General features: G+C 41.3%; 1 protein-coding gene and 1 long non-coding RNA gene across 16 annotated transcripts; both read right to left on the reverse strand.

Moving 5' to 3' along the window:
- Window positions 1-4,799: 4,799 nt before the first annotated feature.
- LOC113033243 (uncharacterized) lies at window positions 4,800-41,496 on the reverse strand. The gene is made up of 4 exons (XR_003274009.1): window positions 41,132-41,496; window positions 27,550-27,647; window positions 8,145-8,242; window positions 4,800-4,946 (listed from the first exon to the last, which is right to left on the reverse strand). It is a non-coding gene; the product is annotated as an uncharacterized LOC113033243 (long non-coding RNA).
- A 6,207-nt stretch (window positions 41,497-47,703) lies between these two features.
- mef2cb (myocyte enhancer factor 2cb) lies at window positions 47,704-116,850 on the reverse strand. 15 transcript variants are annotated; one of them, XM_026186830.1, is made up of 14 exons: window positions 116,702-116,850; window positions 116,552-116,610; window positions 109,351-109,490; window positions 85,424-85,667; window positions 75,895-76,098; window positions 62,151-62,294; window positions 61,831-61,968; window positions 59,251-59,431; window positions 58,364-58,411; window positions 53,904-54,076; window positions 53,299-53,322; window positions 52,273-52,402; window positions 51,819-51,954; window positions 47,704-51,522 (listed from the first exon to the last, which is right to left on the reverse strand). In XM_026186830.1, the coding sequence occupies exons 4-14, from the start codon at window positions 85,475-85,477 to the stop codon at window positions 51,174-51,176; spliced, it is 1,581 nt and encodes a 526-aa protein (XP_026042615.1). In that variant the 5' UTR covers window positions 85,478-85,667; window positions 109,351-109,490; window positions 116,552-116,610; window positions 116,702-116,850; the 3' UTR covers window positions 47,704-51,173. The 15 variants fall into 15 exon arrangements, with proteins under 15 accessions (XP_026042615.1, XP_026042617.1, XP_026042614.1 ...); XM_026186832.1 differs by having other exon boundaries at window positions 59,251-59,428; window positions 116,552-116,850; XM_026186829.1 differs by having other exon boundaries at window positions 116,552-116,850.
- Window positions 116,851-144,179: the final 27,329 nt, after the last annotated feature.

The raw sequence follows: 144,179 nt of genomic DNA on the forward strand, positions 1-144,179 counted from the left end.
TAGCGCTAGCTGTGTTCACAATATTGAGGAACTCTTCCTGAGGACTTTGGAGAGGTCAGTACAGTTCCCATTTCAACATTTACATGTTAAAAAGTTATCATAAGTATTAACATTGCTGGTGCAGATGTTTACATTAGACGTTTAACTGTTAGCAATTATCTCATAGTCACATTAGCTGTGTATTATCATTAAGGTAGCAGCTAGCAGCTATGGCTAACAACAACCCTGTTAATGTGGAACCTGAGCAACAAATGCTATCAGTTCTGCCTCTCTGTAATAATAATAGTTATACGCTTAGAAACAACATGAGTTGGACTGTGTTATAACAGTGAATGCCTAATGCATGCAAAAGCTAACAAAGTTTTGCCCAGTTCCATTTCCCATTCTTTTCTTATTTATTACCATGGACCTAAATGGGGATATAATATGCTTATCAGTTAAGTCATAAACATAATTAAGACTTATCCATCCATCCATCCATCCATTCGCTTATCCTTTTCAGGGTCGCGGGGGGCGCTGGAGCCTATCCCAGCTGTCATAGGGCGAGAGGCAGGGTACACCCTGGACAGGTCGCCAGTCTGTCGCAGGGCTAACACATAGGGACAGACAACCATTCACACTCACTTTCACACCTAGTGGCAATTTGGATTATCCAATTAACCTATCCCCACAAGTTGCATGTCTTTGGATGGTGGGAGGAAGCCGGAGTACCCGGAGAGAACCCACGCAAACACGGGGAGAACATGCAAACGCCACACAGAAAGACCCCGGCCTGATGGTGGAATTGAACTCAGGACCTTCTTGCTGTGCGGCAACTGTGCTAACCACCGTGCCACCGTGCTGCCGTATAATTAAGACTTAAATAAACTTAATTTATAAATATGTTACCTTTGTTATCTGGAAGAGCATAAAGTGAATGAGAAGCTCATTATATAGTTAACGGCTACAGTGCTAAGTCGTTTTTACCAGCTGCAGGAATGACAGGGGAGCTTGCACAAGATTTCATGTTGGATCTTTCAAACTGACACCAAGACATGTTTGAGCTATTTTAACACTCCTCTGACAGTTGTTGTTGAGGCTTCCTTTATTTTGCCATAGTTACCTGCAGATGTGACACCGCTGGCTCCAGGGCATCCTTTGTCTCATCACAAAAGCCACTAGCAGTTGATACAAACATCATTGGACACTCGTGGAATACACACCATCTCACCTGTCACACTGTAACGATCACATCGACAATGTGCTGCAAACACGAGGAGCAAAAATTTACACAGACACAACCCTCAGCTTAGATTCATGTCCCATATGACCACTGACGTGCATCCGTGTGAGCGCGGCTGTGTGTAATGTGTATGTTTTTATGTGTGTCAGTCTGTCTGTGTGGGGATAGTTGGAGGCCATCTTTCATCTCTTGCTGTGATCAGGTATTCTACATGATATGATATGATGATACAGGCCCAATTAAGGGATGGGGCTGTGTGAAAAATGTGATGACAGGGCAAGCGGAAGACTAGACTGTGATCTGACATCTGAGAGGGAGAAAAATAGAAGTGAGAGAGAGGAAAAGAGAGAGAGAGGGAGGAAAAGAATGAGAGGGGCGGTAAAAGAATGGTTTAGTGTGGGAGAGGACAAGTGAGGACAGATGAGCCTGAAAGATGGGTGAAGGAAAGAAGGGAAGAATGATGCTGGTAAAGGAAATGAAAATGGGGTAAGTGTGAGAAAAATAGTGACAATGAATGTTAAGTAGGGAGAAGCAGAGAAAATTAATGTGATTAGAAAAGGAGAGGGAATAATGAAGAGTGTGGCACTTTGGATTTTCAGTGACACCAGATTCATATTAATGAATTGAACCAATTAAAATAAATGTATCAGTCTAATTCATAAGAAAAGCCTTAATTTTATTGACCCCCAATTCTGTGCAGAATCACAGAGACAATGATTTGGTCCAAATGGAATGTATTTATCTCACATATTACATACATAATCAGCAAATAATGAGTAGTCAGGGTGAAAAATAAATATTTAATTGCAGAGTAATTATTAAGTGATCCTCCCTTTTAGCCATGAAGGACCAGAGTTACTATGCAGATCAAAGTAATGTGAGACTGGGCAGTGGGAAGTGTGCGAACAATCTACTGAGTGACTTAAAAAGATAAGATGGCTTTCACAGGCAGTTCCTTGTAATAGTGACCAACACAAGGCAACAGTAGTACTTTAAATTAGTGTCACTAATGAACAGACCTGATGAGGGAGCAGTTTCTTATGATGTAAGGGCAAACTTTAAAGTTCTAAGAAACTAAATAGTGTGCTTTGGTGAAAACTATTTCACCGGTAAATCTTGTGTGACAGCTGTCCTGTAGGGTGAGTAGGGTAACACAGAAAATTACCTTAAGCATTTTGATTGAGTGATTATGCATAATTGCTTGTATTATTCTTGTTTTTGCCATACAGGGTTGCAAGTATTTATTAAAGTTCATTGTGCATATTGTGAGAGTCAGGCATTAATCAAAAACACACCTTTGACCTGCTTAAATCACTGTAATCTCTGTAGTTTGACAAATCAAATATTGGGAGTCAGTAAAAAGCTCTGCACTCACGACATTGAGCCATTCACCTGTGTCAGTATCTTGTGCTTAAAATATTCCCTTGGCATTCGACAAAAATTACCACTCCTGGCAGCAAATATCAGACCCAAATCAGGCTCAAAATATGATGTTTTTTTTTCAGTATTGCAGTCAATGTACTTTGCAGTAGATTCCTTGTGAAAATCTTTGTAAATTAAGTTTGCATGATTCATTTAAATAAGCTCCTCTCCAAATTTTGCATGGGCGATCGTGGCTCAAGAGGAGTTCGCCTTGTAATCGGATGGTTGCCGGTTCGATCCCCGGCTTGGACAGTCTCGGTCATTGTGTCCTTGGGCAAGACACTTCACCCGTTGCCTACTGGTGGTGGTCAGAGGGCCCGGTGGCGCCAGTGTCTGGCAGCCTCGCCTCTGTCAGTGCGCCCCAGGGTGGCTGTGGCTACAATGTAGCTTGCCATCACCAGTGTGTGAATGTGTGCGTGAATGGGTGGATGACTGGATATGTAAAGCGCTTTGGGGTCCTTAGGGACTAGTAAAGCGCTATATAAATACAGGCCATTTACCATTTATTTTATAAAAAGAAGGTTTTGCACTGGCCTTTAGGCTTGTTTGATAAAAATATACAAAATTAATGTTGTTCTGAGGTTGTTTAACTTACGGCCCCTGCTGGGTGATGTCCCTTGTGAGTTAGCTGAATTTTATTCAGTGGCTTTTCAAGGGAAAGTTTACATACCACAGTTTTTATATGCTCCTTCTTCTGAAACAAAAACATTTCCAAAGAGGTGGAATTACGCTTGTGACTTCTATCTTTTGGTGTAACATCCTTTTGTACTGCAGTGCATTGCAGTTATATTGCTGATACTTGAAAGCTAATTTGGCAGTTGTTGTACAGTTGATATCTTTGAGGGTTATAGAGGCATGTATTCAGGCGAAGAACATTTAAGCCTCAAATTTACTCAATTTTATTCTTTCTATAAGAAAGAAAGACTACTGGAATATTTTGACATTGAATTGTGGTTAATTTGGTGTTTTGTGCTGTGCTGTGTTTTAACTAGAGGCCCTTAAAACTATAAATGAAACCGAATATTAAACTAGTTAAGATCTAGACAACGCTAAAATAGAATAATCGAGGAATATACGCAGGTTTCTATGTCATATTATTTTCTTTACACAAATGCTACAAGTGAGCTCGAGCCATCACTTAATCAATTACAGTTTACAGCAGTTTAAATTGATGTTGCTAACTGGAAAGCAAGGAAAGCCCTTAAAATGACAACTTAATAGACTAGAGAGCTGCACAGAAATGAAAAATAAAGTTGGTTTTTACACTTAGTGGTATTTTTAAAAAGTACTTCACCAGATGCTGGTGTTTGGATACTGTGGGAAAACGCAGGACGTCAGTATGAGTTTGTCTGTATGTGTGTGTCCTTTACATGTCCAGTTTGCATTTTCCAGTGTCAAACATTAGCTTTCTACTTACCTCATGAAGTGTTATGATGTTATTGGTTCGCAGCCTGGTGTGCTGTATACTGGTAGTTGTGCAACAGGAAGGACATAAAAACTGAGTAATAAAAGATAAAACCAAATTGTTTCTATACCGAACAATTTGTAAGATATCGTGATCCTAATTTGTCTTTGTAATTTAGCGTGTGGATATAATTATATAGACACCTTGACAGCACAAACAGAAGTCAGACTGTACATCCCCCCCCCCCCCCCCCCCAAAAGGAGATATAGACAAAAATAATAATTATTGTAATTCTTAATTATTGCACATGCACTTACGCTTGATTTGACAGACAAGGAGCAGCGTGTCAAAATGGTTCACAGTGTTGAATGACAGAGATTTTCAAGAGGAAGGCTTCTTGGCGCCGACTGAAATTTCTTTCCTCTACATTTCGTAAGTTTGTCTGGGAAAACTACAACTGTGTCAGGTGTGTGATTTGATCAGGACACATAGTGCTTTGATCACACTGCCAGCTTTTATCAGTGTGCATGCTCTTTTCATAACCACATAGGACCCAATTATGTCAAGCACATTGTTCTTTACCTGGAGTGCCACAGCACTGAACAGAAAGGAAGAAATAACTCACACTTAAAACATCACTTATGGGGGAAAAAGTCTTTATTTAGCTGTCAGAAAATATACTTGTTAAATTCAATCACTGACATGAAATAAATACATGTTTTAATGTGTAGAATATTTTCATCTTATTTTAAGAAGTGTTTTTCCATTAAAAAAAAGAAAAGAAAATATGATACCCATCAGAACAAAGGCACAGTAAGTACTATTTTCAGGCTGTTGTAAGACTCTGTATTGCTGAAAGTTTGGCTCCGTTCTTCTTAATCAGGATAACTTATTTACCTAAAAAAAGAGAAATACAAAGAAAAAGAAATAGAAGAGAAATATGAGTTTATCATTACAGCAGTGTTAGATTTTATCACAGGAGTTTATTAATTACAGTTTTAAAGAAAAATATTGATGCTGCGTGGAAACAAATGTACAGCACACAACGTTTAGGAAATACTCTTTAGCTTTCAGTAAACACAATTTTTCCACCAAGATTGGGGAAAGAGTGAGTTATGCTTCATACACAACAAACACATAACCTCCGTGTTTACAGTTTGCCATCAAGCGTGAGGGACGGCATTTGTTGTAGAGTTTCGTCACATCCCAGAGCATGAGCCTTGAATGAAAGGAGCTCAGTGAGCTGCGAGTTCCCAGTGTACTTGAAGGCGACAAAGGCCTCAGCAATATCCGCTGACATTAGTCCCCCTCATATCACACTGCACTTTCCTCCTATTGTTCTCCCTGCACTTCTCACATGTATTGTCTTACATGATATCCTTAGAACCTGATAAGAAGCCCAGTGGAGGTTTTTGTAGCTGAGGACACAGGCCTGGGAGTGTCTCAGGGTTACAGCTGCTTATTATTCTCTAATAGAGAAGCCTAGAAGACTCTAAGGTCTGGGGAACGCCTTACCGGATCCCTGTACCCTCAGCCTAACCTGGGTTACCTGCATTTCCAGCCTTTCCTCCATTACTCCTGCCATACCCGACACTCCCTTCCTCCAAAAAGACATTATGGTATTAAATTTCCTCGAAACCATAGAGCTCGTTGACAAGCATGGAAGGTATTAAGGGGCCCAATACAAATGTATAGGCTGTACAGAACAGCTGGGGTCATTTGAGACAGTAAGGGTGGCTGAGTGTCTCGTCAGCTGCATCAGACTACAAAGACAACAAAGCATGTCATTTTATGAACCTGTGACTGCTGTTTGCTGATTTAACTGACCACTTGAAATAGCTGTAAGAGTGCACTACACCTTTACAATCTGCAATAAATCAGTAACTCCCCAACGTTTTTTTCCAGAGAAAACAAGAATTTATGGATGTAGTGTTTTGGCCAGACATGTTTCCTTGAACAAGTTTGTCTGATGTTTGGCTGACAGTACAAAATAGTTCAGGGCTGGCATGGGGTCCCTGGGCCATCAGCAGTCCAACTCAGCCTGACTCCAAAAGATGAAGGGAGGTGGATTCAGACAACTCAAACACACCACCCTGTCTGTTCACAACTCCTCAAGGGCAAACACTGCCTGCCTGTCTGTTTGTGGCAGCTGATCGCAGTCAAAACTACATGTGCCTTTCTATGCATCCTCCTGATGTCCTCTGCTGACACTGCAGTTTTATGCCTATAAGGATGATCCGCTGTATTTGCCTCTTTCAAAAACTTTCAACCAAAGTGTAAAATATTTCAAGAAAAAACAGAAAGACTGAGATGAAGCACACTGTGAAAACTCGTGCTTCAAGATGAATACTTAAAGGGTAAAATATTGTAATATGTTCTTATAACTTTATTATTTCAAATGTCCCAAAGAGAGTTTTGCATCTTTTACGAACTAGGGCATTTTTAATAGTTTTAGCCTTCGTTTTCTTGGTTGTCGTAACATTTCATTGACTGTAAAATTCAGAGAGAGACATTTTGAGAAAGCAGACCCAAGAGTTGTGAAATATGATCTTCCCATTTTTAGCTTTATGATACTGGTTGATGGCCAAAGTCTCAAACAGTGAAAGTGCAAGTTTTGTTGCAGTCTTGGATCTATGTGATGTCAAAGACAATGATATCATCCTTAATGCGGTCACCTCAGTCCAACATCTTTGGCTGTTAGCACAGCAGCCTGGCCTGCTTTCTGCTTGTGAGGAGTAGCCAATCAGAAGACAGTTTATTTAAAAGGAGGTTGGCCTTAAAGGGAGAGGAGTTAAAAACATTTTTTTTCTTTTTTATTATACAGAGGTTGAATTCAGGGACTGAACCAATATGTTTTAGCCATAAACACTAGTAGATTCCAAATATGAGCATAATAGCATAAGCATTGAAATATGAGCATAATAGGTCCCCTTGTCATTATTTTCATCATTTATGTTATAAAATACACACACATGCACACATCTATATTTTAGTTTACGGATATTGTTCGGTGACTTGGAATTTCCCTGAGCGGATCTGTAAACATGTATAGTTGTCGTGCTCTCCATCACAATGCGCATTTATGCAGAAAAACACTGGAATTTTGGGGAGTGCTCTCTCCTCTTCCACAAAAAAATAAAAAGGATTTCATGTCAAAGTGTCCCCCAGGAAATTGACAAAGGCAGAAAGTAGTATCTGGTGTTGCCCCAAGTTGTAGGAGGAGTTTTATGCCTTAGTCTCCTTCTGCTAACTACTCCCAGTAGACAACAGTCAGATGCTTCCAGTCTCCAGGAGGGAGAAAGTGATGCTGCTAATCTATAGAGAATAAGACCTGACTGAAGTCTATTAGAACTGGAAGAGAATATTTATACAAAGTCAGCAGGAACATGATGTATGTATAGACAGGCACATGCACTAAATAAGACTGTTTATTTTGCATTATGCAGTCTATGACTGGATATGTTTTTCAACATATAAGTGCATGAGCAGATACCGAAAAACAAACTGGGGGTAATAAACAGACATACAGATGCACAGACACAAAAACGAACATCCACAGAGATGTAACACACACACAAACACATCTCTCCACCATCCCATTGCCTGCCTCTCCTCCGTTCTCTGTCTATCTCTGTCCAAGCTTCTGAACCTTTGGGAGACACATTCTTTTTCATCTGTCAGTATGGATGGAAACAGACATGTTCAAAACACACAACAATGGCCTCACCAGCACCAAGGAGGCTCTATGTTTTGTATGCTTGAAGCACTGCATTATCTCTTAAGTGTCTAGCAACCTCAGTATAGTAAATAATGGATGCTCCTCTTCCTTCTGAAAAACCCCCTCTTTCACTTCAGGGACCAGTCATGGTTTACCTGTATAAATGCCCTTTCTGTGTCTTTGGAGAAATGGATAGCACGAAAGGATGTGGGTCAGATGATTTCATTAGCACAGCATTTCTCTCTGTGTCTCCTTCAATCAGCCATTTGACAGAGGCAATGTCACTCAAAAGTGTCTTACAGACACCTCCATATCAAATGTTCTGAGGAAAAGGATGCACAGAGCAGGCCATGTAACAATGGAGCGAGTTCGGTTACCTCTGAGATCAGCAGAATGTATTCCATGTCCTTAGTCCGAGACTCCGGTCATTATTCCAGATGTTTGTGGATCATGATGGACTTCTGGTCCATCAAACCTGAAATAACAGGACATGTATATTGTTTAGCGCTGTATATATGAAGACATTTCACAGTTGTTCCATGTAACTAGACTTAATCAGAAGGTGAGGGGCCTTTCCACTTATTGACCTACTTGTTTCTTTTTACCGTTAAGTCAAAGCAGGATTTTGCAAGACTATATTGTGCCACTACATAACTAAGTCTCTTTGGTATCCCTCCCCCGTTCATTCTGAGGTTACATCGAAAGAGTTTCAGCTATTGTGAATTATTTACTTGATTCTCCATTCGGCCCTTTAACCCCTCAGCAAAAGCACAGGCAGTTGGGGTTAAAAATACACTCCCGCAGGATCTGAGTTTGACTCTACATCTGTGAGTGTGTGCTTGTGTGCATTTGTGCTTGAGCATGGACAGAAAGGTGAATTTAAAATATAAAGCAGTATATATTCCATGTCACAGAAAGCATCTTCCTCTGTCTCACTCTTGTGCACTGTCTCCCTTGTGCTGTCTCTCTCTCTCTCTCACACTCACACACACACACACACACACACACACACACACACACACACACACACACACACACACACACACACTGAAACACATATATGTGCTACTTTATGAGGTACTTTCTGAGTGAGAATCCAGGCCATCCCAGATGGGATTATTATAACACAGCTTGAGCTATGCAAGACTCATGAGAGTGATTGTGTGACTTTGTGTCTGAGAATGTGTTAGTCTGTGTTTTAATGTTTGTTAGGCAGCGACCTGAGTGCACATGAGGGTGCACCTGTCTGTATCTGCGAAAGCATAAAACACACAGCACATAGGAGGAAATGCTGAACCATTAGCAAGAAGAACCACTTACAACTGTGTCAAAGTAAAAAACTGGCTTACAAAAGAGCACATCTATTTATGTTTAGCTTCTGAGTCAAAGGCTAAAGATATATGTCTATCAGCAAACTGAGACTTCAGCAGCTTCCCGGTCTAACTGAGGGAATACTTTCTCTGAGATACAGTATGTGGACCTGAATGGATCTGCACCGACACGTACACACACACACACACACACACACACACACATCTACTCTCTTAACTTTCCTTGGCTATATTGCCGTGGTATATCCCTGCATGCAGTGAGGTTGTCATGGATACACCCAGACACATCCGCCATCCCATAAGCGGGGGGATGCTGAGCGCTTCAGAGGGGCTGGCGCCAAACCCTCAGTCCCCATTCTCTACCCCTTCCCCCAAAATGAATTCTGTCCCTATTCTCCCTGAAAACTGGCTCAACCTTAAAAAAGGCTCTCTGCTTGTCAAACACGGAGGCCTGGAAGAAAGCCGGAGTTATTTTTTTTGCTGTGGCCTCCTTTGCTCCTCACTGGAATGGATCATTATGGGCCTTTAAAGATGATGGAATGATGACGAGTAAGCTATAAACAGGGAAAAAAAACACATTGGTACCGATCTGACTCCAGTTGGAGAAAAGCTGAAATCAATGCTGCACCTGGAGAATGGGTGTATATGCATGTACTTTGTGTGTGTGTTAGCCTCAGGGCTGTGGTTAAGCCTGTAGTTCATCCTGAACTGATCCTTTTCATTAGCCATTATCAATAATTCAACATTGCACTTGCTTTAATGGTTTAATGTGGGCAAACCCTCAATCTGCACACATTCACTATGACACACACACACATACACACACGCTCATATGCTCTGCCTAATAGCGCTCGCTCTCTTGGCCTGTACCCAGTGCCACCAAGGTGAATATAGATGTATTATCGTGCACATAACACAGTCAGTGCACCTAAGGCTTTCAAACGTAAAACACCTATCAATCAGATGCACCATTTTGCCCTACCAGTCTTACAGTATCCTCTGACTTATAGGAGAAATCATTTTTTCCTCCTTCTTTTTTAAACTGCATATCAAGTTATATATGCAATAAAATGGCACGCCAGCTCCTCCTGTCTGAGATGAGGAAGTGAAAGGGTTAATCTTTTATGACGTGCCCCCTCCCGTTCCTACACTCTTTGCCCTCCCTTTCATATTCTCCACCATGGCAGTGCTCAGTAGCTGCACATATGCTGAAAAAATAATCCTCTTTGATTGGAAGGCTAATTTGAAGTGTCAATTATTCTTATGCAAATTAAGGTACAGTTTCTCACGTCTGAAACGGGTTTGGCGGCACAGATGCGTGTGTGTGTGTGTGTGTGCGTGCGCGCAAATCTCCTTCCAAAAAAAAACCAAAAAACCATACAGCACTATCAAACCCTTCCCCCCAACCAACTCTACATCTATACCTCTTAGGCAAGAAAGCTGACATACAAAGAGAGACAGTATAATGGGATGAGTATATTTGCATGCACATTGTCCACGCTGAACGCTAAACAGATCATAAATTGAGAGTGCAATGTCAAAACAGTAACAAAGGCATAGAAGTGCAAGTCAGCTCCCAAAACAGTCGACAATACAGAGGCATGTAATGTAAATAATGAAATGATGTCGGGTAAACAGGAATACAACGAGAGCTTGGATGTATCATGGGAAGTATTGTGGTTTAACAAAACAATTTGCGAAAGCTTTTGTCATCTAAACACTTTCCAGTAACATTCTCCCTTCTGCCACTGCCACACCAGAGGTGCAAAGCGAGGAATATAATCCCAGTGTCTCCACAGTAGAGAGAGAGAGGCACAGGAAGATCTAGTTTAAAGAAAAAGGAATAAATGGAGTTTTGAGAGCAGCACCATGCACCTAAAAGCACACATCTGTGTCTAAGTAGAGTATGTGAATGAGTGCATGCTCCTCTGCATTATAATTAAAACTTTGGACTCTAGCTTGAATCTGGATGAGGAAGTTGAGCTGACAAAGTGAGGATGGAAAAAAAGGACAAAAAACTCCCCCAAAACCCAGAAGCGGACAGACTGAGGACTTTACAAATAGACTCTGTTGTCTGACCCTCTCAGCTGATCTGGCAGCTCAAGTAAGAAAAAAGCTTTTCAGGCCCAAAACAGGATCAAACAACCTGCTATAGAGTCCGGTTACACCACAACAATAGCTTACATTCACTCTCAGTTTCAACACACAAGCTTCTTTTTTCTTTTTTTTTTACCTCAAAGAGAGCAAAGGGAGAGAGTGCGTCTGGTTTAGAGGGTGGGTTCATGTGGGTATGTATACTGATATCTTAAACGATAATGGCGCTCAGTAGATTAGATGATATCCGCCATACTGTGTTTGTTTTCAGCGGTCGACTCCTGCCTCTCGACTGAGATGTATGGTCAACCCTGCAGGCACTCTCCCTCTCAAGGAAACCTTTAGATACTGTCAGGGAAAGTGAAGAACACTGACAGATAGCATTCAAAACTCTGAGATAGAGACAGCTGTGAAATGGTAGCAGGAAGGATCATTAAATATATAATGTGAAATGCACTGACAGCTAAAAACCTGTGATTGTGAGAATAAGTAACTGTTAACTGGTCGCATTAAATATTTGAGGAATTGTGAATTCATTTTCAAGCTATTCGTACACTTTCCTTCATTAGCTCAGGATTTTATACTCAACACACACTGAGAGAGTCCTAAAGATACAACTTGCAGCTCATTAATCACACACCCAGAATAGACAGAATAATATCTGCTAACCTGCTAAGACCAAGCTGAATAGAAGCCCTGGCAGACTGTATTTGTTTTGCATTGGCTCAGTAGTTCGGAAGAAATTAGTATGCAGTTAGGGATGGGAGGGCTTGTCAAGATCAGGAAGAAATCTCTACCCACCCACCGGGTAGCTCTACATTCATGAACAAGGTTGACAAGAAAGCTGACTAGTGTAAAGACAAGGAGCAAATAAGATGGCGGCGAACGCGCTGAATATTCTTTTTCATACGAGTGCACTGAGAACACTTTCACAGACAGGCCTGTTCTCTGTCTGTCTGTCTTATATGTCTGCTCATCTGTCAAGACACTCACTCTCCCTTTTTCTTTCTCGCACCCTCTAGCCACTCTTTTCTTTTCAAAAACTATGTGTCATGCACGTCAAAATGCGAAGGCCAGCCCTTTTGAGGGTGTTCTGCTGGACCATAGAGCGAATAAACATCCATGTCAGGAGAAAGCGATCTGGGGCCCTTCTCTAACTGAGCCCGAGCTCTCCTGGGAAACACACAGCTCATACAATGGATAGAGGAGGTCTTTTGTTGAGTCTCTGGGAGCTGCAGGGCTAGCTCTGGATCAAACAGGGGTGTATGTGTGTGTGTGTATCTGTGCATGCGTGTGTGTACATTTCTTCATTTTGTGCACACACGCACACACCTTTGCCCACACACAGAATCACAGACTCTCCTCATCTCCCTAAACTCAGTGTGACTAAGTAAACTTCTTCACCCTTTTATAGCTGTTACCTGAAATCACCAGCAGGAGAGGAGAGGTGAGACAAAAGATGAGAATTGTGACGCAAGCTAGTGTTGTACTGATTTAAACAGGTTTAGTGTCAGTCTAAAGGGGCTTTCTGATGTACTGTATTTAAATCACAGTTCAAAGCTTGCTGCTGTGCTGCCTTGCATCCCGCGCACGTGCGGGTGCAAGACAGGAAAAGTCTGTAGGGAAGTGTCTAATGCTAATGGGTTACCTGTGTGTGTATATATATATATATATATGTGTGTGTGTGTGTGTGTGGCCCTGTTATGTATTATATATGCTTGAGAAATTTCTCAAGTATGTGATCTAATATGAGTTAATGGGGAAGTGGATGTGCACAATTTGACTACAAGAGAATAATAATGACCAGAATTTGTTAAACGTGCACCTCCATCAGCTGTTGTGCTGTTGTCTAAAAACTGTGTTTTTTGTGGCTGAACAGCATGATTATATGTGGTGACAAAACAAACACTGCAATACAAAAATAGTGTAGTTCCTCCCCTTCTCCCAGAATACATTTTAATAAATTTCCATTCAAGCCTTGCTTCTGGCCGTCTGCCCCTCATGGAGGATCTATGAGAATTCTTCCTACTGAAATGAACTCACACCGTCTGACCTTATTCATCCCGAAGACTGCACTTTCTCTGGGACTCCCCCTTTTCCAGTCCCCCGTTTCCCACAGACCCCCTCACTCTTCTCTCTCTCTCTCTCTCTCTCTTGCACGCTTTCTCTCTCTTTGCATCCTCCTCTTCTTTCTCACCACCTTCCCAAGCCTCCCCCTCCCATCTCGTCTTTGCCTTGCCTTCAACTCCAATTTTGGGCACAATGAAGTTGTTCTGGCTGACAGTTTGGCCAGTAGAATAAGTGTTGTTTGAGCCTGCTGTGTGGCCCTGTAGTGGGCCCATTCTCCCCCTCGCCGGCTCAGTTACCGAGAGCCTGGTTGGTGGGACACGGAAGACATCCGTCCCCACACTCCCACCCTGACCCAAACAATTAGGCTCAAACCACCACGAGGCTCACCTGCACCTCCTCCTTACATGTTCCTACACATGCATGGATAAACGCACATCTGTTATGGTGTAGCTGTTGCTACACAAAAGCCAGGTTGGCCTGATTTACTCAGTTACTCCATGTCTTGTAGGACGTGTCAGAAAGGATTCTGTATTGGGGTCAGCTGGAAAGACAAAGCCTGCAGCCCTCTCTCCTCTGTCGCTTTCAGTAAGCATCAACCAGCCTCTCTCTCCAGCACCCCCGTCTCACACACACACACACCCGTGCCCCTGAATCCCTCTGTTTCTTCTCTCCTGTTTCCCTTTTCTGATGAGTTACCAATGAAATACAAAAATGCACACTATAAATATTCTTCCTCACGCTACGTCCAACTCTGCGTGTACACACACAAAAGGACAGTCATGCACAGAAGCCAGGACATGGGAAAGTGGTTGGGAGAGGCACTTAAGGGGGGGGGGACCATATGTCCAGACGTTGTATATCAGTCGGCTCACCCCCAGCGCTCTGCCAGACCACCATAACTTAGTTTGTCTTCAGCACAAAGTTTGGTCCAAGCTTGGCTGGGTTCATTAGGAACCTATTCTCTGGAACCAATGAAGCTCAACAGACCTCCAACAAAGGAGCTAATCACACCCACTGCTGCTCTCTCTCTCTTTTCCTTACCTTCAGTTTGATTCAAAAAAAAAATGCCTCTATCATTTCCAAGCAGTACGACTCCTTTAGAAAACCAAAAAATATATAATCTGATGATCCCAAACAATGATTATTCCAACAGTTAAATGATGCCAAAAACCAGCAGTTGTCAGCTAACGATACTATTTTATTCTTTTCTGCTACAGAAGCAAACGTGGATAATTGTGCCTTCACCAGAGAGTCACACATGCAGCTGCTTGTATATGTGAATGGACTTACAAAGTGTCATGTTCACACCTGACAGACACTTTCCTCCCTCAGATGTTTGTGCATTTTTGAATAGCTGTGTGTAGAATGAATCCCTGCATACAATGTCTCGTATGTGAATCCAAGTGGATGCGTGAGCAAAAGGATGTGGTGCACTGACAATGGAGAGCCCCGGGGTGCAGAATACTTGAAATGACCTTGAACCTCGGTATTCTCCATTCCCATGACTGCAGGGACGGTGAGTATGCCTGTGTGTGTGTGTGTGTGTGTGTGTGTGTTTGAGAAGCAGAACAATGAGGCTTTGCACTTTCTTTTTTAAAACACATCAGCTCTTCCAAAATTCTTCATTCCAGAAAGTCAGGGATAAAAAAATTCCAAGAAATCTACGTATATATATAAAAAAAAAAAAAAAAAAAGAGAAGCAGTTTTTCCCTTTGATAATTGAATTTTTAGATATTTCTTTAATAAGAAAGACATATTTAGACATATTTTCAAGTTACTGTCACAGAAAAGACCTTGTGAGTTGAGCTTATCACATCATAGTGAGCTATCCACTGTAACATACTCCAGTACCCCCGCCAGCCCACAGCAACTGTATTTGCTCACCCTGTATCCAGCAGAGAAAGAAGCTTGCTCCATACCATGTTCCCTACTGTGCTCACAGGCTAAAGGCAAGCATGAACGTGGCTGATCTGGACATGGCTTAAACACACAGACACTGTACACAGAGGATGGTCCCAAAGCACACCAACACACACAAGAAAACACACACACTCATTGATGTGCACGCAGATGAAGAGGACTTGGTGGGTTAAGAATCACAGTAGGGGGTGCTGATGGTGAAGGGAGACCCAGCAAGGGGTGGTAAAGGCCATACCACTAGGCCCTGCTTGGACACAAATGTCAGCAGCATGATGACCTGTACACAGGAACCCACAATGAGAGAGTACAGGATATGATCAAGGAGGAGAAATAGATAAAAAGAGCTGGCAATGAAACCAAGGCAGAGGTATATATAAGGTAAAGAGAAGCTCTTAAAATGTATAAAGTAATTTGAATTGAGGCTTTAGGAAAGAAGATACAAGCCGTGTTATTTTTTTATGTTTCGTCTTTTGTGTGTTTTCAAATGACAGCAAAGGCAACCTCTTTCCATCTCTTTCTTTGCAAGTGAACAGCTCACCAGCACTGGTGAACATTTCACCTTTTCAAGTGCAGGAGGAACAAAATACCCACTGAAGCTTTAAACAATGAATACATTACACACATTTGAATATTCCAGGTGATTCAATCATCTTCCATAGCACACATACAGTATGAAATGTCAAAATACAACACTACAGTGTTTCCAAAAACTCAGAAGACAAGAAATATAAACACAAGAGCTGATCCAGTTACACACAAGCAAACAGACAAAAACCAAAGATATCATAATTAATTAATAATTATTTGCATATTCTATTGAGAAAGGATACGATCTGGACTAATTGTGGTGTTGACTTAAGCTCCATTAAGGGTGGTGTCAAATTTCTCTCATAGCAAGCTCAATAAAACATACTGAATAGCCAGTAATAGCAGTTCACACACACACACAGGTATTCACTGACGCATGCATGCACGAGTTTCTTAGCATACACAACATGGCTGGTGACTCTGCCTTCAAAGTGAAATTCTGCTGCTGCAAATCGACCTGCTTTTTGACCGTTTTGGGGGTGGAACTGGCTCCTGTGATTGGCCACTAATAACGCAGTAACAAGCACACAGTCTCCTTGATTGGCTGATTCAGTTAACTTCCTTCCAGTAAGTTATGCTGTGGCACAAACATGAGCAACACTTTAGTAACGCTTCAGAACCAAGCTGATATGTAATATGCCAGTACCATAGGTACCAGCTGTGCTGCCTTTCTGTTGACCTATGTAGGCATGGACTTTCAGAAATCTGCCAAATTAAGTTCTCCTACTTGTATGGAAAGAAATGTAATTTTTCATGTTACTCATTCATTTTTCCACCATATGAGTCTGAAGTGGACTTAAGTGATAAGAGATGAGTATGTCTTGTATGTCTTTTTAAATAATTAATTAATTAAAAACAGACTTATAAGTATGTATATATGTATGTATGCAATGTTCCCTCCAAGCTGCGCACGTGCGCAATTGTGCACTGCTCTGCGCACAGAAAATCTGCGTTGTGCACAAAAAAAATCTAACCTGAATTGAAATTAAATTAAAATTAATACTTTAACAATTCTGTTTTGCTGTGTGAGTCAGTAAGTGACTGGCTAATCCCGTATGGGATTAGAACGATGCCACCTTATTCCATAGCCCAGCCAATAATGCGATTCACATTCGTATATACGCAGCTAATCAACGTCGTTGGCAGGCTATGGCAGCGCCCTTAGCTAGCAAAGCGGCGTGGCTGATGTGGAGTGAAGCCACGTCAATGACAACGTGTACAACCATTGGAAATGTGAGCAGGACAGACGGAACAATTGACGGAAAAAGCATGGACTTTATACCAGTTTTTAAATTGCGTTGATAGGCCACGTAAAACCAGAGTTATGATAAAAATATTAGCAATGTTTGGTTTTCTTTCTGAATACTATCGTTGTTTATATTTACTGCTGGAAGAAACGGTAAAAACTGCGTTTTATAAGGAAAACGTTCGAAAGCACTCTCCACCTGTGAGCAAAGACGAAACCAAAAAAGCCCACCCTTTCCTATTGGTCGAAAAATGTACCATGTCACCAGTGTTGGGGAGTAACGGAATACATGTACCGCCGTTACGTATTTAGAATACAAAATATGAGTAACTGTATTCCGTTACAGTTACCGTTTAAAAAGGTGGTATTCAGAATACAGTTACTTTGTTGAAATAAATGGATTACACTGCGGTACTTTCCTGTTTCATTTTGTCGCGGGTCAGGACTGTTTGGGTTTTGTTTGACAGCTACGTTCTGTCGTTCCAGGCGGCAGCGTTACGGTTGCCATGGTTACAGGGCGACGCTCTCTCTCTCTTTCTGTGACTGTGTGTTTCCTGGGTGAGAGAGCGCCTTTTCGTTGTTGTTGTTGTGCTAAGCTAACAGGCAGAATGCTACAAGCATAGCTCTAAAGAATGTAGCATCATGGGCAGTATAGTCCGTGTTGCAGGGAGAATGCACTGCCATACACGTTATGTGTCTGTGAGCGCGAGGAGGGAGAAAAAGGCGAGTGGAAAGGTACGAGTTGTCGTCGAGGAAAAACGGGAGCTGGAAGCATGTAAATATAATAATAACCACTGCAGCCAAGAAGAGTGCCTGACGAGCCCAGTTGTAAGTAAGCTATTAAGACTCGACTGTACACCGTGTTCGTGTTTCCCTCCGAAAACAATAAGTTCCGTTGGAGCAGTCTTTCAACGCCTCTCTCTGTCTCCGCTAGCAAAGTTGACCCACACAACAAAGTAAAGCTATTTTTCGGCTACGAGCTGACAGGGACCCCGCCGTATTAGTCAGAGGTCCCTTTACTACAGTTCGGAGTCGCGGACCTTCAGTAATAGTAATAAATCACACAGCAATAGTACATTCACGTTGTTGTAAAAAGCACGATAATATATTAAGTAATCCAAAGTATTCAGAATACGTTACTCTCATCGAGTAACGTAACGGAATATGTTACAGAATACATTTTGGGGCATGTAATCTGTATTCTGTAACGGAATACATTTTAAAAGTAACCTTCCCAACACTGCATGTCACCAATCAAAAAATGATATGGCAACATGGCATTTAGTTGTTTAGGAAGAGGGAAGTTTTAGGAGTGACAGCGGTGTTTTGAGATGTGAGAGATTTGCGATGTTTAGCGCAAATCTTGTGTAGTTCGTGTGTAGTGTAGTCGATAGTTTTGTTGTGTGCGTCAGAACAATGAGGCGACTGCTGAATGTTACAGGTGTTACAGCAGTGATACATCTCCTGTTGTCAGGCCTGCAGGTATCAGGCTGTTGTTCTCCTTTATGTCATAGTGGACAGAAATTATTTTTTGGAGTGGCACAAATAATTTGTGTGGCATCAACTTTGATGCAGAACACCTGATTGTTCTGTAAATACTTTGAAATGTTTTTTAAAAAAACGCCTTAGCTGCATTTTTAGGTAAACAGCTGCAAAAAACTTTGTTGTTTGCAAAACTCGGTTACTTTTTTGAAAAAGTAACTATGTAATTACATTTCCCAACATTGGTCATTGTATACTGTATTTTGCAGACAGACAGCTACAGAACTCTCTCCCAGACCACATACTCATAATACAAGTCAGAGCTTTATATATATATATATATAAATATGTATATATATATATATATATATTTTTTTTTTTTTTTAACTTCCAATAGTGTTAACATACTACACAGGTCATGAACGAGATTTTTTTTTTAAATTTTCATTGTAAGTGGGCTAAAGCAGTTAATTAAAAGTAGTCTAACATAAATGTAAAGGCTGTAATTTGATTATTTTAATAAACCATGTAACTTGGATGGATTCGATGCTGGCGTGACCACAGTGCACACGTCTGCTGTTGCTCACAGTGGTCCAAAGGACCGCTCAGGGAGTTTGTGTGTTCGCTGAGACACATGAAAAATTAGAGGGAACATTGTATGTAAGTATGAAATAAGTATAGACTTTACTTACTTAACAGCTTTGTAGTAATGGGCTTTGTAGTAAAGCCCATAACGTTCATAGTTTATAGTCTTTGTCTGCTGTGCATTGTGAATTAAATATATTGCAACATCATTAGAAAACAAATGCTTTTTTGTGGTAAAACTAGAAAAATTTATTTTCCAAGAAAACTGAAGGATTGTTCTGTATTTTCGCTAATTTGACCTTTGAGACATTAATCCTTTTAAATGAGAAAATTTAAAATCATGTCAAGCATCAAAGTTCATTCTGAAGGACATTTGTACACCGTTTGTTTAAGAAATTGTATTCAGTGTTAGAGTGTATTATGCCCCATGCCATAATGGGAAAGGTGACTGAAATACACACACACACACACGGGCGCAATCTCTAGATGGCCATATTGAAAAGTGTGAATGCCCTGACAAAAACAGGAAAAGCTGATTCGCTGAACCCAAACCCGTGGCCATTTTTCTCTCAGTGAGCTCTTTCTTCAGGGGAAAAAAAAAAAACAAGTCCTGAATCCTCACTCTTAATACAATTTTTCCTCTCTCTCATGTTCCTTCATTTCCTTTTGTTTCCTCTATCTCCAGCCTCTACCTCGAATCACAGCAAAGTTCCTCGGTGAAAGCAGTCTATTCTACTCATCATAGACACTTCTACAGATCCTCAGCCAGACAGTTGTGATTTGTGCCTGTGTTAAGGCAGAACTACTCCTTGCCTTTTTCACAATAAAGATTGCTGCCATTATCTGGAGCTATTCCTCTAGATGACACAAAAAAGAAGAAGAAAACATGGGGGTAAGAGGATGAAGGAATTTCATCCAACCACTGTGTGAACTGCTGATGGAAACTTGACTGACAATTTCATATGCAATTGTCAGTGTCACTCACAGATACGTTGTCATGTCTGATTCCCATCTTCTCAAGCTAAGCTTTAGTGGGTAGAGTGTGTCGTCAGTGGACAGCTTTCAAATGTCTAATAAACTTCGTATTGTTTTTATTAGTGTAGATAAATGGGACTAAATGGGGTTTGGGAACTTGTTTTCTAATTCCAATTTAATGAATGCTTTTGTTTCTGTTTATTCAGTCACACACACATGTGACCTTTGACTGCAGTAAAACCTGAGTAATAATTCAACCCATGTGGCGTGAATGTGGTGGACATGCAAATTCAAAACTGTCCCCTTTCACATTGATGTATCAAAGAAGATCTTTTGTGGCCACTGGGCATTGAGGGTGGGAAAAACAGAGATTCGAGGGGGTCCCTTCAGTCACTCGTTTGGGCTTTGAATGAGCCAGTGCCCAGGCAGGAAAGATGGTGTGCCAGTGGTGTGTGCTCTCTGCTAATTGATTGCCTCTGCTAACAAGAGCATAATGTATTCTATTGTGATCATCCTTTGCCCATGTTCATTAAGCCAGGAAGCAGTGTGATCTTTTCTTTTTGTCTCGGTCCTGCCTCTTTTACTCTCTCCTGCTCCTCTCATCCACCTCCCCCCACTCCCGCTCCTCTTTTTCTTTTTCTCCCTCCTCTTCTCTCTGCCCCCCCCCCCTCTCTCTCTCTCCGGCACTGGATGGGAAAGGTGATACAAAGGTGGTATGACAGGCAAAACATCCCTCACCATCCCAAATGCAAAAAAAAAAAAAAAAGGGGAACAAAGGGCAGGTGGAAGGAATAGAGTAGATGACTTTTAGAATGATGAAGGATGGAAGTATCGATGAAAGGCTGAGAGGGAAAGACGGGGTAGAGAGGTGTGTTGGAAGAGAGGAGGATATGGAAACAAGAGGGAGATGGTGAGAAAAAAGACACAATGATAGTGTGAAAAAAAAAACGAGGATCAGAGAAGGACCTCTCACTACCTTCCTCCATACCTCTCTTTTTCTTCACTTCCCCCGCCCGTCCCAGCTTCTGTTACTGCCAGGTTCCCACCTGCTCCTGCTCTCTTCTCAACACCCCCACCACCCCTTTTCCCCCTCTTGCCCCTTTTTTACCCACCTCTCATTCCCATTTCCCTCTCCCCCATCTTTGGTTCACTTCTTAATTAGAGCCGACTGGACAATAGTACCACTGTTGCCCATGTTTGGAATCCTGGACTGAAACAATCGCTGTTTACCCAAGCGGTGGCACAGCCTAGACTCTCTCCTTCATTATAGCTGGGCCAAGTCTGATTACTTCTGTTCTGCAAGTGCTAGAATACACCACTGAGCCCGCCACTACGACTCATCCACTTTCCCATCTTTTCAGTCATAACTTCAGCTGCTCCCAGTTGCTAGCCTTAGTCTCCTTTTGATTTACATATTCATTACCAATGACCAACAGAACCGCATTTACTACAGGAGGAGAATAAGACGGATAAAGAAGCAGAGAAAGCAAAACAGAGACGAGATGGGTTATAAATGATAAAGTATTTCAAAAAATCATTTGTTGAATCTGGTCTATTTTCAAAATGACCTTCATAAACTAGGACAAAGCTAATTTCTTTATTAAAAATTCCCACCGGGGTTGAACATGCTGCAGGCAGTGGCAGCATGACTGACTGCAAGAAATAAGAGAAAGCTCTCTTTCCATAATGGTCTGAGATAATAAAAAAAATGGCATGGAGGTACTGTTATCAAGCTGATGCTTGTGGCGAAGACACGCTGAATCAGTGGATTGAAAGCCTTTTCACTCAGCCACATCCCCTCAGCTCTGTGGCTTGTAACAGAAGTATGCTACCAGCACTATGCAAAACAGCATCATGAATATGCGTAATTAGGTGGGACTAGTGTAATTTTTCTGGGTTATGGGATGTGACATTTGTGGGGCAGGAGCATACATCAGTGCAAGCCCGACTGACAAATGCAAATCCCTTTCTCTGCAATAAGCCTTTTTACACTTTGCAATACAAAATATCCACTTTGCTTTTATTCACCTAATAGCTGTATGCAAAAAAACAAAAAAACATACACAGGTGCACGTTTACACTTTGCATGCATAAACATAATAAAGACACTAAAAAAGCGCCTTGAGAACACAGCACAGCTTGTGTATTTGAGCACAAACTCTCAATCACACTCCATTTTAACAACACAGAGACAGGTAAGCACAGTACATTTGTGTTTAGACAAAAAAAACCCAGCAGCAATAAATGAAGGCCTAGTTGCTTTTAAAGGTAGCGGACACGAGGGCATCACAATTACTTCATGATAATAATGAAAAGCACAAATCGATACAAAAAGTCAAATTAAATGTGTCTCAGAAAGACTTAAAGGATGCCAAGAGTCCAGCAGGAAGGTTAACAGAGGGCTGATACGTCACTGTGTTTAACAGAGCTACATATCCTTTGATAATGAGCTTTTAGCAGTATTGTTTAAACCACAAACAATCCTCTAAGACAACCCCAATCGAAACTATATTGTTAGGAAATTTATGCAAGGTAAGATTTTCTGCTTTTTTTCTAGATTTCATTGAGTTATGCTGTTATGCCTGTTATTGTATACCTTGTGTTTTTTTCTCCTCTCCTTTTTGCATTAGTATTCAATTCAGATGAAATTTCAAAAGACCGGAACATATGAATTCACAAAAAAAAAGAAAAAGGAAAATGACAGGTACATGGCCAGGGGTACATTGCCAAAAGTATCTATTAATAATTGGATCATATTCTTATACAACCAGGCACACTTGCATACACACACAAGCATGCACACTTTCAACACACCTCTCTAGCTCTTCAGAGAGAACCAATTTATACATACTGTACTGAACCCCCCACCACCACCTCTCATCTCTCTCTTTGCCTTGCCATGCCCCTTTTCCTTTCCCCATTCACCCATATAGACACAAATACGCACACACACACAGAGACACGCACACATAAACACACCGGCACGCAAAGCACCCTGACACAATCCACCACCCTGCCACACATACCGAAGGGGAGGACACATCCCTCATAGCGCCCAGGAAATTAACTTGACATTTGATGCAGACAGAAAAAAATATATTTTGGTGGGGGAAGGAAAAAAACAAAAAAAACAAAGTGTACCAAAGCAGGGATAGCATAAACCCAGCCCTTGTTCACCCTTCCCCACTCCACCCTCCTTAAGCCCAGGGACGCATTCGAGGGGGATTTTAGCGATCTGCAATGCAGACGCCACTGGGTGCCCATGGAAAAATGAGCTTCATCTTTTGCCTGTCCTTGCCAGTATATGCTGTCTGTCCTTCTTTGTTTCCATCTTTTATGATCTAGCCGCTCCATTTTCATATCCATATTCGTGCAGATTTTATTTGGAAGGAACTTGAAAAATATGTGCCACACTTGATGTTGCTTGCATTTCAAATTGGCCACACCCTCTAAGATATTCTTTGTGAATAAATATGATGAAGGATGATGATGTTTTAATTTGTTTCAACTTGGCTTTTTTTTTTTTTTTTTTAATTTAGCTGTTATCTGCTAAAACCTTGGAATGCTACACCCACTGCTATTCTTTCGTTTACATGCAATATTTAAATAGCTTTGCAAATCTGGTTAATCACTCCAAAATGAATAAGCGTTTAAGAAAGCAAAAAGCAATAAACGGTCTATTGGTTGCAATTCTGTGCAAAAACCAAAGCAAACACGGATGTTTCTTTAGCAGCGCACCTAAAATTTAACGCAGCAGACTAGAAAATAAAGCGCAGCGTGATCTTGCATAAGATTAACATAGTCTTGTAGTAACCTCAGCAAGGAGCCCAAACACTGAGAGCGAGAGCAAGCCACAGTTAATACATCATTATGCCCTGCTACCGTTTATACCCGTGAACACACACAATGTGCAGCGAGACTGCAGACCAGCTAGTGTCTGTCTCAATATCCCCTGCATTAGACATGCAGGAATGTTAACATCATTATGCACAATTGTGAGTGTGTTTTTGTGTGTGCCCTCCCCCCCTTTTTTCCTCCCCTGCCATATTGTGTCTGCGGGTTGGTCCGTGTGTGTATGTGTGCACGTGTGTGTCTGAAAGAGGGCGGTGTTATTTAAATATGATTGTTTGCAGGCGAGCAGAAGGCATTACTGACTGTTGACTGTTGTCTTGATCAGCTTTGGTCATCGGGGTGAGATGCTACAGGAATTAATTTCAAATAAATAAATATATTGTGCAAAATGTTCAGTTGTTGATAAGGATTTTATTGGGTAACTGCAGGATTTATATTCAAATAAGGTATGAAAATGAAATACAAGCAGGGAAATCTAAACCAATAAATACATTTCAAGAAAAAACAAAACAAAAAACATTTCATCTAAAAAAAAATGCTATGCAATTTAGGATGTAAGTAATGTGACTTTGAGTTTAGTAGACCACAAATTATTCTTTAAGGAATTCTATGCTGATGAAACCGTGATGATGCAGTAACCCTGTCATGGCTCTGAACATCCACATTAACAGCCAATTCTAATATCAAGAAATATAATGCAAGCATATTGCTTTTTAGAGGTAGAGGGAAAAGGACCTGGCTGTCTTCACCTAATCCCTACAGTTTCTGTATCACGTACGATAAAGTTTTCACTGTGATGGCAAGGAGGAGGGGTGTGACCGTTATTAGCATGGTGTCACTAATATCTGCTCTGCATTTTTCTGAGGTGGTGCAGCCAAAATATTGCATCATCCCAGCACGCACGCTCACACAGACACACGCATGCTTTTTGCAGCCAGTGAATCACATTTGCATTCACTGCATTTACAATAGCGTCCTCAATGAGCACTATACATTTTGTTGCATCATAAAAATGGAACGCGGTTCTCCGCAAATAATACAAATCCATATATCGTTTATGCATTGCGGGTAAACAGAAATAAAGAGGAATTTATAAGGAGAAAGTCTTGAGAAGAGATTTACAATGAGATTCAAAAGCAGTAAAGCAGTATTCTTCAGTTATATGACACAACTTAAAGAAAGACTGTGTGTGTGAGTGTTGTATACAAAGTCCTTGGCATCCCTCTCTGCTTATACAAACTCCCCCCCTCCTGCTACTACGCTTTCTCTTGCTGCCAGCAATTTGCATGTATTTGCATGATTTGTACGATGTGCATATCCTTTGTTCTGACTGTATGGTGATGCAGAAGAAAGCCTCCCTAAGCAGCGCTATTACACAGCCCACTGAAAGCTACTTAGATATTATATGAAAAGGGGGAAAAAAGAACTGTAGCTTTATATATTTTAATTATGAATTGATAAGATGAGATGTGCACAAATACCAAACTCATCCTCTGGTGCATCCGTGATTAGAATGAAGGGTGTTGGGGGTGGGAGTGGGGGAAAAAAGAGATGAGGATGTTCTAGTTTTGTGGAATTTTTGAACAAGCATGGAAAAGACATATTATGCTATCGCTAAGAGGCATGAGCATCTGCAATATATAGCATGGGGAAAGGATTGCATCCAAGCATGAAATATGGAATTACTTGACAAATAGGAAATAGGAAAATTATAGATGGAAACTAAATCATTGAAGAGAAAGAGAGAGGGAGAAAAAAAACTTTCAGTATTTTACAGTGTGTTTTTTAAATAATTCACTTTTTCTCCCTTAATTTCCACTTTGATTTTACTCATCCTTTTCTTTTTTTTTAAATTGTCTCTTCTTGTATAACCTGATCATGAAGAATGAAGCCTTCATATTTACTGTGCTGTTAATACTGTGCAAAATTGTTATTTTGCTCTTTGGGATTGGACGAATGCGATGCTTTCTCGTATGCTGGCATCTTTTGTTCTGTGCTGTTGTTTTATCTACGAAGACCAGACAACATGCGCGCACGCACGCACGCACTCGCACTCGCACACACATACACACAATGACACTTTAGTGCTCCTTAATCATACAGACACATGCAGATGACTTCATTAATCGCTGTGGGATAGCACTGATGATACAGAAGCCGGCCTGCAAAGACTCGAGGGTTTCGCTGAATGCAGGCGGCACATTATAAATACTTACTCCCGCTGGCACCCTAATAGTAAGCAGCTGTACTTTAAATCTGCATGACTGATAGATGATTATGACTATAGCATAACAAATGAGGTGATGGAATATAAACAAACAATACTGTGTAGCAGACATCCTTTATTTTTTATTAGTCCTTGTTTTAATGGTCGACAGATATGACTAAAGGAAGATTTACAGTGTAAATGTTTTTGTGTTGTCTAAGTTGTGTGAGAGAGGGAAAGAGAATGAGGGTGAAATTTAAGACTTCTACAGACTTTTGCAGTGACTTCTCCTACCAAGTGACTTGCCCTGACCTTCTAATTGGCTCTTCTGAGAAGTCCACCGAATGCGTACGAGTACTGGGAGTAATTAAGAACAGTAATGCCACAGGGCACTGTGACCTAAGGGTGCTAATATGCCACCATACCGGCGCTTCTTCTTTCTTTTTTTTCTTTTTTTCAGCATCAGCAAGAATCAAACTAAGAATATATGATATATATATGGAATATTATGAGGAATATTTGCTCTTGCTGTCAGCTAATTTAGAAAGAATTTCATTCTTATGAGAACCATTCATTAAACTAATCATTAAAATATCTGTCTGCCTACGATTGCATAAAAATGTTGCATGTGAACAGCAAGATGCCTTGCACGTAATTAGTGTTAATGTGCGGGTTCTGGTAGCTAGAGGAGATGTTTCTTTTGCAATCACTTCCTGGTTGTAGTTACTGTTTGTGTGTGCATTGTTGTGATGATGAATAGTGAGCAGTAACCTCTGTTTCCCCCGTGCTTGTTGTCTTTGGTATCGACCACAGGGCAAAGAATGGGTCATGGGATTTGATATTGCCCACGATCACGTTGCCTGAGCTCCCTTCAAACCGCTGTTATTCTGTTTACTGTGTCCTCTGGACCACTGCTAACATCTATGCCTTTATCCAACACACACGGGCTAACTTTGCTGCAGGCAAACACACACACACACACACACACACACACACACACACACACACACACACACACACACACACACACACACACATCGGTGGAGATAGGCATAGAGGAAAAAAAAATCAGTCAAAACAACTGGCAACAAAGAAATTTGGATGTTCCAACAAAATTCTTTATTATTTTGTATTCAAAACATCCAAATGAGTTTCAAATGCATAATAAGACCGCAACATGTGTCTAGCAAATCGATAATTCAATTATGTTTTATAGAATAAAACAATTATTAATAAAAAGCCAAGCAAGAAATTGGTACAGAGTGTTTTACTGAAATGTTTTGTCCTTGAACTACCAGAGGTCACAATAAACTCATGTTTCTGATAGATACACAAAATGCACTAAAACTAAATGTTCATACACGTTCATTTCGAACAGTTTAGACCAACAACACACACACAAACACATACTTGGTTTATTAACCAAAGCTCACCTCATGTGGGTCCATTAGAGAGCAAAACCCCCGAAATCTTGTGTTGACCTCTACTTCCTGCTGCAAGCAGTTCCTCTCTCAGCTTCCTTTCTCCAGCACTGCAGCAATGAAAGACATACACAACACAAGCAGGGAGTGTTTACCAAGCGGTAACCTTTACTTGTTGAACAGCTCTTCCTGAGCAAATCACAATTAACGGGTTTTCACCAAAAAAACATCAGAATGACAGCAAACACACAGTTATATGGTTAAGGAGGGAAATAGCTAGCATAGCTAAGTTTGCTTGGAGGAATTCAAATTGGCAATAACTTTGTGCAAATGTCTTCTCAACCTTTACTCTTTGCCACAAATAGTACGCCAAACCTGGGACCTTACAGAACATGAACGGCTGACTTGCGTATCACTTGAAGGTCATGGCAAGCAGTTTTGCATACTTCAAAATATCATTATAAATCTTTGCTCAAATGTTAAAGTTTTTGCTGCGGCGTTTAACGCTATAATATTAAAAGAGTCTGCTATTTCTTGTAAACTGCCTGATTATCTCTGGTGTATGCCAACACACTTTCTGCAGCCATGTTGTTTGAGTAATGCATTTGAGGTCAGAGATGGTCATTCCAGACTGCAGCAGCCTATGAGGATAGTTTGAGACTTAATTTGTGACTTTATCCAGTGAGCCACCATGTGAACCTGAACACATCCTTAAACAATCAGGATTATTTCATTTTAGCTTCTCATTTTCTGTCCTTTTGCCCCCTGTATATGAAATATGACCGGTGGAACTCTCCTCACCTTGAGACAGAAGTCAGTTAAAAAATTGGCCCGATGTCAGAAAGTTGAACATGGATGACAAAGCGTGCACTTTAGACATAACACTCATGTGGTGCTTATGACTCATTAAGAGGCTATGTACAGAAATATACTGTAGGCTACTATGTAGTCACTTTAGACTGGCTTTCTTTCCTCCTGTGTTCCCAAGTGATTGCGAGACTCTTTTAGCGAGTCAGTGTCAAACTGACAGGTGCCACATTTTATTAGAGCCCTGTATTAAAGCTCTCGCGCATGTGCAAAACAACACATTCACCCTTGCAGTGCGTGCTGTAAGAAGTAATTAATAATGCATCTACGACATCTTATTTTTCCCATTTACTTGCCTTTTTATTTCATCAAATACAGGTTTTACAAGCGCATTGATATCAAGCACCCTGAAAGAAACGTGGAAGTCTTGCATCTCTAAATTCAATCAAGACTTCGGGAGTAAAAAAAGAACAAAAAAAAAGAACCTAAATAAATAAATAAATCACTGAGATATCGGTGCATATTCTCATACTCCCCACTGCAATGTTCCACATATTTCTGAGTGTGTTTTGCGGTCGTGTGGCAAACCAGTGTGCGTGTGTAAGTGTCTGCATTCGTGTGTTGCTGTGTCTATGTGTGTTTCTAGCCCTACGGCAGAGTTTAGGGTAACTATACAGCATTCCCCCTCCACCTTCACCCTGTTCCCTTTGCGGCTTGTGTGACTTGTCTCATCCCATCTCCCTCCTGCTCCTCTATCTCCCTGCTTCGCTCTGCTCCCCTTGCTCTCCCCACCACAACGCTTTGAGCCTACATGTGTGTTGGGTGGATTGGGGGGCTGGTAGAGGTGCTACACTCTACCAAAAAAAAAAAAAAAAATTCAAGCCGGCTTTCTTTTAAGCGACACTGTGGTGATGCATTGGATGCTAAATATAATGCAAATTGCAGACGTATACATATCACAGGCAATCGCGCACCGAGGCAATAAAAGACAACATAAAGGGAAATGTACACGAGCCATAAAATGATTATCTTGTGTGGAGAAACATTTTTTTTTTAAAAAAGCCCATTTAAGTGAGCTGCAGAGATTTGGAAGAGATTGTAAATTAAAATGGGGAAAAAATTACGACTATTTTGACTGAAGTGACGCAGGATTGACGGTGTCTTTCCCACATTGTGCGACACCTTCCAATTGCACCTGCCTATATGACAAAAGGGAGTAGTCGCAGAACAAAAGCATTTGCTTTATGAGAGGTGTGTCTTCTCTCCACCACCGTGGCTTACAGTGTTTCATTATCCAAAGTCAAGGTCTGCTTTGCCACCCAGCTCCCCCATGCTGCCTGTCTCATTTCCTCTCAGTAACAATCCATTAGCCAACGCGAGATTCAAACTCACAGCCTTTTAATTATTCTCACATCTTTGGCAATGCGCCAGGGCATACCACTCATCAGAGGAAACCGGGAGGTAGGGAAGGGGATCAGCTGATATTGTGTATATACTTTATGCATGGAAAACTGGGACAACAGGCAAGTGTGCAAGGACACAGAATTCACATGGGAATAATTACACGTAATCTTTGAGACAGTTTCAATGTATAAGGATGGCAACTCACAAATGAATAGACTAACAGCAATGCACATCCACGTACGGGAGTTAACGGCCATTTTAAGCTAAATCTTGAAATTGTAGCGAGAGCCAAATTTCCTTCAGTAACATACTTTCCCCAGATTGGTGAGCCCCATATTTTTTGGCGTGTAAGCTGTGTGTGTGTATTTGTCATTGTATGTGTGTGTGTGTGTGTGTGTGTGTCTTTGCCTGAATCCTTGGGATGATGTGTGGCATAATTCATCTTGAATAATTTCTTGCACATTCTTTTTCATGCTCAGGAGCACTTCACGATGAAAGGGAATGCTAATGCTGCGTCTGTATCTGACTGCACAATGTGTGTTTGTGCGCTGGGGATGTGATTGCGTGTGTGTGTGTGTGTGCGCGTGCCCGTTTGTGCCCGTGTGTGCCAGCTCACTAAGCACATTTATGATAATTAACAGATAGGAGAGGTCAGCTAAAGTGTGTGTATGCGACAGCGAGAGTGAGTAAGAGAGAAGGAGACAGAAAATGATAGGGAGAACAGTAAAGCGTTCATTTACATAAACTTACAATATTGTCAGTGCCTTTCTTAGCCTGCTCTGTAGCGTTCGTATTGTCATTTTTGAAATTTTGAAATTTTGAAATCTATATATATCTATATAGATATATATATATATAAAGAAATAGTTGGAGTGTCTCATTACAGTGCTTTCATCGAGGCCTTAACGAAGGCTCCGCTGAAAATTGTTTCCAGGGATAAAAATACACTGACGTGCCAAATTGAAATTCCCAAAATATTAGCAAATGTGATAGCCGCAGTGCCGGTATTAGCGCTCGTACACAATAAGCGGCGAGCAACAGAAAGCTAAACACAGGTCGATCTGCTAAGTGACAGTAATCGAAGGAATTAATAGATGCAAATGAAATGCTCGGCATGCATAGCTGCCGACGACAGTATCTGAATAATTGACTCTCAGATCTGTGTGCTATCCACATGCTTCACGGAAATTTGTATGCATTAATGTGTATGCGTGCGTGTGTCTATGCCAGCGGACATTTTAGGTCTACCCTCCCCACAATCTCACTACCGCCAAACGCCTTAAGATGGTGGCACCTTGAGGCAGAGAGAGACACTCTTACAGAAAGCCAGTCTCCTCCTCCCTTTCCCCCCCTTCTTTCTCCTCAGGTCCTCATGACAACACAGGACAGCCCCCCCCCCCACCCCCCTTCCTAACCCTTAGCCCCCCTAATAAATATTTAATTCATCCCTCTCTAATAAGGATATTAGGCGAGTACACCCCAGCCCTGGCGTATATGCATGAGTCCTTTCTCATCAAATTTACATAAAAGGGCCAGATGCTAATGCGAGTGTAGCAACTACTGCTCACCATTCTATATGCAGTGGTAGTGCTTCCTCATCCAAGTGCTCATATAATTTAATTGCCGAACAGCATATATTTTTCAAACGATTCTCCGTATTCAAATTTGTAGCCCGGCCTCAATACCACATGCCTTACAAAACGCGCGACGATGGGCATATTTTAATTGTAGGGGATGCGCGTCTAAAATATTTGCGCTTATTTAATTTTTTTTGCGAAGCCCCTCCTCTCATACATAATTACAGAGGCACTTGATATGAAAAAGGAGGGGAAAAACAATGAAAAAGGGCGTTGTGTTTTACACAATCAAGAGCCCGCTCAAAAATGAATTACTAATTCAACGATTAAAGCCAGTAGAGTTTGGGAAATTGCGTTAGGATGACAATGCAGAGATAGTTTTATAATAGGAAATGATTATGAAAACAATGAGAGGCAATTTGAATTAAAACTGCACTTTGGAAGCAAGTATCTAGATACTGACAGATTGCGGTTGTGTACACAATGTGTTCTATATTTAAGAAAACAACATCTGAGTGTGCGTTGCCCTAACACCCTAACACCATCTAAATGCAGAGTATAGCACGCAGTCTTGTGTATGTAATTAATAGAGAATGAATTATGCAGTGACACCAAATGTATTATTTACACGCTTTGAAGCAGGTTTCAGATGCAAGTGTACTAATTCATTTATAGTGCATAGTATTTGCATAATCAAAAGCCAGCAGAGCACAGATATAGACAGGCAGACAGCCAGATTCAGACTTTAGCAAAAATAGCACTTGTGCGTACAGCCTTAGTCTGCACTGCTGCTGCCACAGTGCTGATATCTTATCGTACAGCCACGAAGCTGAAAGCATATTTTACTAGTAAGTTGTTGTAATGTTAGATTTTAGGGAATTACAAACATCTTATCAGCTTAAAAAACACTCCATTAAAAACTTCAACAGGGGGTGCAGGTAAATAGTAAGATAAGCTATATATCAACTTGGATTTCAATTATTTATTTATTTATTTATTTTTAGACAATAAGGTGGGAAATTCTTTTTCTGTTTTTTTGTTATGCATTAAAAAGGGCTGGCTTGTATTTCCTCAAAATTCCCTCCTATGTCTGTTTTTTTTTAATTGTCTTGAAATTGAGCTTTTTGTGGAATATTTTTTACACTGTGATTAACTTTAAAGGTGATGCATAAAATATGGGGGGAAATGTAGGGTGCTTTGAGAGCATAGCATGCATACTGGCGATGCAGATTAATAAGATTTGGGTTTGGGTTAAGTGAGGGGGTTAGAAGTGTCAGTCTTGGAATTACCAAATTTCAGCTTCACTTTTGCCTTTCCTTAATGTTCAGTTAATGGAATAAAGTTCAGAGTTTTACGCATGCTCAGAACATTTTCAGATTATCATAAGATAGTTTTAAATGATGAATGTAAACTCATTTTGGTTCCAGTTTTGAAGTTTTGAAGATGAAATTTTTAAACATAGTCAAATAATTTGACAGTCTACTTACATTTTATTTCTAACATCATACTAAAAAAGATTAATGATAATATTAACAGAGCTCATAGTTGCTGACAAAGGCAGGATTACACCATACAAACAACAAAAATGTGTTGCTTTCAAACTCAATCCCATTATGTTGCATAACAGACATTTGACAGTTAAGTGAGGTGTCTGACTAACATGTCGGTCATGCATGTCCACACAGTTAGTTGAAAGAGGGGGGGCATACAGTGTGGCAGAGCACAGCATACCCGCTGCTCCCCACAAGACATTCAAGTGGCCATGCATGATGTCATTAAAAAGGGCTGGGCCATGACATTCTTTAGTGGATTATTGGCAAGTTATGGCTGGCTGGTCTGTTATGGAGAGTGGCTGATCAGATCCCTGTTAATCAGCAGCGACACCCTTAGTGAAGTTAGTGACACTTTTAAGCGTGCGTGTCTGTAAAACACGAATTTGCTATCTCAGACTCTGTTTTGTGTTATATATCGAGACGCTTATGAATTTTTCACGAGCTAGATTACCATAATGACTTCAGTTTATGAATTTAAAAAAAAGAGGAAACAAGAAGAAACCTGAAGCTAATCAATTAACAAATGTCAGGGATTTAAGCAAAAAGATGTAACCTTACACAAAAAGCTGTGTTTACGCTAAGCCATGGAGACAGGGGTAGGTGGCATTCTAGTTTCTTGCATAAAACACTCTGTATTCACCTGCGCACACAGACACGCACACAAACACACACGCTGAAACTAGGAACCTGTCCTGCATTGGCAGGGACTGATGCTGCCATGCGCAAGGTGATCTCACCTACCGTTGCCAAGGCGACACCAACCAGAGGGAAAAGTTTATTGTGTGTGCGCATGCGTCTGTGTGTATGTGTATGTGATTGTGACAGAAGCTTGAGCTGGAAGAAGAGAGGGAGGAGTAGGAGAAGGAGGGCCTGCAGGAATTCACATTGTGCCTGGCTTGTTTAAGGTTTATGCCTCATTCACTTACTACCCTTTATCAGGGGAAATACTGAACTGGCTCATTCAATTATCAAGGCAATGAATTCAGCACAGTCGTGTTGTTAAAATAGCAGGCCAGCGCTTTATTGGAGAAAAGACCAACATATGGGGAGGAAAAGAGGTCCGTGTCAATTAATTTGCATATGCTATATGGAGAGACAAAGATAAACAGGAAAACATGGAGGCCTTCATGCATACATGCTCACACACTGACAGGCATGCAGACGCATACAAGGATGCACAATGCAGGCATACACGTAAGGTCCACCACACTTGCACAGCGCTACTCATTTAGGGAAACAGACAAAACAATCCCCCCTACTACCAGCTGGTAATGTTGAATTCTATTAGTGATGAAGAGCTAACTCAGACTATAGGAGTCATCTGCTCATCAATGGGTGGTGGTGGCCTAGGCTTGCTCCACAGCCATGAATGCACTGAATTCATTACCCCTGGTGCACAGATGGTGTCTGGCCGCCTGTCTCAAGTTCAAGTTCATGTCCAGGGGACACACACACACACACACACACACACACACACACACACACACACACACACAGAGATATACACAAAAAGAGTGAGACATGGCCCAAGCCAGACAGACGTTGTTGACTGAGACACAGCTATTGTTCCCTTTCATCAACATGACTGTGGTAGTCTCACTAGCTATCCACGATGCATGGTAGGGCATAAACGCCACTATGTAGATACACATGATGTCTTTTTTTTTTTAAACTAAGTGGCTGTAACTAACTAAGTAGCGTGTATAATTCTGTATACCCACAATCTGCCAGCTTTTCTAGCTGCACAGGAATATATATATATATATATATATATATATATATATATATATATATATATATATATATATATATATATATATATATATATATATATATATATATATATATATATATATATATATATATATATATATATATATGTATGTATATATGTACATACGTGTGTATATATGTATATATGTATATGTATATATATATATATATATATATATATATATATATATATATATATATATATATACATATATATATATATATATATATATATATGTACATACGTGTGTGTGTGTGTTACCTGTATGAGAACTATATACTATATTCACATCCTTTGTCTGGCGCACAAATTATCCAAGTCTGGTACATACTATAAACCTGCTATTGCACCTGCCTTACACAGCACAGAGGCACAGAGGAATCACATAAAGCGCCCAGACACATTCACATAAAATATGCTGATTGCACGGCCAATGAATATGAAAACACCTTCTATGATGGTCGTCATGGTTATGTTACTCAACAAATCAGGTGACAACAGTGGTGTGGCAGCAGTGGACTGCATGTGTGAACATGGATGGAAGGCTAACCGATTATATATATATTTAAATATATATATATATATATATATATATATATATATATATATATATATATATATATATATATATATATATATATATATATATATATATATATAGCTATAGATACGAGAATGAGAACCTTGTTTGTATACTATACTGTACTAGGAACACCTCCGTGAATAATATAAAAGCTTCCTCACAGACTGGAGGACACTTAACTAATTTAAGGCATATTTTAGAGACCATGCACAACAGAAGATGCACATTTTCAGGATCAGTTAAATGTAAGTTTCAGATGGGGCCAAGTAATCATCACATGTAGAGAATCCTATTGATTATTTTTTGGACTTATGGCAGCAGTGGCTTCCACTTCATATAAAACCAGCATTTTGAAACAAATTAGAATTTAAAAGCCCAAAAACTACACAAACGCTAGCCGCCAATCATACTGCATCTTCCCTGCATGCAGCAAAGGAGGTTATTAAGTAGGAGAGACATGCAAGTGTGATTTGCAACTGTTTGAGACCTGATGCTGCTCTCTCCTGGTAATAGCACAACCAAGCATTACATTTCAAATTCTATTCACAAGCCTTGAACTAAGGTCCATTAGTGACTACTAGGATAGATCAGCAGCATACACAAATTCAGCATATATGCTTTTTCTTTCTTTTTCTTTTTCTTCTTCTTCTTCTTTTTTTTTTTTTTTTTTAAAGAAAACCAATATATATATATATATATATATATATATATATATATATATATATATATATATATATATATATATATATATATATATATATATATAGCATAATTTGTAATAAGGACAGGCTGAATATGCCACAGTCGAAAATTTGGCTAATGACAGGCTATGAGATGTTGCCTTAGTGACGGAGGCATTTTTTAAATTTTTTTTTTTTATATTCCTGACTCCGAGTTGACATTTGGTGTGCCCCCCAGACTTAAAAACACTGTTCTCTTTCATAACGCTAGACAAGGATTTCAATCGACTTAACCGAGGACAATAAGACTTGTTTTATTCACCGCAGCTCGGCCCAAATTGTGTTCTCAAATTTCTTTCGGCCAAACGACCCGGTATTGTATGCCGTCTTTGACAGGGGTCGGGAACAAGAGACACTAGTTTTGTCTGACGGTGTGAGAAAGTCTGCAAGAGACCTTTTCAGCAAAGCCGGTGTTGAATTCAGCCACTGTGCCTCTGTTTAACACGGCACCTAAATAATCCTCTGTTGCAAAAGACTGTGAACATATGCTGAACTTGAAATAGGACTTAATCAGATGGGGTTTTTTAATCTGAACTTTTTTAAAAAAGAAAGGGAAAAAAGAAAGGAAAAACATACACTGTGAATGGGAGTACAAAGAATGAAAATGAAATTAAATCTGTAAATATTCAAAATAAACAGGCAAGCTGGAAACACGTGGGTTGCAATGGAAACAACCTCTCATTTTTAAGATCAGGCAATCATCGAGAAGGCTAGCAGGCATCTTCGCAAGCTTACAGGCGTTAAAAGCTCGAATCTACAGCACCATGAGTGATAAACTTCTTTTACTGGAGGAAATGTGTTTTCTTTTTTTAAAGGCCCGTCTGAGGGAGGCAGTTAAATGTGCGTTACAACGCTGGGTCCCATGTGTCACCCCACAGTTTTATCTGTGCCAGCTAATTTTCTACCCCCGACATTGTTTTCTTAATCTCAATTAGGACGTTCGCGGTCAAGTTCAAATACAAAGTGCTGAGCTGTGATCCATTCAACTGCTCCAAGACTCATTTGCAAAATTATTCTCGAGGAAAATGCCCGGATACGCGCGCACACAGGGCACATGCGGCCATAAACCGCAGAGTTTTAAAATAATGACACCCCCCCCCCCCCCCCCCCCCCCCCAACCAAGTCCTCATTATCACTTGCTACAATTGTGGAGACATTAACGCATTCAGGACCGTTACTACTCCAAGTTTAGGAGCGCCGCGTCGGCTGGGGCTGGGAAACGTCGCCTCTTTCTTTGGGGATGCAGATGAGTCTGGTGCACTTGACGTCTTTTCATGACCCCTGTCGTCCCCCATCCCCCCACCCAGCCCCTCCAGGTCCTCACGGCGCTGTCTGTCATACTGGGCCTGGGCATGGCATTGCCACTTGCCCCACCGAGCGTGGGAATGGGATCGTCCAGTCGTTCACATCTCCTGCACTGCGGTTAACGGAATCAATTAAGCGGGCCCGATCCCCCACCCCCTCCCACCCCAACATCTCCCCAATCCCCTCCCTCCCTCCTGTCCTCCCTCTTCTGCCACCTCCCTCCTGCTTTTACCCCTATTCCCCACCTCTCTCTCTCTCTCTCTCTCTCTCTCTCTCTCTCCATTTTTGTCACTCCAGTATATGTCCTAATTATTACTGTTTGGAATGCCAGCGCCGTTTCCTGGCCGGACTCGATCATGCTGGAATAAGAAGCATGGAGTCGTACACGTGGATTACTACAGAAGCTCTTAATGCCAATCTTTAATGCTCCCCATAAGCTTAAAAACTACATTTAGATTGAAAACAATTTGTAGAAAGTATGAAACAATTTAACATAAGTGTTTCAGTCTAAGGAAAAGTTCAGCGTGTGTGTGTGTGTGTGTGTGTGTGTGTGTGTGTGTGTGTGTGTGTGTGTGTGTGTGTGTGTGTGTGTGGTTAAATGTGGATAAGCTTGCACGTGTGTAAGGGGAGGGAGGGATACAAAAATGATAATAAATAAAAGAACAAAAATAAACCCATTTAGATGAATCACATCTACAGTCTCAGGTCCATGGGGAAACTGAGTAGGAATAGGTGGTCCAAAAGTCCTCGACGAGTCTGGAAGTAGTTTTTACTTTCGGTTATCTAGCTTTATGACGAGCAGAACACTCATACAGCTAGATAACCAAAGATAACAACCCACTTCCCAATCTTCAGCAATAATCCACATGTGTATTTCATCTTCTGGTCTCCAAGTTTCCATCTCTCAGAACTCAAATATACATAGCGGTGGGGAAAAAAAGTCATCAGTTTCCTGCTTCAAGTCACATTGTGCATTATATCCCTTATATTCCCTTATTTTTGTCGTTGAGGGGACCATAGTACAGCCCGAACTGTTAGACACCTGGTGTAAAAGAAAAAAAAAAGATATATATTCCCAGTGTTAATGTCATATTCACTTGACATTAACCAGTATTACTGAGCTGAAGAGGGCCTTCAAAATCGCGGTAAGGTGTAGTCATCCTTGCACAGGGGCCATCATTTGCAATGCAAATAGCTTCAATCCCACAAAAGGCTCTTTCGCCTCTATTAAGTCGTTGTGGCAGTGGCAATAGATATCCTGCGAGGCCAGTGGAGAAGAAACGCGGCAGAGAAGGTGGGAAATCCTGTTTCCTGTGGAAAGTGCAATAACAGCAGAGGGAATTACGACGCAAATGTTTCGGATTATGAAGACAGGAGCTTGTTTTTTTTTTTCTTTCTTTCTTTTTTGGCCAGAGTGTCAAGTTGTCCGCTCGCATCCAATGTGTACTTAAGGAAAGATAAAAACCGATGACTATGAGCCAAAGGGTCCGTTCTGCAGGCTTGCATGGTCGATCAGTCTGAAAAGGGGGGGATAAGGGCCATCCCCAAAGGATAAGGGGCTGGGGGTGGCCAAAATATGGACCAACCCCAGTGAGGTCAAAGGCCTCAGACCACGACAAAGTAACTCCGGTGATGTCATAAAAAAATCGCAAATGCAGCCTCATATCAATGCTCAATCTTCATCCATTACACAGAGCGCGTTGGAGTAAGTCCGCCTTGCAGCGAGCAGTCTGCACACCCTCTCTCACACAGGGATGAAAATGGATCGCAGAGGGAACCATATGTGGGGTTTTTTTTTTACACAGAATGAGAGCGATACTACTGCTTTTAGTGGGAGACTCGAGCAGAAATTGCAGCTATTAAACAATAAAAACGAAACAACTTTGTGAGGAGAGCATCGCTGCGCTGCTTGAGCGCCAGCGTCTTCCTGTCTAGGCTGTATTTTTCTATTCGCAATAACACGGTACCCGTTTGCTCACTGCTCTGCTCCTCACACGAGACACATCTGTACAACAGGAGTCAAATTGCTCTCACGTGCTCGATCTTTGCGTCGAAATCCTTAATAGCCGCTTGTGTGTTGTTGTTTTTGTCTTTTTGCCATCGTCGCAATCAGATGGGCAGACTACAATGGCATTCAGGTAGGCTGCCGGTGTCGCCTCCCGCGGAATGAGACCCCAGCGCTTTTCCGCGAGGATGTTAACCCGCTCACTTTTTCCGTAGAAATGCAAGTAGTTAACTGATAGCTCGGCACAAATAGGTCAAAAATATAGGGGCTCTGTAAGTGTGTCAACAATAACACGCACATGGAACATGTGATGGATCATGCGCAGGAGCATGCAGCTGCAGGTTATCGAGTGCATTTCTTGTATCCTGTGCAGAACTTTGATTCTGTTCGAACTGCGAAAGGCTCTCAGCTCACAATAAAATAAAATTAAAAAGGTCAATCTCACACCTTGGCTGAGTCGGTTCATGCGTGCATATCGGTGATAAATTAACATCCAGTTATTTGTCAATGGCACATTAACTTTTTTTTCTCCTCTTCTTCAGGTGTTCCATTCACTTGCTACAGTTTTAGACCTGGCCCTCAAGTGTACTCTCATTTCGTGGATGGGAGGGGCAAAGCAGAGGTGTTTTAATGAGCAAATATGAGTCACAGGGCCTGTGCATTTCAATGGGGGATTACTCTACACACTTTACTCCTTCAAACGTTCACAGTCACATCTAGTAAATTCATATTTGCGAATCTCAGCTGTCCATTTCCAAACAACATATTCCACTCGCAACGTGATATATCCGAATTTGCCCAAATGCGATCTCCGCACAATGGAAAATGCCCCCAAATTATATAATTTACGCACACATTGTTAATGTCTTTATTTCTTTTAATGCACCGTAAGCTTCACCACATCCAAAAATCATCCTGTCCTTCTGTTGATCTGTTGGGTGACTAACTGCATATCATTGCGGTTTTCGATATAAAGCACACCTGATTAAGGTAAAGAGGGGTTCAGAATGGGCCTCCACACAGAGACCACGCTCTCATTACAGCTCACCGTTTTTCAGAGGTAAGACCTGCTGATCCTTGTGCAATTACAAGAAGCTGCATTTCCGCGAAAGTTAAAGACACAATGCCGAGAAGCCAAACATTTCAGAAGGGTGCAGTTCTCTTTGCAGTATTAGCTTTATTCGAACATACGACGCATTCATGCTAATAACACCTACATAAGTAAAACTGTACAACGAACGCTTTGTTTTTAAGACGGTGTGTGACGATTTTGGTGACGTTATTCATTCAGAGTAAAGTCAAACTTTTTTGTGTTTTTTGTGTCTTTTGTACCAAGACATTTCAGGTCCAAACACGGTGGATTCATTGGCGCTGAAGTATGCCTTATGTGGGTGTAATAATAATGTCAAATTTTGGACAGCACTTCTTTTTATGCTCGGCTGTTTTTCATAACCAGAGAGGACGAAAGAAGATTATCTCTGACGCACCCTTTACTCTAGTAAGACTGCTGACAATCTTTAAAGATGACTTAATTGCAGAAGGCTGAAATGAAAGAGTGAAGACGCTCTTAAAGTTAATAGCATTAAACTATTCTTTGTGAGAATAAAGCCTAACTTAGGATCTGAATGCATCTAAAGGCTGCCAATCAGTGTCTTATTTCCAAACTGTGCAAAAAAGGTTAAAAGCCACAAACTTCACATTTCTTTCCTGAAAGTGTAACGCAATTGCGAGACATCATTCAGCGACGTATTTTAAGAAAACAGCAGCGCATGTTTTTAAACGATAGTCTAGATTCAACTTTTGCGCACAAGGAAATCTTTAAATCAGACACACAAGTTGCACTTACTTCCTAATGGCGAGTCACAATCAGACCAGAAGCCGTCCCAACCCGGTGAAGAACAACGGGGTCCGAGTGTACCGTGATATGGTGTATGTTCCCTTCAAATATCCCAGCCGTATTATTTGGTGGGTGGGGGAGCGGAAGGGAAGGGAGGGGGGGACTTTAAAATTGCCGCTAACACTCTAGCCTGTATTCGGCGTGCTACAGCTGCTCTGTGCAAAGCATGAGCATCCCACGCACATGACAGACGAAGAGAAGGAGAAAGAGGGAGGGATGGGGAGAGGGAGAGACACAACTTTCCCATAACGTCTACAAGCACCAAATAAAAAAAAAAGTGCATGCACAGTTGAGCTTCTCAGAGTGTGCAAGTTTTTTTTCTCCCCCTGTTGATGGTGGGTTCGGATGAGGAGGGAGGGGGTGATGATGATGATGATGAGGAGGGGTTGTGGGTTTGGGGGGGTAAAGTCCATCCTTCTGTGTGAGCAGAGGACGTGCTCTGAAATTCAAACAAGTTCCCTCGGTTCTTTTGTTGCACGCACGAACTAAGGCAGCATTGTTCGCGGTTTGGCGTGGACAACTCCCTCCTCTTGCCTGACCAGGTTGCGAAGTGAGCCTCGCAGTTGGGTGGTAATGAATTTGCTGCAGGCGCTTCGCTAACACGCTTTGACAAACGGAACGCATTTACCGGTTTCCAGACAGAGGGGAAATGATTTGCTACATGCAATTCCCAAACTAAGTCTAGAATGGGGTCAATAATGAAAAGAAAGGGGAGAAACACACTTTTAAACTTCACTCAGAATCTTTTGATTCAATCTCGGTGTACAGCACAGGCCCATACTAAGACTTATAAATCCACCTTGGTCCCAGTTGCCTAATAAGAGGTAGGCTAATCTCATAACACACACACCGCCCCTCCCAAATTGGACACACACACACGTCCGCACGTATACACAGCTTGGAGAGAGAGTGAAAAGAAAAGAAAGATGAGATTTTTTTTTACACCACAAAAAAAAAGTTAGAATGAAGTGACCCACTTGTCAGTAACCTACAAGTAGCCAGTGTCTTTATATAATTCTCTCGGTGAAGACGTACTTTTTTCTTTTTTGGGGGTGGGTGGGGGGGATATATTATACTGTTCGATATTTCCCAGTAAAACTAGTTAAAAGGCTTTCCTCCTGCCAGAACACCATTTCTTCCAGGCAAACGCCTTGGGCTTCCCGCTCTGTTATTTCCACCGGCCACAATTTCCACGTAGCCTATTTTTCATTTCTTTTAGCAAATCATCATGTGACCGAAACAGGGAAAATGCAAAAAAAAAAAAAAAAAGGGGAAAAAAAGGAAAAAAAGGTGGGGGGGGGGCTCCAGGCATCCTCTCTCATTTACCCCCCTTACCCCAGCCCCATCCCTTGCCTAATTGCAGGCGTATCCATTAGATTCAACCGGATTCACGTTTTAGTTTAACAGCGAGGGCACGTTCAATGACGTAGACAAGCATATCAGCTACGTGCAGCCATATTTAAATACATCAAGGCAATTAGCGCATCAAAATATGCAAATCCCTCTTACTACATAGTCCGCCCGGCCGCAGTCGGAGTATTTCCCCTCAGCCTGTTCTTGGTGCGTTGCCGTATTGAAAGCCAACATAGCTTTGTTTTGTCTTCCAAAGAAGCTTCCCTAATGTGAGCAAGACAGAATTAAAGGGAAACATGAAGAGAAGGAGAACCCAGGCTCCTGCGTGGAAAACCGCCCATGCGTAATGAGACGACCCGCTCCGCCATTCTCAATTCTCCGACGCCGTTGGCTCTGGTGTGCGTATTATTTTTAATATTGATGCATATTCAGAGGGTAGATTTGCATTACACACTTCTTGCTTGCTGTTTATTGCGACGCATTTCCTCATGTTTTGACCGTTTAGATCTGTGCAGAGCTCCTGTGCACCTTCGTAGCGATGATTTCCTTTATTTTTCAAATGCAGTAATCAAATTATTTGACTAATGCTGGCTTATATTAAGCGAAGATAGCGACGTCACTGTGTGCTTAAGAATTAAATAATACACTGGATCTTAATGTAAATCGGCGATGTCTTTTGAATACGTAAATGCACCATGCATGAACAAAGAGCTCTCTGGTGGGCAAACAATGGGCACTCAGCATAGGTGATAGCATAGAGGTGATACTGATACGACTGTCTCAGAGCAAGAAACTGACAGTGTCGAAAAGTAATAACTAAAAAGTCTGCTGTCCCGTTTGTGAGGAAAAAAAAAACAGTGACGCAGCGCTGACATTTAGGTTGCAATTGCTCAGCCTGTCTCCTTAGTGTCCGTGCACGCGCACAGAGCTGACGCCAGGGACGAGAGCGCGAATGCAAGTGCTCTTGGAGAAAAATATCCACAAACATGATCACATGTTTATATGAAACCAAGTAGAAATGCGTTAAAACATGGCAGTTTTCACCTTTTTTCTCCTCCCCTTCCCTCTTTTTATGATTCATTGTGTTTCCGCACGGGTCTTAAATGAAAAATCTGACCACTTACCTCCAAGTTATCATAATCCAGCGCTGCTGTTGCTGCTGCTGCTGCTGCTGTTAATTTGTGTTTGGTTATAGGTCACTTTTCGATCAAGTTGCTAGGACGTTTTCCGGGAGGTCAAACTTTCTTCTAGCAGCCACAGCAGATGCAGCCCCTATGGCTACTCCCCTTGTCATTGAACCTTATTCTTAAATTGCTCGTGACTCAACACCAATGGTCAGGCTGGCTCACGTAAAGATATTCAAAGCCACAAGAGTCCGTCACCACACCTATGCGTGGCTTCTAACTAGAAAGCAGCCCAACATTACTTGTTATAAAAAAAATATTAGAATATTTGGGAATCCATTCATCATCCTTTGTTGCATCACACACGTATTCATCACCATCACCAAAAAACAAAATGTAACGCGTAGGCCTTTATCGTTGGAAATGATAAATAACTGAGCATATTGATTAGTGGTCAATTTTAAGAATGTTTAGTGTTCACTCTGGTGCTATAGCTTGAACAAAATGAACGATTCTTGCGGTAATAGTTATTTTGTGATTTAATGATGACGATGTGAAGAAAGGTTTTTATACTAAAGGGTCTGGAAAGGAGGCTTTCTCTTTTTTTAAACAAATGTAACCTTTTATTATTTTACTTGTTATCCTTTTAGTGTAACCAAAACGGAAAAAGAAAAAAAGAAATGGATCTGCGCAATTCGACAAAGCAAAAGAAAGAGCTTATGATGTTATACGTTTTAATTGGGAGACCACTACGTTTCTGGGCACGAACTTACATTTACACTTTCCAGTTCTGTAATCGGAGTTGGGGAGGAGATCAATTCGCTGTTCCGTCATCCTCATTTGAATTGTATATAGAAGAGACACCTTCATGGTGGATTCCCACTGTTCCTCATGGTAAAATCACTTGTTTGCGTGGATAATACAGCCTTTATCTCGGGTCTTATCAGGACAACAGATCCCCAGCAAATGAGACAATGTGATTTCAAGTAGGGGCACAGAAAATCGAAAGGCATGTCGTTTTTAGGAATAAAAAAAAATATTATTGAGAGATGAAGCAGTGATTCGGTTCTCAACATGCTGAATTTAATCCTCGTTTAAAAGGGAGCAAATCAATGAGCGAAACCAGTTTGGATCAGATAACATTAACTGATCTTCGAAAAGACAAAAATAAATAAATAAACAAAATAAAATAAAAAATATTGCCTATTTTCCAATTTGAGGCCAGGGTAGACGTCAGCCTACGATGCAGTTTGTAAGAGGACCCGGGGCGCTTTGTCTGGCACATGAAAACGGTATTCAGAAACTGGCGTAATGAAACACCTCCAAGGTAAAGAACCAGCCAAGCTTTTTTTAAACTGAATACCTGAAACTGTAAAAGTGCGAGGTCTCTCTTGCAGCTGTGTTCAAAAATAAAAACTTTTTTTCTCTTAAAGTAATAAGAAAAACTGTATTATTATTATTATTATTATTATTATTATTATTATTATTATTATTACTATTATTATTATTATGTCACAGTTGTTGGGGTTTTTTTTTCTTTTCTTTGCAACAGAGTACACATTATCATTGTTTTCACAATCGGATATTAAGCAGTAATTGTTAGAATTAAATGATAATAAATAGTGTATTATGTATTTACACTTACCTCAAAGAAAAATGGATGAAGCAGCTGGTGGAGTACACGGGACCATTCAGGGTCTGGTCTACAGCTTCTTTTGGAGAAAGACGGCGAGGAAGATCCAGGTTGTGAGGGCATCGACTAAACAGCTAAACGGTGACATCTAGTGGTGATTTCTAGTTTGAGTACTCACGGTGAACGAGTGTGCAGCCTACAAGGGTGAACGAGTATCTGTTCCTACCAACGCCACACTGAACTTGCGCAATCCAACGTCATGCGTGCAATTTAATGTACATTCATGATCTTAAAATAAGCCTGATGCTGGAAACACACATGCCCTCAGAACTCTTTCATTTTAATGTTACAAAAGCAGCAACTGAAGCCCTAACTGGGCTTTAAGCTAAGAATGTATTTTAGATATTGTTTTCCCCACCCTGTAAATGTACAAGTGCTGTCTTGATTTTAATTTATTTATTTTAATTTATTCACCCTGAAGGCGCTGATTTTTTTACAATTCGTTTTTTTTTCTTCCTTTTTTCATTTCTATAGTTTTTTTTTATCAAAAAAGTGGCAGCCCGTTTGCAGATTCAGGTTTATTGCATCAGTTTGAAAACTGTGAAACCTGTTGTCACAGTATATTATTTTTGATAGATAATTCATTATGTTTGGTCTGCAGTGACCTTACAAACCTTCTTTCACACGTTACTGGTAGAAAACTCTTCAAAATCACTTCAGTGTGTCTGGTATTAATGTAATGGCGAAAGAAAATGTGAACATTTAGACCGTTTAGGAAACAGTGTCAATAAAGATGCTGTAAACATTAAAACTGTTACTTGCCGGCATCTGCACACTCCTGCTCCAGTCTGCACAAGTGAAGAAGTCAGTAGAATACATCGAAGCATTAGCCTCATTGTTATATATGATCTTAAAAGAGTAACTCCGTTACTTTTAGATCGTGAACAATTGTTTAAAGCATATTTAAAGTGATGCATGCAGACATGTTGCTGATGTAGCAATTACTTGTGAAATAAAATAATATCCAAAACGTGTTGAATCTGTTTCTTCGATTTGCCATCTTTAAATACGTGCAATTAATAGATGTCGTGTGACAAGTTTATGTATCATTTCTTGTTACCTATTAAAGAAAAAAACAAAAACATATTTCTCAGCAAAAGAAACGACGGCCAAATTGTAGACTACAAAACGGTAGAAAAGCAAACGAAACCTAATTGCAATTAGTTTCTCGATAATTCTGAAACCATCCTACAGGCAGGCCTATGTTCACAGCAACCCACTGCAACGTTTCTCTTCCTGGAAAATATATTTATTCATATCGATTCACAATTTTTCTGCATGTAGTAAGTAAATAAATAAATAACGCTAACGTTAAGAAGCGATAACTTCAAGGAACAATGACTTCAGACTAACAAGAAAAGATAGAAAAGGGGCCTTTAGAAAATATAGACGGTAGACATATATTATATATATCTAAAAAAAGAGAGATTTATATAGAAGAAAAAAATGAAAAGAAAAACGCTATCAAAAGGATTTCTTTGGCATTACAAAATGTTCGAAATCTCGCGATGGATTTATTTTTTATTTTTGTAAAACTGTAATTCGTTTGTTTTTTCTCTCTTTCTGTGTGTGCCTGTCTATATGGGTATTCACTAATGTTATTACATTTCCATTCGAAAAAAGTGATTCTTTCAGGTAAGCTATACAGACCTGTACTGCCTGCAGAAAAATGCATGAACAGTCAGGAAAATTTCTTCCTTTTTTGCGTTTTGATAACAACACAACCCAATAATTGTTACAATAAAGTTAAGCTATATTTTGGGGGTCAGTCATTGCGAAATAACTGTTATAAGAAAAGCTGAAAAAAATAAAGACTGTCATGTATTTTATAGAATAAGCTGTCCACTCTCTCTTTGATTCAGACTTCTGAGTTGTTTTGCTTTTTTCCCACTTTTTTTTATTGAAGAAAAATCGAGTAGGACAGGAGTAGGCCTAAACCTTTACCTTGTTTCTTGTGGTGTGGAGCATACGACTGTGATTGCATTGTTTAGGATCTCTGTGCTCTCATGTTTAAATGTAGTTTGATTTACTACTCAGAAAGACGATGTAACTGTAATTGTGAGGCCAACTGTTAAAAAAACTGTTTAAAATATTAAATAAATGTTGCTGTTGCTTTTTTACAATTATTATTTATTTGTCATTATAAATATAAAAATGCACCTATTGAAAAAAATGTGGATGACAAATGATCTGCGAGTGAAGTTGCTATGGCACCATGTCCCTTCATTTCCTCATGGAAGCTCTTTGTGTTGATATGTTTTTTGAGTCTGCATGGTATGAAAGCAATCGCTGTATGGGATGCATGTAGAAACAAGTCAAACACAATGAAATCACACCAAGTCACATCAGGATAACTAAGAAAGCCAGTAACTTTACTGAAATCTCTGCAAAATACAAATAGCCTTTCCCTCCTGCAGAGGAGACTTTTATTTCATCCCCATACGTTTTCACTACATACAGCTGAATCAAGTCCCTTGAGTTACAGAGATGTGATTTTAATTTAATACCATCTTAGTCTCAAGTGGCGACAAAGGCCAGCTTATGCCGCTGAAAGCCGCTCCTGCATTCCAAAAAACCTTAGTTACAAACGTCCGCCCCCATCATCAGGTTTATACAAGCTACATTGATACTACAGACTGACTTTTTAAGTATTTTAACATATTACTCTTTTTTTTTAAATTTCAGCTTTTGAGTACAACTTAAATAAACCACAAACACAGAGGAGCAACAAAGAATCCCGTAGCATGTGAATGTTGGGACCTTAAGCAATTGTTATTACACATGGCTGTACAGGTGAATGGTCTCCCCTTTGCACGTTAAGTGACTTATCAAAAAATCAGCTGAGGTACTGCTTGGGTCAATTTTGAGGTACCAACATTTAGTCTGATATAGTAATGACAAAGAACAACTGATCAACAGATGAAGAAAAAAATTGGCTTCAAATTGAACAAACGTAGAAAGAAGAAGAAGAAAAAACAACATGAAAGATATAAAGACAAGCTTTCTCCATGTCTTTGGTTAAAAATACTGTCAAAACTATAGCACTCTAATTAACTGTCAGGACATGTTGGCATTATTTTATTCAGCGAGCAAGCAGTGTGTAATGTTGATTGATGAAGTGAAAAACAAGTACAGCTTTCACACGGGCCTGAATGATTCCGAGTTAAGTAACAAATTGTAAATAGAAAATGCGTTTTTCCTTTCCTTTTTGTTTTTTTCCCCCATGTAACCTTTTTCGATACGCTGCACAGGGAGACAAATGAAGAAGAAAGCAGGGAAATTAATACGATTCCTATGGACAATGCAGTTTGATGGCTAAAGCTACAATAACTAACTGAAAGTGAAATGTGAAAACAGTTGTGAATTTAAGCAGAATCTTTTATTATCTTGTTTCAATGCTTGCAAAACCAAAAGAACAAAAAAAAAAAAAAACCCCATATATGAATGTGAAAATAAAAGCTGACTTTACAACACAGAAATGCCACTGGCTTTGGTTTCTCCACACTTATGCTGCCTGAAACATCATGTTTATTTTTTTCCCAACCTTTTTTTTTTCTATTGAAGTTTAAAAAAAAGAAGAAGAAGAAAAACACTGTTATAGAGGCTCTGCCCCATTTGACTACACAGACTGTATACAGTAACAACCTAGTGATCCTGCATGAAATATGCACATAGAAATATCATAACACTTAAGTGACAGCAGATACGGGTGTGGGAGGCGGAGAGATATGTGGCTAGTCTCATTGTTTAAAAAAGAGAAAATCAAAGCTATTCATCAAGAATAAACAATTGTGCTTCTCCCATACCAGCATGATCAGTTTGTTCTTTTTTGTGTCTTACGCTGAACTGTCTGTGACAGTGTGGTAAAGGATGTGGAACCCTGTTTTCGAGACTGGAGCGACACAGAATTAAATTAGGTTTGAAAACAAGAGTACTTAATCACGATGCATAAATCGCATTACGTTAATGCGATTCAAAGGAAGATTTTACAGTTTGCGTCTGAGCGACATCTCCAACACAAGGTAGACTGGGTCGAAAATTGAAGGTGGTATTCAAAATCGATGAGGTCAAATCTATGTTTTATGACTACGATTATTAAATTATAATAATTTGGACTCCTAACGAAATATCCGGATGCATAAAAATGTATTCGGAGACTCCGGCTTTGTCATATTTCCTCATCAGTGTGACAATCGTGTACATTACGTGTCAACATTTATTTCTGTGTGGTCTCCAGATTCAGCCTCGTGACATTTTCCACTAGAAATGAGGTTTTTCAGCATTCAGGCTTCAACCCTGGCAATGCTTTCCAGCTGGTTTTTAAGGTTAGTCTAAACACCCCGCCCAAACAGCCCTGTTCAGAGTTAAAATGAAACAAACCAGACAACATGTGCAACAGCACATAGAAACTTCACTAAGAAACCAACAAAAAAAATCATTATTATATATATTTATATATTAGAAAGCTATACACAAGCATGTTAATTTCACAGATTTTTTTTAAAAGATTCTTAATATTACCATTATTATATATAATAAGAAATACACGTTTAAAAACAAACCTCTACAAAGATTAAACAGTTCAGCAAAGCATTGGATCTCAGTCTGTTTTTCATGGCTTGGGGCTTGAAGCCCTGTCATTTCCCCTCTGGGTGAACTATCCATCTCTTATTGGCAAAGCTATCAAAAAACACATTCTGGCTTATAGAAACTACAAAAAGCCACAAAAATGCTTTGCATTTTATTCCTTTCATATGAAAATATAAGCAAGTGTATTGTACAATTGTTTTTTTCTCTTTTTTTTGTTTATCAATACTGAATAGTTAATACTAGATCCAGAGATTTTCTTGATTACGCCGACATAGCTCTTAGATCAAAGAGTGGTCCTCACTCCGTTCTTTAAGGGGAGCACGAAAACGATCAAGGGTTCCACACATCTAGCATCGGGTTTTCTCATTTACCTGTACAATCCTTCAAATGTTGCATAATAGCTTTTTCATTTAGTGAGTAAATAAATCTTGTAATGTCTGGCGACTTTTGACCCCAGGCCCTTTTACCCCTTTGACCCGCTATTTACATAAATACGTTGAACCTGCAACATGACATCATCTAATGTTAACACACATTTTTGCAAGGTAAAACTGCAGAGAAGGTCTATAGCAATGAAACTGATACTGTACACATGTATTGTTTGTCCAACTCAAGTGCTAAGGTGTTTTTCACTGGACACAATCACGCTCATCTTGTTTTTTTTGTTGTTTTTTTGTTGTTTTTTTTGTCTCTATTCACTGATATAGCACTGGGGCAAATTGTAAGTACGTTTTATGAAACAGAGTACCTGACCTTTTTTTTGTATTTGTTGATATGCACATCTGTAGACACGTGTTACACGTGTTAAGATATATGCATACATGATTCTTTTTTTTTTTTCCACAATACAATTTATGCATAGTTCCCCAACAAAAATACCCCCAGATCCCATCCCATACAACAACTACCCTCCCAAGCCCCCATTACAACACCCAACTGCTTTATATAATGTCAATATGTATAACACGCACACACACGCACACTCAGCAAAATCAAAACAAGGAACAAAAAATAAGGAAAAGAAATTACAAACAGATTTTTGGAAAGGGTTGTCCCTTTGCTTTCCTTCAATAAAGAGAAAAAAGGAGAGAGGCCATGGGGTTGGGCGGTGAGTGACTCATGAGATCGAGTGCGAGGAGGAAGAAGAGGGAGCTGACTGTGGGGCATCGTAATGCTGCATTGTCGGGAGCTCGGGGCAACTTGGGGCACTGCAGAGGAGTGGACAGTGCAATCATGTCGCCCATCCTTCTGACAGGCGTACCCGTTTGATGGAGGGGCTCTCACGCTCATCCAGGGCGGGCCGGGCCAGTCCCAGAGGTGAGTGGAACTCATTCCTGTGCTCATCGCGGTCGCTGCCCTCATGGGAGCTGCTACAACTGCTCAGGCTATCAACAGGGGAGCGTCCCGAGTCCTGGCGGGACGAGGGGTTCTGGGGAGGTGGCACCCCGCCACCGTAGCCCCCCGGTGTGCTGCTGGTGCGATCTCTAGGAGGAGAAACAGGTTCGGACTTGATGTGGAGGCTTTGAGCAGAGGGCAGGGACAGATTTGAACCCTGACATAAGTGAGAGCTAGAACAATTTCTGTTGGAAGGAAAGGAAACGCAAAGGGGTTACAGAGTTACAGAGCAAGAAACAAAGTGATTTTAAAAGTCAGCTCGTAACACGCACACATACACACATGCCAGCATGCATACATACACACTCGTGAAAAAAAAAAGTGAGGTGTCACTTGTGTTCGATCTTGCAAGTGAAGATTGAGAACAGTAAAGTAGATTTATGAGTGTGGCATTTCAAAAAATAAAAAATCTCTGGGAGTAATTCATGTGTTACTTCATGCACTTCCCAACAACACCTCAGAGTAAGCTCTGTGCACTCACCCTAGCTGGCCCAGCGCTGAATGCTGCATGTTCTGAAGGTGTTGCTGTTGCCACCCACTCATTGAACCAAGGTGTAGAGAGCTGCCACTGTTGAAGCCAGACAGGGAGGAGAGGTCTGTGCTATTCAGGGAGTACTCTGTGTGCAAACACATATGAAAAAGAAGAGGAAGATTCACATTATAGTTTGTTCAATGAAGTGAAAAAAAGACAAAGTTGGAGCTCTGGTAAATCCTGCTGTGACATGAACGTGTTCAAGTCACTGGGTGGGACAATATCACCCTCTGCTGTTAGATTGCTGTATAACACCCATTTGCACACAGAAAAGAAAAGCTTGGTATACACAATACAGAGTTTAAAAATAAATTTGGATTTGATGGGTCATTTTGCGTGTAATGCAAAACTATACACACTGCACAAAATAACTCTATGTTTACAGACACACTGGGCAACGTACCGGTACCATAAGAAGTAGAAATGGCAGATGGGTAACCGCCCATGCCTTGTCCTGGTAGAGTAGGAGTTGCTACTGATACCACTGGGGTGGCCAGTGACTGAGCAGACTGAGAGTTGTTTATTCTCTGGTTCTGTGGCAGAGGAAGAGAAGACAGAGAGAAAAAAGGGGAAGATGGGAGAGGCTTGAGAACATAAAATCTACTTCCAGACAAAACAAACAAAAAAAGTAATAAACCGAGAAAGTTTTTTTTTTCCTTCTTTCATTTCTTTCTTTCACTCAACAGATGCTGAAAGAATGAATGTGATGCCAACTTCTGGAGAAATTAATCACTTGACATGCGGCAAGGCTGAACCCTGCCAACCCTATCATTTACCACCCTTTTTCCGAGGGCCTACTGTCGCTATAGTAACACCGCCGGTTTCCACGGCAACGCGGGGTAGCAAAGGCAAAGGAAAGGCACTTTAGTGAGGCAGAGGGGAGGGTTTGTCAGAAAACCATGGAGGTTTGATGCAACATGAAAGTGTACTCTTTTGTTGCCTTTCATTTCTACACTCTGAGCAGTCCTGTGAGTTGCACATGTGCAACACACAATTCTCCATGCAGGTGAAAAAATATGAGGAAGAAAGGGAGGAATGGATACACACACACACACACACACACGCACACACACAAATAAAAAGGCCAGGTTGCTTTTACTCTGGCACACCACTGGATGGCACCATGTGCCCTCATAAAACATCGCATGAGGCGACACTGAGGCCTTCAGCAGAGTCAGCAGCAATAAAGGTGAAAGTTTCTCTGCAGTCAGGATGGCTTTTCTTGCAGTAATAAGCCCTTTAGTCAAAGCAAAACTGGATTCAAATTAAGAGGTTAGTATCAGGGGACTGCATCGCTCTAGGATCATTATGCTTCTTAGAGGTTTTTTTCTTTACTGGAAAACTCGACAGCTTCAGAATGTTTCGACTGTTTCAGGGTTGTTCTTTTTTTTTTTTTTAATCTCTGATTTTGAGTTGCAGTCTGACTTACCAATAGCAGATCGACATCCTCAGACTGATGGCATTGAAAGGGGAGGGTAATACATTCAAATTAGTGAGTGTAGGTGAGCACACACAAGTGGTGGTGGCTAGGCGTGGATCTAGGGATGGAGCTGCATTGGAATTGAGCCAACGGAAGCAGAGCTAATGTGAAAAGAGGATGCTAACAGCTATTGTAACTCTACTAACGTAACACACTCATTTATAGGAGGGAAGAAAAAGAAATAAGGGGGACCTTTGGAAGAAGCATCAGCATACACAAACAGACACAGCAGAAGTGATACACCGTAACTGCCAGAATATCAGCCTTGGGCCAAAAGTACATTTTAAAGAAAGGCTTTGGTTTAACAAGCTGCCAAGACTAATCAGAGAAACGTGTACCGTAAGTCACACTTATCACAAGCATAACCTCATCAACCCAAGTCTGATACGATAGGATGAAAGCAGCAGAGAGGACATGAAAGGAAATAAACAATAACAGCCAAACCTGACAGGATACCCCCCACCCCCCACCCCTAGAAAGGTAGCAGGATATGCAGGAGGGAAAGTGGATGAGGAAAGGAAGCAGGTTGAGAGAGGGATGCAACCGCTACTCACAATGGACGGCATGTTGTTCTTGGCACCAGGGGGGATGAGCACACGTAGGTCAGGTTTGCGGTTGTTCATGCCCAGGTTCATGGGTGGGGGAGACTTAGTCTGCATGTTCTTGTTCATGCCACCTGGAGAAACCAGCAGACCAGGCGAGTTGCGGTGGTTCCCATATCCATTTCCTAAGAGAGAGCACAGGAAAAAGGCAGAGAAACATTTAATACACCAGTGTTCTCCTTTGGTATTTCTAGGAAGGCGCACTTACATGTTATTAAACCTGTGTCAAAAGTTTAATGAATCTCAAAACTCCTGCTGTCCGTGACGGTGTGACCTAATTATGAACTACAGGAATCCATTTTCACCTTGTACTCCCTTTCAGTGTTTCTGCCTCATCTTCACTTCCTGTGGTAGGAAATTTATTAGCGCACCGTCCTGAAGAGAAGACTTGTAAATGGTGCTTCATGGAAGCGGTGCACACTGCTGGCGGAGCAGATGTGCAGTTTTCGTCTTCATTACCAGTTTTTCGTGCCCACACGACAGCACCTCACCCTAAAACTCTGCTACCGTCACTGAAGGCTATATTGTTCCCGTTTCAGCCAGCGAATCTTACCGAAACATCTAATTTTGGGTAGCGAGACCACAGAGGGATTGGGTAAATCGTAGTTAAACACAGTTCTGAGGCTCTTCTAGACAAAAGTCGTGCCTTTCTCTTGTCACTAGACCTGGATTCCTCTAAGCATGGAAGGTCAAGCATACAGCACCAGTTTCTCCCTCAAAAAAAAAAGAAAAAAAGAAGAAAGGTAGTCCTAGCAACATCATTAAAAAATTGAAAGTGGAGACTTATTGCAAGCAACATGGTCTTTGTTTCTAACCCAATCCCACAGACTGCTTTTTCCCCCTTCCATTCCTTCCCTCTTCCTAGGGGTAGAACACAGGGCACTGTGTGGACGTTCCCACTTGAAAGACGGGCAGGAATTATACGTTAGACATAAATGAATTTCCTAATCATATACTCCAGGGGAAAATGAGTCACAGATGTCTTCCTGGGCAATTTCCCCTGCTGATCTTTGTTTAATTTGAGAGCGAGGTTTTTGTTGTTTTGAAATGAAAAGTCTCAAAAGCTCAATTTGAACAATCTGAAGAGTAAACGACCGCTAGCAGCGAGAGAAAATGAGGCCGCCTGACAGAAAACGAGAAAAATAGTGTTGTGTTACTGTTGCCGCTGATGTGTGTGCCGACGCGTGATGCCTGATATTAGCGCGGACTTTGCGTGTCACTGTATGTTTTGCTGTATGCAATGTTTCACGCTATAGGCGCCGTATGACTTGAGGCTCTGTGAGAAACGTTGCTTCTGCACGAGCCAGGCGTATATGGATGCACATGTGTGTTTTGTATTGGACCCTCTTAGTTCCAATGTCAGTCTCACATTAGCAAAGAGGCAGCTGCCTCTTCAGTTTTCCCGCTCTCTCATTCTCATGGCTGGCCCTTTGTGAGATCGAGTGGGTGCATGTGGAGACAGATGAATGAGATCTCACACACACATAACACACACCCTCCCAGCACACATACACATACTTTAGTAAATAACCCAGCAGGAAGTACATCACTGTTTCTGTACAGATGAATCAAAAAGACAGTGAGCAATGGAGAGACATTAATACACACTTTGGTCAAGATGACACGGACTTCATCTTGGTGACAGTCACTCAGACATCTGTGTATTGCTACCCTGTGGAGATGGCTGCAGTCCAGTCAATTATATGCTGGATGACTTTAATCATGAGTGGCACAGGCCAGTCCTTTAGCACTTCAAAAGTAGAATCACAAGCCAATTAAGCTAATGAAGCGAGAACTGTGACTCAAATCGTTCTATTCTGCAGCGTGATCAACCTGATTTTAGGGCGCACGCATTCAAAAGAGACAGATGATAACCAGAGTTCATTTCCACTCTCCTCCTCTATTACTATTTTGCGCAGTCGAAGTGCGGCGCAGGCTGGCGTCAACTGTTTAGAGGAAGTACCAAAATTAAACACGGCCCAGCAGGGAGTCTTTTTGGCTGTTGCGTTAAACTCGATGTAGGGAGAACAATATCTGATCTCAGATTCAGATAAATAAGTTGGTTTTTTTTGCTATTGCTGAGTTGTGTGTGTGTGTGTGTGGTTGGGGGGGATAGCTAAGGTCAGAGCTGAATGATTACAATCTGGCTCCATGGTTAGCTAGGGTACTTCGAGATACATGTGACAGACAAGACTCCCCCCCATCCATCCCCCCATCAGAGTGTTCTCTCTGTGTTTTTCCATCTTACACACACACAAAGCGCACACACAAAGGAGAGGTGTGGTTAAACTCATGTAGATTTTACTGTTACTGAACAAATTTCTGATGTCCTGTTGTGGTCTAACAGGCGCGCTCCATTCTATTCCCCATACACACACTCTTCCGTTGCGGTTTGGCCAAACGCGCATTCAACCCTGAATTCTCCAACTGAACAAAGGTGTCACACTTGTTCAGTTGGTGTAGGATGCTGCCAAAACTGAAGCAGACACTCATCAGCTTGACCTTTTGTCAGTTACTATATGTGAGCGCGTGTGTGTGTGTGTTCCCTTTTTATTAAAAAAACTTGAACGAATGCGATCAGAGATGTCCTCGAGATGTACCTTCTATGCAACTCATTTAAAGGAGGAATCGAGGCACGAGCGGAGTGAGAGGTGAGAGGAGAGTCTTGTTAATTCCTCGCTGTGCTTTGGTGAGAAGCGTGTGGACAGATGACACTTGCTTAATTGCACGCATTCTGGTGGAAAGGTTTTCACAAGCCGAGGCCTCCATCCGGACTTCTTTCCTGAGTGCTCTTTTTTTCTTTCAACTCACGTTCTGTCTCTCATCATGCAAATTGACAGATCAAAACATATGCTTAGATGTAGGCATGAAAACTTTCCATAGGAAAGCTACGATGACTCAGCCCTTCAGTAACATGTCCTATTTACACTGGACTAGAATCACCAGGGGAACTTTTGTGATTTGAATATACCCCCCACATCTGGGTTTCATGTGGCTGATTTGCAGATCTGTTTCAGTTGAATATACAGGCATAATCCACTGGATTATGTACAGATATGACTCAACGCAGCATATCTTTGTGCACTGAGAGAAACAGCCGAGGTATTTCTTTTATTTCTTTCATAGAAGCACAAAAGAAGTTGTGTGTTTCTGTGTGTCTTAAGGCTCCTCTTATGTTACTTAGGGCACATGACTGATGACACATACACGGGGCAGATGGCCACTCGTACAATCATCTTATCAAAACTTACACTGGGGAGAAGAGGAGTGTTAAAACAGTCCTCGAGGTGCCACAGTGGCTGTGCCACTTCATACTGATGATTTTAGAGGAACATCATTAAAATGGCTGACCGAGTTCGCAGAACACTTCCATCTGTGTTCCCCCCTCTGTTTCTCCTTTACACACATGCTTCCACCATTGGTGGATATTCATCACTGTGCCCCCCCCCCCCACTCCACCCCAGATGAGATTTAAGAGAGCACTGAATGGAATCTTTCAGCTCCCACATGACTCTCTCTCCACGTTGTGTTTTTCGCCGCTGCTGAGCGACGCGCAGCGCTCACAGAGTGCCTCTGTTCCTTCAGCGCAGTGACACAAAGGCTACTTTTGAAGGATGCACTGCAAAACGCAGTCAATGGAACACACGCCACAACAAATGGGCCTGTTGTGCGCGCGTATGTGTTTGTGTGTGCGATGACTGTCCAGACAGAGAAACCAGGCACTGACCCCTTGTGATAGAGCCTCGGGGGCCAGACAAGGCTGCCCAGCTGTGACCCACTGACGCCCCCAATTCTCTCTTTTTTACACTCTGCACCGTACGCTGAAGTCGTAAAAATTCAACCCTTTAAAAGGGAGTCTCTTTGTTATAAACGCGGGCCTCACATGTCCTCGGGGACAAACCCATGTACAAACAGAAGTTAACACATAAGATGTTTTACACGTGTTTCCCAAATGTGTGTTGCTGAGCTACCGGCAGGATCATTATCCCACCGTGAGACTCTCTAAACACTGAATTAATTTGGTTCTAGACAGAAATCCGAGAGGTGACAGGAACAACAAGACAAATTTGTATGTGTACATTAAAGAATCTAGCAATATCTCTGTTATATCTGCTGCCTCAGGATATAATGCCATTTTACTTCTCTTCCCCCCACTTGCTCTACCATTTTATAGATGAACACAGGCAGGATGTGTCACAGCCCAGGCACTGAGCAAACATTCCCAGATGAACTCCACGACCACTAACTTCAACACATCATGGACAAAATCTCCACTTGGGTTTGGGTTAGTGTTAGTCATGCATTTTATGGCCCCAAGTGGGTGAGTGGGTGCCATGTATGTGTGTGAGTGGGTGTATGTGTGTGTGCATGTTAGCAGACATCTGTGTGTGAGAAGAGGAGGGCTTTCTTACCAGCACTGGTGCCTGCGCCAGTGGTAAGGTCGGCACCCATGAGGCCACCTGTAAGATGAAATAGAGAGCGCAGCAAAACGAGAGAAACCCATTAGAGGATAGACACCCACACTGGCTCCACTGCACCTTCTGTCTCTCGCTCGGTTTAATCACAATGTGCTGTGTGTGTGTGTGTGTGTGTGCGCGCGTGTGTCAGGCCGTCATATGTGCACTGACACCAGAAGCGGCGCAGCTTCCCACTCCAACTTGAACACGCTTAGCAACTGGACACTACGAGCGGATGCATTAAGCTGCCGTCCAAGAAAAATGACACATTATTATTTTTAAGGCATAAGAGGTGGATGAGTGGGAGGGTCCAGAGCGTGTGCGGTTTGGCATGGATGCTGCAAGCGCCAAAACTCATATTTAGTTTGCGCTGGCATTTCTAGCATCCAGTTGTAATGACAGGGTGAGGGTGTGGGCAGCAGCCTTCAGACCAAAGGGACAAAAAAAGGACTTTGGACAACAATAACAAACCAACAGGCCCAATTTGCTTATGTCACCAGCAACTCGGTGCCTATATATAAGGCCAGACGTCCTGTGTGTACAACAGAACACTAAATCAGCAGGCCTGTGGCTTGGGATTTTATATTGCATTAAATCATCAGCTCACTTTGAACAGAATACTGAGCAGGCAATATGTGAATATATGTGGGAGGGGACGACTTAGGATTCATTAACTGCCTTTAGGTGGAAAATTGTGGGTAGCTGTCATAAAATAAATTGCACATTTCTATGTGCGCCTCTATTATCATGACAGACAGGTACACACAGTTGAGAAGATAGACAGATGGGATAACAGCATGTACATGGGTGCATGAGTGCGTGCGAGACCCGACCTGTATTACCTGCACTGGGGGGTCTGTGTGTAACTCCAGGAGACATGCTGTTTCTCTGTAGGCCGTGGTGTGCCAGTGGCAACAGATTGTGGTTGCCTAGGGATCCACCGGGATGGCTGTAAATGAGATTGTTCTGGTTGCTAACAGGAATGGACACGGGCATGTCGTAGTTCGATGGGGGCACGGCCTGCTGAGACGATAGAGAGACATAAACATGGGTGTGATTAGACTAAAGATTGCAATGATTCTGATGCTTGAATTGTTATAAAACAAGGTTTGCGAAGTATGAGACAAACAGAAAGAAAGAGAGAGGAAAAAAGCATGACAGGTCAGAAATAGTCCAGGAACACAAAGAAACTTAAAGAGTGAAGTTCAATAGGACTAATGGACAGATGAACTGAACTCCTTACAGCAAGAATAAAAATACAAGATAGCAGAGTTGGGCAAAAGCAGCATTGCATGAAAGACAAAAGGAAAACTCCTTTCAGAGTTACTCAAATTGCCTCAGTGATAATATAAATGGACTGGCGGTACTTTTTCATTTCAGTGTGATCGAGTTACTTTGGAGGCTACTAATGTCTTTACGCAGGAGTCAAGTGCTGGCCCTGACATCTTGTAACATTTGCCATTGTAAAAGTCAAAAGGCTGACCAAAGGAAATATTATGCTGAAGTCATTACAGTCATACATAAAAAAATGGAAGGCTGTGGTTCACAGGGAACAAAGCCAATCGTTTTCCACTGTCCCAGCGCTTAAGATAATTCAGTCTATCTTCACCTCACTAACAAGCCTGCAGAATATCTTGCAAAAGTAAAACGGCACAAGAGAACACAATGGGGGATCACTTATTTTCAGATCATATGGAGCTTATGTAAAGTGTTTTAAGTGACGCACTCAGATCAGTCAATAGTCTCACCAGGAACATGAAAAGCCTCCGGCATCTAGTTTGTCATTTTTATTGTGTCACTTGGCATAAGGGTTTAACCTTGGGAGTGCCCTGGAAGTGGTTGATCCTGCATTGTTAGTTTTAGGAAGTAGAAAATAGCGCCCTAAATTACTGCCATGTGTCTCAGAGCCATGGAGGGAGTGCATCAGGGAGATCATCAGCCTGGCTCATGTGGAAGTGGGCGATGTGCCTCAGCTTCTTTAATTTTCTCCCCTCTGCTAATGTTCTGTTAGCAGGCCAAATATTATTTCAATGTACAAAGATGATTACTCTAACCATATTTCATTATGGGCCTCTCCACGTTTCGCTTTAACTGCGACTTTGCACGGGAGTGGCTAGCCAAAACCTATGTATGCTATTTTTTTTGAGGGTCTGTCTCTGGTTCTGTTTTTTTTATTCCCACCCACCCTATTACTTCTTCCATCTCTGACTCTTTGGTGGACTTTTTTGACCTAATTGGTCCCGGTGAACTATTATTTAAAAATGCGTGAGCTGTCGTCGTACGTGCACATTTCTGCATGTGTACACACACACACACACACACACACACACTCTACTGCTGGGTGTAAGGGCCCCGTTTCTGAGCTGTCCTTTAACTGGTGCCATCCTTCCTGTTTTCACTCATCTTCCTCCTTTGCCTCTCCCCGCAGTCCCCTCAACAGTCCCCTGCAATCCAGAGGCCCAGTGCTTGGCAGCCACTCTGACCACACACTGAACTGCCACTTGTTGTTTGCAGAACCCCACCCCCCCCCCTCCATCTCCCCCACCACCACCACTCAACCCCACCCATTCTCCGATCCCAAACACACCCCACCTCACCCCGACGCACCACCCCAGCTCACCAACCACTGCCTCGCTTCTAACCACATCTCCTCCTACTCCATGCGGCTCAGACACTACTCTTCTTCTCTGAGTGATTTACCGTGGAATTATCTCTTTGCTCCGTATGGCCGAAGCGCTAACCATTCTATAATGTGCTCTCTGAATGAGTGGCAAGCTCAGTTTACATAGAAAGAAGGCCTCAATTTTGTAGTTCCTGGCAACTAGCTATAGGTTAAAGTCTTCTGTAAAGTTGACACTACATAATATAAATCCAGCAGATAACACATCTAGGCATATACAAAGCTACAAAGGCGTTTGCCTGAGGAGAGATAAGCAAGTTTTTTGAGTTAGGAAGACGGGCTTATTAAGAGTGTTCGAATGCCTGCAGCTGTTTCACTGCCAACACTGTCTGTCCCTGTTGTTGCAGGTCACAGACCACTGGGTTTTGGTGCAGGAAAAGGAAAAGCGCATGCAGACCACACCTCTCCTGAGAGCCAGGCAAGGCATTATGGGTAGAGCGGGTTCAAGGTGGGAACCGGGTGAGGTTAAAATTTGTCATAAAAGAAACTATGCTGTTAAATCAGCATACGTGCCTACTAGTTATGGTTGCAGACATGTCAAATTAAAGGACCATTCCTCTACTGTAAACAGGAAAATTCAAAGATCTGTAATTTTGCAGAGTGCAATTTTACCCCGATCTTACTCTCACTCTCACTTTGTGTAATTAGTCTGCTTCCAAACAATGGTGGTTAGCTGGGTTAGCGCAACAGTTACTTGCCAGTCAGCATTTTGTCAGCCTGCTGATTATAACCCAGTACTTACAGGTATCTTATGAGTTTTAATCATGTGATCAAACTCTTCGTTAATCTGTTTGTATTTCTCCTCAGTGTGCGGGGTGAGGATGAGCGCAGACTCGAGCTCCGGGCTCTCGCCACCTTTGTTCTCCTTCTTGCTCAATGCCTGCCAGGTCCCACAACCACAGAGAAGGATGGAGGGGAGACACACACATGAAGGGACGGAGAGATGGACGGTAGGAACAGATGACGATGACAGGGATGAAGCAACAGAAAGCATGTGGGGGGAGGGAGAGAGAGGAAAGAAAAGGTGAGAAGAAGGCTCTGGGTTTAACAAGAAGTACTTACACACAGTCTCTGTCTGCTGATCATCAGATCAATGTCCTCGTTTATTTTCCTGTACTTGTCCTCAGACTCGGGGCTGTGGCCAACCGAGTCATCTGCGTCGGGATCTGGGCTGTCACAGCCGTTTAGGCCCTTCTTTCTCAATGTCTGCAAACAGAGCAGTTGCACAACATAGTTGAAGGGCTTTGGGGTAGGGAAGAGAAACCCAGGTGAACAGCTTCGGAGGGACATAATGGTAATGAAGTGTGAGGAGGTTCATTTTCGAATGTAAGTCTGATTAAAGGACATCTTGAAAAAAAAGAAACACTTTTGAAAAGTTCTTAAACCGATGTGGTTTTATATCAAATTAAAAAACAAAGAACAAATCTGGCTTACTGCGTAGGGTAATGAGATCTTTGCTACAAATTATCTTAATTTTTAAAAAAGCTTTAACAAAAAAAAACGCTCACGGTATGAACTCTAACAAGATGGTATGGGGTGAGGACACACGGCCTATTTTTATGAACAAGTAAACATGCCGCTAAACACAGAAAAAAAAGGCACAAATGATTCAATCACATTCAATAACAAGACATAACAGAATGACAAATCAAGGGGGGACCTTAAAACCTCATAATTGCACAGAAAAGGGAACAGTCATAAAAGTAAAACATATTTTACAACCATAATTATCAGCGGGCCGTGAAATAGAATTAAAATACAGCCGAGGTGCACAAGTTTACGAGTGTGGTGTATGTGCTATTAAATGTGGCAGTTTCTGTTCTGGCCACCTGATGGCCACCTGCCCCCATTAGAGTGGACAGAAAATAGCACGCTGAAAGAAGAAGGGGAAAAAAGCGCACGCACACTCTCCACTCGATCACCACTCCCTCTCACTGGAGGAGAGAGACAGACAAAGAGAGCATTGGGATAAATAAGAAAACGAGAGGTGGTGGTTGGCGCGGGGGGGGGGGGGGGGCTGTATCTGTAGCTGTCTCTGTCCTTTTTTAGATATTGTTGACAACCTTAACAACAGGGATAAGTTTCAGAGCGCATTACTGTGTGTGATAGCACGAGGGTATGTTTGCTTGAGCAAGTGGGCATGTAACGATAGGTGCTGTGTTCATTTGCCTCGCAAAAGTGAGAGAGACAAAGACCGAGCGGCAGAGAAGAAAAGTACAGTAGCTGACAGTTAGAGAGATCTCATCAAAGACACCACCTCCTCCTCCTCCTCCTTCTCCTCTCCACCACATGCCCCCCCCTCTCCCCCTTGCCTCTCTCCTCCTGGCTTTAATAAAGGGAGATTAGTCTACGGGAGGAATATCACGGGCCTGCTCCTGTCTGTGCAGTCATCGCTTCACACTGCGCTCTCCTACTTTCATCTGAAGCTCCATATCAGACAGACGTAATTAAATTTACTTTAGCACACCTTGTATTTGATGCTGATCAAGTGTGTGAGAGTGTGCGCTTCTCTGTATATGTTGTATAGTGTGTGTGTGTGTGTGTGTGGGTGGGGAAAGAGGGGAATGAGTCTGTGTGTGTGTGTGTGTGTGCATGTGTGGGTGTGTGAGAGTGGGTGTTAGTCAAGAAAAAAGAAAGAGCGACTGAGCAGGAGAAAGGAGGAAGATAGATGCTAAGATAAGTTAATCTCGGTGAACTTCTTCCTCTCATTTGTTTGTCTCTGTCAGTACTCACTCACAGAAGAGATACGAGTGCTAGCTACTCCATCACAACCAGCAGCAGAAGTGACAAGGAGCGATCTGCCTGCTTAGAAAACAAATAAAAATCCAGTCATCTCTCATGTCAGCACAACAAAGGCCTGTTTTGAGTGTGGTTTTAGTGAACTTAGAGGGCTTCTTTTGTGTGTTGTGTGATAACTGTTTGATTCCTGAGGCGTCTCGTGGCGAGGCAGCTACTGTAAGTGTGTCAACATTTGCTGGCTCTCCTTTTTCTCTCTCTGAATCCTCACTTGGCCCCTGGAGTGGAAATCTGGAATTCTGAATTTGAAAGCATCTCTCACATCTTTGACAGTCTTCAGGAAATCACACCAAACAAATCACGCTAGGCGATGCAGGAGATCTGACTTCCAATAGACCTACAGTGAATCAGGCACTCTTGCTCTATCTGAGGAGGATGAGTCAAGAGAACAAAAGGGGCACAGAGGTTTAGCATGCTGTCTTTTTTGGCAAAGGCGTGAGATGTAAAACTTTGCTATTTCTTTTGCGTAGTTTCAATCTGGCCTTGGCGATGTATCATATCGAACTGACAAGAGCTGAACCACTGGCCTTTTCCCGCTCACATGAGAATGCATGCAAGGAAAAAAAAAACAACAAACAAAAAAAAAAAGAAGAAAAATCAAAACAACTTTTCTTCCTACTTGCATAGATTTCCACCTACTGCCACCAGCACATGAGTCCATGAGAGAGTTACTTCCATTCTTGGAAGAATAGCCGTGGAGCATTGCTGGGAGAGGAGAACGGGGGCCGAGTTAAAGGTGACACCCATATGGGGTAATTGAGCTGGCGGTGTAGCAGTAGTGGGGCAATAGTTGCCCTGTGTGTTTATGGAGGTGCATTTAGCCAGGGTGTGAGTATTGCATGACTGACCCAGGCTTAGCTTTCCAGCCGGCCTCGGTTTATTTAGGGTGCAGTACAAAGATGTTATGCCATTCATCTCAGTTATGCCCACCTGTTTAAAGGCATCACACCTGTTGCCAAAGGCCTAGCATACAACCCAGCAACCAATCAGAACTGCTGAAGAGCTCATGTAGCCTTAGAAGGACTTCTCCCTCTTCAGCCTTCCACCTCACCATCCTGCTGCCCTACTTTCAAGCCATCCTATGTGTTTTACCCTCCTCTAATAGCCCATTGCTTTATCTGCTCCTTGAATATGCCACTGAGTGCTGCTCCAAACTTTCAGTCTGTTATACAGTAACATCACCATTATATAAGGCACATCCAAGACTTATATTTCAAAATAATGGGGAGAATAATGATCAGTGAAAAAAAAGGTTGCTGTTGTAATATTGAGAGAAACAGGAGTACAGGAATGAAGACTTGGCATGAAAAGGGAGTCTTTGGGGAATACGGTAATAGGATGAGGATTAAACAAAAACACTTTGGTGCAGTTCACTTGTGGCAATAATTTTATGCACAAAGAATTCCCCCACATTCTCATGCCTAAATTAAAATTATTCAATATTCTAAGTAACTTCATTTTCTTTCTGTATTCTTAAAAAAGAAGCTAATCTTTTGGCTGCTGGCATAAATGAGCATTATTTAAGTTTATAGCGTTTTTATTACCCCGGTTTGCGATGACTGACATTTTTTTCACATGAAATATTACCCTCTGCTGCCGTGTTGTGAATCACAAGAAAGAAATGGCCAAACAGGGACACCAGATTATGAGGAGAAAGTGTGAGAGGAAGGAGGTTAGAAGACAGCAAAATGCTACAGCGATGTAAAGAGTCATGCAGAATGCTATAGAGAGTTCGTGCTGTAAATGTGAGAAAGAGGAAGGTGGGATATAAAGTATGGCGAGGAGCAAAGACAGCAAAAAAGCTGTGTCTTCTTGCTTGGCTCTGTGTTTCTCTCTCTGGCCCCTTTGGAGGCTTGCTCCTAATTAAACTCCTTCTTCATGATGCTCCCTCATGACTTGACTCACAGGGCCTGTGTGAGGCAGGCACAGCATAGACAAGGTGTCCTACATACTTGAGACGCCCGTCTCATTGGTACCCTTCAGTTTTCACACCCTCAGCTAAGCTAGCCTAGACTGGGGCTGGTGTAAGAGGAACGGCAGGATGCCGCTGTAAAAACCTAACGGAGGTAACCTGAGCTGAGACCGAGGCCAGCTTGAGCTACAAAGAAACTGATTCACATTCTAACACGCTTGCCGTTCCCTAATGTTTTAATTGCAGGAAAACGCTTGCTCTATATTCACTTCATAGGTTGGGGGTGTGAGCGATAACTTCATTTAGCTCCTGAGAAAAACAGCGGAGAGTATTTGGGTGTGAATCCCGGGTGGCCCCAGGGAGTCTGCTAGGGACAGCTGACGCCTGCCCAGAGCTCCTGCCATACCAGGATCCGTCTGCTCGGCATTCTGCCACCCTGCTCACCCTCTCTATCCCTCAATCCGTCTTTCTGCCCCCATATTTCTGTCTCAGTCTGTTGCTCAGTCTGTCTCTGTCTCACCACCTCTGCGCTAGTCCCCTAATTTTCTGCAAAACCACCACATCTCGACAGAAGCTCAGTCAAACACTGTTGACTTGACGGGTACATCTTTATTTCTGATAGACTCTGGGCAGTTGAGGATTTGTGTTTGGAAAGAGATCCATTGTTGACCATTTTCCCTCTGTAGTTATGCTGGCAGTGGCTGAAGGCTACGACACATTCAATATTGTGTTTATAGCTATTGGCGACGGTCAGGCCAGTGAATGTTCCTCAGTGTCTTCAACCCAATAACAGGGAGCATCGGCGCAAAGGCGCTCCACCAAACAGCCAGTGTATTACAGGTCATTTATATCTCTGTCAACACTGTGTGATCTTCAACGCACATGCACTACGGTAAGCTAAACCCAGAAAGAAAATAATATATAAGAGCGGGAATGTTTCCCACCATAAATGGACCCAGTTTATGGGGTTTGTGGCATATTTCAGCAGTGGGTGGGAAACAAGTCTGTGATAGACAAGTGCAACATAAAAACATCAGTAACAGCGCCACTTATGGTTAATCATGATTGCTGTGCTGTTAAACTAAAATAAAACGGCACTCAAATGAAATCTTTTGTCTAGAAGGCTCCAAGCTTGCCATGTTGCACTATTAAAAATGGCTTTACTTTATTCCAGCTATCAAACATTCTCAGTAAGCAGACTGTATATATCGTACTTTGCAAAGTGTGAGGAGTCAATGTAGGCTGGGGTGTGTATCTATTTAGAAAACCATCTCTTGTCACATTGGTGAGAAGCAAAGGGGTTTTGTGTCCATAGGGGTGCACAGACAAATAGAAACATTGTCTTTCTTATCAAAAATAAGATGGAGGTAGTCATGAAGTGGACCTACTGTGGATTAAGACCTCTCAGCGCCAATTCACAATAAGCACCAGCAGGGTGGTCTTCCTGGCGGCAGGGAAGAGGTAATAGCATGTCTGAGATGTGATCTTATTCTTCTTATTTTGTTTCTTCTTCTAAGTTTTTTCCTCTTTCTTTCGTTTTTTTCTTCTTCTTTTTTTGGGTTCGTTTGGCTCAATCTAACTTGCTCCCATTTTTGTCTTTCTTCCTCGCTCGCTGTCTCTCTCGCTCGCCCGTCCTTTCTGTCTGCCTTTCAGAGTGGAGGGAACATCAGAGGGATCAGGCTGGCTTAGTTTATTGGAAGCAGATGGCAGACCAAAGGCAAGAGGGCCACAGTTTCATGAAGCGTGGTTTGAACATGCCAGGACCATGTCGAGGGGCATGCCCATGGATGATGGCTACATGGAGTGTGTATGTGTGTGAGCGATTTGGGGGAGATAGTTTATTTTGTAGGTTACCAATCTGAGGAATAGGACCTCTAATCCCTAATGTCCCATCTAATGTCCCCGCCTGCTTCTTTTTTTAAAGTCATTATCTCTGTATCCTTATTCACTGTTTAAGAAACTATCGCATCATTGGCCTTTCAGTGCTTTAGCAGCTTTGATGCCCCTTACCCCTGCTGCCCTGCTGCACTGTAATAAGTAATCAGACGTTGGCACCTGGGATCCATCATCCCTGGTGGTAAATTCTGTAATAACACCGCCTAAACATGTGATTATTAGCTTTCTAGAGACTACAGAGTTTACTCAACATTACAAAAGGGAGTGAGATATATAGCAACAAACAGAGAGAAAGTGTTAAGGCAAGTGAGAGAGGCAGAAAAGAAGACAGAGGGAAAGGGCACTGTGTGCAACAAGGTTCCTCCACATTTCTCCAAACTGTGCCACTTTGATGGTGCATGTGCTAAAATCACTATTAAGAAGAGCCCACTGCAGACGAGAGCCCACTCACAGACACACAATCTTAGCTAGCCAGTACACATCAGAATACCAGATGGTGCAGTGTTTCCCATATGGAAGAGACACACACTAAGCACATGTCAGAATCCAACACTGTTTGTTACAGCAGCATCCCGGCCCTGGGAACAAAGTGGTCATTCAGACTTGTCACCACACTGTATAATTAGCCAGATAGACATAATGAGACACAATGCCAGCTCAGTGAAACTGGATAAAGAGGGCACTTATGTCTGCGCTGTTAACCTAGCCATCTTTCATCCCCATCTACACTGCAGTTGAATAACGCTTCTCTATTCAAATGAGAGAAATGAGTGCGGGTCTATATGTATTTCTGGTGCAATGTAGAAATCGATTCGCAATGGTTAAATTGTGTGTTTTCCACGCGTATTTAGCTTTGCATACTTTGTACAGTGAAATTGCACGTAGCCTGTTTATGCCACAGTCATCATGTGACTGTACTACACCATGAATCATATCAAAAATGAACATACTTTTAAATTAGCATCAGGTAACAAACCTCAAGCCTCCTTCGCCCAACCTCTTTTTCATTTCTTGAAACTCCACCTAACCCCCAACCCTTTAGCAACAACAACAACAACAACAAAAAAAGACAACCACTACAAATCGTCACTTATCGTCTTTTGTCTCTCTGTCTCTTATCGCGTGGTGCCAAAGCAGGAAAAGGGAGCCGGGGGGAGGCCTTCAGTAACAATGACCAGCCGGCTGACCTCTATACAGTGACCTTGAGTTTCCACACCCTGCCCAAAGCAGTAACCATGGTGGGGGTGGAGGAGGTAGGGCCAAGAGGAAGCTCTAGGCAGGGAAGGGAATGCCATATGTAAAAATAGATCTTTATTCTGAATTTTCCACAAATAGTTTCAAAGAACAAGGCATCATTTCATCCTAATGGCTGGCGTGAATTGTTTTGGGCTGTGTGTAGTGGAAAAGTCTTGCCTTTTGGCAGCGTGGCCTCAGAAGTGGCCTGCCTTTTTCACTGCTCCTCACCACGGGGACCACATATTGGCACATTTCAAACAGTCTATTTTTAAAAACCTTTTGTTGTTGTGTGAGTACTTCAGACTTCCGTTTCAGTATTGACCTTAAAAAAACACCTCTGACAGCGATCTAAGAAATATAGTTTCTTGCCTTAGCTTTTGCTTTTCTGGTCAGCGGGCATGTGATGTGGAATAAAGTGCCACGCCTGTGGATCACATATGCTGTATTATCTGAAATCTTGTTCTTAACCACTTTTTCAAAAAAGGGGTGGGTGGGCATGAATTTGTTCTCTTTGTGCCTTGATGCAGGGTGGAAGCCACAGACATATGGGTTCTCCGGGCTGATCAATTGTATGTAAAGCAGATCTGCTGATCAAAACGTACTCAGATCGGCCCAAACATATGATAGCAATTCAGAGAAATTAATTTCCTTTTTCTGTAATGGAAAAGTTTTTGAAAAGCAGACAGGAAGGCTCTGTTTGGTGGAATGAGGCGGTGGATCAACAAGAGAATTGCACTAAAAAACAAAACAAAAAACAGACTATTTCATTCAAAGGACCAAATGTTTGTAGGCAGTTCAGGGTCTCAAACCAGTGGTCTTATGAATGTGGTCGCCGAGGGCAACTCTTCATAACTGATCAACAAGAACAGAGAGAGAGAGAGAAACTGGATGAATATCCTGACACTTTGCTTACTCACTCCTCTGTTTCAGAAACAACCCCCACCCAGCCTTGTTTAAAACACAAGGGTGGGGGGGACACAGAGACAGAGACAGTCTTATTCTTCTATTCTTTCACAGCAAGAACCGCCAGCTAGACGTCTATATTTAGTTTCACCGTAGACTATTTTTAGAAAGCAACTACTTTTTGAGGAATTTATTAAGAAATGGGTATTTTAAAGAAAATGGTGGGTTGTTTTTAGGCTGTTGCTTTAAGTGGTGAGCTCGATACATTTTAGAGGAGTGGAGTAGCTGAAAGTACGTACATTTAATGATCAATATTTTTTTGTATCTCAAGCTTCGGGTTGAAAAAACGTCTTGCGTAACTGAATGAATAAAGAGGCAATGTGTTTTGTTGATTTCAAAGGAGGCCAGAGACATCTGGCAACAGGCTATTACACTAGTCCAGTATTCTTGTAAATTAATAGATGAATTGTTGCTAACACTGTAAATATGAATTATGCACTGATGATAGAGATGTGTGAAGCAGTATTGAAAGTGGTACAATTTCTCTTTCCTGCTTTTCAACGTTAATTAACATGCACTCAACCCCACATACAAGGAATTTTTGACAACCTGCTACAGCATGTAAACAGTCTGTCATTGGGAGCCTTTGTTTTAACAAACCGCTTTACTACGAGCTCGTCAGTGTCACAAGGTTAATTTACTTAGTCCCTCAAAGCAGTTTCAGAACTTAATCCTTAGCTCATCAGGACAAACAAGCCTTGCTGTCAATCGCTTCATCCCCGGTAAACACCGAGGCCTCGTGCCGACAACCCCTTCCCATGTCACACCACATGCAACCTCTTCCAAAAAACACAAAATGACTGCACACTCAATTACCGTGGACAACCAAAGCACAAGATATGATACGACGGCCTTATTTCTCTTGGAGGCGACCAACGCAAAAGCAATAGGGTATAAATTGCATTCTTGTTGGAGCAATTAATACAGTTTTAAGAGCTATGAGAAGAAGCCATTCAGTGAGCCGATCAGCATCGAAAAACCGCTCAAGGCTAATGTTCTCGTTGCTGTTTAGAAACCAAATAAGCACGCAGAATAGCTGGAAAATATTTTCATAAGAGCGAGGCAGAACACGAGCATACTAGCACTTCAGAGAGGGAGCTCAGGTCTGGTTGGCTTGGAGAACTTGAGAAAGTAAGTCATTTTTTGAGGAGATGGCGAATCGGCTAAGCAGTGCTTAGAATGTATGGTAATGTGATGTTCTTTCCAAATGGCTGAGCGTTGAGCTGGAATGCATATACCTGCTTGATGTACTTTCTCTTTATGTTTCTTCATTTACACCCCTCCAGCAGCACACACCACCCCCTCTCTCACACTCTCCCTCCCTCAAGTGTACTGTCACTGGGCTGAAATCACACCTGTGCTTCTCGCACATCTCGGCACACGGGTGAAACATACGCAGGGTGAAACATGGTGAGGGAGCTTTGCTGAATCTCATTAGCCAAGCAGGTAGTCATTAACAGAATGACCTTTGGAAATAATTACCAGCCTTCCTCCTGCCATCCCTCTTTCCCTCCCTCCTTCTCTTCTCACACTCATCCATCCCTCTGTCCCTCCCGTCCCCCTCTCATTCAATAGCTTTTTTTCTGGGTAAGGACAGAGGGAGGGAGAGTGAAAAAAAAAAGAGTTGAGGATAGGCAGGGAGTCAGATCCCTGCTGCTGCTGTTTAAGATTACAGGGTGAGCTGAACTTTCAGATTAGGTTAATCTGCTGGAAATGGGATTGGCCAGTGGCCATCCTCTGGCAGGTAGGCAAGCATGCAGGTCACTTCAGTACCAAGAGCCATGTGCTATTCCATGTGATACTTGAGCCAATGGCATCGGAGCGTGTGACCCTGGCTGAGGTCATCACAATGCCATTAGTGCTGCAGGGTTTGAGCCAATTGTCACTGTGTATGTACACACACATACACCCATGCAGTGAGGCCACTGTGAGAGCACACCTACACAGCAAACACATTACTGTGTTTTTGTGTGTTTAAGCACATATATGCTATAAGTGTGCATAGAGGCACACAAACACTTTTTCATTTGCAGGTTTTTTTGGGTTCTTTTTTTAGGTGTTGAGGTGATATATCTTCAGATCACCACACACTCACTAACCCTTCAGTTGTTTCAAAAACCTGTGTTCTTTGTTTCAACAGCGGGGGAAAACAAGCACATTGTAGAAGAGGGATTTGGCAAAGCCGAAGTGCGTTGTTGGATTTGGGGCTGTTCGATCACAGCAAGACCCAGCCAATGCTTCTTAGGTTTGGGATAGATCTGCAATCATCAGGAGGGGAAGAAAGGACTCTTTCATGTGCTATTGCAATTAACAACCCCCATACCGGAATATAAATCACCAGTAACGGCTCAAAGTGATTGTTCTTAAGCATGAATAAAACCAGCGAAAAAGCGAGTGATGAATCTATTCTATTGTCATTTCCCAACACAGCTTACCATTTCTCCTCTAATGCTGTTCACATGTACAGGAAACTGGCCTGGCAGACAGAGAGTATAGGAAATCTATCTGCATGTTTGACTGTTTTATCCGGAGCCAGACTCAGAGTGTGCTGTAGACCTGCCAGGACGGCACACTTGGAACCTGCACGGACATCAAATGATGGAGGGTCTGCCTCTGTGTTTGCTTTCATCGAGCTACTAGAGAGAGATCAGCTTGGATGTGTTTTTGAACACTTAGCATTAATTAAGTGGACTTCTCCGTATTTTTATGGAAGAGCTACATATTATGTTTTTATTTAATCCAGTCACTGGAGTCTGAGTGGGCTAACAGGTCCTACATGAAATAGGATTAAATTGAAGAGTGTATAAGACTAACTTAAAAAAAAATCCTCACTTTGTTTCTAATTGCTACTCTATTGATTAGTATATGTCTTTCAGTTCATTCAATTTTATTTATATAGCGCCAGTCGCCTCAAGTCGCCTTTATATTATAAGATAAAGACTACAATAATAGAAAGCAAGGCCCAAACAGTCTAAGAAACCCTTTGAGCAAGCACTTGGTGACAGTGGGAAGGAAAAACTCCCTTTTAACAGGAAGAAACCTCTGTCAGAGCCAGGGAGGGAGGAGCAGATTGGGGGTGATGGGAGAAAGACAGAATAAAAGACACTGTGCACTGTGAACATAATTGCCATTAGTGATGTCTCTTTTGTTTCACCACTTCTCTCACAGGAGGGTTAGCTTTGGTTTATTGTTCTTTTGCTTTCTCATATATTTGAACAAGTGTTGTTCCTAGATGAAACGGTTTTGCGGTGAGTCATCAGACCTTCTTTACTACTCCTCTCTTTCTTTTTTCTATTTCCTATTTCTGTCTTTCAAATAAATAAACCCACTGACCCAAACATAAATTCTATATAATAATAATAATGAAAAAAAAAAAGAATAGCTTAGCGACTCCAATGAGAAAATAGATACAGAAGAGAAAGGCAGACTAGAGTGAGAGAGGTAGAGAGAAAAGCCCTCCAGCCTCTTGTAAACATGCTGTTGCTAGAGAGGCTGTGCAACGTACTCAGTGCCACTCTCTCAACAACGCTAATTATCAACCAAAGACATGCTAATTACATAGAGCTTTATTGCTAATGTAGCGGGCCTCTATGCCAGCCGCCCACACTCTGAGCTCCGCTCCCCTACCTCTGCCTCTCCTCCCACTACACCTTCAGGCACAGCAGCAACAGAGGAAGAGAGATGCATGCATTTGAGCATAGTGGCAGAGACAAGAGCTTTCTACAAATTTGAAATTAAATCTGACATATATACGACTTCATATTTAAGATTTTTATTTTATTTTTTTGCTTTGTTTTGTTACACTTTAAAATCAGCGCCTCATCTTGTTAAGAACCTCCTCTTTTCCTTTTCATCATCCTGCCATCTCAAGAGGAAGTCTGCTCTGCTCCTTACTTAAAACTCAACACGCCACCCATGTTACTGCAGCTTTGACGTCGGCACACATGGCTTGTAGGAAAAGATCTGACCATGCTGTTCCCCTTTGTTCCCCCTCCCTCTCTGTACCCCCCCATCCCCCCCCCCCCCCCGCCTCCAACCCACGCTAAACGTGCTAGTGTCAACCCTGTGGCCAATCCCTTTAGCACACCGCAGCTCAGGCTAAAGGCCTCTTCAGGTCGATTTCTCCCGCTGTGAGTCTCTCAGAGATGGCAGAGCTTCCGTTCTCCAGGGATCACATTATATGTAGTGCTTTATAGCACTCTCCCCCCACCAGGCTCTTTACCATCTCCCCCTGACATGGCTGTTTACACGTTAGCTATCCTCTGCTCTCTAATGGAGACAGTTAGAGAAAGAGCTTCAAAGCAGGGAGCTCTTGTCACAAGCACTAGTTATACATCACTCTCTTCATGGGTTCAGCTGGGGAAGGATAATAAACTGACTACAGAGTGAGTGAAAGACTTGGTGAGCAAAGGACACCTGTGCTGAGAGGCAAACTGGTGATAAAAGTATGCAAAAATTACTAAAGGCATACAATTAAGGAGTATGAAACTCCGGCAATTGATAAGTATTTCTAGTAACATTAAAAAATAAGCTGTGGTTACACACAGTGTTTGACAAAGATCATCATTAGCTAATGCCTAATGCACTTAATGTACAACAGTAGTACAGCATTTCTTACCACATAATTTATTTTGGCTAACTCCAAACATGACATGTAGAAAACGTGGGCAATATGTACATGTACATGTGAACACCAGTTGATGTTAGATGGGCATGAAGCCCAGTAACAGCCATATGGAAAAAGTCTCATACTGTTCTGTCCTGTGTTAGAGTGGCCAACCGCTTCATAATGTTAATGTTTTTATTTATTTATTTTGTGTATCTTCCATGAACATAACCAGGTGACCTATCATTTGCAAGCAAAATATGTTGTGAATCAGTTGTATTCTACAATAACAATTGATTTAAAAATAGGGGACTATATATGGACACAGACTCATTTCTTAACCTCAAAGTCCTAAACAGTATTTATGTAGTATTTACTGTCACAATAGATTGCTCTAAAATTAAAATGGGATACATATTATTCTACTTGTGCTATTGTGTTGGTCGGTGGGTAGAATTGGAAACATCAAACATAAAGAGGATTTTAATTCTGGTTAGCAGGCAAATGTATGGAATTAGCAAATGTTGTAGTAAAATGAGTAATTAAATCTGGATTTATATATTTAAGGATTCTGTGTAACAATAAAGAGCAGGGATTCTAATGTTCATATATATACATATATGTAATATCCATTCAGGATTGCTTTGTGGGGCAGGCACACTTACATTTGCAAAGCACAGTGTGAGCGTAATTAAGAGAGAGACCAGGGGAAAGGGATAAACTTCACATGACTGCATTCATGTTTGTGTGTGGCCCACGAGGTCAGAGCTCCAGAGTGAATGTCGCATAACAGGTTCACGTTGAAAGCTTAAGGATTCAGGAGGGTGCTAGCGTCATTTCCTGCTTTATCTACTTGCCTAGTGGCGTGGCTGACAGCGCTGTTTAACATCGCCTTGAGCCACTCTAGCGACATGTGTCCAAAGCAAGTCCGATCAACATCCTCCTCTCACAGGCACATCAATGGTGACAAGACACCAAGGGCACAGCGTGGTGATTACACACCACAGGTGACAGTCTAAAAGGCCCAGATCAATGATAGGCTACTTCTTTTATGCTGCAAAGTGCAGGCGACACAAGAAAACAATTTGAATAAACACACTGTCTTGAAATTAATGACTTATTGTGAGTCTTAAAATAAGTTTTTCTAACAGTGATTGATAGTGGTACTGAACCCTTGGGGAAAAGTGACAAACTATGGGAGCAATTATTTTGTACACTATGTTAGGTGTGAAGACTAAAAGAGAGAAGTAAGGGTTGCTGAATGAGTCACAAATGCTGTAACCATCTGTCTGCTTGTGCGTTTGCATGAGCGTCCATGTCTGCGCCCGAGCGTGCGCTCCTGTGTGTCTGTGCGCGTGCACGCGTGTGTGTGCCGTCTGTGTTTTCTCATAGCTTACCTCCACAATATCAGAGTTGGTCCTGCTCTCATGGGGCTCATTGTACTCAGTGTATTTAAGCAGGACCTTGTCCATGTCTGTGCTGGCATACTGGAACAGCTTGTTGGTGCTGTTGAAGATGATCAGGGCAATCTCACAGTCACACAGCACGCTCAGCTCATACGCCTTCTTCATCAGGCCAAACTTTCTCTTTGTAAATGTCACCTGAGTGAAAGAAGAGAAGAAGGGAGAAGAGGGATTTGTGTTTAGTTTACTTTTGTGGCACACTTACAATCAAACTAGGCTGTTTTATCTGACTTGTTATAAGAATTTGATTATGACAACAAACAAAAAAAATCCCCCACCCTCAACCGCTTCGCTTGCAATGAGAGAATAAATAGGAATTTGACACCGCAACTTTCCTCTTTAAAAGTTTTGAGTTTTCAGGGAAATGGCATTAAAGGAAAGTGAAGTCTGCTAATGGTTTAACACCCACTGACTGTAACAGTCTATCCACTATACCAGGAAAAAGGAAAAAAAGAAGCTGGGCTTGCATTTAAGGAACTGAAAATACTCTGTCTCAGTCAGATAACGGTAAAGAAGGTCAGTTATTGCTTGTACATCAAAGCACACAGAGTCTCATCCTGGAACATGTGTCAAGTTAAATTGTCTTTTTTTCAGATGGTCCAAATGTGTGCTTCTGCACAAAAGAAACACACACTATTTTCATCTAAAAATGAGCTGAGATTAACCGTTTTCCATGTAGCGACATTAACACTAGCTCGGTTATTGTCTTGCCCAATTAACCGAGTCTCATAGCAAATAACAAGCAGTGATATAAATAACAGATAGCTTCCTCGACCATACTTAAAGCACTTAGTCAGCGCACAGATCGTGATAACGCGCTTAACTTGAACCACAAAAAGTGTCTCTTTCCCCTCTCTCTTACTGTTCCTTCATATATATATATATATATATATATCTGTGTGTGTATGTGTGTGAAGCCCAAGACAAGTACCTTTAGTAATACAGGCACACAAGGACCAACACTGTCAAAATAGAACAGCCTTATTCCTCTATTGTTTGAATCAAAACTAGAACAGTGAAAGTGAGTTAATGCCAGTGAGCTGCACCTGGTTTCTTTTCCAAGCCATGTGTGCGCACTCTTTAGTTGAATGGGAAAAAAAGAGAAAATGCTCCACTGCCAGCTTGCCTCTCTTAACACAGCATCATGTTTCTTTCCTCCCCTTTTTTTTAATAGAACTGTCTCTTGTGTTCCTCTGTGACTGTGTGTATTATTTACATTGGAGACTTGTATTGACAAAGTTTTTTTTGTTTTTTTTTTAATAAAGAGGAAATTCTGCCAGAACTATGCCCAGCTGGTAACTAACAATCTCAGTTTGTTGATTAACTGCATTTTTGCCCATTCTACTCTAGCACTTAAGTGGGCCAAAGATACCAGATGAATGCAGAACAAATACAATCTCCGAATACAGTTATAAGGCCCTTATAAAGAAAGCCTTGCTTGTGATAGATCCTGAATATATTTTTTTGGCATTTACCTATCATGCCTTGCCCTTCACATTTTCTTTTTACAACTGAAAGAGGAGATAGGCTTGAATAGATATTGATAGATAGTTTTGAATTTCTTGAAACAATATCTCCCAGGATGCACCAGGGGAACGGAACATCAAACCATCCCTAACCTCCACCCTGACTTTCTCTTGCTCTGCCTTTCTACCAGGACTGGACCGTCTTATCCTGGACCCTGTCGCTGCCACCCCATTACCCCACCCCACCCCATCTTAAAGTTTTCCACTGATGTCACCGCCTCATGCCAAACTATCTCGTCAGACAACAGAGGCTGAAACCAAAGACACGGACATGCGGCGTGCTACCTCCTTACAAAGCACTGTGTCAGGTTCTATACCTCGGTACACACACGTGTGACTCACTGACGAAATGTGTAGAAAAACGCTCCCCTGGGCTCTAAATACCATGCTGACATTTATACAGGCATGCTGAAAAGTGACAAAAAAAACAAAAAAAAACAAGCCTCACTTTTATAGTCTAAGATCAAATGGCATCTTGTGACAATAGGATTAATTGTCATATTCAAATCACTCTGCGCTCTTTATTCACAACTGAAAAGTGAGCACCCCAAAAGAGGGTCTGCAAGCCCTACAAGAGTGAGGCTGAAGTACAAGTTGTGCAGGTAAATAAGATGACAGGACTGCAGAACATAAGGTCAAGGCGTGCTTTTCAGGGACAGGACAAGCAGAGTGTTGTCTTCCCTTGGTGTTTTGATGCATGGGGCACCGGGGGCAGACGCAGGACACAGCTAGCTGGCGGCCAAGCTCTGTTATCAGCCACTCACTCAGTCACTCACTCTGCTGGGGCCATTAATGTTTCAAAAAAAAAAAAAAAGTGCAGATGGGACGCACAGTTGGAAGGGGTGTGGGTCTCAGAGGTCCAGATCAGCCGGTCTCAAAGGTGAGGACTGCCGCGAGCTTCACCGCACTCATACAAATGCTTCAATGTACTTTTCAGAGACACGCATTCTCGGCTTCTCAGCTCAAAATGCAGAAAACAAAGAGCGGAATTCAATCAAAGTTGTCTTTAGCCTCATGCTTTAAATGAGGAACTGCGTGCAGAAGCATTTCGCACATATTATAATTTACACATAGTCTGGCTTCAACAGCACCACAGGGAAGAGAATGGGTGCGATTATGAAAAGTTTTAACTGACCAAACTATAACACCTACATAAATATCACATCACACCCCCCCGCGCCTTATCTCAACCTGACACGTACAACATGCTACCTCTAAAACACATACTACTACGCTGTGTGCATACATCCACGAATATAAGACAAATGCACGCAAGTAAACAGAGTGAATGCTTAAAGTCCGCAAAGGTCTTACAAGGCATGGAGGATATGCTGATTTGCACCGTATCAATGCAGGTTTTGAAGCTCAATAGTTGACTTTTCAAGATAACTCTGTTGTGACTTCCTGGCATGATATGATGTCATCTTGCAATACTTTTAGCCTATCAACGTCCAATTTGCTTATGTCACCTCCAGTCTTTCCTGTGCAGGCTTAAAACATCTCACTAGGCCCAAACAGAAGCGGTTAACAGGTACTATGAACCTGTTTTCCAAGTACTTAAAACTAAATCCATGTGAGGTGTCATTGGTTTACAGTCTTTTGAAGAAACTTGATAAAAGATGAAGTTTTGCAATATTTAAACACTTACATGCTATATTCGTAACCAAAGATCAGGACAATACGCTTAATTTGTAACCCAAACACTAATGTACCTTACCTTGTGTTACTATTTCTAAGTTTGTATGGACTGAACAAATCATCACTTTAAAAAAAAATCATAAACATTTACATTTGCTATACATGCAAATGGATGGATCTGAAATCTGATACATTTCTTTTACTCAATGAGTCCTCTGTCTTTGCTGTTAAAACACAAAACATTTTGTAAACCACCCATATGTCAGTGTGGGTTTAATCTTTGTTTCCTTGGTCAGTGGGTGCTGTTAGTCACATCACTATGTTAATAACAGAGAGAATGACATTACAGTGCCGTGCATGCTGGTAAAAGGGAACAGTGCGAGTGTGTGAGTGTGAACCCAACTGTGTCTTTTCACAGTATATTGGTAACGAGAGTGTGAAACCTATCTTCACACACATAAAAGCACACATACAAGTACGCAGGAAAAATGCGTTGATTATTTTTGGTCATCGTTGAAGGTAAAGACCTAAACCAATTGGAATGGGACACATTACTTTACAGATGTCTTGGCATGCTAGTCTAACCATATTCAAATTCTAACCCTGACACATAAATTCTTCCCATAAAATATGCAAAAAACGAGTTTATCAGAACTCAAATCTCAGTGATGTCTCAACGTGATGCTTTCTGATTTTCGTTCTTCAATTAAAAAAAAAGAAAAAGACAGAATTAGGAAGTTTGGCCTGAACCTTGCAAAGGTTGAATGAATGCATGTGCAGGGGAACCTCGCAAGTATCAGAAAGTCCAAATGTTACTTCAACAAGCTTAAGCTCCTAAGAGATTACTCAGTTATAGAAGAGATCTCGGCAACGACTACCTTCAAAAGACCCTGTGAAGGACACTAAATCATCCCCACACTTCCACAGCATCTACAAACAATTATTAAGTACTACTCTGGGCATTTATTTACATGAACTAAACTATTCGTAAACTGTACACTCGCTGCAACACACATCTTATTCACTCACCCCTATCCTCCTCCACAAACCCATCCCAGGAGAGCTTTAGACTAATGCACACACACAAACAGACAACCCAGCAACCACTCAGCTGCGTTACCATTAGCTGCCCTGTTAAAGTCTCTCTTTTGTAAATTTTTATTGAACAAATTTGAGTTAATTTGTTTTTGTTTTTCTTTCTTTTTTTTCTGTCAGCTTGTGAGTTGGTGTGCTATCACCAGAAAATGACTGGTGAAAAAAAAACAAAAAAAAAAGTAATTCAAACAAATGTATAAAAATTTAATAATTTCTTCTCCGCTTGCTGCATTTGATCTGGCTCACATGGAGAGAAACACCCAGGAAAAGCAGAGGGACACAGAGAAAGGAGGGGAGAGAGGCTGAATCTCTGCCACATGGGTGAGAGAAAGACGAGGGGAAAGACGGAGGAGAAAAGAGGGGGCGGACGCACAGGAAGCACATTTGTATGCATTTCCTCTCATAACAGGAAGAGGCCAGTGGCTTCCCCTTCACAATGGCTTCGCTTCTGCTTCCCACCTCCTGCCTGCTTCCCTGGGGGAGGAGGAGGCGAAGGAAGAGGAGGAGTGGGGAGACAGGCACCAAAAAACTGCTGGTTAGCAAACCAAACATGGCCATGTGAAGACACACACATGCACACACACACACATAGATGTCAGTCACCTATGGAGCAGCGAGATTTGACTTGAAACAAACACTTATCCCATTGTCAGGGGCCGAGCAGGAAGACACGAGCTTACGCAAAAGGAATAAGAGGAGCCGAAGACCTTGGCTTGAACTTTGCCTCACAGCCAAGACGCTGTTAAGACAGGCATTACGACAAAAGAGGCTTTGTCCCACCTCTAATATATGCCGTGCTCTTCTCTCTCCTCAAAAACCCCACTCGTCATCCTATCACAGGGTGCACTGTACACCGAAGAGCGGGAGAGAGTGTGGTCCAAACGTTTTGTATCTTAATCCCACGTTAGTTAAAAAATTGCGTGATGGTGATAGCTTAATAATGGCAGGTACAACCATAGATGTCTTCAAGTCCACGCCAGTTTAGATTGTTTTTCTTAGCCGAGCAAGTAATTACATCTCAGCATGTTCTTGTTTATGCTGAAAAACCGCAACTGGAAAAGGATATACCCGCTGACTAAAAAAAGGGGATGTCACATTTGCAAGGCCCAAGTTAGTGGTCAGAAAGACAAAAATAACTTTGCTGTCATCCATTTGAAGGGTATAAACTGTCAGTGTGGCACTGAGGCCGAGGCTGTATACTTTATGCAAGGGATGCTATTTTTACTTTTAGCAGATTTTCGCAATAGGAAAATAAGTAAAAACAGGGAACTAATTGGTTTAAACTCATTTCACTTTATCTACATGTGTGTCTGATTGTTCCGGTAATCAGTTCGGAAGAAAACCACATTACCCCATTTTTTATTTTTTATTTTTATTAATACATGAGAACATTTTGGTGAGAGTGCAAATGATCTGCAGATTACGAGCTCATCTGAAAGTTATAGATGAAAAAAAAATGAATAAAACCAAGGCCAAATAAAAAGGCTGGTGTCATTAGCAACAAACTTTTTATGGTATGCCCACTATTTTTAATTTTTTTTACTTATCCAGCAAAATATGCTTTCATTAATACACAGATTTCTTTTAATAGCTCAAAAAGGGATGAATTCCAGAGCACACAAAGGAAAGGAACTATCGAAAGCTATAACATTGATGCTTTGTAGTGGGGAGAGTGGTTAGAGTGAAGTGACGAACTGGCGGATGAGACAAAAAAAAAATGAGCGGAAAAAATGGGGGAAACAAAGTGAAGGTGAGAGCTTAGCGAGCCCACAGGTTAGCTGAACACACGATAGAAAGGAGTGCCACTCGGTGTGGTAAATGAACGAGATGGTAGAAGGTGGGAAACAGGGAATTAGAGGAGGGGTGCAGGGGTGAGGAGCTACCCTGTGGGCCTCATTATTTTCCTGCTGTTAATGTCACTCGCACATTTTCTCACCCTGGTACTGTTGATTGGAGGGAAGAACGCTTTGTCGTAGAAACAAAAAGACCCTCTTACTACAGCGACAGCGGTGCAGTTAACGTGGCTCTCTTCACCAGAGAGAAATTTTTTTTAAAAACACACCAAAAAAAAAAGTCACCGCACTTTTAAAGCTTCTTTTGGCCGAGTGTGTGCTGGTATGGCTGTTGTTTGGGGGAGTTGGGAGATCCTCGTGTTTTACTTCCTGTCACTGATGACCTGATACATGTTTAACCTTTGGCCTCGGGTCCCTTCCCCCATGAAACCCATATGTCCGACACAAAGACGCACACACACAAACACAATGATTCACACAAACAAGTCATCCTAAATTAAGCCCACTGAGCAGACTGGCTGGAGAGGTAACACTAATTAGAGCCAATTGCAACAAATTAGTCGATGCACAACACGGGCTCCAGAGAGATAGATGTGTTTTTAGATGTGTACATGTGCATACACATATGCGTTTGTCACTGCTGCGTTAACAAAGGCTCCAAATGAACCGTCTAAGGTGTGTGCTACGATCGGTCTACGCCCATGGTGTCGACGCGTGCGGGCGCGTGCGCACACCTGTACGTTTAACTTGTGTGCGCCTGTCCATCTGTGCGCGTTTGCAAGCTGGCTCAAGAGTCTGCTCTTTGTGAACAGCCCATGAGTTTATGACACAGGGGGCTCTTTCATGTGCCCGAGGCTAGGAGAGGGTCTGAGTGGTCGGGCGGCTTGGAGCCAGGGCTCACACACTGCTGCCCACTGTCCAGCACTCCGGGCAGCCAGTCAACGCCAGGGAGGCCTGGCCCCTCTGCCACTGCTCTTGGGAAGTGTTTCGGGGCCTGGAGGTGGCAGCCCAAAGTGGCCGCCCAGAGAGAGCCAGGCCCTGTGCCCAATATGATGGTGCAGCTGCATGGAGAGCAGGGGTGAGGAGGCACTAAAGCCCTGTAGGTGGAAAGGTAGCGTTGACAGCTACACAGAGTGGTGCCACTCCAAAGAGGGCTGCGTTAGAAAGAGTGTCATAACCAAGGAAATGTTACAGTCGCTCTATATATTGTATTGAAGGACAATGCAGGAATTGCGCCATATCCTGTTTTGTTTTTTATGCAACTCCCAAAACTTTTGGAAATGAATATTATGGAAAATAACAATATATTTTATTTTATAACAATATTCAAACAAGATCGTAACCTGCTAAGGCTGTAGAAGGGCTTTCAGAAACACGTAAAACACTGAAAGTATGTGAAGAATGTGAGGTCAAAAGCAACACTGCAAAAAGTCCTCTGGTGTTTATTTGGCTCAGGCTCTGGGACATTTCCTCAAAAAGGAAGTGAAAATATGTAAAGCTTGAGCTTCTGGTTTTTTTTCTTTAAAAAAGAAAATTTAAGTTTCTGTGTCTGTCTCCGTCCCTGTCTTGTGATATCCGCCTCTTCAAAACATGGTGATGTCATTTTTATTTTAGGCTGTAGGTTTTATGACATTATGCTCCACAGAACATGTGGTGCTTTCCACATGACTCGATGATATAATATCAGGAGGAATCGAAATCGCTTAAAAGCAACAATGAGTACATAATATCAACGAGCACTCTATGGTTTTAAGGATCAAAACAACAAAATCCTGCGATATATTGATTTTCTTTTCCCAATGAACCCTTTCTCTCTCCTCAGTCTCTTCTCCTGCCTCCTTCTCCTCTCCCTGTAAGTGAAGCCCGGATATCTCAGGCATCGATTTCCCTCAGGTGTCCTTCCTGTCTCCCTCTTTCTCTCCTTTTCCTCAGGAGTCGAAGAGCCCGGGCCCATTCTTAGGTGGGATAAGAGAGGAGGGCTGAGATAACAGCAAGGAGGAAGTGTGGGTGCTGCTGAAACACGATAGTTTTAGTCCTCATCTAAAACTCGGTGACCTCTTCCTTGCTCTTTCTTTGTTTCTCTGCCTGTCTGTCCGTCTGGCTCTCTCAATAACAAACAAAGATATACCATCTCACATCCTCCATACTTTTCAAAAACTGTCTCTATACATGACTCTTGGTTACACTCTTTCTTTTTATGCTGCATCTGTGATTCTGAGAAACAACATTTCTGATGTGACCTTCTTTGAGTCCAGCACGCAAACTTTCTTACACACTTCCTATTATCTTCTTGTTTCTTGCAAACACACTTGAGCTTAGTCACGACAAGGGCCAACATCTACTTCAATTACTCCCCCGGCACACTCCAATCAATTCACCGAGCCTTTGCTCCGGCCACATATGACTGTTTGAAAAAAGCACATTGTGAAATGGCTCAGAAATACTATTGAGAATGTCACGCGGTGTAGAAGTCTCAAGCAGCATTGAAACGGATTGTGTTCAGAACTGTGTGTGTGCTGGTGTGTGTGTGTTTGACCTGTGATCCGGGGGCCACATTAGCAACGTATGGATCCAATTGGGCTGCCAGGAAGCTGACAAAGTGTCAGTGGTCAGCTATGCCACAGGAAGTGATCGATTGTGGGCCTCAAGGGCAGTGAGAGAGCTCTGTCTCCTGCCTGAGACAGTAGTGTCCACAATTTATTATCCCAAGTCTCAAGTGATGCCAGCTGTCGTTAAGAGGATTCTTTGACTCTTAACATTGGTTGTTGACATTTTGTTTTAAATTAATGTGTATTATTCTAGGCAGAGGAAAGCTACAGCACTTCCACTGTTACTGATTTAGCTCGAGAAAAATAGCATTTCAGTGTTTGCGTCCCAGTGTGTCATTTCAGACCATCCCGAACCCTCTGTTTGGTTGTTTGTTTATATTTTCCTCCACCCTGCCTCACTGGTGGTACCACCCTCTGCCCGGTAATATTCCACTGGCAGGGAGCTAAACAGGGTGGCATGGTGTGAGGGCTTGGGTGTGTGAAGGGTGCTTCAGTTGAGCGTAGGCTGCACCCCTCAGACTTCTCTGCGATATGCAGAATGTGCTTTAAAAATCCCAACAGTTTTAAAGCAAAATCCATTTTAGGAAACACTGTACACTCCTCGTGTCCTCACACTGGATTGTTAGATTGAAGGGAAACAAACATTGCTATTCTAAGCTGATGGAACTCCTCCACCAAAAGCAATATCTGTACTTTCCCTGCAAGGACTGCTCTGTCTCCCAGCTCGCATATTGCCCAGACTCCCAGAAACCTTCATTGTTAAGAGCTATGTGGGGTGTAGGGTGTTTCTCCTTCCTCCCTCCTCCACCCTTTTCTCCCCCATCCTCATACTCATCCATCCTCCCATCCCCCCGGGACTTACCTGTCTGTTGCGTTCATCCATAATCCGCGTGATCTGAATCTTTTTCCTCCCCATCGTCCCCGTCTCTTTCTTTCTCTCCTCTTTCTAAAGAACTTCAAGCTTTCTTCTCTCTTCTCTTTCTTCTTCTCTTCTCTCTCTCTCCGGTTCTCTTCACGTTTCAGCTCTTCCTTTGCTTTGTCTTTTCTTCTTTTTTTTTCCTGCTTTCTATTTGTTTCAATCAACTCAAAGATTCCAGCATCTGTACCTGCAAGACAGAAGGGAGGGGTCGGGGAGAATAAGCATTAAATGAAATGAAATATGGCAAAATACTGAGAGGGAAAAAAAAATAATAAAAGTGGCATCGTGGCAGCCACAAGGGAGGGTGAAGAAAGACAAAGAATCTGTCAACAATGTTGTGAGAACCGCTGTGTTTTTCACTGTCGATATCATGCAAATCAGTTTTTGCTTTTTTTTTTCTTCCTAGGCACCGACTATGAGAGGAGACAGCACTGTCAGGATCTCGCCTCGTTCACAGAGAGTTTGACAGTGTTTTGGAAGTGCCGCTAACTTAAACGCTCTAATCACCAACACTGTAACATTACCTCCACACTGAGAAATACATTTTGTTTCTTCCCATGAAACTGCACTGTATTGACAGTGGAGCTGCCAGCCGCGACTTTTTTCTACTCTATCTGCAGCTCATCTCCAAAATGGCAGATGCGATATGCTAGGATAGTATACAGATGTAAAAAACGAGGACCTAAGAGTGTTGCCATGTTCTGGTAAAACAAAGCCTTTGTAAAAATAAGTAAAACGTGGCAACATAACAGTTTGATACACAATGGTTTCTTGGGGAAAAAAACCCTTGCATGTCCGGAAGATATCGGAGTAGCCAATAAACGCGTGCACAGTTTAATGTGAGTGTACCTGTGTTCCAGAGGTGCAGGCCAGCAGCTGAAGCGCCGGACTGAATGGGCGGAAGAGCAGAGTTGCGCTCTGAAAAGTTTGCATGACTGAGCGACTGTGTGTGTGTGTACACGTGTGCATGTACATCTGTGTGTGTGTGCGTGCGCATAACTGTGTGCTCTTGTGTGAGCTTGGCTAAGCCAGAGCTCCAGTGCATCTCTCCAGAGTGCTAAAGTAGGCCAACCCAATCTATCTCAGGGAGGAGCAGAAGAACTGTTGTTGTGTTTTCTTTTGACAGTAGAGGTGATAACGTCCCTCGTTATGCAAATGAGCATCCCATTATTTAAGCTCAGTGCAATGCAGGGGAGCTGTCAACGCCGTCACATGAAAAAAAAAAAAAAAAAATCCTCCATCTACCCTGCCTTTTTTTCTCTACTTTCCCCTTCTTCTCTCTTCTCTCCTTTCTGAACCAGATTTCCGGCACCTGGCAGCACAAGCATCAGACATTGATGTGGAAGACGACACCGCTTCACCAAAAGACATGTCAGTCTCAGTCTCTCTCTCTATCATTCTCTCTCTCTCTCCTTTTTCTCAAACACCCTTGCTCTTTTCCTCACTCTCTCATATTCTCTCCTTTGCGCACTCCTGCACACATACCTGCACATTGTAATGCACTTCCTTTCCTTTTTTTTTTTTACCTCCTGCTAACCTGAATCCATGTATTTATTGAGTAACATGCACAAGAAAGATCTGAACCCCTCAGGTGAATGCAGCACATTGCTATGCACTTGACCTTTTTGTGCTAGAGAGTAGGACATTGATAATGAAAACTCATAATAGAGACATCCAGGGATGCAGTGGCTCTTAATGACAGACCAAGGCCTGTAGCGCAAGCAAGGCTGTAGCTATCTTTTCCATTTGCAGCATGAAATGCAGGCTCTGTGCTTTATTCACGACTCAAAATTTAGAATCCTGCATTATAATTGAGGCCTTCTCAGTGTATGTATGCGAAACACGGATTTGGTAAGTATATTACATTGTATTAAAGAAACAGCATTGCATTGATTTTTATGGATTTTATAAGATTGCCTGCCAAAAATGTCCATCACACAAAAACTGAAAAAAGTGAGACAATACAGTCTCAACAATAATGAAATGCATGACAAAAAACTTCCTGAGATGATGGTTTGGAATACACCCACTCATGGAAGAACTGAGATACGAACATAAATGCGTCATTTGGCAGTTAGGACAACAGCCGGACTGCACCATCATAATAATAACAAGATCTAAAATAACTCTGTGGCAGCTCTGAAGAGGCTATCCAAAACATTTTAGCATTGCTCTGTGCAAACACACCCATCCGTAGACAGACACACAAAGAGCTGCCCTGTGGAAGAAAACAAAAAAGGATGTTGTCAGACAAACTAGGATTACAAGCCAACACTAAGGCGCTTGGCACAAGACAACCAGACAAGGATATCAATCAAGCCAGCGTACCTCAATCACAGGCTGACAGCATCATCCCCTCCCAGTCTTTGTACTCAACACTACCCAGTCCGGGCATCGCTCCAAACAAGGAGGCGTTACCTTCATGATCCCTGCCTCCTGGCCTGCACCTCCTCCGTGTTCCTCCCACAGCACGCTGAGCAGAGTTGAACCTCTCAATGTCAACACCCGCTGGGGCAACACCTTAGGCCTTACGTAACATTAACACTAAGATTAAGCTCGTGTCCTGAACATTTAATCCCCGCTTTTGGCTCTGAGCACCAGCCAACGCTCCCTGAGGTGAAGCTCTGCTGCTGCTTACCCCCATGTTGGTGCCTCTTAACTTCACCCAGCCTCCTTCCCCATCCCATCTTTTTCCTGCTTCCTTTACCTCCTCCTACACAACAACAACAACAACTCAAGTTGCCCCCCCCACTTCCCCTCCCCACTCCTGCCACCACCCCTCACTTTTCCTCACACCCACCCCCGTCCCTTATGGGTGTCAGGCAGCTCCTGGGTAAAAAAAACAAAAAACAAAACAAAAAAAAGAACAAGTGCCCACTTCCCCATTGCGTTCCCTTCCCCAGCGCTGGAGAGATCATCGGTTAACTTAACAGATTAGCAGTGAATCACTAAATCCAATTTAGCCTCGTGACGCCAAGACAGTGAAGTGGAGGGGAAAGCAGGAAATAAGCACTGCTTAGTGAACGTGGTCAAGTGGGACAACACAGTTGTCCTTGGCAGGAATGTCTTGCAAGGCAGCGACACTGACATCTGACCTTGACAGGGCAAAGAGGATGAGAAAGAAACAAAACAAAAAAATGAAGACACATGGTGCAAGACAGCAGAAAAAAAAAACCAACCTAGCAAACTTGCACATTAAGCCAATTTACTAATCCCGAAGCAGGCAAATAGGGAATGAATCTGTGGGAGATGAAGAATAAACAAAAGAGCTCCGTTATACTCTGTAGACTTGTTGACTAGCGGTATGCCTGTATTCACACTAATGTGTGGTAACTGGAAGGAGGCCGGGGTGGGCAAATGCTAAGGTCAGAGGGCACGCCGGCACCGAGCGTGCTGAAGGACGACGGTTATGCCTCTGCCGGTTTTATCGTATCTTCGAGCTTTAAAGGTGACAATAAAAAGAGAAGAAGAGCACTGGGAGAAAAACAGAGAAATGGAGAGAAGCATAAAGAGGGATCTTTTGAACAGGCACCAGGCCTCTCCAGGGGGAGGGGAAGAGCTGTGCCCACGACCCTCCCATCTGTTAAGCAGACGGATGGAGAGAGAGAGAGAGAGGGAGAGAGCCAGAGAGGGAGATATGAAGGTTGGGGGAGGATGGGAGAGATGGAGAGAGAGGAGCAATTCAGCACATAGATCTAATGAGCATTTTCTCTCTGTGTCTCAGAAGTGTAGCTGAGAGGACAATGAGAACATATACACTCAGTGCACCACAAGGCTTGATTCTAGGTCGCCTCTCCCAAGTGTTTAGTCACTAAAAACTAATATACAGCACATGGCACTTTTTCACATTCTAATAGACGTCTGTAGGGTGCTTGTTAATGTGGCTTTGTTATTGAGGACATACACTGAAGATGACTTCTTTGAATCAGGGGGCAACAAAAAACAGGAACTTTACTTTAACTCATGCTCAGGGCTAATTCATCATTTTGAAAGACAGTTTCAGTTTGTGTTTTTTTTCCCCCCTTTTTCTGTGAATGAGGTGGATGGACGTGGCAATAAATAAGGAGAAATGAACACACGATCCACTTCCAAGAACTAAAGTTGTGCACAACCATCTGTTGAGATTATTTCTGCATTCAGAGAATTTCTGTGAGAAACGTAAAAACAAAACTGGGGCAACTGTAAATGAACTGTGTGCACAAGTGCAATGCCAGTGTCCTCCGTCCCTCATGGGAAATGTGGTTGTGAGAATTTGAAATAACATCTTACACTGCAGTAAGTAAACCTTTTAGGAGGTGTATGGTACATTTAAATAAACGCTCTCGTTTTTAAATAAACTCCCATTTCCTGGAAGACGAGGATAGAAAAAAAAATGTTTTAATACCATTTTACACAAAACAATCTCAACATCAGTACACACTCACGGTGCTCGATTTGTACGCGAGTTTTTCTGTTATGTAGGAAACTCTTTTTTTTGGCTCAGAAACTGTTTTCATTTTTTCAGTGTAGATTTTTCGGAGGTTTCTTTCTTGTGTTTTTGCTGCAGCTATGTGCATGTTTGCATGTTAAATGTGCACTTTGTGCATTTGTACTTTTGATTTGGAAATAGCAGCAGACAACACTTTATCTTCTGTAAGGCGAGAAGAAGGCATAACAGCAGCAGAAATGAGAGGCGGGGAAGAATCAAGCAAAGGAGCAAGTTGATGGCTAGGCAGGATGGAAAAAAAATGTGTATCAGGTCTCATTGTGCCTCTAATGTCATTACAGGCAGTGACTCCTCTATGTGGCACGCCACACTCCCCATCTGTCAGAGCAAGATAGGCAGGGTGACGAATGGCTATCACTGCCACCCCCCCCCCTCCCTCCCTCCAGAGTCTGTATCTTTTTTTGAGTGAAGGGGGAGGCGAGTGACCTAAACCTGGGCGGTAGCCCACACGTAGGTGGGCCTCTATGGTTTTGAATCTCAGCAGATATTAGGGCTAATTTAACATGTTAGCAGCTAAAGAGATTAGCAACATGTACATCTGGGGATTAGAGTGATAGCGGTGGATCATCTTATAATGTGTTCATTCCTTTTTTTCTTCTTCTTTTTTTTTTCCCAGTGAGCATTCGAGCTAAACTTGAAACTGAGAGGCTGCTGTGTAAGTGTGCACGTATATGTGTGTTGGAGGATATGTCTTCACCTGTCTCTCTCTATTAGATCATGGTTTAGTTGTATCATTACCGAGACAGGGACGCTTTCTCATGTATTCTATTTTCAATCTCTAGGTGCCTTAGAACTGAGACACCCGTCTATTGATGAGGAGCAAAGTGAGCCACTAGTCTCTGATTGGCACAAGTTTTAGACACTCTCCCAGCAACTTATAGTGTGAGAGACATTATAGAACAAAGTAAATAAATATTTATAAATATATTTTAATAAGTCCTCAAGGTGACGTCTCAATTCCTTACCAACCCCACTTTAACTTAAAACCTAATACCTGAATTTCAAACTTCAAACTGATTTTTACAACAGTAGCACTGCCTGGTCTCGAACGACGGAAAGACGGGAAGTAAACACAGATACGCGGGGAGGGGGAAGGATGTGACATCAGCAGACATAGACAATCAAAGGTGCTGAAGGTCTTTCCTTCCCCAAATCGCAGGGTAAGAATTAGGGTTCAAAACTCAACTGCTACGCTCCCCTCTCATTTCCAGAGGACAAATGAACAGAAACCATGTTTTTCTCAATACGAAATACTTCAGGCCTCAGTTACTTCTAGTTCCTCAAAACGTGTCTCTTGGTTTTGTAAGGCTATGACATATTTTGAAGGAGTGTGGGGGCGGGGTAGGGTGGGGGGTTATGCAGGAACTCATGAATCAAAGCAAAAGGCAAAAAAATAAATGTTGAAATCATAATCTTTCTGTGACGCATCAGACGAAAACACTCACTGGTTTCAACATTTTTGAACAAAAGAATTTGTCAGGTTTGTTATGAGTGCATTTTTAGTTGTTCTTGGTTGCACACCCCCCTAAACTTTTTTTTTATTTTTTACTTTTGAACACATCTGAGCATCTTTTGTGATAAATGCATACCTGTGAGGGGAGTGTCAAAATATCCCCATGAAGAAAAGTACCTTGATGCGGTGAACGTCATTCTTCTTCTTTATTCATTCTCTGTTTACTTTGCTGTGGCTTTCATCACAGCAGCAAACTTTGCCAAACATTTTCAAATTAAATTAAGGCATTAGGATTATAAAATAATTTAGAGAGTGAATGTAAATTGGAGGACTAATGCATAAATGATGATGTGTCTGTTTTTCGTGTAAACTACAAGAAAGCTTACAGACATGTTTAATTGTGAAAGCGTTTACGGACGCTCCCACAAGTAATGTGTCTATATAATCACTTTTGCATTTTTCTAAAATTTTAAAGTATCACATTGATATGATGAGTGAATAGAAATGGAGGCGACAGTGTACAGAGGTCTGCCCTTCGTTTGGGCAGCTGTACGTCTCACTCAGCACCAGGAAATGCAGGCCTTGGGCCATCAGAGCTGCAACGCAGATAGGTAGCCATCCGTCAGAGCCAGTACGGAGACAGGTGAGAGCCATCTTTCCATAACCTAATGCTGCCTGCCCCAAGGACAAAATGATTTGACACGATGCGTCAACCCCTCTGTTTGAAAGGAGGCCAAGGGCTGTAAGCAGCAGCTGCTAGGCCAAAGGTAGATGAGCAAACAGGCCCACACTAAAGCTAGGTAAAGCTAGCTCGACAGCAACAGGGAGATGGACTGGCTGTTGTGGCTCAATTCTCAGCAGCTTTTTGTTTTTTGTGACTGTGACTTACGAACATCAGAGATATATAAATACATTTTGAGGACCGCGGCTCGCCACAAACATACTCTTGAACCAAGCTGGAAAAAATGGTATCAGTGAAAAAAGGAGAAGAGAAGAAAAAGCAGAAGCATAGGCAAGCCACATTTTGGAGAGGCCCCGGAAAGACTGGAGTGAATCACCATTTCGTACATTCAGTCTTTCCGTGGCTCGAGCATAAGAAGTGACAATGGCTGAATTAAAGCATAATGCATAGATAGAAGTTATATATTTAAAAAAAAGAAAGATTAGCTTAAAAGAGGTGACAAAGTACCCGACAGATCAGTGTACAGTGTGAGAGGCTGAAATTAGAGGTATCAAAATGGTTTTGAATATGGAAGTGGTGCTGATTGTGGCGATACACACATCTGATGTTTAAACACAAATAACTTCACTAGGTTTCACTTTATCATCACCACCACAGTTTCTTTCACTTCTTCTTCATCCCTCTCTCCCCCTCTCTCGCCCTTCAGTCAGCATTAACCACTGTCTCAACTCGCATGTTTCCACGTTTACCGAAGGACCCAGGTGCGACCAACTGCTGACACTAAAGGTACAGGAACAGAAAATTAATGCACACACGTGCTTAAATGACCACACTGTCACAGGACAAGGTCTGCGTGCACGGATAAGGAGTTACATGCTTATCTGGATTTAGAAGAATACAAGTAAAACCATAATGAACAATAAGCCAAATGTAACAAAATTGCAGTAGAAACCCTTTAGTGAGCACACCCAGCCCCCCACAGGAACAGCCGGGAGTCATGTCACTAAGAACACAAAGCACTGACATATTCACCCAATTATGTACTCTGCCGAGTATGACAATGTCTCGGGATGTTAGCAATGTTCTCCAGTCGGAGGGGAGGGGAGAAGGGCAGAAACTGTGTGTATGTGTGTTTTGAGTCAAGAGGTTTCAAACTGAAGCTAAGGCCTCATTACTGTAGGGGCTATGCTTACTCCAACCCTGTCTCCTAGGATTGAGGTTTATATATACAAGTAATTTCTAATAGTGAATACATTTTGAAGAAAATTTTGCCCCTAATCATAAGAAAGAAATAGTGTCTGTTTGGCTGGACATGTCAGTAAAGATTTGAAAGTTAACCCGGTTCCTTTATTTATCTCAGCCGCAGAATGTAACAGGTCTTTGTCTGAAGCAGGCTTGTTAATGAGACAAACCTTCGTTTCCCTTGACTACGTTAAAGTTACTTCACCAGTCTGTTAGAGGACAGTGACTCATTCTGGATAAAACTCAGAAAAACAGTTGAGTACTTGGCACTCGCTTATCTCTACCAACACATCAACCAAGGGACCTAAAACACTCACACAACAGCTGTAGCTGAACTGTATACGACACAGAGCAGCCAGCTTAATTTTAAACACACCATGCAGCCATTTCAAATTAAAAGTTCTTTTAATAGAAACAACCTATTATTTATTTACTTTGTTTAACTGAGGCTTTTATTGTGAACATGCAACAAGATTAAGGTGAGAGACGGCCGGCCAACATTCTGGGTTCGGCCTTTGTTCCTGTCTGCGGCGGTGCCCGCTCAGCAGACACAGAGGCACGGCTTTAAATAGAGCATCCTCTTTTAATTGAGGAAATATTACATTAATAATTTTTTATGTGTATTTTTAGATACTAGCAAAACGTATCGATCTGGTTGAACAGAAAAAATGTCAGCGCCGGTTAGGAGCTCTTGCAGCACTCATAAAAAAATACAGTTCTTGAACAGCTAGATTTAATTCGCTCCACACTGAAAGCGGTAAAAGAATTTGCTCCAATAGGATATAATTTCTAGGGCGACACGAGTTGCTGACTTATAAGATACAGACAACTTCCCATAGCAGTCGCGTGCCCCAACTCTTCACCCCACACTGTATCAAAGCCACACATCACGGTGAAGACAATCCACTGATGATTTCATCACACCCCCCACCCTTTAGTCTTCCTCTATGCCACAGTATTCTAATCACCCTAATTAAAAGCTTTGTTCATTTAGAAATCTCTGATGACAATTTGTTTCACTCTACCCTACAGCAGTGGTGGCTGTGAAGAGAGGAGAATTAAATTTGATCTTGTGACAGCAATTATTAAATGCTCCCTCCTGGCCTCAATTAAGGCCTTCAGGCTAATGCTAACATGGCTAACCCTCACGCAACTGCAAGGGGCCGAGTGCAGTTTTGTTCACCAACTTCATACTGTCACCCAGTTTGTTTGTGTGTACATATATATATATATATATATATATATATATATATATATATATATATATATATATATATATATATATATATATATATGTGTGTGTGTGTGTGTGTGTGTGTGTGCTTCAGTTTGGTAGCTATGGAAATGAGAAGTCGCTTATGGGCTGTTATCTCTTTTGCATTTTGTTGATGGGAAGAGATAAATAGAACAATTTCCCTTTTTGAGGTTGTTGGAACTAAGTCAGCATGTACAGACAGGCAGACCTATGAGGAAGCTGTGGAATTTACTATTTTTCCTTTTCTCGCTTCATCAGCAAATTTAGAGTCCACAACGATACCATTATATAAAACGATTATATTTTTGTCCTCCGCGACGAACGAGCGCCGGAGCTGACGGTACATCGGCACCTCTCCCGTAGCTGCGATGCTCCCAGCAGCGTTACATGTCATGGTCACAGCCTTGCGGAGCTGAAATGGGAGCCACAGCTCCGCTTTGACTCTATGCACAGTGTGTGGGTAATTTGCAGAGAAGTAGAAGGTTGCACACTTCAACAAGCATGTCCTTCATAGATTCGACCTTCTGTTTTTCTTTTTTCTTTTTCTCTTCCTCCGGTCCCTGTGCTCTGCTAGGAAACCAAGTAACCTAGATCATAAAGTAGGGAGAAAAAGAGTGAGTAAGAATGAGAGACAGAGGTAGAAAAAGAGACCGAGAACACGAAACTGCATGACAGACTGGCAGGAGACAGCCACATTATTACACCCTACCACTAACAACACTTAAGAACACACACACAAAAAAAAGAATACAGAACACACTACTTGGATGATGTCATTTTTTTTCTTTCTTTCTTTCTTTTTGTTACCGCAAGCTGATTGTGCTGATTATTGGTGAGCATTGTTTCCCTGTTGATGCTGAGCATCATTAAACAGAGATTGTTCCATTGTAAGTGTTTGTTTAAGCATGGCTGGTTTAATGTTTCCAGGCACTGCCTTTTCACCACAGACACACACACACACATGCACACACACATGCTGCTCAATGTAAACCTGAGACACAAGCTGTATGTGCCGCATCTATAATTTATGCTACTACTGGGCTTTTGTTTTAAGCCTCGAACGTAAAGACAGCCGTAAACGCAAAAGTGAAACAAAGCACTGAAAATGTGTCCAGTCTCATAAAGAAAAGAAAAACAATACATACATATATATAACGTGTAACGCGCACAACTGCGTAACGCGAGTCTTTTCCACCACACAGCCTGAACTCTTCTGCTCTCACAGAGCGTTACAGTTCCCAGGGGAAGGGTGGTGGCGGTGGGGTGCATGAGGCAAAAGGTTGTATGGAGTGTGGAGGGCGTGTGGCGGCATACGGTACCTACAGATCAGCCTCTGTTTAGGGGAGTGGCCCCACCAAGGCTCGAGCCAGGCCAGACCCAGTCCAAGCCTCTCATTAGTCATCGGCTGGGTGCTGCGCTCCTTTTTGGAGTGGTTAAGGGGGAACTGGTGAGGGTCTGGCTGTTCCACTGTACTCCACTCCCAGCACCATCACAAACCGACCTCATCAAAGTGAGCGCTCGTAATTTGTCACAGAAAGCAGCCAATTAACATATGTTAAGGGAGGAGGGAGGACTAGGAGAAGGGAGGAGAGGGTGAGTGAAAAAAGATAGCGTGTGATTAAAGAGTCTGCACAGCTGCACAACATCAAGATGGCAAAGTGAGGTTTCAAAAGAGACCTCAGACCCAGTAATCTGATAAAGCATACTGTTACTTAACCCTCATAAGCAAGAGCGAGAGAGAGGGACAAGGAGAAAGGGGAAGAATGAAATAATAGAGACAAACAAATATTAAATTACTGCTGTGAATCTACAAGCTTTGGCAGAGTGCCTCTGCTCTCAATATGTGGCCGACTGCGAAGGCCGCTCTATCACACAGAGCTGACCACTCCCGCCAAAGCGCCACTGCCGTTTGACCACACTCTATTTTTAGCTCAGCGCTCACCATTGTCTTTGACGTAGCTCACACTTACGCTAGATTCTGCCAGGAATTTTTTTTTTGTCCTTTTTAACTCTTTGTCTTCCCATGAAACGAAAGCTGTTATTTCATTTATACTTTTTTCTTCTTTTTCTGTCACAAAGTCTCATACCAGTTGCTTACATTCTGACTTGTTTGTTTGCTTTCAAATTCTTGTTCCTCATGGTTGGTTTTAAAACGTGCAGCGCGCCGATATTTATGCATGTGTGAATGCCTGTGTGCGGCTGCATGACTGCGCCTCGGCAAGCGCACGCGCGTTTATGCGTCTGTTGTTGTTGTTGTTGTGGGGATGTCTTGTGAAGTGAGCTGTGTGATATTCTGCCTTGTTGTTGGATATGGTGGCATGCTGAATGCATTAGCAGCGCGGGCTGATGCCATTCTGTGTTCTGTCGTCTTTCAGCCACCTCTGCCTTGTCTCGCTCTCTGCGGCGACTGATCACACGTCTTGACAAGCGAGTTTGGGTCGTCGTCTGCGTCGCCATCTTTTTCTCTACGTGGGCTTCAAGTTTTTTTTGTTTTTTGTCTTTTCGTTTTCCACCGGGGAAAGGAAGAGAAGTGTGGAGTTAGCTTTAAACAAATTTGAATGTTAAGTTGTTGGGGAAATCCCCTGAATAAAAAAAAGACAGAAAACAATTCTTTACTCCTTGTATAGTTACTTGAGAACATTTAATTATAAATTATTTTTTATCATCATCATCTTCATCATTATTATCTCGTTTTTCAATTGAAAATCGGAAATGAAAATGCATAAACGGATGGCAGAAAAGCAGAACAGGCATTCTATATAAATCGTGACTTGCTCCCCCCCTCTCTTCTTTCTCTCTTTTGCACTCTTATCCTTGCCATCGACCATCAGTCGTTATTTATTTATTTTTCCTATTTGGGGAAATAATGGGCTAAAGTGGCGGAGCGGAGGAGCAGAGGAGTGTGGGATGGAGGGACAGTGAACAGAGGGGCAGAGGCGGGTTTGTGTTTTGCTTCGCTGGGCTTGTTTCTTGGTTGAATTTTTCTCCTCTCATCGGCTTCGCGAGCTGGTGGATCAGTGAAGGACCTGGCCGCCTGGAGAAACCACCACCCCCACCCCTCCACCCACTCCCTGCACTCAAATCCCTCTGCTGTGAGCACAGCTGCACCGTTCACATAACCTCGCATGTCCCCCTCCCACCCTACCCCTGCCCCTCACCCCCTCCGCTAATGATAGCAGAGCACGTCCCCTCCGCAAGGCAACAGCTTTTTCCACTTCACGTACATACACACATATTCTGCTGTGCACGCCCTCAAGAGCGCTGGACACATGCATGCACAGACCAACGGGCACGACATGCCCCTTTTTCCTTCTTAAGGTTTTTCCCTTGATTTTTTTTTTCTCATATCATTCAATTCCACCCACCCTCCACCCCTCCACTCCTTCTCTGCCCTGAGAAAAATCCCCCAGCCTTATGACCCAATGAAGGCCTGAAAACATGCACAAGAAAGCACACACAGATACACACACACACTTAGATGAACCCTTTAACTGCAACTGCCCATTTTTCTCCCTCTGTACAACTTGCCACAGCGAGTGACCTGCATCACAGCTGTGTGTGGGAATCTGAGTAGGAGGGTGTGTTTGTAGGAGGATTGAGTGTGTGAATGTATGTATGAGCACATACCTGGACACGTCAGTGTTCACACCACATATGCTGCGTCTATATTTCTGCATAACTGGCTGGGCTATATGTTCACTATATGTATGTATTATCTGCTGCGGGCCCGCGTGCGTGCACGTAAGCGGCGGCGGAGGGAGGCGAGGGCAGTTCTGGCCTTCTGCAGCACCTACTGTGCATTATCCCAAATAAACAACTCATTACACGTGTATTTAACCAAGGGGAACTGGCGAGTAGTGGAGGCTAATCCCCGTCATCGTTCCCAGCGTTCCTTTTCTGATTAGGCTACAGGGAAGTGGAGCCCAAGAAGGTAGGTTGCTTGGTCGGTGCAGGAGGAGGAAGAGCGAGAGGGTAAGAGAAGAAAGAAAATCATTTAAGTTAACTTCCCACAAGTGCCTTTCTTAGTTATAGTATCCTTTCTCCCTCTCTCTCTCTCTCTGTCTCCTGCTACCCTCTCGCCTTCTCTCCGTTCTTCTCCCTGTGGATTTTGCATTGCTCTTCCTTGTTTTCGACCATCTCTCAGAACTGGGTCATCGACAGATTGTGCGGCACCATTTTGAAGAACATGGGAGGGGAAAAAAAAAAAACACGTTCTTGCTGTGAGAACAATCCAAGGTTTCTTTAACAAGTACCCCGCTTATCAAATTAAGCTGTCAAAAGCACATTAATAACAGGCAGCACAATTCTCTTCACAGAGAAAGGGGTGGGGGTGGGGGGTGGGTGAAAGCGCATTCGGGAAAAAAAAAAGATTTCTCATTCGCTGTGTAAAGAGACAGTCAACCAAGGGCAGTGGAGCTTTTTAAAGATTTCTCCCTCTCTCTTTTTTTGTCCCACTTATAATATGATTATGGGGTCCCTATTATGAGGGGCCAAGATGCAGAGTGTCACTCATTTAAAGGGTGAACAATATCTTGGGTTAGAGTGTAGCAGTGATGACACTCGTGTTTAAAAGAATTACAGATGAAAGAGCATCTCGGGATAATAATGTCGTTTCAAAAGCAAACAATTAGATATGGGCTTGAGGAGCACGATGCCCTGTAAAGAATACCCGAATTAATCAAAAATAAATGTAGTCATCCACCCACAGAAGTGAGACAGTAAAAATGAGTTTGACCCTGGAAAATGTGAATCTTTGAAAACAATAAATGAATGTCAAATGGTAAAATCTAAATAACATCCAGTTCTGCTCCTATAGCTAACCCTATTTATTAAATGCTCTCGTTGCCTTCGCAAATCTGCAGTCGAATGATTCCATAAGAAATTGAGAGTACAATGAGAAGGGAGTGAGGATGAGACTCAAAGTTAGGCCCCATAGGCAAGACATAGAAATGAAATCAACAAGACAACTCGGCATTCAGATGACAGATAAGAGAGCAAGCCAGCCAGTGCCCTTCCACACATGAACTAACTGTGGAAAAACCCAGTTCTCACACACTCCCCTTAAAATCTTTACTCTCGACTACATTTGAAAAGAAAAAAAGGGGAATTAGCTTGTAGGGTTTCTAATCTGTACGTTACAAAATCTGACAGTGTCAGCTAAGACTTCTCGCACTAAACTGCGAGCCCTTTCTGCGCTTTACTCCAGAGGCTGATTTTCTCACACCCTCATTCTGAGTCCAATCCTGTTTGCACGGGCCCCAGAGGGGCTGCTCTGTCATAGCCTGGAGTGGGCCGGCGGTGGATGGATGTGACGTGGAGGAACTGGGACTCTGCTGTGGGGAGGCTGGAGCCACGGCAGGTATCCCCCGCACTTCCTCAGCTATTTTTAAAACCACGAGTCCGGAGATGGGCCAAAAATAAAACAGAGGCCATTTTGGCCCATGACAATAAAAGCAAATAAAGATCCCTCACTCGCACACGTTAACGCACACGCGCGCGCGAATATGAGAAACAGAAAAGTATCCACGCACACCGCCAACAAACAACAACAGATAAGAAGTGAAAAAGGTCTTCACCTGACAATGAAACTATATGTCCTGCTATTGAGCATACACAGATGTGCACATCCGCACATACACAACAGACAAAAGTCAATATCAAGGCTGAGCTATTTCTGTAGAGAGCACTATTTAGGAAGTGCGGGCAAAGTGCCAGTATTCTCCTCAGTATCGTCTGGCTGTCATTGCAGTTATACAAACTCACCTCTTTCCTCTCTCGCCCGCTCCTCACCCTTTCCACCCAACCCCTTGTTCCATTGTCACTGCTCTCTCGCTCTCTCTCTGTGTTGTTCTTATATACACACACACACACACACACACACACACACACACCAAGGTTATTTGTTTTTCCACTGGGTCGAACCACAGTGGCAGGTGAAAGCATCTATTGGCAAGATAAAGAGAGTGGCTGGTGTGAGAGCACAAGGCCTCACTCTGCCCAGCAAACCTTGAAGTGAAGCGCCGGGCTGGAGTTTCAAACAAAGTGCCCCCTCATTCATTATACATGCAACTGCACTGAAAATCTCCTTCCGCAATGCCATCTTCTTCACATCTCTCTCTCTTTCTCTCTCTCTCTCTCTCTCACTTTGCCTCTCCAGGCCTCTCTCTCTCTTTCCCTCTATCTTCTTCCCTCTCTTCTCACATCGGCCCTCTTCGTTTTCTCTCATTTTTTCCAGACAGAGCATCCATAAAGTATGAATAAAATTAATGACATCACGAGCTGCACTTTGGAAGAGCCACTGTAGGAAAAAGCCATACATCACAGTGCAGAAGGAACCGGGCTGAAAAAAGAAGAAGACAGAGAAAGAGAGAGAGAGAAAAGAGTGCGTGAGGTCTACGCTGTTTCACTCTTCACCGCCTCCAGGGCCTTTCCTACTGTGTGCTATAGTGTCTTATTAAGTTTGACTTCAGATGCACATTAGCTGAAAAAGTTTAAACACTTTTATTATTGTTCAGCTTTTTCTGCATTTCTTTGTCCCGCTTTCTCCTTAATTCTTTGGTCAGCTGAGTAAACTACGTTTTCGAAACAGTCCCGTGTTGCACATTATTTCATAGGCTGGCCTTTGGTGTGGGAATGGCACAGATGACAGTGGAAAGAAACACTGGTGTGGGCTTTGGCAGGACACCGGCTGGTTAAGCAGTGTGCTCTGCAGAAAAGGGAGAGCACTGAGAGCATGGATTCTTATTTTTTTTATTTATTCCCCAACTTAGAAAGTGTTAACAGCATTTTCAACGACACAGAGGATCTCCTTATTTTACACAGGTTGTCCAGATTTCTAAAGCTGTGGTGAAAAACAAGCACAAAATTTGAAAAAAGTCTGCGATATTCTTCCTTGGAGCACAAAAAGAGAGACAGACGTATCAGTCGTGCCATCTATTATTGGATATTTACTGTTGCGTTGTTGTATTGGGAAAAAAAAACAGCAACTTCACATAAAAAGCCTGACGGGGTAGAATTCAAGTCCTAATTCCTCTGAATTCGGTGTGAACACAAGATCTGTTATAAATATCCGATCGCGACGTGACGCTCAGCGGCAGCGCGGATGGGGAGCGGTGGCGGCAGCGGCGCGGATTGTGGCAGCCGAGCGAGCAGGGGGTTTCAGATGGATGCGAGCTTGTGTGAGGCCAAGGCACAGAGCTACCTCTGTGCGTCTCACAGGACTCTGTTGCACAATGACTCGGCTATGTTGCAGTTGTGACAAAGATAAATTACAGCGACTGGAAAACATTTCTACATTTTTTTTCCTCACTCTCCCCATCCCTACACCTTCTTTTTTTTTTCCTTTTTTCTTTTTTTTTTCTTGGCATTGGGTGGATTCCAAATGCGTCCCACACCAAAGGAATATGGTGAAGGCGGGTGGGGGCATCTCTCTCTGAAATAATATTAGGGCGTAAGAAGTTGCTCCTAACTATTTACGGGTCAGGAGCAGGGTTTAATCAAAGAAAATGCCTTTGGCTGCTACATTTCCATAAACAGACAGGAAACACTTCTCTGACAAACTGGCTTCTAAAAAATCTGTCAGATAAATTCTGGTTTCGCCACGTAACGGTTCAAGTCAGCATTACAGATGTCATGTTTGCGTTACCCCTAAAACTGTCTGCACTGTGCAGGAAAAGAAGAAGAAAAATTCTCTCAGGATTGAAAGTTGGGTAAGTCTTGGGAAGTTAATGTGCCAGTTTATAAGCCTGAAAACTCTTATTTAACTCTCATTTGAACATTTAAGTCTTGATGTTGGAGGCTTTCAACCTAATTGGAATGATCTCATGTTTGGACAAAGAAACCCAAACTCTGCTCTACTCTAAATGTTTCTCTTTGTCTTATCATTCAGACTCCTCTGCTCCTGCACTCCTCCAGCCTTCTCGCCTCCCGGGCCTCTCTCTCTTTCTCTCTCCCTGTCCAAATATTTCAGACAGCAGGCCTCAAGTATGGTGAGGTGTTTTGGGTGTCTCTTTAGGTGGGCTGCAGCTGATGATATGATTGTGCGGTCAGCACTGCCGAGCACAGACCACCCAGCAGGCTGCTGCCGTAATAATGGCCAACAGGCCAGGCAGGAAACAGGAAACAGGATGAAGAAGGGCAGGACATCCTGTTCATCTAGATCACTGTGTTAAACATGACATCACGAACGCATCGACATCTTAACGGAGGGTTACCTGAGCGGAGGCCGAACACTTTGTCGGCGTGCTCTTAACTAACCTCTGCTCAAATAAATTTCCATCTGCGTTCTCTCTGCGCGCGTATCTCTCTCTGTTTTCATGTGCATCTGTCTTCTCAGTTTGCCTTTTCAGCCCTCACACTGACACTGTTTTCCAGACTGCTCCATCATCGCAGACATCAAATCCTACCCTCTTCAGTGTGAGAATAAAGGAGAAAAAGAAAAACAAGCATTTTCATTTGAATATACACCAGCAACAACCTCACAAAACTCAGACGAAGGGAAAAAAACAAAAAACACGTACGCACACAAAAGCACAAAGATTCCAGCGCACGAATACACAGAGACAAGACGCAAAGTTGAAAACGCACACACACACACACACAACTCCCAGACACACAGCACACACTGACAGACAAACACACAAAAGAAACAGCAAGCACAAAGCACAGCACAGCCAGAAGTCTACTTTATGCAGAAATATTCTAAAGTGTGTTTTACAATACAATTAAACATCAAAGGCTGATATATTCCTCTGTGATCTTTAACACCCCAGTGAACAAACCCCACACACCCCCATCCACTTACAGCATACAGAGAAAGTTGCTGAACGTCACTGCTAATTACTAGATAGAGACAGAAGAATACTTTGCATCATTATGCAAAAACCAGGACATATTCAAATATATGCATTCAATCCACCAAAAAACCATTCAAGGACTGCATTATTTACTTTTTGATTTTTGTGTGTGTGTGTGTGTGTGTGTGTGTGTGTGTGTGTGTGTGTGTGTGTGTGTGCGTGTGCGTGTGGTAAGTTTTATGAGTAATTGCAGCTCTTATGAGAAGATACACAGACAGTGCTCCTAAGGCAAAGATGCATTTGGATAAACATTTCTAACACGCACAACAGTTAGGACAATGAAAGCGAGATCTGCTGAAGACGAGTAAATAAACACATGGTGAGGTTGAGCCCTGCGTATTTCACTGCTACTATAAAACGTATGAAAAGAGAAAAAAAAGAAAGAAAAAAAGAGAAAAAAAGGAGACTATTCCTCCCATGCAGCAACTAGAGAACACCTGCCATGTGCAATAAACAGGAATGCAAGAAGCCTTTAAGTTATTATAAAACATAAGCATTTTCATCTGCTTAGAAATTGGCAAGAAGAATTGTTTTCTCAACAAATGCCTTAATATTTCTGTTATTTATGCGAGGCAAATTTTACTACACACACAGCCTGCACTTTATTGCGTTACATATGCTGCTAAACCAATTAAACGTTTTCACATGCGGGATACACAAGGTCGTCTCGCAGCATTTTAAGACGCTTTCTTACGTTATGAAGCATTGCATGTGAGGCAAATACAAATGTCTACATCTGAGTCTTATATCAGCCTCTCATTTGAGCCAAAGGGCATGAAGTCCACTTAAGAGTTCTTCAATATCTACCTCACGATCTTGCCAACCGGCAATCTGCAAATGAATGTTTTACTGATGTTTAACTGAGTAAACTCTGCAAACTTCTTCCAAAATATTTGAAGCCATTAGTGAAAAAAAACAAAAACTTTAAAGCACAGCTAAAGGGGCTTTTAAACTGTTTGCTTAAACATAAATACATTGGTTGTCTCCATTAAGGAAAAATGTTTTCATAGATCTGGTTTTCCATAAGGTGGGGATCTTTGAAATGTGCCTCTTGTACAGTATTAAATGTCTATGTGAGCAGAGATCAGGGAGCACAGTGGTATAGTTTACACCTTTTTCCCCCCTGAAGATGGAAACTTGGTAGCAGGAATAGAAGTTACCACCAGTAAAACTAATTTATGGGTGTTAAATTACACATTTATAAGCAATATATTAGGCATTTCAAATGACAAATATTTGCTAATTATGCTGATTTTGTTGCAGTGCCTTGAAAACACATGGAATTACCCTGACCGTGGCATACAATGTGTTCCCTTCCTTCACTTAACTAAAGCTTTACTGAGCCCCTGGCGTACAGCAAAGTGCCCTGACAATCGGCTCAATGCCCTGGCCAATCACAGAGACACGTGACCTTCTAATCCCTCTCTGTGAGAAGGGTAAGAGTGTGTTGTCGCTGTTGGTTTTGTGAATCAGCGCCTAAAATCCCAAATGATTTGTCAAGATGGAGAGGTCTTAAGAGAATAAGAGAAACAAAAGCAGCGCAGGCCAAATAGTGTGGGTGTTGATGCATGTGTGTAAAAGTGTGTGTGTAAGGAGGGAGAGAGAGAGCGAGAGAGAGAAAGGAGACAGAACATGCTTTTGTGCACCTGTGTGTGTTTGCGCACGACTGCATACAAGTGTCCGTGTGTGTGTGTGTGTGTGTGTGTGTGTGTGTGTGTGTGTGTGTGTGTGGGTGTGTGTGTGTGTGTGTGTGTGTGTGTGTGTGTAGAGGGTCTCTTAGATTACAGAGCTTGGCTGACAGACTTCTCAGTGTGTAATCGTGGGTCCACATGCAAGTGCTCACCTTCCTCTGAGCGGATTAACCTATCGCTAAATCCCAAGAGAGCAACAGGCCAGACAGGCCACACAGAACAACTTCATTGACGATAGTCAGAAAAGGAAAGCCACACTTATGATGTTGTTTTCTAAAAAAAATATAAATGAATGCACTCTGACTTTTTTAAGACTAAAAAGTTCACATAAAAGTTTAATAAAGGGTTACTGGACAACTGGACACCACGTTCCCTTCAGAAGTTCTTAAAAATCTTAAAAATTACATACGTCTTAAAACACGGAGCATCTCTCTTTTTTTCCTGAAAGTGAACTGAGAAATGCAGTCAAGCGGTACGCAGTGTGTTTTAAACGCACACATTAAATAAGCTGGTATACAGCTACACACAGAAACACTTTTACCATTCTGTAAGTGCCTTAAAATACCTCATTTACATAGCTGTTATTTTAAAATTAATTTAATAGTTTAATGAATCTCAAAATATTCTCTAAAAGTTACATTAATTATATTTAATTTCAAGCAGTTATCACTACATTAAAGCCCTGTTCATTTCTTACTTTTTTATATAATTTATTTCACAGACAAAACTGTGTTTCAGCTTAAGAACTAATTCAGCTCAATATAAGTAAAGAGATAAACGTTTATCCTCACGTTTTTTTGTCCACAGCCAACTCAATCCCAAAATCTATCTAAATGAAAATGAAATGTATAATAGTAATTTTAAATGTCACTGCAAGCCCGAGTTTCTCTGCACATTACATGGTGGGCCTCGTGTCCGTACACTTTAAGTGTAAAACAAAGAATCCATTTTTAGCTCCAAAGCTGAAACCTGAGAAAAGTTGCCACAAGTTAATTGTAGCCTCGTGATTTTTCCTCTCATCGCAACAGGTTTAGTTGAGCAACGTGAGGCTTAACCAAACTCGCAATATGAATTTAATCATACTTGCTCTCTTGTAATAAGTCAGTCTCAGTCACAAAGGCACAGAGAAGAAATTATAGTTGAGCCTGAACAGCCAAACCTCCTGTAAAACACTGATTTACAGCACAGTCCGCCGTGTCGCTCATCTACATAAATTTACATCCAAATAAGTGTAAAAGAATGTTTTCCCCTGTATTGCAGCGATGATATGATTAGCTATTTATTTAATAATTATCAAAGCTTCCTACATAATATACCGGTTTAAAGTTTAGCACGGCATAATTGCCATCAGTTCACCTCAGTTTAGAACGTTTATTTCGTGCGCAAAGAATATCCACAAACTAGGATCACTGTTTCCCTAATCTGTTGCTTTGATGGAAATCTGAGATGTAAAAACTTGTGCATCTCCTTTTGCCTTTGTAATTTTGTTTGAGGTAGACTGAACGCTACATTTTACAACCCAAATGTAACTTTTCATATGCCACCCTGCCCAAAGGCGCAAAAAGAGGGCATAAAGTATAGTGTTAATGTGACCAGCCTGTTCATTGGCTTCTGGACTGTGCGCCTGCATGTGGACGCGAGAAAGCTGCACAAGGTCGACACAGCAGTGACACCTAAAATCACCACACGGATCTTCTAATACACCATAACCAGTGATTTGATGTCGCTCGGTAACTATATTACATTGCTGTTACCGGCACGAGTCGAAAGGGGGTCACAACAAATCAATACACGCAGTTGCTGTACTTTGTCAGGGGAGACAACGCGCATCAAACTAGACCCTCAAGTTTCCCCTTACGGAACATTTCAAATAAAATAAATAATAATTTTTTTAAGAACCATACGATGGAGTGAGGTGTTTGCCAGTGAGTGCCAAGTGGTGCAAGTGCGGTACTTACTTTATCTGAAATCTTGTCCCGAGTGAAGCGAGAGAAGGCTACAACAAGCGGTCCGCCGGGTGTTTGGTCCGGCCGTTTGACAGGAAGGTTGGAGCCGCTGCTTGATGGGGGACGGAGTTCGCCGAGACGCACTTAAAATCCAGGAGCGCAACTAAGCAGGAGGACGGCGCCGAGAGGAAAAAAAAGTAACCTACAATACGTGGTATGAGTCCCTATAATGTCAGAGAAAACTACCCCTCTCTCTCTCTCTCTCTCTCTCTCTCTCTCCTCTCTCTCTGATCCGACAGAGCTCGCTCAGGAGGCGCTGAGGACGCACCGTCTGGTCTGCTAGTGCGTAGTACCGGTGAGCGGCGAGGGACTCGGTGGAGCGGCTGTGTTGGAGGTGGTGCCGGTATTAGTACTGGACGTCTGAAGCTTAATAGTGATGTTGCGAAGCTGTTTCTGTTCCTCCCCACAATCCCGACCAAGTCTTTCCCTAAACCTTCTGCTCTCCTGCGTGAAGAAATAATCGATTTTTTCCTCTCTACCCCTTTTCTTTTTTAAAAAAAAAAACTCCTGAAAGGGGGCGGTCTCACATTTCCCAACTCCACTTTAATAAACGAGGCAAGGCTCTTAACGCTTTATTATCGCGCCAGGCCCGACGAGTGGACACAATTAGTGCTGAGAGAGGACCGCTAGAGGAGGAGGAGGATGAAGATGGGGCATGTGTTCTTTAACTAATGATGTCACGGAGAGCACCCCGAGGTCTGCAGGCGACAGCATGCGATGAAACCCGTACCGCGAAAGTTGTGTTTCGCTCAGGCAGGTTAAGTTTCCAGCCAATTGTTTCATGCGAGTCACATCAGATGCCAAGTACACCAAAACTTAAGTCTGTCGTAGCAAGAAGCAAAACACTTCAGCGTGTTTCAGCACCTTTAGTTTTTTTGGGTTTTTTTTAGAAATACTTCAAAAAAGACACCATTTTCTACAAACACACACTCACAGATGATCCAACATCACTCATTATTTTAACAATAAGAGTTTAAGATTAATTATCACATTAAATGACATGATTCTTCCCTCAATGCGATTTCGCTGGAAAAGTAGGAGCAACTTTAGCAACTCCCGAATAATGCCATTTTCTAATGCTCAACAATTCCTTGGATGTCTGCTCTGCCTCCTTTCTCAGACGCTGCAACACTTTTGCACATGCTGCACCCCGCCAATCATTCTTAGGGACCCAGCTATCTCCTACAGATAAGCCCTGACAGAGACAGTAAGCATTGGGGAATTGCCAAGCCTTTATCCGTCCAACCAAATGATTTCAAAACATCCACTCTATTAGTGTGAAGATAACAATTAGAACAGCAAGTTTGCCACTTCAGATAAGACACAGACAGGCAGTGCACTGGCTCTCTGTACAGAGATGTATACCAGATAGGCCTCATAATACCAGAGTTCTATTATACTCACATTATATGGGTGCCGTATCACGGTTTTAGGATTTTTAATGGCTGCCCTGAATGGAGCTTGTTACGCTACAATACACCGTTAGGCCCCATTGTTGACTTTATATCAATTTAACATTGAAAAAGGGAAAACATTATCACAGGCTTCCAAAAGTTTCTTCCATCCTGATATTTTAACAAACCAAAAAAAAAAAAACCCAAAGAACACTTGTGGTCTATATACAGTTAAACAGCAAACCCCTTTCTCTTTATTAGCTTTGCACTGTAAAAGCAATACAGACTGCGTGTTGTGTAAATAGACGCCGGGTGACTCCATAATCTTCCCTTTTGAAGTTCACCTACGACGCATAAGCTATGCAAGCAGTCAGCCACCCAGTCAATCAGTTATTCAGTCAGTGAGGGTAGGAAATGGTAAGACATCAAGTAATAAATAAATCAAGCTGGCTAATCTGCTTGACGGGTGAACATTACAGCCTGTAACCGAAGCCGCTGGTGTCTGATGACTCTGAATGCCACCTTCACATCACCTGACCCTTTAATCTTTAATAGCATTTCCTCTGGTCCCTAGACCTCCATACTAATCAATAAGGCGCTGTTGGACACAGCAAGTTCATAAACGCGACACGGCAGATATCAACGGCGTTACATGTCAGCATGTATGAAACGGCGAGTTCACAGAGTCACAGTTTCAACAGACATGATTTCCTCCTTTCAGACTTCTTCTGGTGCTCGCACCTGACAGTTGCAGTAAGTCTCCAAAATATATGGATAGCTGTGGGTGCTTATGTGGTTGTACATACCACATGCAGTGTTCCTTCTACTTCTTCTTCTTCTTCTGTTCGTGCCCTCCCTCTTGTAGCTTTCTATGCTGTTTGCGAGAAGCTCACTGAAGAGGTCCTTTCAGTGTTCCCAGTGCTTGAGGTCGTCATTTGGTTAGCACCTGAGAGGAGAAGCAAAGTAGGCAGGCACGGTGAGAAGAAGAGTGAACCTGCCAGTGAAGTGCTTACTGCTTCTGTGTAAGAGTAGGCACTTGCACATAGTGTGCAAAGATCTATGTTAACATCTGTGTAACGTGTGTGTGTGTGTGTGTATGATAGCCATGTGAAACAGAGGAAAAAAATGGGGGGATGTGGAATACATTTGAATGGTGAAAAATCATTAAATGAGGCAAACACTGGCTCATGCTTATTCATAAATGACTGACTTGTCTACGGGGATAAACCTATGGTGAAACCATACTAACAGCCTCCCTCAGTTCTCATACATTTAATGCAAAATAGGGAAGACCTGCTGTATATTTTGCTCTTGAGACTACTGAGCACAGGGCTAAGGCTAAATATCTATATCTATATGTATTATATACAGCATTATAACCAGGCTGATATTAATCCACATTGCAGAGCTGAAGGTGTGCCACATTGTGCTATTAAAACTGATAAATTTAGAGTTAGTTACACAATGACTGTGTGCAAATAAGCGGAGCGCGTCGTAAGTTAAATATTATATGTTTTGGCATTTGTGTTATCTTAAGACAAACTATTTTCTCATTAATCAAAATGAGCGAAATTATTAGTTTCTTGCCATCTGAAACTTTCCCAGACCTACTCATTAGCCATTGTCCCTCCCTCCTACATGAATCCTGAACTTGTGTTCTGAGGAGTGTGTTTGAGAGTGTGTTGGAGTGTGGGTTGACAGTCTCATCAAAGCCTGGTGGAGGAAAAAAAATCAGTTTAAGAGTTTGCCAAACAATTATGTAATTTCAAAATATGTCACAGTGTGCATAAACACACACTTTAGGCTTTCGGGTAAATTCAGTTTCGTGAGGTTTGGCTTCGGCTGTGCATAAAAAGTGAAACAGGGGAAACTGCGACTGGATCTTAAGTCAAACATATAAGTGCGGTTTGCTGATATTGATCTTGGTTGGATTGTTTCTTAAGCCTCTCCTGGCAGCCACTTCACAGCATGTGTCACACGCACGCACCGAACGCACACGTGCAGAACAGCTTGCCTAAAAATGTATGTGTGCGCGCACGCCCGTTTGTTTTTGGTAACAGAGGGAGAAAGAAAGAAATGCCTCTCTCAAGCAAAAGATAAACACAAACACATTTCCAGGGCAAACAAGAACAGCCCGGGCTCAGTGCAATCTGTTGTCGATCATGCTCACGTGAAAACACAATCTGCCTGTCACAGTAGATGATGTTGTCAAGCGCTCTGCCTCACTGCTCCTGAGAATTAGCCAGCGATTACAGAAGCACTACGAAACACGCAGAGTATTTGTTGTATGTCGGATATGTCTGAAGATGCTTGCAGCTTTATTTGGTATTTACCGCTTTCTCTTCCTGCACTCGTTCCCTAATGAATTTTAGACACGTTTGTTTTTTTGACAATAGATTGATGCTACATGATGTGACGACCAAAGGCTTCACAGAAAGCACAGAAAGACCTGCAGGCCAATTTAACTCACATGCTCAGCTGGGAATCCACAGATCTCCCTTTTGCAGGTGGAGATGTCTTATGGGTGTTTCAAGGGCAATCACAGCAACATTTTTTGACTTGGTATATAATGCTAAAAATTCAATGCATATTTATTTAAAAAAAAAAAATTTTTATTATTCTTATTCAGCCTTATTGAAATGCATCACATATTATGTATCGTTATAGTTAGGGTTAGGGCAAACCTAGATTGATTAAAGAAATTTGGAAAAAAAACCCCAAAAAACTGTATAATAATTAAAACGTTATTCATAATTGTGAATCATTTGCACGTGTTATGTGTATGTAATGTGACAGTATACATTCAAGAGCACAAATATCGAGGAATCCATAACATGGTCCGTTATTTTATACAATTATTAAACTATAACGTCATTCATTCTTTGTTCATTTGAACTCCTAGTATCTAAGCCATACAGTTCTCACTCAGCCTCAACATCTGGGCTCTGTTCTCAGGAAAAACGCACCTGCTTTAGAAAATGAGAGACATTCCCCCGCTGATCTGTGTTTGGTCTTTGGGTAAGTCATCTAAAGCGTGGTATTATAAATAATTTGAAGCTCCTTATTAATAAGTATTATAATGAAACTCACAGGGCAATATCATCAGTAATTATAGTCGAAGGAATTGTACTACAGTACTTTATAATTAAGGGAGCAAAGGTTAGAAAATCAGGTTTAATTAACTGAAATCATATTTCTCCTTGTTATAATATATATAAAACAAAGAGAGTCATATAACCATGAGGAAGTATTTATTTGCACTTACGAATGTTTTTTTTTTTTTATATGTGAACATGCAATTCAGCTATTAGGCACTATCTCCTTGTTCATTTTATTTCTGAAAGAAAGCAGCGACGCAGTTCTGCCTTAACTTGGCACTCATGCCTCGAGGTATTTTGCCTCTGCAAGAATCAGTTGTATGCAAATGTAAAAAGACTTGATCAAGATACACATATCATATATTCATTTCATCTACATCATAACTTTAGGTCACTATTGTATCACTTTACAAGAAAACAGATTTTTAAAAACTGTTGTGTCAAATATTTCTACATCCTGTAGTTTTACTTGTTATATCTTGAAATGTAATAAATAACAAGAGAAGTGACCTGATATATTTCAGTGAAACTGTATACGGTTTTAATTTTAATAACACATTTTTTTTTCTACCATGTGGCTACATCTTTAATAATATCTATCATCCAAAACTGCAATGGCTATATAACAAGCCCTTAACAAGCAGTGTCAGTCAGGGACAGCTCGGGTGATTTGCATGTGTTGCGTTTAACCAACACTATTCTGTCTGTACACCTTTCCTGCATTATGGATGAGGCACAAGCTGAACAACAAATTCTCCCTTTGTTCTTCTTGATTCTCTGGTTACATCACAGGAAAAGCTCCATGGTCCTGTCTGTGACTGCACTGGCACACTGAGACACAGCGATGCTGGGCGCGCTGTTAATCAGACCTGTTGCTTCTTCGCTTTGTTATATTGCATCTACGTGGGCTTTTCGACACGCAGAGACACAGACCACAAAGCAAGCACGTCTTCCACATATTTAATTCGAAGAACTAACCGTGCCACCTGTCGAATGGATGATAATAAACAATTTCAATAAGATGATCACATTGGGAAGAAAATAAAAATAGCTCACGTCGACTACAGAGGGGATTATTCAGCCTTGATACCTGCAAATTGACTGCCTGCTTATTTTATTTACAATCAAAATGCTTTAATGTCACATATATCATTAATGTGACAGGTGCCATCAGTGTGTGCCATCTGCTATATATGAACAACACAGTGTACAGGCACTGCAATTAAGTGTGCTGCCTGCAGGGGAGGTCTGCACCCTTCTTAGGGGAATGGAGAAGTTTAGCACAGGGGTTCACTGGAGGTGTTCTCTGTGCCCCAAAGTTTAACCAACTTTTTACCCTAAACTACTTCAACACGGTCGTCTGTTTAGGCATTTTAGCCAAGTATTAAAAAAAACAAAACAAATATTAAATATCTCTAACCGCTATCCCACAAATATTTTAATTGTTTTTAATTTACTTCCTTCATTATTCTAATCCCTGGTGGTTTTTTCTCTCCCACCCCCTCCTCTCCCCGTGTCTTCTTTGTGCTTAACTGCCACGCTTACTGTCTGTATATCAAGGGCTCAAAGTTCTCTTTGTCTCCAGCAGATTGCTTTGCGAGAGGGAGGGAAAAGAAACTCACTTTCTGCTAATGATTTTTCCTCATTTTGAATGGTTGGAAAGTAATTCCCTATGAACTGCTCCAACAAAGGCACAGTTATTCCATTGTTCTTGCTGCCCTTTCTCTAATTGTGCCTATAAAAGAGAGATGCCAGTGATACTTTTTTTTTATGTCTCAGTTCAAGGGGTGCCCACCGGTGTTTCCTGAAGTGGTGCAAAAGCTGTTTCTGAAACAACATTATTAGTGTTAAATGTGCGGCAGTGGAACAGAGCCCACGTCTGAGCAAAGTGCCATGATCAACATGTCAAAGAAGAAATGCAGACTTAAATTACAGCTGAAGTTTGGCTTTGTTATGTATTTGTAAATAATATTGAGCGTAACATGTGATGGGAGACAGCTGTTTCTTTCTTATTTAACCATCAACTATGGTTTCTTTAAACCACATCCATGATCGCTCCCTAAACATAAGCGCATTTTAGAAAGGAACTGGCAAAACTTGTTCTGCTGACAAAGGAGGCAAATCAGAAAGCATTAATACGGGTCACTGGCATTGGTGGTTTAATTAGAGGCAGCAGAAGCAATATAGTTACATGCTGAGCAATAAAAGCAGTTTTTAATACTGAAGAATAAGTAAAGTTACATTATTTTTAACAGAATATTACAATATAAAGATGATCGTTTGTAAAAAGTTGCACTTACACTTCCTGAATAACAAAAACCAGCTGCAATGCATCCAACTATAGCACAAAAGTCTGCAGTTAGCTTTGTTTTGATTTCCCATAATAACTATTACACAGCAAAAGTCCCTCCTGCAGCTGTTGACCTCAGCCAATTCTCTTGACAATTAACAATCATTCAGCATGGCTCTGCAACTTCTCCCACACTCTCACCAAGCAGCTGATAGTGTCTCACTGCGAAGAAAAGCAACTAGAATGGAATACGTTGCGTATCTAAACGAGGATTTCCCAGCTCAGATGTATGAGAGCGAGGCCGACCATCGGCGCAGACCTGTGTTACACAGTAGAGCTTGGCAGACAAGCGGTGATGTCTAAAGCTCTTTGTGCCTCCAGGATCACCCCCAACTCATTCTTATTCAGACATGATCAGAGGAGAGGCAGGCAACTGAGATTAGCTGCAGATCAAAAGAGCTGCCTAGCGCCAGCGCTCGTGTTTTGTAGATTTAGGCGGCCCCGGCACACAAGCATTGTATCATGGCGCCGGAGCGTCATACTGTTTTCTGGCCTTGACAGTGCTCAGGGGGTTAGAAGGAAACAGAGTTTTTAAACAGAAGGATGGACCGCTGCTGGAAGTCTTCCAAAATTAAATAATAAAGATAATAAAAAGGGGAATGAAAAGGAAAAAAATAAGAGCAGAATTACTACGCTGTTACTGTAAGCCATTACAGAACCAAGGTACTTCATGCATCACAATTGAAATCACTCCCATATGTGTAATTGGTCTTGGTTCAGTTCTAATTTGTTTTAAAAATGAAATGCACTTTCTACAGTAACATAGTTTCAGTAACTCGGGAGCATCTGGATCAGTGGTGCCACAAAATAACCATGGAAACTAAATACTACCAATGCTTTCTGTCAGCAGCAGCTACACAGTAACAACAAATCAGCAAATTACTTCTACAGTGTATCTTAACGTTCCCTCTAATTTCTACAAAGACACTGTGACACAGTGGAAACCACAAAATGCATATCTGCATTGAATTACCTTCCACTTAACACCAGACAAAGTGAAACACTGAAACTAAAAGCTACATTTTTAGGGAAAATTTGTGCTCGTATTATCACTGACCAAACTTTGACATTCACATTTGAGACATTACCATTTAAGTTAAAAATGTATTAATAATTATAATTTACTTACTATTCATACAACATAAAAAACAAACAAAACAAAACAAAAAACTGGAAGCAACAATGAAACCAATAGCTGACTTGGAAGGTGGAAAGACAGGATGAGGTGAGTTTCAAAGGCAGAGAGGCAACTGTACAAGAGCGCTCACCACCCTACGGAGAAAGAAAACAGTGCGTTTCCTCAACTCCGCTGACCATCAAAGCCATGGAATTCAGAGGCAGAGAAGCAGTAAAGTAAGGACTGCACTGTTCCTGTAAACTGGGTCAAAGTTTCTACTGTTCTGCTTTTTGGGTGAATAATATGACATGTGTGCATGTGTACTTCTCAAGTTTAGATGTATATTAAAAATGAAAAATAAAACTGTTTTCATTTTCAAGTAGGAGTATAATAAAGTTTTATATCCACTGTCTGTGTCAACAGTTGACTTAGTAACGATTTTAATAAATAGTCTAAAATACCCTGAACTTCAAATTTAAAGATATGAAATTTATAAGCATCAACAAATTTAAATCTAATGTGGAAACAAACTTAAAAAACAAAAGCCTTTTACGCAGTTTGGGACAAATGACATATTCTTACATCCCCTGGTGACGAATAGTCCCCTTTCTGTCAATCAAAAGTTTGTCCAGTATGTCTTCCTTAGACACCAAAATGGGAAACACACGTTTCATCTGAAGTATGTATTTGCATCTAGTGCAGCCACCTTGAGGGAATGAGTCATTTCTAAAGCAAACAACACTTTAAGGCCACGCTCTTTCTTTCACTGATAATTCCAGATCGTGCAATGAGATGTTCTGAGCAATTACCCATAACGGTACAAGTAACCTAAACTGACTGTGAAGAATTAGAAACTGAGAAACAGCACAATATAAAGTTCCACTTTACTGACTTTAACCATTTTTCTTGCCTTGGAGACATAAAAATGTACACTCCTAAAACTAAACACACACACACGCACTTCCAGGAGCCTCAATCAGCTATTCCCCAAGTGCTCAACAGAGGTGATTGGCACCAGCTGGGACCTCGCTCCTCCTACAACACTGTTTGAGATTTTTTCTCTTTTTTTTTTTTTTTTTTGGTGTCTTTCTACTTTTTCAGGAGCAGGGAAATCTAAATGTAAACAGCAGTTAAGTAGATATTCTAGCCTTGTTCATACTGGTATAGGCACTTCTGTGTTGGGTTACATGACAAAGACATCATTCACTAAATCCTGCGAAGCTATAATGAAACAATTAGGCAATGCGGCTGCAAAATAAATTTCAGAATGGTTTAAATTGTGCAGCTCAGATATCCAAATTATGGCTTAATCTGTTAAACATGTCATGACCTGCTGTGCAAAGTGTTTGAAGTTCTGACAGAGACAGGTTTTCCACTAAGAGAATGAGATTCAGACTAGAGGGTGGAAAAAAAAGTGGAATAGGTGTAATTTATAAACTCACCCGTGCCTTTTCTCTGCTTCTCCAGGAAGCTACACCCTCCAGCACCAGCTGAGGCCCGACTGAATCAAACAGGTAAAAAAAAGTTGAAAAAGAGAAAAAAACAAACAAACGTGATAATGGATAAAAAGAAAACAAAAGGCCACAAATGACCTTAAATAGATGTCCTGCATGTAATAAAGCCAGACCAGCTGGCTTTGAATAGAACCCCCAATTTGGGTTGTCTGTTTGCCCCCGGTCTCTGACTGAACTGAAACCAGGTCCGGTTCTTTCCAACCATCTCTACCATCCCTACCCCTCTATCCCAGCTGAATCCACCTGCCCCTATCACTCTTGGGTAAATATAGCCTTCTGAGGGATCAGTGTCACCCCCCACCCCCCATTTCCCCTGATGCATACACATGCCCCAGACCTTTGTCAGCACTGGCATATAAGCCCTACCAAGAATGCTGCCACCTCCACAGTGGCAAAAAAAGACTCCCCTTTTTGCCCCTTCACATATCCACAGTTCTGCTGCACACAAACTTTCAATATCCTCTTTTAATCTTTCTTAAAAGTATGCGTATATATACATATACAGTATAACTTTACATAACAAATACTCCTACTCTTTGCATAACCAATCTGTGTAATTGTGCAAATAAATGAGCCACTGGAAGGGATTTGTCAGCATTGATAGCATCTTGTCCAATGTCAAAATACCAGGTGCAGTGGTATACACCTATAATTTCGTAATTATAAGCTCATTTAGCTGAGTTTATCTATGACTAAAATCCACCTACAGTCTTGTTTTTTTTTTAAAAGAAACATATTACTCAGGAAATGTTTCTCCTTTTCATTGCTACCTGATAAAAATCATACATCTTCGTCCAAAAGAAAACTTCTGAATTTCCCAAAGCCGCTGGCATCCAGACTGTAAGCCATTTTCCCTTCTAAATGATACATTCAGTAGGGTGTAGGAATCAACAAGCTTAAATCATAACATCCCCTGTGACTGTTTGTACATTAGCTGAGTTTTGCGGGGGTGGCACAGGGGTAATTGTAATTTTATCACAAATTTTCCAGTCACGCTCTCATACCTGATGCCAAAATCTAATGTAGATAATGACAGAACAATACACCTAAATTAGTGTTTTATATATCCCTCTTAAGTCAACCAATTTGCTAATGTGGAGACTGATGGCACAAAGGAAAGATGAGTAGACTATAGATTGGTATTTTCCCAGAATACATCCAAAAGAGTGGATCCACTGAGACACGAGATAAAACAGTGGTGTTCCCTGGATGATAGGTGTTCACACTCCTGACAGTGAAATATGGTTTGTATTGATCTAGTTGTATTGTTTTCATGTTTCTGGGCACAGATAATCAACTAATCTGTTTATCTGGGGAAGTTTTTCTGTCACCATGACTACCTGTACACCTATCCAATCCAGGGTACCTATACATCGGTACATTTGCAGTGACATCATGAGCAGGAATTCACTAATCTTTTTTGAAGGGAATTGGGTGGGGAGCGGGTTGTTGGGGGGAGCTCATTTAATTGTGACCTACCTCTATGAGGGATTCAGTGTCTTGATCGAAGATGATATGACCGTGCTGTATTGTATTATTGTGTATTTTGGTTAAAGACTTCCCCTTAGTACACCCCCCCAAATATCAATAGAGTGCACTACAGATGACCAAATCCTGGTTGTCTGATTATGAGTGTGGAGAAAAATGGTAAGAAAGGAGCACAAGTACCAGTAAAGCTGTAGCACAATCACAAAACCCTTACATGTGTATCTTGTCCTAATGAGACAGTTTTAATTTTAGAAATTTTTATATTTCTTTAAAAAAAAAAAACAGTTTGTACTTTTCTCTGAGCTTTGTGCTTTACCTTATTTAAAGTCATATCTGTGGGAGAGTAAAAACAAAAGTCACTTTATAAGCTATAATAAACTGTATGAGGACGTGTCAGCTGCTCAGGCAGAGAGGAAGCTGTGTGTGATTGAATGAGGGTACCTCTCTGCACTGGTGGATATTTTGGAAAGATACTCTGCTAAATGTTTATTCTTGCTGAGTGAGTGTCAGGAGATATGTAAAGATTAAGCAGCTGATTAAAGTACCAAAAACATCCCCCACAACAATTCAGTGAAGTCAAGGACAGTCGTCTTAGATTTGAACGGGTAAAATTAGCAATATCTCAATCATAGCAGTTATGCTAAGTGAACAAAATCATAATTCGTGATGTGCAGCTGTTGCATGTCTCCTTTAGGTATCGCAGTACTCTCTCCAGTAACCTCTACTTTCATTGGATGTTGCACTAACTCTCTTCTGATTTTGACAAGCCCTCATCAATACCTTTGGAACAATCTAACAAACTCCGTGCTAGTTTTATCGGGAAACCTGAAAAACCCCACAGCATTGCACACTGCAGCTATATGACAATGTTCTGATTTTGTTTTTTTTGCATGTGGATGCTTAAGTTTGAGTTTTATTATATTTTTCTGATTAATTCTCGTAAGGCTATACGAAGGTGGTTTCATAACGTTATTTATAATTGCTAATCAGTTGTATGCACAGGCTGCAGATGTCTGTGCTGAGCTGGTATTCTTTGTTGGTCTGACTTAAGTATTCTCACCCAGGAACTGATGGGTTTTTTTTGTATTGCTTTTATTTTTCTTTAAATTAACAGTAAAGTATGGTAATCCTAATTTGCATCACCGCTGGGTTGATGATGATGTTTTCATAGCTTTTTCATGCATGTGGACTGTTAAGCATATATTCTGTGTATATATTGTATATGCTTCTAACTGCGTGCCAGTGAGGGTGAAGGTGTTCCTTTGCTATGGCTCACAGCACTGTGGGCTATGCCAGCAGTGAAACACAAAGTGTTCTGTCAGCTGGAAGGCGACAAGTGTTCAACAGGAAACATGGCATGGCCTCTCTTCTGAAAACTGCTTTCACTGTTTTTTTATTTTCTCTATTTTTTTCTGTTGCTTTATCATTAAATCATCAACAGAAAATTAAAATAATTATTGTAATGAACTCACTGACAGGTTTATGTAACTCTGGGTGGATTTATGGGTGCTTGTATAACAAGTCCACAGTAGTCTGGGGCAACCCTGCAGTCTCACTTGGAGCTGATGATTATGAGAATCATGTAGGAATTCGTGCAAGTGTATTTAGCGTTAGTTAAAAAAAAGATAATAATGCAGAGTCGGGTAGAACTAATGCTTTTTAGTGAGTAATTGTGGGTGCGTGTGTAATCCTGAAGGATCATCTTTTTCTTTTGCCAACAGTACTGCGTGGCGTGAGCTGATTTTAGTGTGTCTGCCCACTCCTCTGCTCCACACAAGGTCACTCTGTGTGTGTTCGACTTTGGAGAATGAGGGGAGGCCATGGCACACAATCACCACTAAGCACATACCTTTCTGCCCCACAGCCCCATCAGGCCAGACACAAACCTGTGGGCCGCATGTTTATCAAGCGTCTAAGAGTAAAACTGCTGATTTAAGACCGCTGGTGCCTTTCACCATACATTTCATCGTGAATCACTCCGAAAAAAAAAAAAGATTTGAAGTGCTGACTTTTTATTCGGCACTCTGGCATTTTTGATAAATATTAGCTGAACGCAACCTAACCAGGACTTACCGAGCCGGGTCTCCAGAGGTCTGCTCTGATGAGCTTTCGTTGGTTTTATAGGGGAGACCTTTGACAAGATCAGATAAAACACAACAGGAGGAGGATTTGAAGGAGTGCTGGAAAGCACAAGAGAGAAAGATTGAGAGAGACAAGGACGTAGGGAGATTGAAAGAGTGCAAGAGTGAGGGAACACTTACACACCTCAATCCAAAAACAATATTTTGACTGAAACCTTACCCTTTCCATCTGGCTCTTTTGAAAGGTGGGTTATGCCCAGTGCCATGGCTAACTCTTTAGCCCACACTGTTCCTTCTGTAATTCCAGTCTGACATTTTTCCAAAAGGGTAGTTGTACATGAAATAAATGTGAGTCTTGTTACTACTGTAAGGAATTCAAAATATACATCACATGTAGTCATGATCTTCAGTTTAATGAGTGAAATAAATCAGGCACAGAAGTTAAAAATGTCAAATACACTTAAATCTGTATGAAAGAAATAAATGAAAATATCTTCACGCATAATACAGTTAATCTTGTATGTAATCAACTAACATTCAGATCTGTCATGAACACATATTTTGCCGCACGCTCCCCTCTCTGTTCATCATCTCTTGTGCTGGAGAAAAACACAAAGCATTTTCAGGTGGCCATGGTAACAAAGCAAAGCAATTTCCCTTGCACTTACTGCTCTGTATTTGCCTTAACTTCCACATAAATCTCCCCCACGTTTTTCACCCTGTTTCCATGGGGCTGAGTGTAAATTGGGAAGGAAGGCTATTTTCTTGTTACTGTAGCCAATGTACAGTGTATTCACCCTAAATACATTTTGTAAAATAAACATATATAATATGCTTTTTGAACTTGTATGACGATTGCAAGTGGCAGAAGATTTAAATCAGCCTAATGTGACATGTGGTCCAATATAGGACATCAGCCCTATATTTACAATGCAGGGATAACATCATAGATATTAGCGCAGTAAGAAAGGCGGGAAAATGGGATGATTTATTTCTTGATTAGGGAGATCTCATAAGCTTTCAGACCAGTCGATCAGACCAAACTCACAGTATCACAAATGTAAACTTGATTAATATTCACACATTTAAGTCAATGGAAGAGGGCATCCCCCTCTCTCTCCCCCCCATTCTAAGACTATACTGTATTAAGCATGAGCATAAACAGCAGGTCTTTTGCTTGTAGATTCAGAGCAGTGCATACCATACTTCTGCTGTTTCAGTTAATGGAAGATAGGTTTTTCTTACTTTAGACAGTAAGACTGTCTCTTTAATTGTTTATTTTTTTTACTGACTGCATTTTAAGTAGGATACCTCATTATTTGAAGTGACACTGCTTCTATGAGCGTATGTCGTATATTTACATATGCTCACTTTTTCTGGATGTCAATATACAAAATAGCAACATTTTTTATAACATTTTGTTAAACCCTGAAGTTTTAATCAGTGTGAAAGCATACATAAATAAATAAATGAACTAATCATTTCTTAAGTTAAGTTGACATTCTTTATGTACCTGGTAAACTAGGTACATAAAGGTAAACTAAAGAATTTGTGATCTTTGTGTGCAAAAAAGTATCTTGTTTTTCGGATATAAACACCTCAAAGAATTCATTCTGTTTGTCAAGTTTTCTAAGCTGTTATTTCTCCTATTTGGGGGGATATATCACTTTCAAAAGTTAAGGTTTAGTTAGCAAACCACCAACACAACAAAAAAAACCCAAAATCAACCTATTTATCTTCTTATGCAGATTCTTTCATTACCAAACCTTCATGACCTAATTATTGAGCTCAGTCTTGGGTCATTTGAACTGTGGTATACCCAAACTGAGTCATATATTTTTTTTTAGTCATAATGATAAACACAAACTGTTCACAGCTGTCTTTGCTATTTTTACATCATTAAATTCAAATCAGAATCACTAATACTCCTCTTTTCATGTTCAACACTCTTAAAGTCCCGTATACTACTTCAGTTTTTCTAGCAAGTCCAGTAATCTGGCTAAGGTGTTTCCTACGAGCTTTCAGAATATGGCAAACGTGACATGAGAGACTACAGTTAAACAGCCACAGTCTGCAGTTCACAGACCAAAGTCTGATTAAGTATTGTGCTTTGGTGCCTAGGGAAAACAAAGTCTCAGACCAGAGGTTTAGGGTGTTGCCTGCCCCTTCTGTCAACTGCATTTAACATGACAGAGCACAACTCTGACTCAAACCGCAGAGATAGAAAACGTCTGACTATGTCAGGGGAAAAAATAATATGTCAGTTGTTTCATTGTGGCATTGTGTGATTGCCACGCATGCAACAGAGTGAAGGTCCTAACCTGCTCTAATTTTAAGAATAATTTTTCCTGTGTAAGAATCTTATTCTTCTACAATGATTCGGACGATGCAATGCATAGGGTATTTTCTTTACATACTTACAAGATAAAAGTCCTTTTTTGTTGCACAAAACTCATGATTGACTAACAATGGCAATTTTATGATGCACAGTTCGTGATTTTAGTGTAAGTTGGTTTCAGCCATTTGGTAAACATGGGTGTGTGTATCATCAAGACGCAGGAGACAGGAAAAAACCTTTCTGCAAGTAGAGGTCTGCAGAATCAAAAGCATACAGATTTATGATATATATTGGAATCAGAATATCTATGAGAATCTACATAATCTACAATCTGCTCTGAATGTGATACTATGCAAAACAACCAGCTGATGACAATAAAACTTTCCTGTAAGTACAATAAATACCCTTTGAACAACGTTATTAAAAGATTTGTAAAAAATAACATTTAAACATTTAAAATTTTAATTTATCACTATTAACATTTGTCACAGCAAACAAGATAATCGACCTTCAGCAACATTATGAGTGTTGATGTTGCATAGTTTGTCTATGTCACGACAACCAGCTGATTCTGAATATCTGATTTTTAAATCTCCAAATATGAGTATTAGCTGGAAAAACCCCTCATTAGTCGAGCTCTATAATTTCATCATAATTTTATTTTAAAAAAACAACTCATTTTCCTTTTTTTGGCATTGAAAAATATTTATTTCATATTTAATATTAAATGTACCTAATTAAGGTGGAACATCCCTTTTCTCAGGCTAAGTCGTCCTTCCACTGTTGCATCTGCGTCTGGTTTATATTTGTCCTTCTGATTTATATTTCAGAGAACAGTGTGATATTTCTTAAATTAGCATCTTCATTACAAGGTGTCTTATTTCTTCCATTAGATGCTGTCATTGTAGCGATACTGTAACCCGTCTGATGTAAAGCTTTTCTGCTTTGTGGTGCCTCTGAGTAAGAAGCTCCACAGGGCTTATACTCTTGCCTGCCAGCAATATCACATCCAAGTTCACACATCCTGATGAGTGAATGCAGACAAAGACACACAAAGACATTTATACAACACGCTTACAAGCGCACGCTTACAAGCGGAGCACGGAAACTCAGGCACTGTGAGCACAAGCTTATATAAATGTACATACTGATACTGTGCATAGGTTCACAGGAGGAGAAAGAGATAGAGCGAGACTTGTCATCCACCTGTCAGGAACGGTAATAATTTCAAAGTATTTCTCACTGCGGCCTCTGCCACACACCCTCCGTGTTGAACACTAAAGAATAATCATTTAAATGTCTCCCAATCAGCCCTTTTGCCATCTTCAATTACACCTTTCCAACCTTACATTTATATAATTTTCTAATCTAGCTGATGCGTGGGGCTGTCAAATGTGCCAGAGAAAGCAGCAAAGCACCAGCAAAGACTGACAGATGGATCCACCAGGATGGAGAGGCATGCCTCTAGATCTTCCATATGCCCTGGCACCACTGGTGGATTATGGTCACATCCGGCTGGATTTTAGTTATTATTATGGGAAGTACCAGTGATTGTTTTCTGTTTGTTAACAACAATGCATTCCACTTTGAAATAACAGCAAAGCCGAACTAGTTGGTTTCTGGAAGAGCATTTGTAAGAAAGGGAAAAAAATAGAGCACTATCAGTTCACACAACAAAATGACTACTACATCTAAATTGTTAGTAGGTTAAACAGAGGTTTAGCATCACCCAGGTTGACTACTTTTTCTGGTCTAACACATTATTTGGGCTTGCTGTAGCTCAGATTCTCCTCAGTATTGATTTTCTGTCATTTTACGAGTCTAGAACTTAGTACCTTTGTGTAGAGCCATTAAAGGGTAAAAGCATTTTGAAAGGGCAGCTCTTGGTTGTGCTTAGTTTCTGGTAGTGCTGTTCTGAGTAGATGGACATGGAGTGCGAGTATAACTCTGAGGTGTCACCTATTACAGTGTTTTAGGTTAAAATGCCCAACTGCCCACTCTCCTAACATAAAAAAACACATCTAAAAGGACAGTGAATGGTGCTTTTTATTTATTTATTTTTTCTTGGAACCTGAATCATGGAATTATGGAACTTGAAAACATAACATCCACGTTTCCTGTCTCTCACAATAGTATCTGCATTTCCATAACATGTTTCACTTGCTAGTGGCACATTCAAAACAAAGGGAAAAAAATAAATGTTTTAAGACTGTGTCACTAGTTAACTACACTTTGCAAAATGATACAAAATCTAATCGGTGATGTTGCCATTGCCAGACAATGACAATGTAAAAAAACATTTTTAAATGGGAGTGCCACAGTAATTTTCAAAAGATGTGTGCAAGAAACACACACTTCCTCTTATACTTTTCCATTCTTGTCCACTTCTGACTGAGAGTCCTTTGATGGTGAGTATATCCGGTGGTGATGGTAGTTGTTGTGTTCCACGTGATCTCCATTGCTGTCACCTGGCTATCTTTCGTCCTTTCCTATGCTTATGTGTTCATACTGATTCGCAGGCCTCGTTACCACGTGATGCATAGCCTCAGTGATTCTGAAGCTGGTATTTACTGAGTGAAATAGGCAAAAATATAAATGCATCTCATTTGGCACTTGTAAGACATCTTCTACGTTTTCAGTTTTAACTAGCACTGTTGAAAAAATGACACAGACACCAATTTCCAATGCTTGAATGGATCTTGTCAGACACTACATCTCCATTCCCGATTTACCCTGACCTTATCATGCGACTACAAGTGAGCAGTCAACCTCCTGCTTTCTGTTGACCCCAGCCCATGATGTGTTATACACATTATGGGCACATTTTTTAAAACAAGGTGCTCAAATACTTGCCTCATGCAAAGTCACACTTTCAATCTTAATGGGCATCATGGCTTCAGCATCATTTATAAACATTAGAAACAAATGCATCTCACCTGTTGGAAATATAAAAAACTTTAAGAAAAGGAATTAATAAACAAATTTATTTTGCATTCAGTAAGCTTAAAAAGAGGTTGGCACTTCCAGGTTACTCATCATTGGCTGAACTGAATCTGTACCAAACCACTGTGCGGGCAGCAGCAGACAACTAAAATCAAGTTTTTTTGTTTTTTTTTTTCAATAAACAGATATTGCTAATCTTTTTTTTCTGAATTGTGTTAGCTTGTGACTTTGATAGAATCTGTGTTGGCTTCAGCTTTACAACACAGATGTGGCAATTTAAAAGACAGAGACCATCTTTTGTCACCATCTGTTTAGAGCAGTTTAATCCAGTGCTTCATATTATATTTGATGTCTTCAATTTTCCTCATTTCTGTGATATTGTTGAGTGACACATTTTATTTTGCAAAGGTCTGAGTTTTTACTAAAACGACTGATAACACTTTTATTAAAAAAAACTTCTTACTGTTAGCTAAAAAAATAAAAATAAAAGGAAATTTAACGGGAAAGATATTACATTTCACCAGCTGCGCAAACTTTACCAACAGGTTCTGAGAAGCTGAAGACAGAAACACTAACAAACCGATCATTTTGAGCAAGTCATGCAAGTGTAACGCTCTCATATGCATCACACCATTGTGTTCTTCTTGCACTGATACATGCAACATAAGCTGTCCTTGCTGAACAGCTTTCTTTATACGTGTAGCTGTTCATATTTTCCTCACCGGACTTTTGACGGCCACGTACACAAACAGAAATGCAACACCTCTGCAACAGATTCCTCACCATGACGGAGGAAAGGAGTGTGGGAGAAAGTGAGTGTGAGAGGAAAACCCGACATTGTGTGTGTGTGTGTATGGGCGTGTGTTTGTGTGCGAACAATATGTTCTTAATGTTCTTACCTGTCACTGATGAATATTTTATTCTCAGCCTGTTTAAAACAAGACACTCTCAACTTGCTATGAATAAGAGTCATCTGTCAGCACTATTTTCAGACGCGCTCTCAAAACTGAACACTAAACTGGGCATTCCTCTTAGAAGCCAGGAGTGAAAGTTGACACAAATCACACATTATAATCTTTATGTTTGAAGACAGCTGAACTAATTCCTTAATTGAAAGTAGGAATCAAATGTACCATGAATGATCTTGTTTACAAGTTTAAGGAAACACACAGAAATTGAGGTAATCCACTGGAGGTGCTTCTTTTTTTTTCTCTCTTTTTTGCGGTAAGGCAACATGCTGCACTTTTATGCATTTCCAATAATATAAAATGACACTAAAACAGCAAAACCAATGTTTAACACTGACATGTGGAGGCTGAATATTGTTCTTTACATGAATTTTACATTGAAGGGTTGTCATAGTGACTCATCAACCAACTCGGTCTCCTGCTGTTTTGCACAAAACCTGTCAAATGGAGATTTTTTTTCTTTAAATCCACAGATTCTTATGCTTAACTTACATTTCCACTAGGTAGCCAGATTATTCCATTTCTTATTCAATGAAAACACAACTTTTGAATTTTCATCTGTGTTTGGATTGCAGATTTTCATTTCAGGGTTGTATGTGACACGCTAGTTAACTATTATTTCCAGTTAACATCCTCATCTTTCTTTGAGCTAAAACTAACTACTGTTTATTCATGGGCTGTTAATAAACCAGGCAGCTGTAAAACTACAAATTCTATCTTGCAATGGGACACATTCAGTGGTAATTAGTTCTCAGACCAGGCCTGTAAAGTACCTACTGTACCTTTGTGGTAGTCCTTAATATGGTAGGTATAACAGGATCAATATTTACCAGGATCTCTCTGTCTCTGTCTCTCTCTCTCTCTCTCTCTCACACACACACACACACACACACACACACACACACACACACACACACACACACACACACACACAAAGACACACAGACTCACAAGCTGAAAGTTCTAGCCACGCTGTGGAGCTGGTAATAGGATACAGAAAGGGGAGAAGGTAGTTGAAGCTTATATCCTGCACATCTAACGAACATTTCTAAATGTGCGTATTACAAACAAACAAACAATAAATAAATAAACAAATAAAAATAAAACTAGAAGACTTGAGACGAATTTCTCCTCCAGATGCATCTTGGTCATATCCATCACTCATGAGTGTTCAAATCTCAAATGATAATTTCTTTGAATTATATTATGATTTCCAAGAAAAACAAAAGCTTGAAACGCCTGGGTTTAAAGAAATAGATGATAAAATATTTAAATACCAACTTTAAAAAAAAAATATACAGACATGTTATTATTGGTATTCAAAAGGAAAAATGTGCTGCAAACACAAGCTCACGCTAGAAACAGATTAACACATTTCAAAAAGTTGTTTTTTTTCCAAAAAGCTTAAGGAGCAAAATAAAGTGCAGAAATCTGCCAGTAATTGTCTCAGCAAAACTTCATTTTGTAGCCGAAAAGGGAGGGTTTGGACCTCCACTGCGACTGATAAGGCTTTGTGTGGAGTTAGTTATTTTTTGTGGGAGTGGTGCAAACCGACTAAGGGACTTTATTGATTCAAATTAATTAATCCACTTACAGAGGAAGGGGATTCTGTAGCTCTGGAGCGTCTTAAATAGTCCACACAAATTAAACTGTAAATTTGTTGCCTTTAATGATATTCCCAAGTAATTGAATTGCAGGAATGTTTCAAAATATATGGCATTAGCATGCAAAAACCATGTGTTTTAGCAATGGATAACCCAAATAAATTTGATATAAATTAATTTTTGATACGGTTGAAGCCTATTTAGTGTGATTGTAATTACCATCTCTGCAGTGAAGTAAATGCATGTGGATTTTAGAGAGAAAGACAAGATAAAGCTAATACATATTTATGTTTTTGATGTAAGCAAATATTTTACAGGAAAACATATGTGAAAAGAGGGTTACTTGTGCATTTATCTTAGTAGCACATAATGTCTTTAGCTATTGGTATAATAATTAATATAATAAGAATTAACAACATGACATTCAAAGAGTTATTGAATGTTATGTATTTTCTTTCCTCTTCTTCTTCTTCTTCTTTAAATATATATACCAAATTTGGTCTGGCAGGAAAGTTGTAGGTGTCCCATATTGCTCCTGTTCCTCTTTTTTTCTCACTAATACTTTGTGACAGCCATAGCACGACATCCTTGGCTAATCCCAACAGGAAAAATATAGATTAGACATTTTATACCTGCACAGATGATTTTACATGCACTCTATGACAACTGCCACTTCTCATGCCAAAACCAAAAAAGTGAAAAAGATAGACACGGTAGGAAAATAAGTACGACATAATTATCCCTTTCTAATTTACTGAGTGAAGTTGGTGAGATAATTGATGCAGTGTTGTTCCTAGCGCATCTGTTTTTTTTTTTTGTTTTTTTCGGTGACACATGGCACAGTGTTTGTATGCATCTGTGTATGTGTGTGTGCGAGTGTGTGTCTGTGTAGGTTTCAGATGCTTCCGGCTTTAGACAGGTGAGAGTGCCTTCACACCTTTGCTGTGGCTGTTTTTGTCACACAGAAAAGCATACTTACACAATCGCTACACGCACAGAACAGTAACACATATGGCTTAGTTAAAACAAAACAAAATGACATAATCATCTCATAATATCCATTTCCTTTGTGCATATGTAGCTTGAGTTTGATTTGAATACAATTAGACTATGTGACATAGTTGACCAATCAGAGAACACACTCAAAGTCACACTAATTATTATTTATTTTCCCCATGACACCAATATTCCATCAAAACACATATTCAAAAATTTACTAATTGGATGGTTGGTAATTTCCAGGCAGCCATGTAACTTTTCAACAGACTTCACTCTAATACGACTTTTTAAGATTTTAGCGTGTATGTAAAAAAGCAGGTTTCCTATATACAAACATTGTGAGTATTTCTGTGATATTGCAGCCGTCTCTTGAGATGCTGCGTCTAATATATTTTCACTAACAGTGCTAAATCACATTCACGTTACAGCAGACGCAACAGGATGACCTCCGCAGTCAAAGCTTAACCCCACGCACCCTCTTTTAAAGGATCCTATGGCGAGGGCTAATGAAATACAACCCCTTTCCCGCTCCCCAGTGAGTGCAAGAGGGGTTTTTTTCTGATTGAAAACTTCCTGGATGTGTCTTGCTTGGTTTGTGAAACGTTGTAATTACTGCTGGGGGTCTCCTCCTGCTCTATTTGCAGGGGGGCTGAGCAGCGTTTGCTTGCACTCCAGGGCTCTCCCTCAGTTCAGAACACTTAGGCCCATCTAATTAGAGTCTCTGCCACATCTCTTTACTGCTGTCTCCACGCACAGCTGGGGACAACCCCCAAATCAAGCTGTGGTGCGCAAAGGCTCACAGACCTACGTTCTTCAAGCAACAACAGGCAACACTCTCAATAGGTTCTGAACATTAATGCTTTCCCTTGCTTTCTCATCCATCCCCTCCCTTCTTCTCTTCTGCAACACCACCACGACTCTCTTTTCTCCATCCTTCTTTTTTCCCTTGCTTTGTTCTCCCTGTTCTCCTCACCAAGCTCAGGCACAGCAGCTACAAAGAGCCCCACATAGGAAGATGAGAGAGAGAGCAGAGAGTGAAGAGGGTTCAGATGTTGCACAGGGCTTGTGTGTTCGTATGTGTGTTTGTATTTCGGTGTTTGTGAAACTCTGAAAGTGTGAGGCGGCAGGAGATCGCCAGGGTAGTGAGAGTTGGTAGTACACCCAGAGGCACTGAGAAAGAACAGAGAGAACACTTGCCCCCCCATCAAGAGCAGTTGTTCAACCCCCCGAGGCAAGGTGATGCAGGGATGGGGGAGCAACAAAGGGCGGAGAGGTGGCAGGCGAAGCTACACTCTTCTGCTTTTCTCTTTCACCTGTTCACCTTTACATTCTCTTCAAACTCTCCCCCCACCCCTTCTTTATACCCAGTGGGTTCATGGAGAATGGTTGTGTAGATTTTTATCGCACTCCTCCTTGTCTCAGATGAAGTTGAGAAAACACCAGCTGTCTGTATACTTGCAAATCTATAAGATATGAGCAGATGTAACAATGTCTTGGACAGGTGAAATTCCTGTGAAAGTATGGATGTATCTGTGTGCCTTTGTGTGCATTACTGTAAAACATTCGTCTAGAACTGTCCGAGCTGTTTATTCCTTTGAGTATTTCATTATATGTGGCCTTTGATAGAGGCTGGAGTTTCACAGCTACTTTAGTCAAACCTCACCTTCGACTCTGCGTGTGTTACGTCTGGTGCTTACACCAGTGCTTACATGTGCTTACATGCATTTGTGTGCGTGTGTGTTTCTCTAATGAAGGTGGGATTTAAAAAAAAAATATATATATATATATATATGGAAGGAACAACAGTCTTTGAGTCACATATGATGAGGGATGAAATAGTGTGTAACATTGAGCATGATGCACCCCTGGGACACATACTGTACTCATGTCCCCGCAAACACACACTCACGCACTCTCTCTCTCTCTGTGCATCTTAATCAAATGATAAAAAAGAACACAAGAGCAGCAGTATTTTGAAGCGGCCCTTGTTCCAATTAGTTCAAGCAATGCATATGTATGGATACGTGCATTTTTCTTTCATCTCTTATATACACAATAAAGAAAAAGTGAGGGAGGGGGTGGTAGAACAGTGATGCCATCCTGCACCTGGAAAGTTGAAGAAGTGACCATAGACCACATGTGCTCTCAGTTCTGTTCTGGCTTTCCCTGCACTTCTCTCTCGTCTCTCGTGTTGAGAACACGCACCTGCAGTCAGCCTGTAACCACGCGCCACGCTTCAGTAATCTGCTGACTCCCTCTGATTTACAGCTTTATGCCTGGTAAGTAGCCAAAGAACTCTGACTGCCTGGTAACTTTACAATGAACACTATTTTTCAGACCCACTCGCCTACACTGTGTAGTATACCAAAAGGAAGGCAGTATGTGTCACGGCTAGGTTTTCTCACTGAAATGCTATCTTTCAGAATGTGTTATTTCGTGACAGGAACACTGCAACACTGAAAATTGCCTCACTTTCATGCATATGGAATAATGTGCATGTGTGTGTATATATATACACACACATGACAACAGCAATTGGTACTTTTAATCTACATGTATTCTTGTGTAACTGTATTTGTATTTACTAATCTAATATGATGACACAACACAGCATACAAAGACATTTTTATTTATTTTTTTGCCCACTAGCAACTCACGTTCAAAGAACATGGCATAGGTGATAACATAACTGTCAAAAGAAAAGCTCTTAAAACGAAGCCTGTCATGCCATTTCCCGCCACAGTGTAGGCTGTGCGGATGAACTTGTCATCAGTTTAGTCCTCACCCTTGTTTTAACACATCTCCAGGGATCACTCTCTCTTGAGCAGACATTTACATTTACTCTTTTACACTGATTTTTTTTCTTCTTCTCTTTAAACTTGTTTCTTGGCAGGTTGACCTGTCGAGAGGAAGCCCAGGGTGCCTCACAGCCAGTTGAGCTGTGTTCAAAAGCTTTTAGAACTGCATTCAAAAATGGTTTCTCTGGTTTCAACCTCTGGGGAGCTCAAAATACTCCAGAGAGCAGCTTTTCCAACGTATGCCAAACATGAGAATATGGTAATATATTTATAACATACAATAATAAAAAATTGTAAAGAAAAAAATACACAGCACTTATCACCTTAAGATTTAATTTGTTGATGAAATCACTTCACTTTTGTTTTATTAAGACTGCGGAGTAGCACTTTAGTGAATAATTCTTTTCAATTATTACAGCAAAGAATGAAGAAGGGCACATGAAAGAAAGTCTGTGATGAACGATATAAGTGAAAAACCAGCTGGGAAGTCTCTGCCAGTAAGTCTGAAATATTAACTCTGGCCTTAAGCAGAATTTGAGCAGTTTCTCAAGGTCAAAAACATGAAAAGCACTCAAGGCTTAGAAAAGCAAGATTATGGCTTGTCCTCAACAACAAATATAATCTGATGAAGGCAATCCTGTCAGAATATTCTTTAAAAAATAAAAACAAAAAAATGCATGTACAGAATACATGTATATATGTATATCACAAGTATACATAGCAAGACTGAGTGTGTGTTGTGTGCTATAGTGTCAAGAGTGATATAACTGCGAAAGCAAGAGGACGTAGGAGGCAGCCGGGTGGGTGAGGGGTGAAAGGGAGCCCATCTAAACTAATTTTGAAAATCACAACTTCTTTTCTAAAGTCAGCATTTCAAATCAGAGCGTGTCCCCTCTCATTTAATGCATCATTTTGCAAAGTGATAAATTTGTGAATTAGACATACATCCTTTTTGCTTTTAAGATACTGGGTCTCATAAGGGAGGAAGCACTGAGGAGGATTTAAGAGCGTTTCGCCGTGTCAAACATTAAAACCCACGGGGAGAGCATCAGCACAATTAGACTAGGGTGAAGGAAAGAGAGAAAAAAATTCACAGACAAAATCAGGATCTTAAGAGCAGCGACGTTATTCGTCTGTACAGTAACGTGGTTATCTGTCGCGGGTGATCCTTTTAAACGCTTCGTTTGCAGGGATAAAAGCAGAGCTGAGGAAATAAACTTAGTTCTGCCTCCAATCTGCAAATCCTTGGTGGTCATGGAAGATGATCCCAATTTGCTTCTGAGCAGCACTGTCAGATCTCACAATAATAAATAATTTAAGACTTTAAGCAGCAATTATGCTTGATAAATGTGGAAAGCCTTTAGACCACTGCTTGCCATAGCAAGATGATGCTTAGGTTCCTGCAAAAATACACCGGTCTCTACTTATGTCACAGCCAATAAATCATGTAGAAAGGTTAATGAGGAAAAAAAATATTTATTCAAGTACAATTCGTGACCTACTGCAGGTCTTTAAGTTCCTATCAAAATTCTAGGAATTACTTTGTTCTCGTTGTTTGTTCTTCAAAGATGTTGTGTGTCCTGGCAATGGCATTCAGTTAATTAATGATGAATACCACCACCTAGAGTTCTGTTTAAACTCTCTTTAACAGTTCAAAAATATGGATTTTATTAGCTTGTAATGTTAAACCCTCCCAGCATATAAATAAAGCTTTTTTTCAAATTTTAGCAGACAATTTAATCAAAAATAGGCCTATAATGTTGTATTACGTTACTATATATGTATGACAATATACTGATATAACAGATTTTACTTCTTGCACATAATAAAATTACAATGCATATAAGCTCATTAAAATATGTTATGGTCATTTTCCATACTGTCATTTTTGGTCACAACGTGGCTCAAAAATTTAAAAAAGGAGACCGCATATAGTCTTAACATGACGTTAGGTATTTTAATTAGATCAAGAAGAAATGTCATCAAATTAGCATGTGTTCAATATGCATGTGCGTGCTAAGTGTATGAGTAAGTGAGTGCAAGAAAAAATAAAAAGAGAAAACCAAACGTTCTGTCAGCCAGCCAGCCTGGGGAAGAAGAGAAACACTAAGAGAAGACAAAAAGCTCTGGCAACACTGCCTCACAGTGCCCAACCTGCTTAGGTGTACTGCACCTTTAAGTCGCTCAGCTACACCCACCAAAGAAGACATACACAGAGCAATAGGGAAGGCACTGCCCTAAAAGAGAAGGTACAAGAAGCCAACCTGTCATATTTTCCACAAATGCAAATGCAAGAAGAGGTTCTAATTCTACTCACATTTATTATTTTTTCTTTTTACATACTTAGTAAAAGCAGAAAAGGAAGGACAAAAAAATGATTGGTTGCATTTATCACATAAAGTTTAAAGAAACATCAATAACAGCTAAACGCATTAAACTCGCTGCATGAAACTTGATCTGTCATCTCTGGTGAGCGTTGTCTTTTGTTTCATTTTATCCTTGTAGCTGATAGACAGCACTTTTCAACTACTACCTACTCAGCTTGACTCGACTTTCTTTTGGTCGTTTTCCATTATAATCGAGTACCACCTAAATTGTGTAGGGTCATCATGGCAACGCAGCCGAATGTCCAGTAACGTCATTCATATGCAACACGAACACCACAAAAATGAAGGACATTAAGTGATGATATACCTGGCGGTTGGTGAATGGCTGTTTATCAGGCTTGGGAACCACAGCCTTGTTTCTTTTATGTAGCCATTTCCCTCCTTGTCAGGTTTTAAAAATTGCGGTTTTGATTTTTGTGAAAGAAATGCTTTCATTACTCATCGAGTGATGCCCCTGATTAGCCAATCGGTGGCATGCAGTCTGTTGACGTCACATTTTCAGATCGCTTCAGATAGCTTGGTATCAGGTATGTCGACCTAATGGAAAACCCTAAAAAATGAGCTGAGCCGAGCTAACCCGAGTAGGTACTAGTGGAAATGGGCTATGACCACCTTGAAGAAACTAACCACAACAAAGAGGTGGAACAAGAGGGAAAAAACCCCTGCAGTATCGTATGTAAAACACCAGGGTATGACCACACGATAATTAACACATAATCCAGCACCCACAAGCACAAATGCCGCCAACATCGGCTACTTACATCGTAGACTCTACAAAGATTCCCTGGAGAAGTCTAAATCAGCTCCTAGACTATTCAAGGAATTTGTGCTTGAGTTTTGGTGATTGAAATTGTATTTTTAACAGTCTGTTGCTTTCACTGAAAAAATTTATGAATGTAGCTTGCTAACCAAGTGTCCTAGCTTTAGCTGATAAATTAACACTGCACTCTTTCATTCACATGAGGTAAAACAAACAAACAAACAACAACAGAAACCCCCATAGCATGGCAGCAGCAAAAACCCAAATACTGAAGCTGCAAAATGCAGAACTCAAAACCAACATTTAGGTTGACAGGGACTCCTTGAAACTATTGCATGTAATTTCAGTTCGTGTCACCGAGAGTCTGACTGACTGGAATCCAAGAAACAAATCAGTCAAACAGCAAGTAAACAACAAAAGGAAACTATCTACCGCAATGTGTGCACAGAGATACGGCCTTCTGATTTCATAAAGCTGTGCTTTTGGTTTGATTTTTCCTCAGTGGTGTGGTTTGTTCTCCAGTGAGCTCTTCTGCAGGCCCATATTTGCATTTTGTGTCTACCAAGAGCATGCCAAATCCTCAAGTCTCTTGCATGTTTCACAGCTGCTTAGGTGAGATATTAAGTGCAGAACAATAATTACATAAATTTCAATAAAGAAAAGAAAATGACTCTCAACTGCTTAACATGTTTGTTCTTTTTACAACTTAATGTCATTTTAATCTTTTTTATAAATATAGTTTTGAAGTAAACCTTCCCCCAAACCATCATTAGTTCCTTTTCTAGAGAGAAAATAGAGCCAACACAGCATTTACATTTATTACTGACTGGGAGCATTTAATTCCAGGACATGAATTGTGAGGTCTGTTAAACAGCATGTTCATTTTCATTTTTAATCTTGTGATGGGTTCAGAGAGAAACGAATCCACGGAGCACAAAAAAATGAGACTGAGATACTTACAGAGGAAAGGAGACTGTATGGTTTATACTTTGGCACAAGCCACTATTTACCGAGAAGAGTCACTGTGTCCACTTGGGTTAGATGGTTTGGTGGCCACTGGAATCCAGTTTGTGAATACCTGCATTGAACCACTGGGGCAGAGGCAAGGCTGTGAGGCAGACAGGAGCCACTGGTCACCACAGTTTGAAAATGGTGCCCTCATGCTGTTTACTCCTCTGCTGCCTCCTCTGCTGTATGGCTATCATTGTGTTTTCTCAGGTGTGGATATGAAATAGCAGCAAATACGAAGTGATGTGTGGACTGAATGCCATCTCGCAGGAACCACGATGCGTGTTTACTTTATTCCTACAATTTTTTTTCTCATGTGTGCATGTTTGTCCAGCTCATGAAAAATTCAGTTTAAGAGATTTGTGTGTTCAAATGCTTTATTATTAAACACATAAGCACTTGTAGAGGAATTTTATTCGGTGTAAATTTTAAATTAAAAACATTTTGAAATGTTTAAAAATGATCACCATGAGCGCCTAGTGGATTTATATCTTGTCTACACTGTTGTCTACAAATTACAACATTTAATCAAATTAAACTAAAGGGTAGAAAAAGCAAACAAATGGAAATAAATAGTAACTATTTCACAAACCAAGAAAGATAATATTTCCTTACATGATTAGATAAATTTGGGCTCAATTTTTATCATTATCATTATAAATGAATCCTTCAATTTATTTACAACGATAAAATGGCTGCGTTAAATACGAAAGGATTGAAGGAGTACTGACTGGAGGAGGAGGAGGAGATGACTAACATAAGACACATAAAACTCTCTGTCAGAAGCCTACAGTGAAATGTTGGGAATTCAAATGGCATTACATGAAATAGCATACTGACATTTCACAACAGACATTGTATTGACAGAAAGTTAACAGCCCACAAAATTCATCCACTAAAATATTAGTCCATAGTATAGGACTGTTTACTGTGGTGTGTTTTGGTGGCGTCGCAAATAAGCTTATTATCTTATTTGACTCTGAAAATGCTTCTTTTTAAAAAAAAATGAAAAGCCCCATCTCTTCTGTGAGGCTGACAAGTAATGCTGAGTGGCAGCTACTCCAGAACAGTGCCAGGGTCCAGTCTGTTGCTGAGGTTATGACGTTATGGCTCTCAAACGTGTGGATAACTAATATTGCGGACAAAAAAAATAAATAAAAAGTATCTTACCAGAATCGTATGCTGTTAGCATTTCCACCCATTAAGAGTCAGGAGTTGTGTGGCTGTCAGAGGAGGCTGACAGAGAATTGGCGAACCAACACCATTGCTGCAATAAGTGTTCACGCCAAACGGCAATTTGCAAAATTTATGGAAAAGCAAATTTAAAACTGGCACAGATTTGAACTGGGTGACATAAATAGAGGGAGAGCTAACTTCCATGCAACACAGCTTGACGCTGTGTCGCAAAAGCCCATCAATGGCCTTTGTCCCGTAGCCCATCAGAAACAACAGCTGGTTTATGAGATGGGCAACACACGGAGAAAAATCATAGGACTTACTGTTAGATAGATAGATAGATAGATAGATAGATAGATAGATAGATAGATAGATAGATAGATAGATAGATAGATAGATAGATAGATAGATAGATAGATAGATAGATAGATAGATAGATAGATAGATAGATAGATAGATAGATAGATAGATAGATAGATAGATAGATAGATAGATAACACTATTGTCATTGTTTTGTTGGAGAACATTAAAGTAATAACAGGGAACAACAGGAAGAAACTTACAGTCTGGCTTTTGCACAGTATTGTTAGAGAAGCATAAATGTCCCCCTGAACATGAAGAGCTCTGTTGTCTAGTCAAGTACATTCTGAATGGAGCGTAATTTCATGTCCTTGTGTAAAAGTATACCCTATTGTTTGAGAATTAAGCACAGCGTATAGGCCTGTAATTATACCTCCACAATAGCGGGTTTTCAGAAACAGGCTGGAAATAGCATTGGAGGGTTCCGGTCTGAGCTTCAAACTACAGAGCTACTAACAGGCTGACAGACTGTAAAATGGTAGAGAGCAGAGAATAGAATCAGAGACTGCTATCGTTTTACTGCCTGTGGATTGGAGGGGGTCACCGCCATTGTCCACTAACTTCCTTATTTGCACTGTGGTGCCTTGTTTATAAATGTGGGTACAATGCTATGAAAGCTATTGTTAAAGGCAAAACTAGTGCAAAGAATGCTTGGAGGCGAGAAGAGACGGAGAGAAAAGTAACCAAGATATGTGAAGACTGAAAAGGAGGCAATTAAAATAGAAACATGATGTGGAGATTTTAAATAAGACTCTTTATATCTACAGACCCACTCCACAGCCATTTCATATCCTGAAATAATATCATAATGGTACCCCAATTTCATAAGAGAGCCGCCTGGCATAGTGCCTAACTACCCAGCAAATAGAGGGAATAATATCATTATATCATATACAACACAGGGAAATCCCAGTGGTGAGCAGGCTGCATGAGCAGCTGTCTGATTGAGACAGTAGGTGTGCACTCATGTGTGTGCCTGTATGTGTGTCTGCATACTCTATTACAAAAAAAAAAAATCATAGAGAGAGGTTTACTGTAGCTGTGCGTGTGCTTGTGCACGTCATCATTGACTTTGGCTTTATAACAGGCTCCAGGGCAGTGCTTTACCTGGGACCTAATCAGTCAGTGAGCCTTACTATCTCCTGGGACCTCCCAGCTGGAGGGGGAGACAGAAAGGAAAGAGAGAGAGTTTAAGGGGCGGGGGCTACAGACTGTTGTGCTGAACAGAACGGCCTTTTGGGAGCCAGTACAACCCCACCTTCTCAGTTTTGCTGCCCATGGCTCTCTCTGACTGACCACAGTCAAGGTGATCTTCTCTTTGGCAACAGACACCACCACAGGTACATGCACACGCAGAGACAATGTAAGTGTGCAGACATACTAACGCATCATACAGAGAGACTGGAATGTCATGTTGTTACATTGATGTATAGACACAGATGTCACAAAACTGTGAATGATGGCAAGGTCATGCATTTTTTTCCATATCCAAGTTTGGTTTTTGGCTCCAGTATTGGAGGGAAATAATCTGCACAGTTTAATCAGGCTTCATTGTAAATCCTAACTGACTCTGACAGCATTCACAGGACATAGCAGTCTTTGTCTGGAGCTGGGAGCGCTAAGTATGCCAAGGCGGCAGTCCTTCTGGATGAGGAGAAGCTGGACGTCAGCCGCACAGAGCTTCAAGAGCCCCTCGGGCTTCAGTCCCTGGGGTGAGCATGGGTTCAGTGAGAAACCACGCACCAGTCAATTGCCAGTCCACAAGCCTAAACGGCCAACTTCCACCTGGAGAATCACTTTACATGGTGAAAAAGAGGTGATGAGGTGGAGAAAAGGAGACCAAAGAGAAGAATCATGGTTTGGGGGGGAGAAAACATAGAAGGTTGCCATGGCAAGGAAGGAGTGGAATAAAACATAAACAAAGGCGGGTGGCACCAGGGTTCTCGGGCTTCAGAGCAGTGACAGGCTTCCTGGCATGGCTGGCACAGTCTTATGCACAAAACCTGGTGGACACAGAAACTCAGTCTCTTCTCTTCTCTTCTGCTGTCCTCCTTGTAAAGTCAAACATCAGACAACTGTCCTTTATTGTTTTCATTGAAACTTCTCAGTCTCTTGTTTAATATAAACTGTCTTGTTCTATGAGTATGATTACCTGTCTGCACTAATCCTGCATAGTCATGGTCCACTGGTTGTGACAGGAAGACCACCTGTGGTCTGGCAAACCGTGACTGTGACCTAAATGGAGCTGCTGGCAGGTCGGCCATTGTACAGTATGTGTGTGTGTTTGTGTTTGTATTATCTATGACGTTAATAATTCCATTTACACAGACTCTAATGGGCTGTTTGGGTTGCATACTTTTGCACCTTTTCTAGCCTAGCTGCTATTTTTGAATTGCTCCCTGTAAATTGTGTTCTGTCAGTCATACACAGACTCTGACATGATACTGTGAAATGGCAATACCAAATGTACTGTTAATCTCCCAATAATATTTCAATACATTAAAAGAAAACGTGCCAGATATTTCTCTGACTGGCAAGCTATCTAACATCATCGGTCACTGAGGTCATGGTGTAGCTGCACAACTCTATCAGAGTGTAAATCACATTTACAGATGGATGAAAATGTTAAAGCAGTAAACACAGTGCCTTAGCCCTCTGGAAACCAGTTTGTAATTTTATTAAACACCAACGTTTTAACTGTCACTACACACTGAGTCTGAGTCTGAGTTTTAGTTGGCTTTGCTGCACAGCCAGAGCCTGCAAACGAACAAAATAGGGGCTTGGTCTGAAACGCCAATTTTGCTTACTACAATCCTAATATGTGAATATTATGTGTGATTTCAGCGTGTGCAAATTAGATTTTCTTTGTAGATGACATGCTTCCACCAAATCTGTTCTCCCAGCTCACAGATGGGCCTGCCTTATAATGCTGGTAAGACAATAACGTGCAGACATACTGTGGAGAACCTGGCAGAGGAGAGCTGGCTATTTGTAATAGGGGAAAACAAAAATGATATAAGATTTATTGAACCAACACAACAGAGCAAATGAACAACAAATGAACAGAGCTCAGTGAAGGATCAAATAACACAATGGTGAAGAGGCATCCACAAACAGCAGTAAAAGCAGTCCCGTATTGATTTGGAGCAGTGAGCCTGCCAGCTACTGCTACCTTCCTCTTTCCAGGAAGACTCTGCACGTACAGGATATACCTTAAGGCGTCTCACTGTACCCTGCTTGTGTGTGTGTTCATGGACAAGTTAACAAAGTTGTGTAAACTGTATATTATACTAGCTATACAATATATGTATACAAAGTACAATATATGTACTTTGTAAATCATCTTCACTCTGGGGTCTCAAACTCATTTGACACATTAAAAAAAAAGCTGGGTTTTGAAAAGAAGAGGGGGACATGCCCTCTTCTTTTCAAAACCTTCTCTCAACTAAGTTCCCGAGTGTATGGTTCTAAGTGCCTAAATGTAACCAAGCACCTTTTAGTGCCTAAACCTAACCAGGGGGTGAAAGTCAAAGTAAAAAGCGCGTGAGACTCAGAATTGAGTGACAAAAAAAGTGAACTAAGTGCGAAACGCAACGGTCAAACGTCAGGCAAATCACAGACTCATGGCTCATAACTCTGCAACTTATGACCAGTGCCACCTCTCTGTGGACTAAAATGGTGCTGTTATCTCTAGCCAATAAAATATTGCCGCAGCTGGTGGACATCATGTGCATAATAGTGGAACATAAGCGCATCTGATAAAAAGGTATTGCGTGATGTCTCTTGTTTCTTGTTTATCTGTTTGTATGGGGTTTTTGGTTTGGGGTGTTTGGGGTTTTTTTTGCATGGTGGAGTTAACTTGCATTCGTGGCACAGTGACGAACTGTGTTTATGATTTTTGGAAGTGTTCCTGAGCCCATGCAGTGATTTCCACTCCTCTGCTGTTTTAATGGAACAGTCTCATTCCTTTTTACTGGCATTTCTCTGGATTTTCTGAGTCTTTTAATTGCGTTATGTACCATAGATGATGAAATACCAGAATGTCTTTCAATCTGATGTTGGGGAAAGATTTTTTTTGTTAAATTTCGAACTCTTGCGCCTTTAGTTCTAAAAGTTTTGTCTCTCTTGGATGCTCTTTTTATACCTAATTGTTTTATTAACCTCAGCAGTCTTGATTTCCTACAACTTCCCAACTTTTCCAGTGTTCTGTCATCCCTTAGCCTAAATTTTCAGATTAAATCAGATTTACAGCCATACAACCAAATTTCCCCTTTTGGGCATTTGATTTGTTACAAAATGATTTGAAAATAATTGCACTTTCTTTCGTTGACTTTTTAAACACTCTTTCAAGTCATTTGCACATGTATTGGTCAACACACAATATAATAGTGATTGCAAATGAATTAGGTGAGAGTGGGTTGAAATGTCACAGCGCACACAGTGACTCAGTTAACCACCTGGAATATATGACACCACGTCTCCTCTGGTGAAGACAACACATCCCAGTACTTTGGGGAACTGGGTCAAGGCTGAAATATTTATGGGGTAGACTATCATACACACATAGACACAGACACAAAATCACACATAATCACACTGGGACCGAACTGGGAGGTGCCAGCCTGATGCTTGGGTTGAGCGTTACAACAGCAGCTAAACTTCCTGGTTTGTATATGTGTATGTGTCTGTTTGTGTGTGTGCGTAATATAATCTGTTTTCAGGACGTGAAGTGACAGCAACTGGGTCCACTCACGTGGCCATTTTGGGTCTGCTTGCAAATGCATGGTTACAAACCATCGGCCCTAACCCACAGACCCCAAGGTTATTTATGCATCTGTGTAAGTTCAGGTCCATTTTCATGTACATAGTCAGGTACTGGGTGAATTAAGTATATATATATATATATATATATATATATATATATATATATATATATATATATATATATATATATATATATATATATATATATATATATATATATATATATATTTATTTTTTACAAAACATCAGATGTTCCTATTAAAATCGCTGCTGTGGTTTTACTATTTTTTATATATCAAAGCAGAGGAATTGCATCTATCTCGTACGTAAATTACATATTACCTACATTAGTGTTTTCACTCAACAACATTCTATACCATTCGAATGTAGAAATTCCCTTTCCTGTTCAGTGAATTTCACACGCTCGTCAGTAGCGCACTTGTTAGCTAACACTGTTCCAATGTATCCGCTCGTGAGAATGACACCATGCCACAGAAATACTTTCAGTCGTCATCATGTGGTATTTTCTCAAAGGCGGGTGGTTTAGCTCGAAATTTAAAAGCAATGCTAAGAGTGTGGGACAAACTGTCGAATGTGTATACTCCCCCAAACCCACCACCCAAACTTTAATTTCAATGCATAGAAACCAATGTACAGTTTATTAAAAAGATAAAAAGGAAAGCATTTTAGTAGCGAGAGAGTGGTAACTTTCACATGAAATACTCACACACGATGCTGCATATGCTCTGTAGCACATTTTAATAAGGCTACAGCTGTGTCTCCCACACATTTTACGGCTTCTCTCTGAACCCCTTACAGGATGTCAATCGGTAGTAATTAAAATGTATATATGTGGAGGATGCCTGTTTAAAGTGTTTTTTAAAATTAAAATATAGATAAAATGTAGCAATTTAGAGTCAACAATTTCAAAAATATTATTTATACTAATGAAAGTTTATGCAATGTTTTTTTTTTTACTCAACCTAAGCTTAGGTGGACTTTTTGTTTATGCATTTTGTTTTATAGCTTTTCATGACCTTAAATGTACCTGTTTGTAAGAAGAATTGTAAATATTCAAACTTGCATAAATGAAACTTTTTCTGACATTTTCTTATTACTTTATTATAATTAGGAATTCCATCAGATTATTTTTAATTTTAATCAAGCTGTCTTTCATTGTTCGCTGTCAAAAACAACATATCGCCAGCACGTTTCTTTTTTTTTTATTCCGGCACTATCACTGTTGCCTACATCTATATTAGGAAATTGGGTTTACAACAAAGTTTGATCCAACACCATCTACTGTACCATCGCATCCTTACATTATGCAGTAAGATTTTTAAACATCTTGTTGTTTCACCTTGCCTGGTGCTCGGTATGTTCAACACTGTAAACAGATGTTATTGTTGTACAGGAATAAAGTTTCTGTTTCCCAAACGCCACAGTGGAACAGAAAGAATCAGACTCAGCACTGTTCCTACCTCTGCTTTACACCACGCACATGCACACACAGGCACACACACGGTGAACTGAGAACACAGCCCCGGCACAGCGGCACAAACAAACACACTAAAAATACAAACTACGCATATCCAAACACTCTCACTCCTTAATGAGCTAGCACTTTTAAGAAAAGACTCCGCCACAACTCTATACCACACACTGATACCTTGAGGAGAACTTGCGATCGGAAGAGACGAACAGAAGAAAAGAAGCACTGTGGGATATGAAAGGGAGAGAAAAAGAGGAGGTGAGAGGAGAAATCAAAAAGCGCCTGGAGAGAGGGAGGAGAGCAGGAAGAGGAAAGTGTTGCACCTCGCTCCTCATATCTCTAAGGAAGATGATAGAGGGGATAGGAAGAAGGGGGGAAAGGAGCAGGAGC

Source organism: Astatotilapia calliptera, chromosome 12 (assembly GCF_900246225.1).
Source record: "Astatotilapia calliptera chromosome 12, fAstCal1.2, whole genome shotgun sequence".
NCBI lineage: Eukaryota > Metazoa > Chordata > Actinopteri > Cichliformes > Cichlidae > Astatotilapia > Astatotilapia calliptera.

Excerpts from the sequence above, each read along its gene's own strand:
- mef2cb (XM_026186830.1), bottom strand. The coding sequence starts at position 85,477 with ATGGGGAGGAAAAAGATTCAGATCACGCGGATTATGGATGAACGCAAC. Across the intron at positions 62,295-75,894 it reads CCAACTCTGATATTGTGGAG|ACATTGAGAAAGAAGGGCCT; the intron begins GTAAGCTATGAG and ends CTCTGTTTGCAG. Across the intron at positions 58,412-59,250 it reads ACACAGACCCCCCAGTGCAG|GTGGCCTCATGGGTGCCGAC; the intron begins GTAATACAGGTC and ends TTCATCTTACAG.